This window comes from Equus asinus, chromosome 13, assembly GCF_041296235.1.
Source record: "Equus asinus isolate D_3611 breed Donkey chromosome 13, EquAss-T2T_v2, whole genome shotgun sequence".
In the NCBI taxonomy this organism is placed as follows: domain Eukaryota; kingdom Metazoa; phylum Chordata; class Mammalia; order Perissodactyla; family Equidae; genus Equus; species Equus asinus.
In genome coordinates this window covers 28425694-28569872 of record NC_091802.1, presented here as the reverse complement: position 1 = coordinate 28569872, position 144179 = coordinate 28425694, and the positions used below count along the sequence as shown (strand labels likewise).

At 37.5% G+C, this 144179-nt stretch overlaps 2 protein-coding genes and 1 pseudogene across 3 annotated transcripts; all 3 read left to right on the top strand.

The window, feature by feature from the left end:
• Positions 1-1251: 1251 nt before the first annotated feature.
• Positions 1252-1620, top strand: LOC106822185 (large ribosomal subunit protein P1 pseudogene; annotated as a pseudogene).
• Positions 1621-19969: 18349 nt separating this feature from the next.
• DHX40 (DEAH-box helicase 40) lies at positions 19970-69538 on the top strand. The gene is made up of 18 exons (XM_044744889.2): positions 19970-20836; positions 21672-21839; positions 22898-23043; positions 25048-25167; positions 25363-25590; positions 25806-25872; positions 26828-26959; positions 37033-37132; positions 39190-39276; positions 39410-39592; positions 43737-43817; positions 44461-44618; positions 62801-62915; positions 63437-63545; positions 64250-64344; positions 66531-66600; positions 66873-67101; positions 68254-69538. The coding sequence occupies exons 1-18, from the start codon at positions 20725-20727 to the stop codon at positions 68391-68393; spliced, it is 2340 nt and encodes a 779-aa protein (XP_044600824.1). The 5' UTR covers positions 19970-20724; the 3' UTR covers positions 68394-69538.
• An 8660-nt stretch (positions 69539-78198) lies between these two features.
• On the top strand, positions 78199-143885 carry CLTC (clathrin heavy chain). Of its 2 annotated transcripts, XM_014856973.3 has the most exons (33): positions 78199-79048; positions 102831-103038; positions 105920-106188; positions 106787-106948; positions 109414-109527; positions 109948-110121; positions 113519-113716; positions 114497-114697; positions 116786-116938; positions 117434-117556; positions 118509-118646; positions 118891-119055; positions 119203-119383; positions 120782-120945; positions 124662-124787; positions 125660-125802; positions 127562-127796; positions 129897-130019; positions 131332-131477; positions 131712-131895; positions 132083-132275; positions 132763-132920; positions 133110-133274; positions 133381-133488; positions 133573-133740; positions 133858-134007; positions 134095-134226; positions 134343-134453; positions 135408-135578; positions 135944-136165; positions 137421-137441; positions 141080-141155; positions 142851-143885. In XM_014856973.3, exons 1-33 carry the CDS (start codon positions 79007-79009, stop codon positions 142973-142975), a joined length of 5049 nt encoding a protein of 1682 aa, XP_014712459.1. In that variant the 5' UTR covers positions 78199-79006; the 3' UTR covers positions 142976-143885. The 2 variants fall into 2 exon arrangements, with proteins under 2 accessions (XP_014712459.1, XP_014712460.1); XM_014856974.3 differs by lacking the exon at positions 137421-137441.
• The last annotated feature ends 294 nt before the right edge of the window (positions 143886-144179 follow it).

Here is a 144179-nt window from a genome sequence, read left to right as displayed (position 1 = left end):
GTAGTGTGCTGGTATCATCACTGGGTCTGTGGTGTAGGCCATTTGCTTGGCACACTGCAGCCTCTTAGTTTCCACTAGACTCTTTCCCATTTCTGTGCTCCCTCACCAGGATCCCCTGCAGGCAGCATTGGAGCCAGGACCACTGCTTCAGGCTAATCAATCCACCTACTTCTCTCTGTCACTGCTGAAAAATCACTGTATTAGATGTTGCACCAAGTCAAACAGCAGTAGGCACGAACCCTTTAACTTCTAGCTTTCTCCTCATGCTATCTAACATAGCTTTAGTTGCCCTGGAGAAGAGCACTCAAGACACAGGAGCCTAACTCCTCTTTTCCCTTTCTGGGCCAGCCCTCACTCTCCACTCCCTCTTTCTCTCTGAACAGGTTTTCTCTATATCCTCTTGCTTCACTAGAAGAGGTGGGCACTGTATGGCTCCATCCACTTAATCACAGAGAGGGCATCTTCTCTGTACTGTGAAAGAGACCATCAGGAGTGGATCCTGATAGGGTAAGTTGTCTTACCTAAAAGACAACTGGGAACTGGGATTTACAAAATATTTATTTTCCTCAAATAGTTTCTTTTTGAGGGAGCATGGTAAATTCTCCCTAATTATATACACCATAGTGTTAAAATATTATAACCATCAAGGAGAGAAAAATGAAATTTGTAATTTCATATTTTAAGTTGCTCATTATTTAGGCCTTTAATGAAAATAGAATTTCAAAAATTACTTTCAAAAATTGAGGTGGGTTATGTTGAGGAGGAGTGCATTCCAATTTTTTTCTTTTTTTGCTGAGAAAGATAGCCCTGAGCTAACATCTGTTGCCAATCTTCCTCTTCTTTTTGGCTTGAGGAAGATTAGCTCTGAGCTAACATCTGTGCCAATCTTCCTCTACTTTGTATGTGGGTTCCCGCCACAGCATGGCTGATGAGTGGTGTAGGCCTATGCCTGGGACCTGAACTGGTGAACCCCCGCTACCAAAGCAGAGCATGCTGAACTTAACCATTAGGCCATGGGGCCTGCCCCACATTCCAATTTTTATTTGGAAAACTTTAATCTCACTTCTTTTTTACTTGGCCCCTTCCTTTCTTCTCTGTCTTCTCCTGCATCAAAGATTCATCTAATTCTCCTCAGCTGCTGCTAAGGTGCTTGGTCCTTCTTAGGTAGCTAAAGCCATGTCAAGGTGAGGCCCTCACTTCATCCACCAACTAGCACTGTGCCAGCAGCGCCACCCAGCCCTCACCCACACCATGGCCTCAGTTTTGGAGCTCGCCTCCATCTACTCAGCTCTCATCCTGTACTATGAAAAGGTGACGGTCACAGAGGATACGATCAATGCCCTCATTAAAGCAGCCGGTGTAAATGTTGAACCTTTCTGGCCAGGCTAGTTTGCAAAGGCCCTGGCCAACGTCAGCATCGGGAGCCTCATCGGCAACATGGGGCTGGTGGACCTGCCCCAGCTGCAAGCACTGCGCCAGGAGGAGGTCCTGCCCCCTCCACCACTGCTGCCCCAGCTGAGGAGAAGAAAGTGGAAGCAAAGAAAGAAGAATCTAAGGAGTCTGATGAGGACATGGGCTTTGGTCTTTTTGACTAAACCTCTTGTAACATGTTCAATAAAAAGCTGAATTCTTAAAAAAAAAATTAAATAAAAATTTAAAAAAAAGATTCATCTAATTCTTCCAATGACAAAAGACCCACATTGCCTTGAGTCTGTGGATAGTTGGAAAAACAAAGACGTAGAAGCACCAAAGCTCCCACAGGAAGTGTGTACCTTTCATATGATTCTAATTCATCCTTTTCTTGAAAAAATACTGAACCTTGGCGAAGGCAGTGTTTTGGATGCATCATAATATGTACAGAAATACAGTCTTGGATCTCAAGGATCTTCTACCTTCAACCTCTCTGTGGTGGTTAGAGGGTCGTAGAGATAACCAGGAAGACACGTGGTGTGGACACTGCCTTTCCTATAAGCTGTGTTTAGAATCGATATGGAAAACACAATTTTGCAGTCTCCTTCAACGTCCTCATACGCAGTGAGAAGATGTTTATAAATACTTAATTATTTATTTGCACAAATAGGCCTATTTATTGAGTTTTTCTGTGAGATAATGTTTTGGGAGCTTTTAATGTAGAGTCAATATTGCAGATATACAGAAGACTATAGAAAATAACATGAGAAACGTCTATGTATCCAATAGCAAATCTTAACATGTTACCATGTTTGTCTCAGATTTAAAAAGAAATAAGGGGGCCAGCCCTGTGGCTGAGTGGTTAAGTTCGTGTGCTCCGCTTCAGTGGCCCAGGGTTTCACCAGTTTGAGTCCTGGGCACAGACATGGCACCGCTCATCAAGCCATGCTCAGGTGGCGTCCCACCTGCCACAACTAGAAGGACCCACAACTAAAAATACACAACTATGTACTGGGGGGCTTTGGGAGAAAAAATAAAAATAAAAAATCTTAAAAAAGAAATAAAAATTATAAATAAAGTTGAAGCAACCCTCCCTCATTGCCTTCCCTACTTACCACAGGGAACCAGTATCCAGAAGTTAGTATGTATCCTATGTTTCTATAATTTTACTACATAGGTGTGTGTCCATAAGCAATGTTATTATTTTATGTGTTTAAATTTTTATTTAAATGGTATCATGCTGTAAGTATACTTTTGTAACTAATATAACAGAGCTTATTTCTACTATCTGGTGTTTTCTATTTACCATGATTTTTCTTTACTTCCTTTTCTATACTTTCCTGCCTTCTATTGAGTTATTTTTCCCCCACCTCTACTGGCTTGGACATTATACATTAAAAAAATTAACCTTTATTTATTATGAAATTAAAAAGGAGTTTCTCTGGTAAACAGATGAGGTTTCAAATTTGTTTACATAAAGCTTTATGTGATACAGAAAAAGTATCGCAAAACAAAGCTTGCTATTTTCTTACAGGCTTGCACAATTTGGAAATCTGTCTTTTCTTCATTGTAATTATATATAAGCTTTAAACATTTTTTTCCCCTTGTTTCATCCATTTTTTCTTGAATACTTTCTCTTTGGTGAGAAGTTCATGGTTGTCAAGTATATTTTTTCATGGCGGTAAAAACAACTTACTCTGCTTCTCTTTAACATTTATAAAAACAAAATACACTTTCATTTTATTCATTCAATGTTTACCCTTAAATTTATAACATGTATACTCGACTAGGTCTAAGATATCGTCAGCCTCTTTTTTTTGTTTTTTTTTTTTCTTTCTAGGAAGATTAGCCCTGAGCTAACATCTGTGCCCGTCTTCCTTTACTTTATATGTGGGATGCCTGCTACAGTATTGCTTGATAAGTGGTATGTAGGACCACGCCCAGGATCTGAACCTGCGAACCCCGGGCTGCCAAAACAGAGCTCGCAAACGCCCGGCTGGCCTCTTGTCAGCCTCTTTTGAACAATACACAATCTTAGAAGCTTCACTGCTCCCATGATTCATGTTACTATGGTAATTTGGTTTCACCTTTCCAAAAACCTTCTCAATTTAGAATTTTATGATTATTGCCTTTTAAGATTAAATATTAATCTAGGTTTACCAGTATTTTTACTGACTTTCTTGTTTGCAATTAGTACTCACAGCCAATCCTTTCTCCTGGGTTCAATTTTCTTCATCTTGAAGTATATACTTGAGTATATTTTAAGCAACAATTTATTACAAGTAAACTATTTTAGCATTTGTCTGAAAATATCTTGATTTCAGTCTCACTCTTTTTTTTTTTTTAAGATTGGCACCTGAGCTAACAACTGTTGTCAATCTTTTTTTTATCCTGCTTTTTCTCCCCAAATCTCCACAGTACATAGTTGTATATTTTTTAGTTGTGGGTCCTTCTAGTTGTGCTATGTGGGATGTCACCTCAGTGTGGCCTGATGAGCAGTGCCACGTCCATGCCCACGATCGGAACTAGCAAAACCCTGGGCCACTGAAGCGGAGCATGCAAACTTAACCACTCGGCCACGGGGCCAGACCCTCAGTCTCACTCTTTTTTTTTTTATTAATGTTATGATGGATTACAAGCTTGTGAAATTTCAGTTGTACATTTTTGTTAGTCATGTTGTGGGTACACCACTTCCCCCTCCGTACCCTCCCCCCACCCCCCCTTTTCCCTGGTAACCACCGATCAGATCTCCTTCTCAATATACTAATTTCCACCTATGAGTGGAGTCATATAGAGTTCGTCTTTCTCTGACTGACTTATTTCGCTTAACATAATGCCCTCGAGGTCCATCCACATTGTTGTGAATGGGCCAATTTCATCTTTTTTTATGGCTGAGTAGTATTCCATTGTGTATATATACCACATCTTCTTTATCCAATCATCAGTTTCTGGGCATGTAGGCTGGTTCCACGTCTTGGCTATTGTAAATAATGCTGCGATGAACATAGGGGTGCAACGGACTCTTGAGATATCTGATATCAGGTTCTTAGGATAGATACCCAGTAATGGGATGGCTGGGTCATAGGGTATTTCTATTTTTAACTTTTTGAGAAATCTCCATACTGTTTTCCATAGTGGCTGTACCAGTTTGCATTCCCACCAACAGTGTATGAGGGTTCCTCTTTCTCCACAACCTCTCCAACATTTGTCGTTCTTGGTTTTGGATGTTTTTGCCAATCTAACGGGGGTAAGGTGATATCTTAGTGTAGTTTTGATTTGCATTTCCCTGATGATTAGCGATGATGAACATCTTTTCATGTGTCTATTGGCCATATTCATATCTTCTTTTGAGAAATGTCTGTTCATGTCTTCTGCCCATTTTTTGATCGGGTTGTTTGTTTTTTTGTTGTTAAGCAGTGTGAGTTCTTTGTATATTATGGAGATTAACCCTTTGTCGGATAAGTGGCTTGTAAATATTTTTTCCCAATTAGTGAGCTGTTTTTTTGTTTCAATTCTTTTTTCCCTTGCCTTGAAGAAGCTCTTTAGTCTGATGAAGTCCCATTTGTTTATTCTTTCTATTGTTTCCCTCAACTGAGGAGTTACAGTGTCCGAAAAGATTCTTTTGAAACTGATGTCAAAGAGTGTACTGCCTATATTCTCTTCCAAAAGACTTATTGTCTCAGGCCTAATCTTTAGGTCTTTGATCCATTTTGAGTTTATTTTGGTGTGTGGTGAAAAAGACTGGTCAATTTTCAATCTTTTGCATGTGGCTGTCCAGTTTTCCCAGCACCATTTGTTGAAGAGACTTTCTTTTCTCCATTGTAGGCCCTCTGCTCCTTTGTCGAAGATTAGCTGTCCATAGATGTGTGGTTTTATCTCTGGGCTTTCAATTCTGTTCCATTGATCTGTGGACCTGTTTTTGTACCAGTACCATGCTGTTTTGATCACTGTAGCTTTGTAGTATGTTTTGAAATCGGGGATTGTGATTCCGCCGGCTTTGTTTTTCTTGCTCAGGATTGCTTTAGCAATTCGTGGTCTTTTGTTGCCCCATATGAATTTTAGGATTGTTTGTTCAATTTCTGTGAAGAATGTTCTTGGGATTCTGATTGGGATAGCATTGAATCTGTATATTGCTTTAGGCAGTATGGACATTTTAACTATGTTTATTCTTCCAATCCATGTGCAAGGAATGTTTTTCCATCTCTTTATGTCATCGCCTATTTCTTTCAAGAAAGTCTTGTAGTTTTCATTGTATAGATCCTGCACTTCCTTGGTTAAGTTTATCCCAAGGTATTTTATTCTTTTCGTTGCGATTGTGAATGGGATAGAGTTCTTGAGTTCTTTTTCTGTTAGTTTATTGTTAGTGTATAGAAATGCTACTGATTTATGCACGTTAATTTTATACCCTGCTACTTTGCTGTAGTTGTTGATTATTTCTAATAGTTTTTCTGTGGATTCTTTGGGGTTTTCTATGTATAAGATCATGTCGTCTGCAAACAACGCGAGTTTTACTTCTTCGTTACCTATTTGGATTCCTTTTATTTCTTTTTCCTGCCGAATTGCTCTGGCCAGCACCTCCAGTACTATGTTGAATAGGAGTGGTGAAAGTGGGCACCCTTGTCTTGTTCCTGTCCTCAGAGGGATGGCTTTCAGCTTTTGTCCATTGAGTATGATGTTGGCTGTGGGTCTATCATATATGGCCTTTATTATGTTGAGGTACTTTCCTTCTATACCCATTTTACTGAGGGTTTTTATCATAAATGGGTGTTGGATCTTGTCGAATGCTTTCTCTGCGTCTATTGAGATGATCATGTGGTTTTTGTTTTTCATTTTGTTGATGTAGTGTATCACGTTGATTGACTTGCGGATGTTGAACCATCCCTGTGTCCCTGGTATAAATCCCACTTGATCATGGTGTATAATCTTTTTGATGTATTGCTGTAATCGGTTTGCCAAAATTTTGTTGAGGATTTTTGCATCTATGTTCATCAGTGATATCGGCCTGTAGTTCTCCTTCTTTGTGTTGTCCTTGTCAGGTTTGGGGATCAGAGTGATGTTGGCTTCATAGAATCTGTTAGGGAGTTCTCCATCTTTCTCAATTTTCTGGAACAGTTTGAGGAGAATAGGTATTAAGTCTTCTTTGAATGTTTGGTAGAATTCTCCAGAGAAGCCGTCTGGTCCTGGACTCTTGTTTTTGGGGAGGTTTTTGATTACCGTTTCTATTTCCTTACTTGTGATTGGTCTATTCAGATTCTCCATTTCTTCCTGATTCAGTTTGGGGAGATTGTAGGAGTCTAGGAATTTGTCCATTTCTTCCAAGTTGTTCAATTTGTTGGCATATAGTTTTTCATAGTATTCTCTTATGATCTCTTGTATTTCATTGGTATCTGTTGTGATTTCTCCTCTGTCATTCCTGATTTTATTAATTTGCGCTTTCTCTCTTCTTTTCTTGGTGAGTCTGGCTAGGGGTTTGTCAATTTTGTTAATTCTTTCGAAGAACCAACTCTTTGTTTCATTGATCCTTTCTATTGTCTTTTTTGTTTCAATATCGTTTATTTCTGCTCTTATTTTTATTATTTCCCTCCTTCTACTGACTCTGGGCTTTGTTTGTTCTTCTTTTTCTAGTTCCGTTAGGTGTCGTTTGAGGTTGCTTACGTGAGCTTTTTCTTGTTTAGTGAGGTGAGCCTGTATTGCGATGAATTTCCCTCTTAGGACTGCTTTTGCTGCATCCCAAATGATTTCGTATGTCGTGTTCTCATTTTCATTTGTCTCCAGATAATATTTGATTTCTTCTTTAATTTCTTCAATGATCCATTGTTTGTTGAGAAGCGTGTTGTTTAGTCTCCACATTTTTGCACCTTTCTCTGCTTTTTTCTTGTAGTTGATTTCTAGTTTAATAGCGTTATGATCAGAAAAGATGCTTGATATTATTTCAACTCTCTTGTATTTATTGATGTTTGCTTTGGTTCCCAAAATATGGTCAATCCTTGAGAATGTTCCATGTGCACTTGAGAAGAATGTGTAACCTGCTGTTTTTGGATGAAGTGTTCTATATATATCTATTAAGTCCATCTGGTCTAATTTTTCATTTAATTCTATTATTTCCTTGTTGATTTTCTGTCTGGATGTTCTGTCCATTGGTGTTAATGGTGTGTTGAGGTCCCCTACTATTATTGTATTGTTGTTGATGTCTTCTTTTAGTTCTATTAAGAGTTTCTTTACAAATTTTGGTGCTCCTGTGTTGGGTGCATATATATTTATAAGTGTTATGTCTTCTTGGTGGAGAGTCCCTTTTATCATTATATACTGTCCCTCTTTATCTTTCTTTATCTGTTTTGCTTTGAAATCTACCTTGTCTGATATTAGTATAGCGACACCTGCTTTCTTTTGTTCATTATTAGCTTGGAGTATTGTTCTCCATCCCTTCACTCTGAGTCTGTGTTTGTCTTTGGGGCTGAGGTGTGTTTCCTGGAGGCAGCATATTGTTGGATCTTGTTCTTTGATCCATCCTGCCACTCTGTGTCTTTTGATTGGGGAGTTCAATCCATTTACATTTACAGTGATTATTGAGACGTGGGGGCCTACCACTCCCATTTTGTGTCTTGTTTTCCGGTTTTTTTCAGTTTCCTTTGTTTCTCGTCCCATGGTTTAATCTGTTCTGATGTAGAGCTGCTACTCTCTGTTGTTGTCCTTCTACTTATCTCCTCTGCTCTTGGTTTTGTAGCCCCTTTCCTTTTTTGGATTTTTCAGGAATGAGGGTTTTCCTGAGGATTTCCTGAAGAGGAGGTTTTGTGGCAATGAACTCCCTTAATTTTTGTTTATCTGGGAAAGTTTTTATTTCTCCATCGTATTTGAAGGATATTTTCGCTGGGTAGAGAATTCTCGGCTGTAGATTTTTGTCCTTCAGATTTTTGAATATATCATTCCACTCTCTTCTAGCCTGTAAAGTTTCTGCTGAGAAATCTGCTGATAGCCTGATGGGGGTTCCTTTGTAGGTTAGTTTCTTTTGCCTGGCTGTCCTTAATATTTTCTCCTTGTCGTTGACTTTTGCTAGCTTCACTACTATATGCCGTGGAGTTGGTCTTCTTGCATTGATAAAGTTTGGAGATCTATTGGCTTCTGTCACCTGAAGATCCATCTCCCTCACCAGATTTGGGAAGTTCTCAGCCATTATTTCTTTCAATAGGTTTTCTGCCCCTTTCTCCTTCTCTTCTCCCTCTGGTATACCTATAATCCTTACGTTGTCGGTCAGAATTCTCTCTTAACTCATTGAGAATCTTAATGATGGCTGTTTTGAAGTCATCGTCATTTAGGTTATATATCTCATTTTCTTTGGGATTGTTTTCTGTGTATTTGTTGCTTTCTTTCTGTTCTGGAGATTTAATGTATTTTTTCATATTGCTTGATGTTGTTGATTTGTGCCTCCGCATGGAGATAGAGTTTAGTTGCTCCTTTCACTTGTTTCAGCTGCTGCGGTGGGGGGAGCAGCTGTTTATACTTCACCAACCAGGAACCCTGTCCGTAGTTGCTAACTGGGCCCGGGCCCCTCTTCGTAGCCACAGTGGCCCTTTGGATTCCCTCCTCTGCCGTGGGGGCCGTCACAGGGGGGCTTCAGGCACCTAGATGTGCTCTCTCCTTGGGGTCTGCAACGGTGTTATGGGCTTTTCCAGCGGCCAGGGGTGGGATCACTTATATTTGTCGCTCCGTTGCTGTCGGCACCCACCAAATCTCACTTGTCCTCTATGGGTCGCAGGAGAGCTATTGGCATCTTCTACAGTCTGTGGTTAGTACACCTAGCTATGCTGCTTTTGCCCTGGGGTCTTCCAGCCTTGTGGCTGGCGGCTGGGTGCCTTCTACTGGTGCTGTGCAGAGGCTTTCCCTAAGGCTGCTGTGAGCCTGTAGGGTTTCCCCCTAGGCTACTAAGCTGGGTCTCTGGAACTCTCTCCAGCCCCAGTCCTCTCTGAGATCTCCGGCAATCCCTAGCCTCACGGGGTGGGCAACGACAGCTGGGGGTTGCCCCGCCCTCTGGGATTCTCTCTGGGCCTCTCCCGGAGCCGTGAATGCTCAGCGTGGCCCCTCTGCTAATGGCAGACAGAGAGTTTTGTCTGCTGCCCGGGCGGAGCTCCGGCGCTTCCCCTCCGGGTCGCAGAACCGGCCTTTGAAAGTTCCCCCGGCCCCGGTCCTCTCCGAGATCTCCGGCAATCCCTAGTCCCACGGGGCGGGCAACAGCAGCTGGGAGATCTCTGTGCCCTCTGTGTCTCTCTCTGGGACCCTCCGGGCGCCCCGAGCACCAGGCTGTGTCTCCCCGCCAATGGCGGGGAGAGACTCTCCCCGCGGGCTCAGGTGTGCAACTCCAAAGTTTCCCTCTGCGTTTAGGAGTAATTGCAGGGGGTTTAGGTAGGGTTCTGGTCACCTGTTTCCACCGTCGCTCCTCTGTTGTGTTCTCACTCCTGCCCTAGATGTGTGTGGATCCTCTGGGGGCGTCCGTTGGAAGAAAGCCGCTTGCGGGTACTAGGCTGCCCATTGGGGTCGGAGAGTTTTCACCTATTTCCACATCCTCCCGGAGGAAAGTCCATCCGCCTTCCGATGTATAGTCGCATGGGTGTCTCAGACGTCCTGAGATGCTGTCTGGATATCCTTTGTCAAGCGATAAGTGTCCAAATAATTGTAGACTCGAAGGGCGAGAGACAAAGAGGACTACTCACGGCGCCATCTTGGCTCTTCTCTCCTCAGTCTCACTCTTGAACGATAGTTTGAGTACAGACTTCTTGATTATTTTCTCTTAATAATGTGTCTACCATTCTATTGTCCTTTCTCCTCAATTTTTGTTGATGAGAAATCTGCTGATAAGGTATTATTGTTCCCTTGAGGGAAGTCATTTTGTCTTGTCGCTTTTGTGTGTGTGTGTGTTTGTGTGTGAGGAAGATTGGCCCTGAGCTAACATCTGTGCCAATCTTCCTCTATTTTATGTGGGATGCTGCCACAGCATGGCTTAACTAGGTCCATGCCCAGGGTCCGAACCTGCAGACCCCAGGCCACTGAAGTGCAGCATGTGAACTTAACCACTATGCCACCGGCCTGGCCCCAGAGAGAAAAATCTTAAAAGCAACAAGATAGGGGCCAGCCCAGTGGCGTTGTTGTTAAGTTCACACACTCAGCTTTGGTGGCCCAGGGTTTGCAGGTTCAGATTCTGGGCACAGACCTAGCACTGCTCATCAAGCCATGCTATGGTGGCAGCCCACATAAAATAGAGGAAGATTGGCACAGATGTTATCTCAGGGTCAATCTTCCTCACAACAACAAAAAAAAGATTTTTCTCTCTTTCCATTATGTTCTGTGTTTCACTTTGGGTGTGAATGATTTTAATATATTCCGGTGTGTGGCTCAGTGATTACCTACTCAAATATTGCTTCTTTCCTATCCTGTCTATTCTATCACTCTGGAACTCCCTTTAAACATATATTGAGCCTTTTCATTCTATCCTCCGTATCTCTTAACTTTTCTTTCATATTTTCTATCTCTTTGTAGTTACATGCTACATTCTGGGTGATTTCCTCAGCTCTGTCTTCTACTTCATTATTTTCTATTGATTTCTTTAAACAACCCATTGAGTTTTTAATTTCAATGAATATATCTATTTTTTATTTTTAAATGTTTCACTTTAGTATTTTTTCAAATTTCCCTGTTTGTTTTATAACATTCTCTTGTTTCATTGTGGTTTCTATTCTTTTGCCATTTTAAGAATTTAAAACACATTTATTTTATATTCTCTTTCAGATTTTCCTACTATTTCTAGTTCTTTTTTTTTTTGAAAAAGAAGAAGATTAGCCCTGAGCTAACATCTGCCTCCAATCCTTCTCTTTTTTGCTGAGGACGATTGGTGCTGAGCTATCATCTGTGCCCATCTTCCTCTACTTTATATGTGGGACGCCTGCCACAGCATGGCTTGACAAGCAGTGTGTAGGTCCGCATCCGGGTTCTGAACTGGCAAACCCCAGGCCGCCGAAGCGTAACATGTGAACTTAACCGCTGCCCACCAGGCCTGCCCCTATTTCTAGTTCTTAGGATACAATTTTCCTGTCTGTTGGGTTTCTTGATCTCTCTCAAGATGGTTTATTTCTTCATGTGATGTATAAATTTTTGCTGTTGTGAGCTCATTGTCATGAGGGGATGTTTACTGTATGGGAATTCCTTGCACCGTGAAAGTGTCCTCACACAAGACTGTCCCCCACAGAACAGTTTTTTGTTGTTTTTTTGAGGAAGTTTAGCCCTGAGCTAACATCCGCTGCCAATTCTCCTCCTTTTGCTGAGGAAGACAGGCCCTGAGCTAACATCCATGCCCAGCTTCCTGCACTTTATGTGTGGGATGCCTACCACAGCATGGCTTGCCAAGCGGTGCCATGTCCACATCCGCGATCTGAACTGGCGAACCCCGGGCCACCAAAGTGGAACGTGTGCACTTAACTGCTGTGCCACTGGGCCGGCCCCAACACAGAACAGTTTTTAATTTTCCTGTAGATTTGCATACCCTGTTTGTTTCTGACATCTAGAGATTTCTCTTTCTTATATTTTATCAAGCATATGTATATTTTTGTTGCATAAGGCGAGACCGGATCTTTCAGATTTAATCCACCAGGTTGCTGAAACTCCCATGAAGTAAAAAAAGATGAATTTTCTGCCTAATTTACAATTAAGGGAAAAGAGACACAGTGAATTTAATGTAAAGTAAAAACTCTTCATCGGTGTAAAGTGTTAGAATTATCAACTAAAATCTCAGCATTTTAGTAATCTCTAGATTACTAAATTAGATTTGTTTCCTTTGCGTAGATTATGTTTCCTTTGTGTGTGTGTGTATTTACTTTGTGATGAGATTTGTAAACCCAGTGGCACTGGATAAAGCTTAGAGGTATTTTGTAAGAATTGGGTTTAATTTTGCTTAGTCAAATTTCACATACTAGATGGAAAAGCACTGAAAATGAAATTTTAGACAAAAGCCTACTGTTGCAGCAAATATCTATATTTAATTAATAGAAATAAAGTTAGTGACACATTCAGTAAGGAGGGCACAAACAGTTGTTGGAAAGAGCAATGGCCTGGAGACTTGGAAAGCTGTAGCTTGGACTTTGCTCTGCTCTGTCTAGCTGTGTAACCTTGGGAAAGTCACTAAAGATCTTTAAGTCTCAGTTTCCTCATCTCTAAAAACAGAGCTGGCACTCTCTACAGTTTAAAATCCTGTAATTCTAGATAGTGCAGAGATAGACAGTGCCATTTGAAAATGCCTCAAAATCCTGATGCTGCTAAGTGGGATAAAATGAGAGCTAGAAGAACCAAGATGCAAATTGCTCTTTTTAAATAGCGTATAACATTTGGGAAATAAAGTGACAAAATCTAAAAAAAAAAAGTTGAAAAAACTCTCAAACAAGGTCACAGATTTTAACTGTATAATTTAAATGTGTAAGTCCCTTCCTTTGCTAAATTTTCTCCTACAAAGAAATGGTGCTTGAACAATTGGACATCTACATGAAAAAAAAAAAGAACCTTGACCCATACTCAAAAAACAGCTCAAAATGACTTATTTAAAACCTAAACATAAAACATAAAACTACAAAAACTTTAGAAGAAAACGTATGAGAAAATCTTTGTGACCTTGTATTAAGCAAAGATTTCTTAGATACCACCAAAAGCACCATCAAGAGAAAAAATATTGCTTAATTGGACTTCATCAAAATTATTAACTTCTCCTCTTTGAAAGACACAATTAAGAAAATTAAAAGACAAGCCACAGACTAGGCCAAAATATTTGCAAAGCACATATCTGATAATGGATTTGAATCCAGAATCTATAAGGAACTCTCAAAACTTAATAAGAAAAGAATAAGCCATCCTTCCCCCCCACTCACAAGTTGGCAAAAGATTTGAACAGAAAATCCATGGACTCCACATACATACATAAAAATATTTTCAACATCATCGTCACAGGGATATGCAAATTAAAACCATAATAATATGCCACCACTACCTATTAGAATGGGTAAAACAAACAAACAAAAAAACTGACGATACCAAGTCCTAGCAAGGATGTGGAGCAACTGGAATTCTCACACAGGGCTGGTAAGAAGTGCAAAATGGCCCAGCCTCTTTGGAAAAATAGGCAGTTTCTTATAAACATACATTTATCATTCAACCCGGCAATTCCACTTCTAGATTTACCCAGGAGAAATGAAAATGTATGGTCACTCAAAAACCTGTATGTGAATGTTTATAGTGACTTTATGTATAATCACCAAAAACTGGAAACAACATAAATGTCCCTCAACTAATGAATCGATAAATAAATTGCAGTACATTCATACAGTGGAATGCTACTCAGTAATAAAAAGGACTGAATTATTGATATACACTACAACTATATTCAAGTACAGATGAATCTCAATGTAATTATGCTGAATGAAAGGAGCCAGACCAAATAAGAGTACTGTGTACTATCTGATTTCATTCATAGAACATTTTGGAAGAGGCAGAACTATAGAGACAGAAAACAAATCAGTGGTTGCCGGGGCCTAGATGTGAAGGAAGAGGTTGACCACAAAGGAGCACAAGGGAATTTGTTCGAGTGAAGAAACTGTTGTATATCTTTATTGTAGTGGTGGTTACAAACTATATGCACTCATCAAAATTCATAAAACTCATAACTATACACTAAAAAGGATGAGTTTTACCATTTGGAAATTATACCTCAATAAACCTGACCACCCCAAAAGACTTATAAACAGTGCTTATCACAGATTTTAATGGTAATACTTAAAGGTATCAGCTCCTTTTTTCTCCAGTGGAAAAAATTGTATCATAACTGAGAAATCAATAAGGAGAATAAAACTAAAAGAATAAAATGCATATATTTGCAATATAAAATCTATATGCCTTAAAATCAGCAATACTAAGTATATACAGTATTTAAATAATTATGTTAGTAATTTTTGATCTTTTTCACTTTTTGATTTTATGAGTTAAATAATGAAAACAATTTTTTTCAGAGAAATAGTACTGTTTCATTTTTCTTTCAAATAATGTTGATGCTGAAGTTTCTCAAATAAACCCAGCTTGCCACCTTCAGGCAAGTGAAAGATTTACAGAGATCATCACCAGAGATAAAACATTAACTTTGCAGATTTCTCAATAATTCCTAATTAATAATATTGCAATCACTCTATTAGCCTTTATGAAATTTCCTTTATTCAGGATCTTTCCCTGGCATTTATTAGAATCTTCCCAACTTTCAAAGCTCAGTTCAAATGCTACTAACTCCAAGAAGTCTTCCCTGATCACTCTAGCTAGTTTTTCCTCCTCCAAATATTTTATCTCTTTGAACACCAGTAATGTCATTGAAGGTAGCGATCATGTCTTACACACATTTTTAAGCCTCGGTATGGCTATTAAAAAGGGTGCATGTAAGAGTTGTGCATTCTATTACTTACTGAATGAATACATGAGTGAATGAATAGGAAGTTAGAGTAATCATTGAGCCTTCACTTGAAAGAGGCCCTATTTTACTAACAGAATAATATGAATTTCACATATTTATTCAAGATTATATGCATATGTGTAAAGCATCAATTTTCATTGGCAATGGCTGGAAGTGTCTCAATCTTTATTAACCTCTCAATTAAATTATACCATTGATGAATGATTTAATGACTACTTGGTGACTGGTCCTGTGATACTAACTCAAATCTTAATATCTGGACACCTGAAAACAAGATTAAAAAGAAAGAGCAGAAAGTGTGATGATGATGTCTTTTCCTTTTGGACTAGAAGGTGGATACTTCTCTAAGTTCTATGATATGACCATCTAATTATTTTCCTCCAAATCTCCAAATTGCTAACCTCCTACAGGCATGTTAATAGAATATGTAGCAGTAGCATGGGTTCCACCACCACTTCAATCATAGAAAAATTCCCAATTGTTTCTGTCTAGTTCCACCTGGTTGAGGGAATGAGGGTCTTCTTCATGCTTCCATTCCCTCCAGAATGTACAAGCTCCCCTTTCTCTCTTTCCAGGCCGACATGCATCCAGGACTGCTAAATGACAAACTGGTCATAGGTTTTGGTTTTTGATTTAATTTTAAAGGAAGAGTGGTCCACACTTGAGGATGGCTCATCTTCTTGAATTCCTTCCATTAGAACTTTCTAAGAGGGGTGAGCCCTGTGGCCGAGTGGTTAAGTTCGCATGCTCCGGGGCAGCAGCCCTGGGTTTTGCTGGTTCGTGATCCTGGACTTGGACATGGCACCACTCATCAGGCCATGCTGAGGCGGCATCCCACGTGCCACAACTAAAATATACAACTATGTGCTGGGAGGATCTGAGGAGAAAAAGCAGAAAGAAAAAAAAAAAAAGATTGGCAACAGTTGTTAGCTCAGGTGCCACTCTTTAAAAAAAAAAAGAACTTTCTAACAAAAGATCCTCTTTCTCTTCCACACTTTGAAGGCTCTATATTCCTTCTATCAGTTCTTACTTTCTCAGTACATTCTCCCTTCTCTCTGCCCTCTCTTTAGTGCCAAGTCTTTTCCGTCTGAGAGCGGAAATAATCGGTTCTTCAGGCATGTGCAGGAGGCTCTGGTCTTGGCCCTTAGGTCAGCAGTGTATTGGGATCTTTGTTCCTGTTCTGGTGAGGGCTGGGGAAGAAGACGAAGTCCTTGCTTTATAAGTAAGATAGAAACAGGGGAGGGAAATACAGAGAAACAATCAGATTCATATTTTGGGATACAAATCTGCCACAAATGCAGACTTATAATACCCACCGTGACTAAAAGTTTGTTTTCTCTCCTCCACTCCAGCATCCTTTCTCAAAATGTGAACTTGTATTTTCTCCCTCATCAGTACCTCTGTTTCAACTCTCCCAAAGTCACCTTCTAATTGTACCCCAATAATTTTGTTGACCAAGTATTTTAAAAATCATATATACACCGTAGCAGTGGCATCTTTTTCTGGCTATTCTCTTCTCTCTCTTTCATTTACCTTAGTTGATTCTAACCAGACATCTCCAAATGCATTAAGTACATTTTTGATTTGCTCTCTAATTCTCTTCTCACCCACCTACAATCTGGCTTCTACCTGCTTCTCTTTACCAAAGCAGCTATTGTTTTGGTTAAATTCATGAATTGAAAAAAAATCCATGTGGGGCCGGCCCGGTGGCACAGCGGTTAAGTTCGCACGTCCCGCCTCTCCGAGGCCTGGGGTTTGCAGGTTCGGATCCCGGGTGTGGACACGGCACCGCTTGGCAGGCCATGCTGTGGCAGGCATCCCACATATAAAGTAGAGGAAGATGGGCACGGATGTTAGCTCAGGGACAGGCTTCCTTGGCAAAAAAGAGGAGGACTGGCAGTAGTTAGCTCAGGGCTAATCGTCCTCAAAAAAAAAAAAAAAAATCCATGTACTCTGACACCATTGCTCACTCTCTTTCTGTGACTTCCTGTTGTGATTAGCTTTCTACATATTGCCATTTGTCTGGCATTTTTAACTTTCTGGATTTTATTATATTAATATCTTTGATAATTTTCCTTTCTGCTTCAGTTATTTCTTTTAAATTATAACAGTGGTTCTATTCTCTCCTTTCTTTTCTAAAGATGATTTAAAAATTCGATTGCATTTTGGTAAATCTTTAATATTGAGCCTCCTTCCTGTTTCTGTATGCTCAGAAACACACTGCTTGGATTCAAGAACATTTTGAAAGACTGCTTATGAAGCAATAGCAACAGGGTGCGATTCATACTTCTCACACTTCTTTAAATATCATTTCTTTTAGGTTTTTCTTGTGACCCAAAGATAACAAGAAATAGATTCAATGTTGTTGAGAACACTGATCTTTCTTTTCAGATTCAACCTACTTTTTTTCTTTTTTGGGGGGGAGGAAGATTGTTGCTGAGCTAACATCTGTGCCAATCTTCCTCTACCGTATGTGGGATGCCACCACAGTGTGGGTTGATGAGTGGTGCTATGTCCTGCCAGGGATCCAAACCTGTGAACCTCTGGTGGCCGGGCCAAGTGCTTGAACTCAACCACTATGCCACCATCAACCCACGTGTTTTTTTATTTTTACTCTGCATTTGTATCTTGGGCCAGTCCTGGTGGTCTCGTGGTTAAGATTTGGCACTCTCGGGCTGGTCCCGTGGCAGAGTGGTTAAGTTCGTACATTCTGCTTTGGCGGCCCAGGGTTTTGCCAGTTCGGATCCTGGGTGCGGACATGGCACCACTCATCAGGCCATGCTGAGGCGACATCCCATATGCCACAACTGGGAGGACCCACAACTAAAAATACACATATGTACCAGGGGGCTTTGGGGAGAAAAAGGAAAAATAAAATCTTTAAAAAAAAAAAAGATTTGGCACTCTCATGACCCTGGCCCAGGTTTGTTTCCCCATCAGGGAACCAGACCACCTGTTTGTCCTCCGTTGTCATACTGTTGTGGCTGCGAGTTGTTGTGATGCTGAAAGCTATGCCACTGGTATTTCAAATACCATCAGGGTCACCCACGGTGGACAGGTTTCAGTGGAGCTTCCAGACTAAAACAGACTAGGAAGAAGGACCTGGCCACTCCCCTAAAAATTGGCCATGAAAACTCTATGAATAGCACCAGAGTATTGTCTGAGATAGCTTGGGGAGGTGAGAGGATGGGGCAAAAAGACTGGGCAGGGTTCTGCTCTGCTGTACACAGGGTCACTAGGAGTCAGAACTGACTCAATGGGACTAACAGCAATTTGTATCTTCTTTGCCATTGTAGTTTTTTTTTTTTTTTTAAAGATTGGCACCTGAGCTAACACCTGTTGTCAATTTTTTTTTCTTCTCCCCAAAGCCTGGCAGTACATAGTTGTATATTCTAGTTGTGAGCGCCTCTGGTTGCGCTATGTGGGACGCCGCCTCAGCCTAGCCTGACGAGCGGCGCCACGTCTGCGCCCACGATCTGAACTGGCAAACCCTGGGCCACCGAAGTGGAGCGCCCGAACTTAACCACTGGGCCACGGGGTCAGCCCCGTCGCCGTTGTAATTTGTAAACTCACTGGGCAGGAAATAATTGTTGATCTTTCCATTTGGAGTAGCTCTGAGCACATGGTTATTAATGGTAACATTTTTTTTTTCATTTTTCTTTTCTTTTCTTTTCTTTCTTTTTTTTTTTTGAGGCAGATTAGCCCTGAGCTAACATCTGCTGCCAATCCTCCTCTTTTTGCTGAGGAAGACCAGCCCTGAGCTGACATCTGTGCCCATCTTCCTCTACTTTATATGTGGGACGCCTGCCACGGCATGGCTTGCCAAGCGCTGCCATGTCTGCACCCGGGATCCGAACCACATGAACCAGGTGCTGCCAAAGCAGAACACAACAACTTAACTGCTCCGCAACCCGGCCAGCCCAGTAACATGTTTTAAATGTCCTTGGTTTTAAAATCAATAATGTTAAACAACATTTGAGTTTTTCGCTTACTTTTCTTCATTCTTGGTTTGCAGGTTTTATTCTAGATACTTGCATTAGGTGGTTCTCATACAAGAATGGAGTCTTTCTATTATAGTTCATTTACAAACATTGGAATAAAATATAGTAGGCACCAAGATTTTGATCATTCCATCTCCCATTAGAGTATAGTGGTTATTAGAGTGACTTTGAATCCTGGTCCTATTACCTCTTTGTTTCATTGTCTTAGGCAAGTATGAGAGCCTTGATTCTCACATGTGAAAATTAGGAAAATAATAACCTACTTCTCTGGGTTTTTGTGAGGAATAAATGAAAAAATTTATATTAAATGTTTGACTACTAAGTACTCAATAAACGGTAACTCTCATTGGTCTGAAATGATTCTGTTCACTTTTTTAGAAAGTGATTTTATCATGTCACTGATATAGCTACCTTGTATTGAAATACCTTGCCCTGTACTCACCAATAGCTTGCTTGTACTACAAATATATTTTTGCTTTTTTTGGTTTGTTTTCCTGATTTTTAATATTTTAAATTTCTAACAGGATCCAGAAGCTTGGGAGATTACCATTATGCATGAGAAAAGTCTGAGCTGTTCTCCTATTGCCAGATTTATTCCTGTAGTACCCGGGTTTTGGAGACAGCAAGTTGTTAGAAAGTTGCACTTCATTTCGTGTCAAACAAAATCTGATAAACTTGCATCTTACTAGATGTTAATTAGTTCCATTTAAAAGGAGTTGGTATAAGTACATTTTCAACTAGCACAGAAAAATCTTGGGGTTCAATGACATCTTTTGAACCCTGGTCAGATAGGAGAGTAGCGGCCTTTAGTTAACGGTCAAGTGACAACTTTGAGTTGTCTTCCTTGGCAGAAAGTGTTGGTTAATTCTAACAGCAGGAACGGTTGAAAAATCCAAGAAACAATCTTCCACGTGCATTGATTTTGTTACAATTCATACTATTTACAAAATTGGGAGGCTGTATAACAGAAAAATCTGCTCCCCAAAGTACCTTTTTTGAAAAAGTCACCCTACCTCTGATTGCTATATATCTGTTTAACTTTTCAGCTATTGTGGTTTCCAAGGACTCCACATCCGTTAAAAGTGAGCTTAATTCCTCTGGAGATCAAGCATTCATTCACCCATTCAGCAAATTTAACAAATATTGACGGTCCACTTTGAATCACTTTGCTGGGCTCCGAGTGTACCGTGGTTTTCTAAAGTTCCCGCCCTCGTGTCTACTTGGGGAAAAGCGGAAGAAAATCAACATGGAAATAAATTAAAATGCAGGGTCTTATGAAAGAAATGAACAGCATGGGGAACCTAAGTTTCGGACACTACAGAACTAGAAGTTCGGCTTTGCAACTCAGTAGCTGTGTGCCTTGAACAGGTCATCTGAGGATGAGCGAGGTGAGAATGTGTTGTGGAACGCCGCACTCGAGGAAAGTTCCAGCTCCTGGCAAAGGATCACATCACGTTAGGCGTGTGAAGTCTGACAGCTTTGCAGTGACCATAGCGGCTGAGAAAAGGGGTGTCGCCTAGCTGTTCTGCACACCAGAGGAGAAACAGGAGGGGGCCCTTCAGGACCTTGGTGAGGACAGCATCTCCGCACACCAGAGGATGGAAGGAAACCCTCGGTGGGTGGGCCCTCGAATCTGGGCCCAGCCGGGTCGCGGGGGCGGCCGAGCTTTCCGGCCGCCGCGCGCCACGTCATTGAACAGTTCTCCCTCCCCTCGCTTCGAGTCGCACGCGCGGAAGTAAACACCTCAACGTCATCAGGCCGCGTCTTCTCCTTTCCCCTCCCATCTCCCTAGATCGGTGGACGTGCTCACCTCCGCTCGGGGCCAGGTCTATGTCCCGGTTTCCCGCCGTCGCGGGCAGGGCGCCAAGGCGGCAGGAGGAGGGTGAGCGGTCAAGAGACCTCCAGGAAGAGCGGCCTTCGACTGTTTCCGTCGCTGATAGAGGTGCGGTCCGCGGGACGCTACGAGGCCAGCGGGAGTTACAGCATGGGGGTTTTGGGGGGATGAAAGTCCGCCTTCGGCGGGCAGAGAGGAGTGGTGAGGGGGCCGCAGTGTTCTCCTCACCTTCCAAGCTGGAGGCGAACTTTGCGTCCAATGAGCACTTCGGTCTAGAGGGGGGCGGTCCCAGATCCAAGTTGGGTGAAAAGCTTGCTGGGGGCCAAAAAAGTGAACCCCAACGCCGAAACACGTTCTGCTCTTAAACAGGCTCATAAAGCCTTTGTTCTCTACTCTTCCATCCCCCCCACCTTCGTCGGGCCGCCAGCCTGCCTTTGGGTACGGTATGAAGGGAGCCAGTTTCCAGGAGCCAGTTTCCATGGTTACCCACCACTTGGCCTTCTGGGATATCAGTCACTCTGAACAGGGACCTAACTTGAACCATGAATCAGAAGCAAACACAGGTGGCTTTTAATTCAGCTGAGAGTTTTCTGCTGTGTTCCAGGTTTTGGTCTATTTAATAAAATTGGGCTTTGTGCTTCTGTATAGGTGAGCTTCTGTATAGGTATGCTTGCACATACATTGCCTTGTGCTAGGCTTACTTTGTTAAATACTTTGAGTCATTCATTGGCAAGTGCTCAAGTTGTTAGATTTCACTAAAAAGTTGTTCTGGGCTTATAAATCCTCACTTACAAATTGGGCATAGCTGATTTAACTAAGAAGTCATGGATTGATCCCTTCCAGCCCTAAAATTCTGTTGTCTTTCTCTTCTCAGTTCTGGAAATTGAGTCAGCGATATCTTTACAGGCCTTTTAATTGCACAATTGTTTTTCTGTTATTACAGAAGAGAAAGGATGCACATCACAGGAGGGAGGAACTACTCCAACTTTTCCTATTCAAAAACAAAGAAAAAAGCTTATTCAAGCTGTGAGGGACAATTCATTCCTTATTGTTACTGGAAATACAGGAAGTGGTAAAACAACTCAACTCCCAAAATATCTATATGAAGCAGGTAATTTTATTCTGGGATAATATTGTGTGTATTTAAAAGATATCCTCTTAAAAGCTAATAGGACTTGGGTATTACACAAATGCCCACCATTTATTTTACAGTCCCAATTCTTCTCTTGGCACACCCTTCCTACATCTTCCCTGCTTCTTTATAGTCTTATTTCAGACTCAGGAATTAGTTGAAATGGCAGTTTTTTCACTTTTAATTACTTAATAATCCCAAATAGAATTATAAGTAGATATTGATTCTCTGCTATAGAATAAGTTTGTGTGGCAGTAGACTATAATCATTGGGTATTGAAATAATTTTCAGGGGGAAGGGATATATTGATATACTTTGCTGGCATTAGTATTTATAGGTTCTTTCTCCAGAGTGTTAACAGGTGAGTGTTTATTCCTCAATTCTGCTAATACCAAGCCAGCTAACAAATTACCCTTAAAGTGTCTTTCCCTTTGATATGGTAAAACTTTCTTTTATAAGGTTAGCCTAGAGCAAAATTATATTGGATATAATTCATACAAAAATTAACAAAAATTTCTTAGCTTATACTAACTTGTTCTAAGGCATCTAATCTAAGATGCCATCTATTAAGGCATACCACTATTTTGCGTACTGTTAATGAAGTAAAATTGCCATCAGCTGTAAGATGCATCTTCCTTTCAGAGATACTAAAATAGTAAAAAATGCCTATAGAATCTATGAAAGGTGGTATATTTAACTTCTGTGGCAAAGGTAAATCTATTTTGGGAAGCATGTGGAATTTTATGGATTCCTAGGGATGAAAAATTCTTGGCCTTTAGACTAAATCTTTAGACTGAAATTGGAGAAAAACCAAACCTAACTAAAATATGTACATTTTAGATGGTTACTAATATGTATTCTTATTTTTTATTAATACTTAAATTTCCACAGTGCAAATGTAATACAGTGTGGTGTTAATTTGCAGAGTTTTCTTTTGGAAACACTTGAACAGTTTATATCGATTGACCAGAAACAATTTAGCTCTAATAGGAAGCAATTATTTACATTTTTGTGTTTTTTACCTCTGGTTCTATTAGGGTTTTCACAACATGGTATGATTGGTGTGACTCAACCACGAAAAGTAGCCGCCATATCAGTTGCTCAGAGGGTTGCTGAAGAAATGAAATGCACTTTGGGATCTAAAGTAGGATACCAAGTTCGTTTTGATGATTGCAGTTCTAAGGTACAAAAGTTTTGTTAGTATTTGTTTAAGTACTGTAAACTTAGGGAAAGAGTAGAGAAAGTTATGAAAGATTTTAACTTCAAAATTCCATTTATATTTTAAAGAAACAAAGCTTCAGGTTATAATTAATTTTTGTTGCCCATTGTTAATGTTTTAGCTCTGAAGTGTCTAATATTTATCCCATTTTCTTCCTTCTCAATTAGTTTTTTTTTTTTCCCTGAGGAAGATTAGCCCTGAGCTAACGTCTGTTGCCAGTCTTCCTCTTTTTTTGCTTGAGGAAGATTAGCCCTGAGCTAACATCTTTGCCAGTCTTTCTCCACTTTATATGTGGATTGCTGCCTCAGCATGGCTGATAAATGGTGTAGGTCCACACCCAGAATCTGAACCTGTGAACTCAGGCCACTGAAGTGGAGTGCACCAACCTTAACCACTATATCCTGGGGCCCTCCTCTCAATTAGTTTTTAAGTAAGTTATGTTTATTTTTCTTAGGATTCTTTATTTTAGTTTTTTAGTTGTAAGGATCCTTGATATGTAACTTACATTTGTGTTTTTTAAAAAAAATTTGTTGTAGTAAAATGTACATAACATAAAATTTATCATTTTAACCATTTTTAGGTTTATACATCAGTGGCATTAAGTACATTCACAATGCATAGCCATCTCCACTGTCTGTTTTTGGAACTTTTTGATCATTTCAAATGGAAACTCTGTACCTCTTAAACAGTAACTCCCCTCACCTTCCTCCCCCCAACCCCTGGTACCTTCTATTCTACTTTCTGTCTCTACACTTTTGACTATTCTAAGTACCTCATATAAATGAAATCATGCAATAGTTTGTCCTTCTGTCTGGCTTATTTCATTTAGCATAATGTTTTCAAGGTTCATCCATTTTGTATGTTTGTATTCTTGAAGTCAGTGGAAAACTGACAACTTAATTAACAAAGTCAGTAAGCAAGTATTTATTGAGCATCTTCTATATTCATGGCACTAACAAATTTAAAGTTCTGTTCTTTTTTTTTTAATATTATTTTTTAATTTTTCCTTTTTCTCCCAAAGCCCCCCGGTACATAGTTGGGTATTTTTAGTTGTGAGTCCTTTTAGTTGTGGCATGTGGGACGCTGCCTCAGCATGGCTTGATGAGTGGTGCCATGTCTGCACTCAGGATTCAAACTGGCAAAACCCCGGGCTGCCAAAGCAAAATGTGTGAACTCAACCACTCGGCCATGGGGCCAGCCCCTAAAGTTGTTTTCTTGTTAATAGTTAAAATTCACATTCCCTCAGGATTTCTTAATTCTGTACTAGATACAAAAGAATCCCTGATTTACCTATGGTCCTTAAGGAATGGCTATCAATTACGGCACAGAATGACTCTTTAAAATACTATCTTTGTCTCCCTAGTGGTCACTGCTGGGGATATTTCTTCCTTTTTTTCTTCCCTGGTTTTATAGATGCCACTACTGTTAACTCCTAACCTTTGGACCTTATTCTCACCTTGTTTTAATGCTAGTTGACTGACGCTATTTTTTTTATAGGAGAATGAGTAGGCAAGAAGAGAGTGAGAGGAAATTGTGCACCTAACCATTTCTTCTACCTTATCTCCTGGGTCCTCTAAAATGATAGCTGAGAGGGAGATGAATCCCATTTTATTGTTGTTTCCCACAACTTGCTCACCTGAAGCCATTACATTATCTTACTACTTTCCACTGACTTCATTGCATCTCCTTATAGCCCAGCTGTGTAGTAGGCAATACCATCTAGGTTTGTGTAAGTACACTCTATGATGTTCGCACAATGAAGAAATCACCTAATGACACATTTCTCAGAACATATCCCTGTCGTTAAGTGACGCATGACTGTATTTTATGTATTCTTTTATTTAGTCGAATTAGTGTGATCACTTAATGTCTGTTCATTTTGGGGGAAATTTTGGTTTGCAAAGCAGGGATGAATTTCTGTGATACTATATATGTATGAGTTGATGTATTCTACTATTTGAACATTAGGAAACAGCGATCAAATACATGACTGATGGATGTTTACTGAAACATATTCTGGGAGATCCAAATCTTACCAAATTCAGTGTCATTATTTTGGATGAAGCTCATGAGAGAACTCTAACTACAGTGAGTATTTTAATATATTGGTTATTTATTAGTTTACTTCTTCGGGGTAGCTTTTTAGTGTATAGAGAATTGTCTCTTCTTACTTACATTTTAATCTATTGAAATGGGAATTCTTTGGTTAGGAGAGCAAAATATTTAAAATAAGGTGGCGGTTAGGTACACTTGTGACTTACTAGAAATTTACTTTTCTTTCAGGACATCTTATTTGGTTTATTGAAGAAGCTATTTCAGGAAAAGTCTCCTAATAGGAAAGAACATTTAAAGGTCGTGGTGATGTCAGCAACTATGGAACTTGCTAAGCTCTCTGCATTTTTTGGAAATTGTCCAATATTTGATATACCTGGAAGGCTTTATCCAGTCAGAGAAAAATTCTGCAATTTGATTGGCCCACGAGACAGAGAAAATACTGCGTATATTCAAGCGGTACTACTTGGCATCCTTTTTATGTCTTTTTTATATCTATGATTCTAGTTGACTGAGTAGTTTGATAATTCATTTGTTCCCTGTTATTTTAGTGGCAGCACTCATACGTCCTAGGACTTTTGATAACCAATTTAATTCTTCTGTGGAACAAGGAGAGGTATCAGGGGGAAGGCTGTATTTCCACTAGCATATTATGCTTGTGTTTCTTGGTTTAGATTGTGAAAGTGACCATGGATATCCATTTGAATGAAATGGCTGGAGACATCTTGGTTTTTCTGACTGGTAAGCATTCAGTGTCAGGTTTAAAATTTTTGCTTTTTATAAGAGGAGAATGTGGCACCACACTAGAGGGTTACCTTTTTTTTGAGATCTAAATTCTACTCATGTTGCCCTAGCTTTTTATGATTATCTGAATGGTGTTAGGTATTATGTCTTATGTAAGAAATATAGGCTAATTCTACACTGCCGTAAAAAAAGTGTCTTATTAATAAACATATGTAAAACATGCTGACCTTTTATTAGAAAGATGTTAAATGGTAAAGTTGATATTTTTATTAGTCTGTCTTATATAGAGCTGTTACCACACTAAATGGTCCTGGATCTGAATGATTAACTCCATTATTTCAAGAGGCATCCTACCAGCTCCTTTCTTCTTTGAGCAGGGGAATGGTACTGTGTGATAGCAGTACATACGGTGCGGAATCCATGTCTCATAGACAAGCCTTTTTTGGAGGTCAAAAATAGAATAGTTAAATCTCAGACTAGTGTGATTCTTTAAGTAGCAGCATCTTGCTAACAGAAATGAGTCATTTCATCAGTCACCTCCTACTCTGCCTTGTACTGATGTTGGAAGTGAGACATTGTAACAATCTCTTGCCTTTTTGTGGTTACTTAAGTATTTTAAAATACACCTAAATGGAGTATCTCCTGGATTAGCTTCCTCTGTGGTGTTAACTTTACTGAGTCTTCCTCAAATACTTTGTTAACAAGATGAAAGGCTTGAAGATTAGAAACATTTTTAATTTTTTAGAGATTTAAATTCCTTGGAAACTGGCATTTCTACTATTTTTAATTTTATTGTTGAGATTTGGTACAACTTGTATGTTCATCTCCTTTATCTCAAATGAGAGATTTAAAATAACCATTATGCAAAAGGAATTTTAATCCAGAAGACTTTTTCATTCTTAAATTAATTTTGCTGTTCAATTGCTGACATTATTTTCCTCCCTTATTTCAGGTCAGTTTGAAATCGAAAAAAGTTGTGAGCTACTTTTTCAGATGGCAGAGTCTGTTGATTATGATTACGATGTTCAAGACACCACTCTAGATGGCTTGTTAATACTGCCGTGTTATGGATCTATGACAACAGGTAATTCTTCACTAGAACAGAAAATTTGATTTTTAAAAAACTTTTTATTGACTAATCATATACGTCCAGAAAAGTGCACAGATTGTAAGTGTTTAGGTCAATGAATTTCACAAACTGAACTTACCTTTGTAACTAACACCTAGATCATAAAACAGAGCATTAAGAGAACGAATATCCCTTGAGAGAAGTGATTTTTTTTCTTGAGGTCTTTTCACGTTTACTTTTTCACATGCCTCGGACACGTCCTCCTTAGTATTGAGAGTAGGCTATGTCCTCTCCCAGCAGAACAAAAATACTGTTGGTAATTTTTTGAAATGAGGACTATAATTTCTTGATTATAGTACCATAGGTCAAATCTAATTTGCTACTGTCACCGAATTTCTAGAAATTGTATATATACAGATATATCTGAGACTAAACACAGTGGATTGTTTTCTTTTTGAGTAGCCACACAGTCTGCTTTTCAAGAATAATGCTGTTCTTTTGTAAATTCAGAGAGCAAATGCAAACTTTTATAATTCTGATATTTGCTCATAATAAATGTTGTTGAATGAGGTTTAGAATTTGTTTTGTAACACTATTCTATTATGGAATTGGACTTCTAAAACTAAAGGGAAGTTAATTGTAGCCTCCTATTTGGAGTTTTGAATGGGATTAGCATTTAATGTAATGTAAAAAGCATTTAAATGTTTTTATATTTTTTGTGTGTTTTTGTTGAGTAAGTGGTTCTTATCCTTACATTAACAAAAAAAGTTTGGGAGTATAGGTGTTGATAAATAACCATAGACCATGTGCTGTTTTGGAAATCTTTTTGTGATGTTAGGCCCTTGCTCTCAATACTGAAGTCTATTTTTAGATTTTTACGTCTTCAAGGGAATTCTTAGGGTCATTATTAGATATTTAAGGTTTTCATTGTTTTCTGGAGAATGGATCCATTGACTCTTTTATAATTTACTTTGTAACTGATCAAGTAATTCAAAACCCATTATGGTTGCTTTGTTATTAACCATTAACAATATACACATATTTTTTCTATATAAAGTAAAGAATTTTATTCTTTCCTTCTTACTACCACATTGAAAATAATGTTCTGTATCTGCTATTGCTTCTTGTTTAAACTTCTGGAAATCCAGTTTTTATACTATTAAAGGTTTCCAGTGACCTATTTCTCAAATCTTATGGCTTTTTCCCATTAGTTTGTATTTTGGTTTTGTGATAATAATAATAAGTCTCCTTGAAATGTCCTCTGGGATAATATTTAATTATCTGGTTACCACTTTTTCTCTAAAGCTACTGCCCTGCCACCCTCCCCAGCCTTTGTTTCCCTCTAACTGTGACTGCTCCCTGAGGTTGCAGCCTTAGCTTGCTGTTTTCCTGGAATTCTCTGTTTTGGAGCGGTTGGCTCCTAAGACTCACCTGTCACTTCTCTGTGGATGACTCCTGAAAGCTGTCTCTAGTTCGTTCTCCTGCACTCTAGACCTCCTGGGTCTCCTCAGGGCTCTCTGGTCTGTGCGTCATATCATCCTAGATCTTTCAATCCAAACATGGGGCAACTCCTACAGCTTTTCTTTTACCCTTGTCTTATCTAGATCTTCTTTTCCTTTTTTTATTGTCACTGTTAGAGTTGGGATCCTCAATTTGCTTTCCTGAGTTGTTAATGTAGCCTGCTAACCTGTTTTCTCTGATTAAGTTTACCATCCTACCTGCAGTGGTAAGCGTAATCTTCCAAAAGCACAGCTCTAATGTGTCAGTCTCCTGTTGGCTACCTGCAACCATTCCCTATTACCAACTGAATTAAAATGCCAACTTAGTAACTTGGCATTCATCGTCCTTCCACTATGACGTCAACATGCCTTCAGCCATAATTTCTAGTGTGTGTGATTTTCTGTGTTGGCATACATGTGTAAACAGTAAAGATATGAGAGTGGGTGAGTAGAGCCATTAATGAAGGGTTTTCTTTGTTTATTTTAGTTTCCTTTCTGGTTCCAGGGGCACTATAAGGGTGATCCATGGTGATCCATTATGAGCATAATACTGTGTATTGCAGTGGTTTGTAACAGTGCAAAGAGGCGTTCGGATAGAGCTGATGAAGTGTACTGAGTAATGGGTGAGGTGGAGTTGGATAAAGAAGGGAGCGAGTGGCAGGTTTCTGGGATCTTAGACTTTCTTTTTAAGCCTGGTTAATATAATACAGCACTTACTTCTTTATTATTGCTACTTTGGGTGATGGGAAGAGACACTATTAGGTTATTTCCTTTCTTTCTTTCTTTTTTTTTTTTGAGGAAGATTAGCCCTGAGCTAACATCTGCTGCCAATCCTCCTCTTTTTGCTGAGGAAGACTGGCCCTGAGCTAACATCCGTGCACATCTTCCTCTACTTTTATATGTGGGATGCCTACCACAGCATGGCTGACCAAGCGGTGCCGTGTCTGCACCCGGGATCCAAACTGGCAAACCCTGGGCTGTCGAAGCAGAACGTGCACACTTAACTGCTGTGCCACCAGGCTGCCCCACTTTATTTTCTATTATGCTTCAGGAACTAAAAACTTGCACTTGGGAGTGAAGAGAGGCAAGAAGGATTTCCTGCTTGTAGCCTGTAGTGAAGTGGGTTCGTAAATGACCCATACTTGGGTTTAGTGAATAGGTAAAAATTATGAGGTGGATGTTTTATATTTGCTCTTATTTCTGGACTAGCCATGATGATGACTGACTTTTTTAAAGGGACATCTTAAAATATCTCCCTAATTGACATAGAAAATTCTCATCTGTCAAATGTGAAGAGGTGCAGTGTTATCCCTTCTATTACCAAGGTTATATGATCTTGCTCTCTGGGTTGAACTCCCTCTAACCTCTGTTGGTGATGTTCTGTCAAGCTCAAAATGTAGGAGGTATTTTTGATTCCTTTTCCTCCCACATTTTTTTTTGTGACTGTGTTTGCTGTTTCCTTAACTTGAACTCCCGTTTTTCCTTTTAGCGTCTCCTCTCACTGTCTGATGCTATTTCATTTCACGAGCACAACCAGCTTTATGAAAACCTTTCCTGATCCCACTTCTCACAGCTGGCTCTGATCTCTTCTTCATTTGAACCTCGTTGTGCTTTGCTGTACTTCTTATGGCACGTAACACATTCTACCTCGTGTTATGGTTGTCTCATCCCCTCTATGAGATCATGAACTTTTTGAGGGCAAGTACTATATTTTGACGATGTCCTGCTTAAATATTTGTTGAACTGAATTCCAGATTTTTGACTTTGTGCTGGCCATTCTGTTAATGTCTTGCGTCAAACACTATGTCTAGAGCTTATTCTTGTTTCTCTTAAAACTTTTTGCTCTTCTGACTTCCCACCTTTTGTTCAAGATATTGCAGTTCTTCATGTTTGTCATGCATCTAGGGAAAGCTGAGCCGCACAAGAATTTATGAACTGAAATATACCTATTAGTTCATAAGTGACAAATGTTTGCATGGAGTTAGACAATTTTAGCACTGAAAGTAATTATCTAGTTCAGCCTTTTTTGGAGGGTGGGGTCTCAGATTCTCTTAAAAAAGTAAGGAAAGCCATGGCTTCTTTCTCTAGAAAAATGCACATATACCCATATATATGTTTTTGCATAATTGGACTTCTTTATTTTACAGATAGAGGCTAAGTGATGTTCCTGAGGTCACATGGTAAATCTACATTTGATAACTGGTTATTTATTCCGTAATGGCTGATATGATAGTACATATGTTTCCAGAACACATGAAGAAAAGGAAAAGAACTTTACCTTGGATTAGTATACAACATTTTAAGTTGCCATATTTTCTTTTTTTTTAAAGATTGGCACCTGAGCTAACATCTGTTGCCAATCTTCTTTTTTTCTTTTCTTCTTCTCCCCAAACCAGTACATAGTTATATATTCTAGTTGTAGGTCCTTCTGGCTCTGCTCTGTGGGATGCCGCCTCAGCATGGCCTGATGACTGGTGCTAGGTCTGTGCCCAGGATCTGAACTGGTGAAACCCTGGGCCGCTGAAGCAGAGCATGTGAACTTAACCACTCGGCTACGGGGCTGGCTCCATAGTGTACAACATTTTAAAAGAGGAAAAACTGCCACTTAGATTATTGCATAAATCCAAAAATAGTTTTCTTTTCTTTCTTTCTTCTTCCTGCAAAACAAAGATTTTACCTCATATGGCAAGTAACTAGAATTTGACTTTGTCTAAGGAACAATTTCCTTAAATGTTAAGATTAAAAATGTTGGTGAATAAGGCTAGTGAGCTTCACCTAACAACTTTTACTCTATTTTACTCTATGTGGAGTCTCCCCAAATGGGAAAATTTTTCTTTTGAAGAAAATACATACTTTAAAAGAAAATAAAATTAGCAAAGTAAGAAAAATAAATGTACTCAGATCCCAGCAACATGATTAAGTGATAATCACTATTAATATTTTGAGGTATATTGTTCTGAACTTTTTATTTGTACATTTAAATGTGTTTTTATTGTTTAGTTTTTTTAACAAAAGATGGGATTATGTTATATATGCTCTTTTACATTTTTCTTTTTCGCTGTTTGTAGAAATTCTAAAAGTATAGAAAAGTACACACACAAAAAATCCATTCCCCACCATGCAGAATGAACACTGTTAGTGTGTCAAAATATTTGCTCCAATTTTCTTTTAAGAAAAAGTACTCAATTGAGGAAAAATTATGCAGTATCATTATAAAGAATGCAAGCAGTGTACAATACAAAGGTAAAAGTAAAGAAATTGCCTCAAATCCCTCCATCCAGAAATAACCATCTTTAATACTAGGAAAAACATTATTCAGACCTGTGTGCATGTGTGTATACATCCAGAAGGGTATGTAAGTAGATAGGTAGGTTGATAGAAACACTTTCTACAAGTGAGATTGTACTATTAGTTGCTTTTCAAAAAAGTATTTAATTTTATTTGAATTTACTTAAAGGAATTACTAAACTTCAAGTAAATCTTTCTTTACCACATGAGATATTTTACAAAAGATTGCTTTAAGTTTAAAAAGATGAAAGTATTAAGCTGAGGGTAATATCTTCTTTTTAGATCATATTTGATTGGAGATCTTATCTGTTGACTCTGATTTGAAAGATGAAGACTTAAGTACTTTTGCTCTTCTATATTCTCCCCTTATGATTTTTGTTAGTTATTTTTACATTGTTCAGATGCATTCAGTGTTAGCCATCAATCCTTTTACCATGGTTTTTCCATTCCTAAGTTACTTTTGGTTAATTTTAGATTGTCTGGATTTTAACTTCTTTTTTAATAGAAGGGTTCTTGAGTGTTATTTTTTTGTTCTTCTTTTATGTTTGAGAATGTCTGGCTTTTGCCTTTGTACTTGAACTACATCTTGGCTGGGTTTTATGTTCTTGGGTCACACTTTCTTTTCCTTAGAACTTGGTAGACGTTGTCCAGTTGTCTTCTGGCATTGAATGTTGCTGCGAAGAAGTCTGAGGCCAGCCTGATTTTTTTTCCCTTCCTTGTAAGTGATTTGCTTTTTCTGTCTGATTGCCTGAAAATTTCTGTTTTATCCTTAAAGTTCAATAGTTTTAATTAGGATATTTTTTGGTGTTAAGTGTTTTATATTAAAACTTCCTGAATTTGATGTGCTCTTTTTAAAAATCAACTTTATTGAGGTATAATTTATATACAATAAACTGTGCCTGTTTTAAGTATACAGTTCAGTGAGTTTTGACAAATGTACATGCTGGTGTAACCAAACCCTACAAACAAGATGAACTTTTCTAATGTGCTCTTTTGATCTGCAAATTCTTTTGTTTATTTCAGGGAAATTCTCTTGTGTTCTATTTTTGAGTATAACTTTTGTTTATTTATTGGCTTCTCTACTTCAAGGATACCAATTATTCTTATGTTGGATTGCCTGTCTTCCATATTTTTTTAACTTCCTTCTAGTTACTTTATCTTTTTCAACTACATTTACTGATTATCTCAAGCCTTTTCTCTGTGTCAGGATTTTGATTTTTAGCTATATTAGTAAGAATTCTCAAGATATTTTTGACTCACCCAAAAATAACTTTGAGGGAGGGGTATAGATTTTGAGCTGAGCAGTGTATCTCTTTGTTCTGGTCCAAAATAGTCATCTTTTTCACCTCTTTGATTGACAGTTTCTGTTTATTGCTTTCAGTTATATTCCTTTTACAGACACACACACATGTATACACACTCTCTCTCTCAGACACATTTCTGCTTTGGGATCTTTTTGGGGGAATTTGGGACAAGAAATTCTATGAGGGAATTTCATATAATGTAAATATATCATATACATGTATCTTAGAAGTATTACTCCTTTAAGAGTGTTGAGTGATCTCTCCTCAATATCCTTATTTTTTGGTAGACTTGGAGCATCTTTCTACCTCTTTGCCAATTTTCCCCTCCCGTTAATAACATCCTAATATCTTGTTAGGTACTGGCATAGATGGGGTAAAGTATATCTGAATCTTTCTTCAGCAGGAAGATCAGAAAATGGAGATGATCATGAGAATTGCTGTATCTTTTTTTTTGTTTTTTGGTGAGGAAGGTTCACTCTGAGCTAACATCCGTTGCCAGTCTTCCTCTTTTTTTGACCTGAGGAGGATTAGCCCTGAGCTAACATCTGTGCCAGTCTTCTCTATTTTTTTTTTTCTGTATGTGGGTTGCTGCCACAACATGGCTTGATGAGTCGTGTAGGTCCGCACCTGGGATCCAAACCTGTGAACCCAGACTGCCAAAGCAGAGCATGCCGGACTTAACCACTAGGCCATGGGCCAGCCTGAGAATTGCTACATCTTAGTGAAAGTATTCAATTTCCCCTTTCCTTTCTAGAGAGTGAGAATGTACTTTAGGATATATGTATTTAACTTTTTTCCAAACCTTTATGAATAAACATAAAACTGCATGCATTCAGACTTGTGAAATATGGTTTTGAAATATGTAGGTGAAATGTAAATGTGAAATGTAAAGGTGAGTCATGTCAAAACAGCAGTTTCAGGACTTTTAAATTAATTACAGTGAACAGAATGGCAAATGAAACTGAAATTTTGCTTGAACTGAAGGCTAAAACAAATTAGGTACTTTTAGAAATGGGTAGATTGAAAAACAGACTTGATTATAGATAAATATGTTCAGAAAGGACATTGCTAATATATGTAAAATTTTATAAATAATGTGGAATTTTAAAGGTAGAAGGATCTTAATTTATTATTTATATAATGCATTTTTTAATTTATCAATTCATTCAACTTTATTGAGCACTTTCTATGGTCCAGGCATTGTTCTAGCTACCGGGGATATGTCATAATGAAAGAAAGTCCTCGTTCTTATAGAGCTACATTGTAGTAAATAAATAATAAATAAATGTATAAACCTATAATTCAAACTTTTGTTTGTTGTTAGTGCTGTTAAGTTGATTCTGACCCCTAGTGACCCTGTGTACAGCAGAGGGGAGCTCTGCTCGGTCTTTCCATGCCATCCTCTCACTTTCCAGTGCTATATCAGATAATGCTCCACTGCTATTCATTGGGTTTTCATGGTCAATTTTTCCAGAAGTGGATGTCCATGTCCTTCTTCCTAGTCTGTCGTAGTCTGGAAGTTCTGTTGAAACCTGTCCACCATGGGTGACCCTGCTGGTATTTGAAATAACACTGGCATAGTTTTCAGCATGGCAGCAACATGCAGCCATCATAGTATGACCACTGACAGATGGGTGGTGTGATTCCTTGGCTAGGAAGCCAACCCAGGCCCTAGTGATGAGAGTGCTGAATCTTAACCCCTAGACCACCTGGCGTAATTTGGACTACAAAGTAGTATATAACTCCTTTGAACCATCTGGAAGAAGTGAGTTGCCTAAATCTAGGAAATACCTAAAAAATAATTTTTAACACTTAATGTTTTTCACCAGATCTTCAAATCTGGAAGTAATAGATCTTTTTAGAATTATTTTTGTATTTATGTCAAAATTTCTCTGCAGGACACCCTGCAGAATAAAAGACCAGAGAACATAAGACACTTACAAAAGATACCTGTAGAGAAATTTTTTTTTTTTAAGCTGCCTTTCGGTGCTTGGTCCCCTGGCCGAGTGGCTAAGTTTGTGTGCTCCGCTTTGGCAGCCCAGGGTTTCGCCGGTTTGGATCCTGGGTGTGGACATGGCACTGCTCATCAAGCCATGCTGAGGCGGCATCCCACATGCCACAACTGGAAGGACCCACAACTAAAAATACACAAGGGTGTACTGGGGGGCTTTGGGGAGAAAAAAGGAAAAATAAAACCTTTAAGAAGAAAAAAAAAAGCTGGCTTTTCAGCACTTTTTTACTTGTGAAATTAATTTCAGAATGATGTGGAAGAATAGCAACGTTACTCAACTTGGTTTTAAATTTGCCTGTCTATATGTAAATCATGGGCAGGCCACTTGATCTCTCTGGGCTTTAGTTTTCTCACCTGTAAAATGGGATCGTTGGCCTAGTTCCATGATTTTAAAACTGCACTCATCTATGCCACTTCTTTTCTTCCTCATAATAGTTCAACTTTAGTCTGTTGTATATATTGGAAATACATGGGTCTTTGCAAGATTTTATTTGAAAACAGGTTAAGATTTTCTTGGCTGCTGAAAAAAAAACGACTTGAAGTTGCTCAAATAGAAAAAGTGAATTTTCTAAACAAATATGGGCATATCTCATGGAAATCAAAAGGCATTTAAAAATTTTTTTCTTTTAAAAATATTTATGTACTTATTGTTCTAATATGTAATGTACAGTAGTAAACACATAAGTTTAAAGGATGTTATGAAAAATATAAATACTAATAATTTATTTTCATACCCCAGTAGATAGACTTTTGTACTCTCTGGAGTGATTACTCCTAATTTTTGGAGATCATTGGAATAGATGGTCCACCCAAATACCTTGCTTTAAAGTTCCTTGACTTCTTTAGCTTAAGAGATCTTTTCCTTCATCCTACATCAGCTGCCCATTCAAAATGTTACCTCCTGGACTTTGTCATTAACATCATTTCTGATCTCAGTTTTAAATATCTTTCTGTTGATTACTTCCTGGTTCTGCCAACTCACTCTACTGTTCCTAATTCAAGAATTTTCACAATGCATTGAGACCTGTCGGTTACTGTCCTTAACTATCTCCTTTTGTCCTTACTGCAATGAGTTCCTTGTACACATTCTTAACTCTCTTGTCCTGTTCTCTGCTTAACCTGGCAGGAGAGCAAGTCTAGCCAAATATATCTTTCTACTTATTCTACACCCAGGCCTGGGAAGTGCCAGGAACCCAGAAGTATGCTTTTGTCAACTCTCATGGCTGATTCATTCTTTTCTCTCTTTAGACTAGCTTTCTCTCTTCCATGTATATTAGTCACTTCCCTGTGGTTCACAAGTTTATTTTTCCTCTTTGCAAGAGACTAGCCTAATCAAATTGAACATCTCTTGGACATTATTCCAAATTCACAGGAGAATCAGATTGGCCCAGCTTGGGGGAGATGTTTTTATCCTTGGTGCCATAAACTATGGCCAGAGGAGCAAGGTGTACCATACTATAAGCATTGCTGCTGGGGCCCACCCTTTGGGATGTGTGGGTAGTAGAAATGAGTGCGGCATTACTTGTTTAGAGAGGTAATCATGAGTTGGGAAGACACCCGAAAAAGGAAAAACCGCTTAGTTAATCAGTCTTTCATGCAGAGAGAGGTCGTTAATCTGTAGTCCATGGATGAGTTTCAGAGAGTCCCTGAGCACCCTGAAATTGTTGGAGATTTCTTTTGTTGTGTGTACATGCGTACCTTTTAATGGAGAAGAGGTCCGTAGTTTTTAAATATTCTCAAAGGGAGTTATGACCTACATAAATGACTCTGCTGTAGGATTTATTTTAGCAGTGATAATCTGTGATGCCATGGATCTAGAAATCTTAACAGTGAAAGGTGAGGAGAAAGTAGTTTTTGCTATTATATTTTGAGTTCAAGATAATTAAAGAGGTGGAGAAAACAACTTTTAATGAAATGAGTTTTTCAAAACTCGAGTTTGACAAATGCACGTTGTAAATTAGTGTTTTCTCTTTGCATATATTTTAGATCAACAGAGGAGAATATTTTTGCCACCTCCACCTGGAATTAGAAAGTGTGTCATATCCACCAATATTTCGGCAACATCTTTGACAATAGATGGAATCAGGTACAACTTTTAAAGCCAAGGAAGCCACTTAACTAATCATAATACATTGAGTTTGCTTCTCTGTGCCCTCCTCTAATTCCCTTCTCACCTAGTTAGCTTGTGATCACCTATCATTTTTTGTAATTATTGATTGCTGTAAATAGGAAATGGAGTAGGAGGTGTGCATAGTATTTCTGTTCACACTTTTTAACTACTTGTACTTGGCAACTTGTAGCTTTCTCTTCCCAAATTTAAGATTATGCATAATGCTTCATGAGTTTCATTAGATAGGAAGCCAAACCTGTTTTTCTATACTCCCGTTACCAGCATATACCTAAGATGATCTGATATTCCCTTCTCACCTGACAGCTCCATTTGATAGAGCAAGCTTTGTATATCCAAGGGTTTATCAGGAAATACTGTTTCTCTCTTCTCGTCTTTTTGTGAAGATGAGAAGATGATGCAGGTCTCTTATAGTTTCTAATTGTATTTTTTGGTGAGGAAAATTGGTCCTGAGCTAACATGTGTTGCTGATCTTCCTCTTTTTGCTTGAGGAAGATTGTCCCTGAGCTAACATTCTTGCCAGTCTTCCTCCATTTTGTATGTGGGACACCGCCACAGCATGGCTTGATGAGTGGTGTGTAGGTCCACGCCCAGGATCCAAACCTGCAAACCCCTGGCTGCTGAAGCAGAGCATGTGAACTTAAGCACTACACCACCGGGCTAGCCTCTTGGTCTCTTATTTTTTCATGTAATCAATTGTACCATCAGATTTTTGAGTAAATTTAATGGAGAAACACTTGGAAATTTTAAGTCTAGACTGATAGCTAATGTAAAGTTCTTTCAGACTGTTAAATCCCTTTTGGATATTTATCTTTTACTTGGTATATTTTATATACTTAACTAAATCTGTCTGTCTGCCACAGGAAGGCTGGACCTGAATCCCAAGAGATCCTATGTATTTCTTTTGGGTAAAATGATCACCCAGATCTGAGAAGAAGTTTAATTTCCTCTGTTTTTCTCCTTTACTTTAAAAATAATGTTTTTATTAAGGGCTTAAGGGAGTAGCTCTCCTGAGTAAATTAACCTCTGTAATTTTCTGTTTCCAGCAAAGGCAAAAGTCATTAAATAGCATGTTTCAGAATGTTCCCTTAGTGAATGATAGACTCACTGCTATTCCTAACTTAATTTTTTACCTGACTTGTTCTCTGATTAATCGTCTTAAAATAGTATTGTTAAAGGCTAGCTGGAATTAGATTCTGAACCTGTTAGAATGATCTACAGCTGGCTTCCAAGTTTTTTTTTAGAAGAGAAATTCATATAACCTAAAATTAACATTTAAAAGTGAACAGTTAAGTAGTATTGAGCACATTTACAATGTTGTGCAACCACCAACTCTATCTAGTTCTAAAACATTTTCATCACTCCAAAATAAAACCCGAGACCTTTTAAGCCGTTGCTCCCCATTCTCCCCTAGCCCCCTAGCAACCATTGGCCTACTTTCTATTTCTGTAGATATCCTGTTCTGGATATTTCATATAAATGGCATCATACAATATGTGACCTTTTGTGTCTAGTTTCTTTCACTCAGTGTGTTTTTGAGGTTTATCTACATTGTAGGATGTGTCAGTCCTTCATTCCTTTTTATGGCTGAATAATATTCCATGATATGTATATAATATAATTTGTTCATTCAACCCTTAATTGTTAATAAACATTCAGGTTGTTTCTACCTTTTGGCTCTTAGGAATAGTGATACTATGAACATATGTCTACAAGTATTTGTTAAGTACTTATTTTCATTTCTTTTGGGTGTATACTTCGGAATGGAATTTCTGGGTCATATAATAATTCTGCATTTAACATTTTGAGGAACCTCCAAGTCATTTTCCACATTGGCTGAACCAGTTTATATTTCTACGAGCAATGTATGAGGGTCTCACTTTCCTGACTTTCGAGTTCTACACCTAGCAAAAGTCCCCGTGTTGTTATTTTGGTAGAAAAGGAGAACCCAAGTGGTTAAAAGTTGATGTTTTTCCTTATTTTCTAGAAACTTAATTTGTTTTCATTCTCCTTAGATACGTGGTAGATGGTGGCTTCGTGAAACAGTTAAATCACAATCCCAGGTTAGGGTTGGACATCCTGGAAGTGGTTCCAATTTCAAAGTAAGTCTCTATGTCAAGCCTTTTTGTTTGAAGAAGAGTTGATTAGATAATTTCTAGCTGGTTTGGCGGTAGGAAGTTAATTACTTAGGAAACCCACAGAACATTTTGGGGACCTGTTTTTTCTCTTCTAAAGGAGTGAGGCGCTGCAGCGAAGTGGCCGAGCTGGCAGGACTTCCTCAGGAAAGTGCTTTCGGATCTATAGTAAAGATTTTTGGAACCAGTGTATGCCTGACCATGTGATCCCTGAGATTAAGAGAACTAGTTTGACATCTGTGGTTCTGACCTTAAAGTGCCTTGCCATACATGATGTTATAAGGTATGTAGATAACTTGAAAAAAAAATTTGTCAGATTGGAGCCAGGTTACTCCTCAGAAATTCTTCTGAAGTATTTGACTCATACATCCCTACAGTTCAAGGTTCAACTAAACCCAAATAAAAGGCTCTTTGCATTGCTTTACTGTGATTTGATCCCTTGCTCATATTTTAACCTTGGCTTCATGGGGTGCCTCCTGCTGATGTTTATTTGGATCATTTAGTGACAACTATTTATCTATAATCAAAAGTATATAATGACCTTAGATCAGTCAGAAAGTGTTTTTTTGCAGCATTTTTTGTGTGGCCAGCATTGTGCCTAGTCCTGTGAGAGACACTAATACTCTGTGGTAGCTTTTTTCTTTCACTAACCTTAAGTTATATTGGGGAAACAAGATTCAGACACAAGAAGCAAAGAATAGAACAGTGGTTAAATTAATAAAATGTTTAGCTATATAATTAAGTGGTATAGGACATAGTATTGTTGTAGGGGCTTGAAATTTCATGTTATACATGGTAGAGGAAGTAATGAAGGAAAGTACTGTCTTGGTCTTAATTTTGGTTTTAATAGTCTGGAAATGTAAAAATATGAGGAACTTTGAGAGAAGATGACCATGCATTCTTTAAATTCACAGTAAGAGGGGAAGTAATTATTAGGTGCATCCAAATATGTATTGTATACTCTTGGAAAGCCAATTCAAAAATTTTTTGGATAGTTATTGTAAGACTAGATATTTTCTAAATAAGACTATAGATCCTAGAAAGAGGAAAGCATGTAATACATAAAATACTAACTGTAACCATAAATGATACCAATGAGAAAGAAGAGCCATTTGAAGAACTCCGAGAGGCCAAATAGAAAGCTTTCAAATGAACCCAGATTTAAAAATAATATTCATGGGTGCCGGCCCCATGGCCGAGTGGTTAAGTTCATGTGCTCTGCTTCGGTGGCCCAGGGTTTCTCTGGTTTGAATCCTGGGTGCGGACATGGCACTGCTCATCACGCCGTGCTGTGGTGGCATCCCACATGCCACAACTAGAAGGGCACACAACTGAAAATACACAGCTATGTACCAGGGGGCTTTGGGGAGAAAAAGGAAAAGTAAAATCTTAAAAAAAAAAAAAAAAAATTCACAAGGGATACCAGAGCGGCCTGTAACCGAGAATAAATATATATTAGAAAAATAGGAACAATAATTAGTTAATATCATCTGCACTGAGTTATTTTTCCATCTTAAGTTTTAAGACTTAGAGTCTACTAAAAGTCCCCAAAATGGTAGAGACCAGAAATTTTAAAAAACCAAACTTGTCTCCCACTCTTTTTAAGATGTGTGTAGAATAAGGAGTGATAGAACCAGTATTTGAGATAGATGGTATAGTGTTTATAGATGACAGAAAGAAAAAGGAGCTTTTAAATTATTATTTTGCTTCCCCTTTCTCCTCCATCAAGAATGATTTTAAAATTGAAAAGATAAGAACAAGTCTAGATAAGAAGGAATTGATGACCAATATGGATTAGGAAATAATGAGAGAAAACCTAACGATCGTAAATGAATTTATCTTGAGACTTTAGACATTATTTCCATGGTACACAAAGAATTTGCAGATTTAACGTCAGAGGTATTGTGGGTTGTTTATGAGAAATTATGTAGAACAGATCACCAGAAGAAATGCAAATGTCTTGATTTTTCTGTTTAGAAAAGGGGCAGATTCTGGAAACAACTGTTGAGTACGCTTGCATTGATTCGTAGTAAATTTCAGCATAGCTTATTGGAAAATGGTTTTAGAGAATTTAATGGTGATATATAATAGCATGAATAAAAATGGTTCACAAAGAATATGTCATTATAAACCATTTCCTTTTCAGTTTGAAGATAGGACCATCCACATCATGGGTGCCCCACAAGAATTTATTGAATGATAACCTTAATGTCTCTTGTTTTCAACACAATATTTAACATGATTACATTTGACATCTTTGTGGATAAGGAAGTGACAGTACTGCTGAATAGAGTACAGTTGCCAAATAGCCAAATCCAGAAAGTATTAATTGCTTAGTTTAGCCTAGATGGAAGTTTTACTTGTAGCATGCTGATCTTTGCTCTCTCCTGATAAGCACTTTTAATGAAAATATTAAATAAAGATATGGAAGTTATGATTATCAGATTTCTGGAAAATGTCTTGATATCTAGTTGGTAGATGATTAAAACCAAGATTTAGAATGATCTCAATAGGCCAGAACCTTGGGCAAAAATCAGTGGTAAAAGTCTGAAAGGATACATCTTTTATTCTGTGTTTTGGTTGTACCTTAAGGGAATTCATATGGAAAAGATCTAAAACTATAAGAGCACCACAAACTTAATATAAGCTTACAATTATTATTCTGTAAAAATTTTTTTAAAAATTCCCATTGGCATAGACTTTGGTTATATTGATAGACTGCAAAGTCCAGATGACTGGCAATTATAGCACTTCTGTTCTAAGTTGGTCACTCTACATTTGGAGTTCAGTATTGGATGTTGTCATGTTTTATGAGGAGTTTGACAAACTAGATAGAGTGTTTCTAAAAGATGGTAATTAGGTATGGCGGGTCTCTTAGAAACCAAATAATATGAGGAATGCTTCACAGAATTGGCAATTGATAGAATGAAGAGAGAAAAACAATTGTAGTTTTTACAAATCTGAAAGGGTTTTTATTTAGAAGAGGTAGCTGACTAGTTTGGTATTGCTCTAGGACAGAGGTCGCAAACTATGGTCCAGACTCACTGACTGTTTTTGTAAATAAAATTTGTTGAAACACAGCCATTCATGTATGTATGGTGACTTTTGCTACAACAGCAGAGTTGAGTAATTGTGACAGAAACCATATGGCCTGCAAAACCTAAAATATTTACTATCTGGACTTTTACAGAAAATGTTTGCCGACTTTTTGCTCTAGAAGATACCAGGACTCGTTGGTACAAGTTGTAGGAATGCTGACTGTAGAGCAGTCTCCAGGATTTTTGATTGTTTTTATTTTATTTTATTTTTTTTATTTTTATTATTTTTTTTTGAGGAAGATCAGCTCTGAGCTAACATCTGCTGCCAATCCTCCTCTTTTTGCTGAGGAAGACTGGCCCTGAGCTAACATCCGTGCCCATCTTCCTCTGTTTTATATGTGGGATGCCTACCACAGCATGGCTTTTGCTAAGCGGTGCCATGTCTGTACCCGGAATCCGAACCAGCGAACCCTAGGCTACCCCAAGCGGAACGTGTGCACTTAACCACTGCACCACCAGGCCGGCCCCTGTTTGTTTTTAAATAGAGCTATCAATCCTGGAATAGACTTTGTGTAAGATATTGGAACTTTGGTCCTTTTTGGACCTTTTTCAAGGCGAGAAATTGGAGTAGATGATTTATCATCTCAAGACCTATGGTGAAAAGAATAATCCAGTGATGATGATATTAAGTAATTATTCTTATTTTAAAAAATTATATATAATATTCATGCTTGGTTATATGCCACTCTGCTATCCTTTGTGAATATTATTAATTGTCTTATGTTCATTAATGGTATTGTGGTTATGTAATATAATGTTCTTATTTTCAGGAGATACGTGTTGAAGTATTTTGGGGGTGAATTGGTATTGTATTTGCAACTTGTTTTCATATCAGGAGAAAATAAGCACATACACATACATACATAGATACATAAAGCAAATATGGTAAAATTAATTGAATGTACTTACCATTTTATAAAAAGCCATTTTGAGGTACTATTGAACAATTTGTAATTTTTGGCCACTTTCAATTAATTTTTCCCCGCTGTTTTATAAAACTCTATAAAAATTGTGGACTACAGAACAGAGTAGACTTGATATTGGCTGTGAAGAAAGGGGCAGGATTAAGATGAGTGGAGAGGAATGGCAAGAGTGTTCCAGCTAAGGGGGATCAAAAAGAAATGCTTCTTGAATTAAAGAGTGTGATTCAGAAAATATTGTTTCCTCCTTTGCTGAGTGCTGGTCATGATCATAGAATGCTTAAAAAAAAAAGGAGTAGGAGAACTTGAAAAGTAGAAGTAAAACCTTTTGAATAGGTTTTCAAGTCTGTATAAAATCTTAGCATGTTCAAGAAATGAATCTCATTTCATATCTCATTTAAACACACAGGTTTCCCTATTTGGATCCACCTAATGAGAGACTTATTTTGGAAGCTCTTAAACAACTTTACCAGTGTGATGCTATTGACAGGTAAAAAAAAAACCCAAAAACCCAACCACAGCGGATGTTAATTTCTTTTTAAAATAGGATTCTTAATACTTTGATTTATCAGTGGAAAACGATTTGTTTGCATTGAATGGATTGTTTAACTGAAGTTAGAATTTGTCCTTAATCTTAATCTTTCTTCACCACAATTCTGAATTTAAAAATTGTACCATAAAACTATTTTTGTTAAACATTGCTGTTATTTAACAAGCAGGTTCTGAGAACCATTTCAGTGCCAGGCATTATGCTGGGTAAATCAAAATGATCAGAGAGCCAAGAGTCTTTGTTCTCATGATTGTGTGATAGGGAAAGATTTGATAATTATCATTCTCTGATTTCTTCAAGGACATCCTCTATGCTTCTGTAGCATTTTGTGTCTTTTATTATACTACTTTATTCTGCCTTGTTGTTTAGTTTTTTGGATGTATTGGCTCTTGACCTCAGGGAGTTTATCGTCTTTATGTTTCTCTTATCAATGACCACAGTGTATCATGTTTCTCATATTAAGTTGAGTTTCTGGAAGTGATTTAAGGTAATCTAAATTATATCTGATTTATTCTGAATGATGAACATTTCATTTGTACACTCTCAAGGTAGAAAGACTTAAGAACTTTTTCTTTCTCTTAAGGAGTGGCCATGTCACCAGATTGGGTTTGTCCATGGTGGAGTTTCCTCTTCCTCCACATCTGACATGTGCAGTAATAAAGGCTGCTTCTCTGGACTGTGAAGATCTACTGCTTCCAATAGCAGCAATGTTGTCTGTGGAAAACGTCTTCATTAGACCTGGTAAAAAGTTTATTGATGAGTTTTTCTTTTAAGTTAATAAACTACTTTTTTAGAGCAGTTTTAGGCTTACGGAAAAATTGAGGGAAAGTTTAGACACACAGTTTCCCCTGTTATTAACATCTTTCATTAGTGTAGTGAATTTGTTAACAGTTGATGAGCCAATATTGGTACATTATTAAAGGGATCACTGTTTGTGTTATATATTGTGTGGGTTTTGACAAAGCTGTAATGACACATATCCACTATTAACAGTATTTTACAGAGTAGTTTCACTGCCCTAACCATCCCCTATGCTCTACCTATTCATCCCTACATCCCTTCCTGCAAACCCCTAGCAACCACTGATCTTTCTACTGTCTCCAAAGTTTTGGCTTTTCGAGAATGCCATAGAGTTGGAATCATACAGAACATAGCCTTTTCAGGGGCTGGCCCAGTGGCTCAGTGGTTAAGTTCGCACGTTCTGCTTTGGCAGCCCGGGGTTCACTAGTTTGGATCCCAGGTGCAGACCTGTGCACCGACTGTCAGGCCATGCTGTGGCAGGTGTCCCACATATACAGTAGAGGAAGATGGGCACAGATGTTAGCTCAGGGCCGGTCTTCCTCAGCAAAAAGAAGAGGATTGGCGGTAGATGTTAGTTCAGGGCTAATCTTCCTTTAAAAAAAAACAAAAAACAAAAAATACTTATCAAATAAAATAATAAAAGAAAAAAAAAACATAGCCTGTTCAGATTGGCTGCTTTAACTTAGCAATGTGTGTTTATGGTTCCTCCGTGTCTTTTTGTGGCGTGATAGCTCATTACTTTTTATTGCTGAATAATATTCCATTGTATGGAATTTATTTATCCATTTGCCTATTGAAGGATATCTTGATTACTTTCGTGTTTTGGGAGCTATGAGTAAAGCTGCTGTAAACATCCATGTGCGTGTTTTTGTGTGGACACTGGTTTTCAACTCATTGTTGAATCATAGGATAAAAATATGTTTAGATTTGTAAGAAACTGTGAAACTATCTTCCAAAGTGTCTGCACCATTTGTGCATTCCCACCAGGAGTGAGTCTGAGAATTCCTGTTGTTACACATCCTCACCAGCATTTGGTATTGTCAGTGTTTTGGATTTTGGCCATTCTAATAGGTTTGTGGTGGTATCTTGTTGTTTTAATTTGCAGTTCTCTGATGAAGTCAAGTCTTTTTTAATTGGGTTGGTTGTTTTCTTATTGTTGAGTTTTAAGAGTTCTTTGTGTATTTTGGATAACAGTCCTTTATCAGCTATGTCTTTTGCAAATATTTTCGCCCAGTCTATGGTTTATCTTCCCCTTCTCTTGACACTGTCTTTTCACAGAGCAGAAGTTTTTACTTTTAATTAAGTCCAGCTTATCAATTATTTCTTTCATGGTTTATGCCTTTGGTGTTATATCTGAAAAGTTGCCATATTCAAGGTCATCTAGATTTTTTCCTATGTTATCTTCTAGGAGTTGGATGTCCATTTGTGTCATCCCCATTTGTCAAAAGACTGTCTTTTTCTTTTTTTTTTTTAAAGATTTTATTTTTCCTTTTTCTCCCAAAGCCCCCCGGTACATAGTTGGGTATTTTTAGTTGTGGGTCCTTCTAGTTGTGGGATGTGGGACGCCGCCTCAACGTGGCCTGACGAACGGTGCCATGTCTGCGCCCAGGATCTGAACCCTGGGCTGCTGCAGCAGAGCGCGCAAACTTAACCATTCGACCACGGAGCCGGCCCCATTATCTGACTTTTGACCTAGTGTTTCTCGACTTCATTTTTTCATTTGTAAAGCCAGAGAGTTAGATTAAGGTGATTCAACTCTAGTAGTGTTGCAGGGCTAAAAAAAGGAAATGTTTTTCCTTGTTGGATTATTTAAATAGATGAAACCAATCTGATGTTAGCCTTTTTTTGGTGGAGGGGTAACATTTTATTGTAATACAATTTCAAACTTACACAAATGTTGAAAGAATAATGAAGGAACTCTTTTATACCTTTTATCTAGTTTCAGCAGTTTTTAACATTTTGCTGCATTTGTTTTATTTTTCTCTCTATGTATATATATATATTTATAAATATGCATTTGATTTCTTTTTCTGAATCATTTGAGAGTAAATTGAAAACATGTGTGTTCCCTTAACACAAAACATTTACATGTATATTTACTAAGAACAAGGGCAATCTCTTATTTAACCATAGTACATTTATCAAAATTAGGAAATTTAACATTGATACAATACTATTATTTAGTCCAGAGTCCATAATTCAAATTGGCCATTTTCTCTAGGATATACAGAAGTGGTTTCAGAATTGCTACACTATACCACTGTGAAAGGAAGCCATATGTAACTGGAGTTCAATATTTGCTTACAGGTTTTTTTTGAGGGAAAATTTCACTTTACATGTAGTGAAATGTCTAAGTCTTAGGTGTATAATTCAGTGAATTTTCTGAAATGCATACACCCATATAACCCACACCACTGTCAAGATACAGAACAGTTTTATTACTCCAGAAAATTCCCTCAGTTGGCCTCCCCAGTCAAATGCCATCCCACCTCTGAAAAGTCTGATTTTTTTCTTTGGTTAATTTTGCATCTTCTGAAATTTAAACTAAATAGAATTGTACAATATATACTTTTTTGTGTTTGACTTCTTTTGGTCTACATAGTGTATGTGGGGTCATCCATGTTGTTTTAGGTATCCGTTCTTTGTTCTTTTTATTGTTGAGTAGCATTCTGTTCTGTGAACATACTACAGTTAGTTTATCCATTATCTTATTGATGGACATTTGAATTGTTTCTTGTTTGGTGCTATTTATGAATACAGCTGTTTCAGACATTGTTGAGCAAGTCTTTTGTAGATGTGTATTTTTATTTCTCTTAGGTAAATACCTAGGAAAGAAATTGCTGCATTATTGAGTAGGTGTATGTTTAACTTGAAGACATTGCCAACCCTTTTCCTAAAGTGGCTGTACCGTTTTAAAATCCCAGCAGCAATGTCTGAGAGTGCAGCTTGCATTACATGTCCTCCTTAACATTTGGTGTTGCCAATCGTTTTCTTTGTATACGTTCTGATATGAATAAGTGATACTTCTTTGTGGCTTTAATTTGCATTTTCCTGATAAGTAATAATTTTGAGCACTTTTTCATGTGGTTATTGGCTGTTTGTCTTCTTTTGTGAAGTGCCTATTAAAATCTTTTGCCCATGTTCTTTTATTTTAATTTTTTAAATTTTTAAATTTTTCCTTTTTTATTACAATAACATTGTTTATAACGTTATATATATTTCAGGTGTACATCGTTTTATATTTTGATGTCTGTGTAGATTACAATATGTTCACCACCCAAAGACTAATTACCATCCATCACCACACACATCTGCCTGATCACCCCTTTCACCCTCTTCCCTCCCTACTTCCACTCTGGTAACCACCAATCCAATCTCTGTTTCTATGTATTTGTTTTGTCATTGTTTTTATCTTCTACTTATGAGTGAAATCATATGGTAGTTGATTTTTTTCCCTCTGACTTATTCTACTTAGCATAATACCCTCAAGCTCCATCCATGTTGTCACAAATGGCTAGATTTCATCATTTCTTATGGCTGAGTAGCATTCTATTATGTATATATACACCACATCTTCTTTATCCATTTGTGCCTTGACGGGCTCCTAGGTTGCTTCAAGTCTTGGCTACTGTGAATAATGCTGCGATGAACATAGGGGTGCATGTGTCTTTATACATTTGTGTTTTCATGTTCTTTGGAGAAATACTCAGCAGTGGAATAGCTGGATCATATGGTAGATCTATTTTTAATTTTTTAAGGAATCTCCATACTGTTTTCCATAGTGGCTGCACCGGTTTGCACTCCTACCAGCAGTGTATGAGGGTTCCCTTCTCTCTACATCCTCTCCAACACTTGTTGTTTCCTGTCTTGTTAATTATAGCAATCCTGATGAGAGAGAGGTAATATCTCATTGTAGTTTTGATTTGCGTTTCCCTGATAGTGAATGATGTTGAACATCTTTTCGTATATCTTCTTTGGAGAAATGTCTGTTCAGATCTTTTGCTCATTTTTTAAGTGGGTTGTTAGCTTTTTCGTTGTTGAGATGTATGAGTTTTTTATATATTTTGGATATTAACCCCTTATCAGATAAATGGTTTGCAGATATCTTCTCCCAGGTGTTAGATTGTCTTTTCATTTTGTTAACGGTTTCCTGTGCTGTGCAGAAGCTTTTGTTTGATGTAGTCCCATTTGTTCATTTTTCCTATTGTCTCCCTTGCCCGGTCAGACATGGTACTTGAAAATATGTTGCTAAGACTGATGTCAAAGAGTATACTGCCTGTGTTTTCTTCTAGAAGGTTAGTGGCTCCAGGTCTTACATTCAAGTCTTTAGTCCATTTTGAGTTAATTTTTGTGTATGGTGTAAGATAGTGGTCTACTTTCATTCTTTGCATGTGGCTGTCCAGTTTTCCCAGCACCATTTATTGAAGAGAGTTTCCTTTCTCCGTTGTGTGTTCTTGGCTCCCTTGTCAAAAATGTGTGGGTTTATTTCTGGGCTCTCGATTCTGTTCCATTGATCTGTGTGTCTGTTTTTGTGCCGGTACCATGCTGTTGTGGTTACTATAGCTTTGTAGTATATTTTGAAATCAGAAGTGTGATACCTCCAGCTTTGTTCTTTTTTTGTCAGGATTCCTTTGGCTATTTGGGGGTCTTTTGTCGTTCCCTATAAATTTTAGGATTCTTTGTTCTATTTCTGTGAAAAATGTCATTGGAACTTTGATAGGGATGGCATTGAATCTGTAGATTGCTTTAGGAAGTATGGACATTCTAACTATGTTAATTGTTCCAATCCAAGAGCACGGAATATCTTTCCATTTCTTTCCATCTTCTTCAATTTCTTTCAATGATGTTTTATAGTTTTCAATGTACAGATCTTTCACCTCTTTGGTTAAATTTATTCCTAGGTATTTTATTCTTTTTGTTGCAATTGTAAATGGGATTGTATTCTTAATTTCTCTTCCTACTACTTCAGTATTAGTGTATAGAAATGCGCTGATTTCTGTATGTTGATTTTGTATCCTGCTACTTGACTGTATTCATTTATTGTTTCTAAAAGATTTTTAGTGGATTCTTTAGGGTTTTCTATATATAAAATCATATCATCTGCAAATAGTGATAGTTTCACTTCTTCCTTTCCAATTTGGATAACTTTTATTTCTTTTTCGCCTGATTGCTCTGGCTAAGACTTCCAATACTGTGTTAAATAAGAGTGGTGAAAGTGGGCATCCTTGTCTGGTTCCTGTTCTTAGAGGGATAGCTTTCAGTTTTTCTCCATTGAGAATGATATTAGCTTGGGCTTGTCATATATGGCCTTTATTATATTGAGGTACTTTCATTCTATACCCATTTTATTCAGCATTTTTGTCATAAATGGATGCTCTATCTTGTCAAATGCCTTCTCTGCATCTATTGAGATGATCATGTGGTTTTTGTTCTTTATTTTGTTAATGTGGTCCATCATGTTGATTAATTGACAGATGTTGAACTATCCCTGCATCCCTGGAATAAATCCCACTTGGTCATGGTGTATGATCTTTTTATTGTTTTTTAATTTAATTTAATTAATTTATTTTTTGGAAGAAGATTAGCCCTGAGCTAACTGCTGCCGCCAATCCTCCTCTTTTTGCTGAGGAAGACTGGCCCTGAGCTAACATCCATGCCCATCTTCCTCTACTTTGTATGTGGGATGCCTACCACAGCATGGCTTTTGCCAAGCGGTGCCATGTCCGCACCCAGGATCTGAACTGGTGAACCCCAGGCCACCGAGAAGCAGAAGGTGTGCACTTAACTGCTGCACCACCGGGCCAGCTCCAGTATATGATCTTTTTAATGTGTTGTATTTGATTTGCTAGTATTTTGTTAAGGATTTTTGCATCGATGTTCATCAGTGATATTGGCGTATAATTTTCTTTGTTGTGTGTTGTCCTTGTCTGGTTTTGGTATCAGAGTAATGTTGGCTTCTTAGAATGAATAAGGAAGCTTCCTCTCCTCTTCAATTTTTTGAAAGAGTTTGAGAAGGATAGGTATTAAGTCTTCTTTGAATGTTTGGTAGAATTCACCAGAGAAGCTGTCTGGTCTTGGACTTTTATTTTGGGGGAGGTTTTTTGTTTTGAGGAAGATTACCCCTGAGCTAACATCTGCTGCCAATCCTCCTCTTTTTATTGAGAATGATTGGCCCTGAACTAACATCCGTGCCCATCTTCCTCTATTTTATATGTGGGACGCCTGCACAGCATGGCTTGACCAAAGCTGTGTAAATCTGCACCCAGGATCCGAACCAGTGAACCCTGGGTCTCCGAAGTGGAGCCTGTGAACTTCACCACTATACCACTAGGCAAGCCCCTTTTGGGAGGTTTTTGATTACTGTTTTCATCTCTTTACTGATGATTGGTCTGCTCAAATTCTCTGTTTTTTCTTGGTTCAGTTTTGGAAGCTTGTATCATTCTAAGAATTTATTCATTTCTTCTAGATTATCCAATTTGTTGGTGTATAGCTTTTCATAGTATTCTCTTATAATCTTTTGTATTTCTGTTCTTTCATTTCTGATTTTATTTATTTGAGCCTTCTCACTTTTTTTCTTGGTAAGTCTAGCTAGAGGTTTTCCAATTTTATCTTTTCAAAGAACCAGCTCTTGGTTTCATTGATTTTTTTCTGTTGTTTTTTAAGTCTCTATTTCATTTATTTCTGCTCTGGTTTTTATTGTTTCCTTCCTTCTACTGATTTTGGGCTTTGTTTATTCTTCTTTTTCCAGTTCCTTTAGGTACACTGTTAGATTGTTTATTTGGGATTTTTCTTGTTTGTTGAGGTAGGACTGTATTTCTATAAACTTCCCTCTTAGAACCGCTTTTGCTGTATCCCATAGATTTTGGCATGTTGTATTTTCATTTTCATTTGTCTCCAGGTATTTTTTAATTTCTCCTTTGATTTCTTCATTGACCCAATTGTTGTTCAGTAGCATTTTGTTTAATCTCCACATATTTGCAGCTTTTCTGATTTTCTTCCTGTAGTTGATTTCTAATTTCATACCTTTGTGCTGAGTGAAGATGCTTAGTATTATTTCAATCTTCTTAAATTTGTTGAGACTTGTTTTGTGGCTTAATATGTGATCAGTCCGGGAGAATGTTCCATGTGCATTTGAAAAGAATGTGTATTCTGTGGTTTGTGGATAGAATGTTCTATATATATCTACTAAGTCCATCTGGTCTAACGTGTCATTTAAACACAATGTTTCCTTATTGATCTTTTGTTTGGATAATCTATCCATTGGTGTAAGTGGAGTGTTGAAGTCCCCTACTATTGTTGTGTTACTGTCTATTTCTCCTTTTATGTCTGTTAATAATTGCTTTATATATTTAGGTTGTCCTATGTTGGTTGCATAGATATTTAGAAGTGTTATAGCCTCTCGTTTGATTGTTCCCTTTATCATTATATAGTGTCCTTCTTTGTCTCTTGTTACAATTTTTGTTTTAGTCTATTTTTTCTGATATAAGTATTGCTACCCCAGCTTTCTTTTCTTTGCCATTTGCATGGAATATCTTTTTCCATCCCTTCACTTTCAGTTTGTGAGTGTCTTTAGGTCTGAAGTGTGTCTCTTGTATGCAGCATATATAAGGGTCTTGTTTTTTTATCCACTCGGCCACCGTATCCCTTTTGATTGGAGCATTTAGTCCATTGACATTTAAAGTAGCTTTCGATAAATATGTACTTGTTGCTATTTTGTTACTTTTTTTCTGGGTGTTTCAGTAGTTTTTCTCTGTTCCTTTCTTCTTCTCTTGCGCTCTTCCCTTGTAGTTTGATGGCTTTCTTTAGTATTATGTTTGAGCTCTTTTCTCTTAATTATTTGTGTATTTATTATAGGTTTCTGGTTGGTGATTACCATGAGGTTCATGTATAAAGGTCTACCCATATAGCACTCTGTATTGAGTTGATGCTCTCTTCAGTTTGACCTCTTTCTAAAAGCTCTACTCTTTTACTCCTCTCCTCCCATGTTGTATGTTTTTTTTTTTTTTCTGCTGACTCCTGGCACTTTATTAGTGAGAAGCCGTGGTCTGGGAGAGATGAGGATGCGATAGACAGGACCAGCCATGTTGTATGTTTTTGATATCATATCTAACCTCTTATTTTGTGTGTATCCATTACCCTCTTATTATTGAAATAGGTAATTTTAGTACTTTTATCTTTTGACCGTCATATTATCTTCATAGGTGGTTGATCTTCTACCTTTAATGTATTTTTGCCTTTACGGGGATTTTATTGCCTTTTTTTTGTTTTGATAATTTTCTTATTGCTATTTATGATCTTCTCTTTCTCATTTAAATAAGTCCCTTTAGCATTTCTTGTAAAACTGGTTTCTTGGTGATAAAATCCTTTAATTTTTGCTTGTCTGGGAAACTCTTTATTTCTCCTTCCATTCTGAATGATAACCTTGCTGGATAGAGTATTCTTGGCTATAGATATTTTCCTTTCAGCACTTTGAATATGTCGTGCCACTCCCTTCTAGCCTGTAAGCTTTCTGCTGAGAGGTCAGCGGATAGCCTTATGGCATTTCCTTTGTATTTCACTTGTTGCCTTTCTCTTGAGGCTCTTAGGATTCTCTCTTTATCTTTAATTTTGGACATTTTAATTGTAATGTGTCTTGGTGTGGGCCTCTTTGGATTTATCTTGTTTGGGCGCTCTGTGCTTCCTGTACCTGGATGTCTGCTTCCTTCCTTAGGTTAGGAAAGTTTTCAGCTATTATTTCTTCAAATAGATTCTATGCCCCTTTGTCTCTCTCTTCTCCTTCTGGGACACCTATAATATGAATGTTAGTGTGCTTGATGTTGTCCCAGAGGTCTCTTAGACTGTTCTCTTTCTTTTTAATCCTTGCTTCTTTGATCTGTTCAGCTTGGGTGATTTCCTGAAGTCTTTGGTCCAGCTTGCTGATCCGTTCTTCTGTGTATCATCTGCTCTGCTATTGAGTCCCTCTAGCGCATTTTTCATTTCTGGTATTGTGTTCTTCATTTCTGATCAGTCCTTTTTTATATTTTCCAATTCTTTGTTGATGTTCTAAGTTCATCCATTCTTCTCCCAGAATTGGTGATCATCCTTATGACTTTTTGCTTGAACTCTTTGTCAGGTAGATTGTTTATTTCTGTTTCATTTAGTTCTTTTTCTGAGGTTTTGTCCTGTTCCCTTGCATGGAACATATTCCTTTGCCTCCTCATTTTCCCTCTTTCTCTGTGCTTATCTCTCTATTAGGTGGGTCAGCTATGTCTCCTGATCTTGGGGAAGCGGCCTTATGTAGGAGACCCCTTTTGAGGCCAGCAGTGTGCTTCCTTCTCTTCACCAGTTCCCAATGTTCCAGGAGTGACCCCTGTATGGGCTATGTGTGTCATTCTGTTGTAGCAGGGTTGCTATTGCTGCAGGTGCCCAGGGAGTCTGAGCTATTCCCCCAGTCAGCTGGTTGTAATGCTCAGCTGTGTGTTGCTGCTATAGACCCTTCAGTCAGTTTATTGGGTTTGGGGAGCCCCAACACAGTTGGCTGCAAGGTCTAATAGCACATTCTTGTTGCAGTTTTTCTGTTAAGTGGGTAGGCCCCCAGTGTGGCTGATTGCTAGGTTCAGGGGCTTATAATTTCTGTAGGCCTCTGGCCTGCAAGGCTGTTGTCTGCTCCCTCAGAATTGCAGCTGAGTGGGGCCAGCCCTAGGCACAGGAGTGCTCAATTGTTTCAGGCTTTGGAAGGTGGGGCTGATCCCCTATGTGGCTGTTTGAGAAGCACAGGTCTTCTGCCTCTATTAAGCCCCATGGCCCACAGTTCCACACCCACTGTCAACAAAGTCCTGGCCTGTGCACACATCCCAACCCCCTTGAGTGGACCCAGTCGCCCCACTGCAGAGGCCCCCACACACTGCACCAATGCCCCACACACTCCACAGTTTCTCATGCCTACCCTGCCCCACAGAGGTGGACTCACTTGCCTGCCTGCAGAGGATCCAGGCAGCCAGTCTGTGAAGGCTGAAAAGTACCCTGAGGGCTTGCTTTTGTGTGTGGCCAGTCCCTAGAGTGGGCTGCCTGTCCTGGCTGACCTGGATTAAATTAGTGCTCTAGTGGGTGGGGTAGACCCCGGGCTAAGAGGCCAAGGGGAAGAACTTGAATGGCGTCTGCCAGCGTGTGTGTCAGCATGCCTGTAGTAGGTCACAATAATGGCTGTCACCAGTGTCTCAGTCCCTGGAGAGGTCTCACCTCTCACCAAGATGCACCCAGAGTCTCTCAGGTGAGTCTCTTCACCAAAGGACCATGCACCTTTTCTTCTGGTGATTTTAGGTTGCTTTCTGAAATTAGTGAGTTTGTTCATGGACCCTTTAAGAGCTGGCTTTTTTCTGCTTATGTCCAATAGCATTTTAGGGGTATTTCCTGTTTAATAGCCAGCAAAGTCAAATATTATGACCCTCGTCTCAGTTGTGCTGAGTCTGAAGGATGCTTTTAGTGGTAATGTTGCCCCGCTCAGTTCCCCCACTCCTCCAGGGAAGGCTGCTTACTTTAGGATTGCTTTCGCTTAGCTGTGAAGCTCCATGGCTCGTGAAGGTGGCTTTTTTCTCTGCAGACAGGAATTTCTGCCTCTTCCACCTCAGTCAAGACTCTCCCTTTTGGGGGTTCTTTTTATCCAGTTTTCAGTTCTCTCTCAGGGGTAATTGTTCCAAAAATGGTTGTATCCTACTTGTGTTCATGGGAGGAGGTGAGTTCAGAGTTTGCCTGTGCTGCCATCTTGACACCAGCCTCTACCTATGTTTTTTTAAAAAAATACTGAATATGGGAGTTCTTTATTTATTCTGGGTACAACTTACTTGTTAGGTGTGGATTTCACATATTTTTTCCTCAGTCTGTGGCTTTTCTGTTTACTTTCTTATAACAATGTCTTTTGATGAGAGAGGTTTTGAATTTTGATGAAGTCTAATACATCAATTATTATTTTTGTGTGTGTGGTTATTACTTTCTGTATGTTAAGAAATCTTTTCCTGGGGCCAGCCTGGTGGTGCAGCGATTAAGTGCACACGCTCTGCTTCTCAGCGGCCCAGGGTTTGCTGATTCAGATCCCGGGTGTGGACATGGCACTGCTTGGCAAAAGCCACGCTGTGGCAGGCATCCTACGTATAAAATAGAGGAAGATGGGCATGGATGTTAGCTCAGGGCCGGTCTTCCTCAGCAAAAAGAGGAAGATTAGCAGTAGTAAGCTCAGGGCTAATCTTCCTCAAAAAAAAAAAAAAAAGAAAAGAAATCTCTTCCTCCCCCAAGATTGTGAAAATTTACTTCTCTCTCATATCTCTATTGATGTTTTGACCTAGAAGCTTCACACTTTCTAGCTTTTAATTTTAGGACAGTGATCCATCCAGTTTTGTATATGGTGTGAGGTAGAGGTCCAGGCTGTTTTTTTTCTCTGTGAATATCCACTTGTTCCAGCACATTTGTTGAAAAGATTTATTTTTCCCCATTGAATTGCTTTGTTGCCTTTGTTGAAAATCTATGGACTGTATATGTGTGTGTCTATTTCTGAACTCTGTTTTATTCCACTGATCTGTTTGTCTATCCTGATGTCAGTGCCACTTTATATTGATTACATAGCTTTATGGTAAATTTTGAAATCAGATAGTATAAGTCTTTCAACGTTGTGTTTCTTTTTTGGTATTGTTTTGGTCATTCTGTGTTCCTTGCATTTCCATCTGAATTTTAGAATCAGCATATCAGTTTCTTCAAAAAAAAGCCTCCTAGAATTTTAATAGGGATTGTGTTGAACTTTTTATTGGCTTTTTGCTATCTCTTAACATATGCTTTCTCTATGGATTATAATATACATTTTTAACCAATCACAATTTACTCAAAATTAATATTTCATTGTTTCATGTAAATATGAGAAACCTTGCAACAGTTCAGTTCCATTTACTCCATCATTTGTGCTATCGTTGTCGTATATTCACTGATACGTATTATAAACCCCACAATACAGTATTATAATTTTTCCTTTAAACCTTCATATGTCTTTGAAAGAATTTAAGAGAAGAAAAGAAAAATTAAGTCTTTTCTAGAGCTGCAAATAGAAGTCCAGGTATTGGTTTTTAAAGTTTTATTTAGAATCCTCTGTCTGTGGATGGTCTGTCAACTCTTACTATTTTAGTCTTTTAGGTTGTTCTGGTCTTTGGTTTTAATTATGTGTACTTTGTTTTTTTCTTGGTTTTTTGAGGTGGATTTTGGTATCTTGAAGGCTTTTATTTGGGACTTACACTCTAGCAAAACATTATTTGAAAGTGGAATACATTTGTAGGCACAGGAAAAAGGAAACTTCCTTTTGCTAGCCTAATACTTGGCCTTAGATTTCTATGGACATGGGTCAATCTAAATCTTTTTTTTTTAAAGATTGGCACCTGAGCTAACATCTGTTGCCAATCTTTTTTTTTAATCTCATTCTTTATAATATTAAGATAATAGCCAATTGGAATATGTCTTGTATTCTGTGCTTTGATTTGATGAAAAACTTTTAATTAGGTCTTGCCTTTGTGAAGCACTTGATGTCAGTGATATTAATGGATATGAAACATGAATTACGCCCAAAGGTCAGAGACTTATCAGTGTTTCTAAATTCCACACAATGAAAATATAAACTGTAAAGCAGTGACCTTTTCTACTGTTATATCAGACCCAGGATTGGGTTTATTTTCCTTAGATAGTGATGTAGGTCTCTTTTTTAAAAAATAGAAAATGTTTTGTTGTTATTATCACATACATTACATTTCTATGTTGTAGGCCCAACAATACAATTTTATAGATAATGTTTCATGCAATTTCTTTTTAAATCATGTAAAGGAATAGAAGAAATAATCATTATACTCTCTTTTTCATTTACCTACATATTTATTTTTACCAGTGCTCTTTTTTACTGTCATTCAAATTACTATCTGATGTCACTTCCTTTCAGCCTGAATAACTTTATTATTTCCTGTAAGGCAGGTATGCTAGCAATGAATTCTCTCAGGTTTTGTTACCTGGGAATGTCTTTATTTTGCCTTCATTTGAAAGATAGTTTTGCTGGATATAGTATTCTTAATTGACAGTTATTTTCTTTCAGCACTATGGATATATCGTCCCACAGCCTTCTGACCTTCATCATTTCTAATGAGAAGTCAATTATTGATTTTGTTGGAGTTCTTGTGTGCACAATGTCATTTTTCTCTTGCTGCTTTCAGTGTCTTGGCTGCTATATGTCTGTGGATCTCTTTGCTTTTATCCTACTTAGAGTTCACTAAGCTTATTGAATGTGTAATGTTTTCCATCAAATTTTAGAACTTTTCAGCCATTATTTCTTTGAAATTTTTTGTTCCTCTTTCTCTTCTCACATTTTGGCACTCCCATTATGCACATGTTGGTGTGTTTGATAGTGTCCCACTTTTGTCTGAGACTGCTCATTTTTCTTCATTCTTTTTTTTGTCGGTTCTTTGGATTGCATAATCTCTCTTGATCTGTATTTCGTTGACTCTTTCTTCTGCCAGCCCAAATCTGTTGAGCCTCACTTAGGCAAGATTTTATTTTGCTTCTTGTATATTTCAACTCCAGCAGTCAGCTACTGATTGGTGAGAGGTTGTGTCTAAGCCCCTTAAGCCAGTGATGTTTTCACCCTTTACTGTTGGATCTGTGTTCTGTGGTTTGGAGACTATTTTCACAGTTCATGGAGTTTATGGGTTAGTCCTATGTTCAACCAAAGGCCAGAGGCTCAGATGTTCCCTCTCCTTTTGCTCCTCAGAAGGTACAACCTTGGGCATCTGCACAGTCTTCTAGAACATCAGGACAGCTATAGTTTTAACAGGTTTCTTTGATATTTCTGCTAAGTTTTTTGCTAGTCTGCCTCTGCTGGTATCACACAAGGTTGTTAGTCTCTACTGATTGCTAGCTGATTGCTGTCTTGTTTTTGACAGTGCCCTGGGGCATAAATTGCTCCATAGTCTGACCCAAATAAAGTTGAGCACCGTGGCAGGGTAAAGCACTACCTGTCTTTGACAGTGCTTGTCTCTACCCTCCCCTGGGAAGAACCTCTGTCATACGGAGCAGGAACAGGGTGTTGATTGGGAACTTGCTCTTCAGTGGCTACCCTACCTGGATCCTCCCTATAGAGCAGAAGCTTGGGGTGGGAGGTGGTGGGAACTGGTGCTTCAGCTACCACTACTGCCCAGTATGCATCTTTCTCAGCACAAAGTCTGGCAGGATGGGATCTGTGAGTATTCACCAGCTGCCCCTCTTCCCCCTCTGCCACCCAAAATACCTGGATAGCTCTAGGAAACTGGGAGTAGTGGGAGCCACTGCTTGGCTGCTGAACTCACTGGAACAGCTCTTCTACAATACAGAGCTGTAAGAGAATGGGGGACTGCACTGTCACTAGCTATTACCCCATTCATTACCATACTCATTACAGAGTAGGAGCTGGGGGTGAGGAGAAGGGTGTCACTTCCAGTCTGCCAAGCCCCCTGGAATAGTTCTTCCACACACAGAGCTGTGGTGGAGAGCAGGGGATGAGTGTAGTTCCTACTCAAATGCACTGCTTTCTACTGTTCTTACTGAATTCCATAGATTCAGCCAATCTCCAGAGACTTTGAATGATTGTCTTGGGCAATTTTGATTAGTTTAGTAGATGTCTGTCTGGGAGAGAGGTTTCACCTGACTCCTCACACCCCCATTCCCAATATTTGTATATAGTTAAAAATTCAAACACTACAAAAGGAATTAAGTGAAAAGTAAGGCTTCCCCTCCTAAACATGTCCCCAGGTCTGATTCCTAGAGGCGACACTGCTACCAATTTCTTAGACATATTTAGAGAGATACTCTTACAGTATATACATATATGACATAGGCTTAATTTTTAAACCTGGATCATCAAGAACTTCAGCTGCTGCAAAATGCAGCTTTAGTTTTTGACCATGTGACTTGCTGAGATCTTGTTATACCCAAAATGTGTATTAGCTTTCCAGCTGCTTCTAAGTGTATTTATAATCTTTAGAGGTTAAGCAATCCTTTCTCACTTGGGTCTTAGTCATTGTAGATCACTTGATTTAGTTTATCATATACTTACTGGTAAAACTGGCTAGTATTCTCAGATCCAACATCGAATAAAGATTTTAAACATCACAATGATGATACTGTCAACACGTTTGATAATCTCTCTTTTGCTGTAGCAAATAGTGTACACGATGTCTACTAGTAGAGATATTGCTTTAGAAGTCAGACAGTGGAGTGAGGCCTGTTATATATTTTTTAGATGGTAAACAGCGTTGCCTTAAAATGGAATACATTTAAAATAGCATTGAGTTTGTTTTAAAGTTTTAATTTTAATTTTAATGTGATATTTTTAGAAATAAAGGGATTTTATGTGTATGTAACACTTAATAACCTTATTCCTCTGCTTCACCTCTGAGGAATGTTATTATTGAAACCCTTGTTGTGGAACAGTTGTGTTTTCTGATTGATTACTGTGTAGAAAAGTATTGAATTATTTTCCCAGAGGGAGAAGGTCAGCTGATATAGACTTGTTTTGCTGCTTCAGCTTCTTATTTATAGTTTTTGCCTCAGTAGCATCCACTTATTTGCATGAAGTAAAACTGATAATAGAATTTCATCTGGGGAAAGATAATAATAAAAGAAAATGACAAGTCTACTGGAAAAGTAGTTGGATAGCCAAACTGTTGTTTAGTCAGAGAATAAACTTGCTGAGATTGTAGGAACTGTGTGTGACATGGGCTTCAATTTTCCTGTACATATCCTGAATTTACTCTAGGACTTCTGCCAGTTTTAACTTTAATTAATTTGGTTATTTTTGAGGGAAGAGTTACAAAAATATGCACAGTCTTTTCTCTTGACTTTGAGAATAATGGGGGGAAAGAGAGACAGAGACAGAGAGAAAGTAGCAATATGGAGACAGACAGAGAAGAAATGTACTCTACATTTTTTAAAGTGTGAGCAGGTTAGCCACTCTAAACAGAGACCCAACACTAACCATGTAGAGTTAATCTTCACAAAATATGAGTTGAGTTTAAAATTGTAATCCACTAAAATTTGCTCATTTATTCCATCATTTGAATAAGAGATGGTAAGCCATGTATGTAAATTACCGTAGTAGATATTACAGCCAAATCGAACATTTGCAGGCAGAGACGGGAGGAACTGAACCATAGTAGGAAGCTTCTCTGAGGCTTCATAGTCCAGGAGTCCGAGGCTGCTGGGCCTCTGCATTTCTATGGCAGGGAACACCACAATTCAGGGATCCAGGAGCCCCTGGCTGATAGGTAGGCTTGTCTCCTAATGTTGGGAGCCAGGACAGGGTTGATGCTCACGTTTGGTGCAATTTGACTTTTGGCATAGTACCTTCTGGGCAGTGGTGATTAGGTGCTTGAAATTAGATATTTTGGCTTAAAAATCAGTATCTCTGAGTGGTCCAAAAGATGGGCCTTTTATCTTTACCTTGGTAGGGCCATTTGTATGACCTGTGATAAATCACATTTTCTCCCTTTTTGTCCCTAGCTGCTCCTTTCGGTTGTTACCTAGGTAACATAGGTGGAAGCTACTTAAAGCCTGGGGTGGAAGACTTTCTGTCTTCATTGGTGTGTTCTTTAATCAATTGCTTTCCTCCTAATACCAGGAACTGCTGCTTTGCAGACTCAAATTGTAGTCTATATAAGTGCTGCTCCCTGGAATCAGGCAACATGGTGTCTCTGCTAAATCTAGCTGTGATGGGTATACTAAAGGAATAGGAATTGTGGTATGATGTGGTACAATAAATAAAGGAAGGAGCCCTAGGAAATTTTGAAAAAATGAGACTCTGAAAGAAGATTAGAGCTCTGGGTAAAGAGCTATATGGGGGACTTGGGCAATCAGAGAGCATACCAGTCCTGAGAGGGATCAAGTACAAACTTAGTAAATCTCAAAAACATAATGTTGAGCAAAAGAAAGTAGACACATAAAGAGCAAGAGAAACTAAATGCATAAACCTAAACAAAGTTTAGAAACAGGCAAAACCCTTCTGTGGGGTTAGAATGTCAGGATATGCCTACCCTTGTGGAGGGGAACGGGTAAGTTATTGGAAGGAGAGCCAAATGAGGGCCACTGGGATGATGATAATATTCTATTTGTTGATCTGGGTGTTGGGTACATTGGTATGTTATGTTTGTGAACATTCATTAAGCTGTAACTTATTACCTATGTAGTTTTCTTTCTTTTTTTGCTGAGGAAGATTCACCCTGAGCTAACATCTGTTGCCAGTCTTTCTCTTTTTGTATGTGAGCCACCATCACAGCATGGCCACTGACAGATAATTGTGTAGGTCTGTGCCCGGGAACCGAACCCAGGCCACCAAAGCAGACTGTGCTGAACTTAACCACTAGGCCACCAGGGCTGGCCTCTATGTAGTTTTCTGTATGCATGTCAATACATACAAAGTTAAAAAAGAAAAGAAAAAGTTTGTAGTAGTTTAGTTCTGCATGTATGGTGGTCCTAACTGCCCATAATTAGGAATTGGGTAAATAGGGACTGGTTAAATTGTGTTATGTTCTTTATACCCCTAGGGAATACAGTATAGGTATTTTTGAGAATGAATAACTCTGTATTTACTGATATGGAGGTCTTATTAAATAAAAGAAGTTTTAGAATATATATCCCATTTATGTAAAAATAAACCACTATATACATATGCTTGTATATACATAGAGAATATCTTGAAGGACACACACTAAATAATTAAAGGTGGTTAGCCTTGAGGATTGGTTTATGGGTAATGTGACAAAGTGGGGAACATTGAACTTGTGCATAATTTTTTTTACTGAGAGCATGGGTTACTCTTATGATAAAAATGAATTTAAAAAGTAAATACCACATCCTATTTTAAAAGCAAATGGATTGGGAGAAGTAATGTTGCTATTCTGATAAAATCTCTGAAGTGTGGTTAAAAGAAGAAAAGGGGTCGCAGGAGTAATTAGAGCCCCCCTAGAAGAGTTAATATAGTTCCATCCTTACTCCACCCCAGAGGGTGAGGCAGCTTTTAATGAGCTTGAGTAAACAAAGTAAACGTAGGCACTTGGTATAGTAGAACAAAATTGCCTCTCCAATTGTCATTTTAGTTGATCCAGAGTACCAGAAGGAGGCAGAACAGAGACATCGAGAATTGGCAGCTAAAGCTGGAGGATTTAATGACTTTGCAACCTTAGCTGTCATTTTTGAACAGTGCAAATCAAGGTATGTCAGATAGTTCTATGTACTGGAAAGTGTCAGTTTGAAATATAGCTCCAATATGTACTTACTATGTGACTTTAGACAGTATGGTTCAATGGGGATGATATTGACCTCAAAGTATTTTTGTGAACATTAGTGGGATTTATCTAGATCAGGTGACTATTCTTAGTAGGCATTTATTATATAATATTAGTTCTTTCTTCTCTCCCTAAACCTATCCTGAAAATGACCTTATAGAATTTTGGTTCTATATAAGTAGCTTAGATGAGAAACTTATTGGATATTTGTTAAAGGATATATGTATAAAAAGAAATCCATTTACAAATTATTTTTTAATTCACTCAGAAGCACCTACATTAATTTTTTTTCAAATTCCTTGAAGTGCTTTTTCAGTAATTGCACAGGTCTCTTAAAAGAGCTGACAATTGCTTATGGGTTTCTAGTTTGGTAATAGAAATGACAATGTTAGACCATCTTTCACTTCTAGAAGATATTTTTGAGATACCAGTATTTTTGTTTTGCAGTGGAGCTCCAGCTTCGTGGTGCCAAAAACATTGGATTCATTGGAGGTGCTTATTTTCTGCATTTCGTGTTGAAGCTCAACTTCGAGAACTGATCAGGAAGCTAAAACAGGTGATTGCTGTAATGTTTTTTTCTTGAGTAGCATTTTGACAAAACCCTTTGAGTAATCTATCCAAAACCATGTGAGTTATGAGGTGTTCTAGTCTGGCTTGTAGGAACAGCCACCATTCCAACCCTGTGTGAGTACCAAGCATTGTTATCTCTCATCCTTTTGGGAGGTTCTTTTCCTGGCCTTGGGTAATTTCCTCACATTCATATGCTAATCAGCATGCTGCTGAACACTAAAGGAGGCCCTTCTGCAGATGTCCGGAGTTCTCTCCCTATGCACTTCTCTTCTCTCCTGAACTCTGGCCTGTGAACTCTATCTTGGTCTTCCTGGACTCTCAGCTCTGTCTCTTTTGACTCAGGGAGTTCTCTGGGTTCCACTTGGGTTTTTCCTTCCCTGTGCCTTGGTCCACAATCTCTCAAAGTTGATTGTAAGCTGGGGCAGTTTTTGCGCTTGCTTCATTTATTTCCCTTACTTCATTTATTTCTTAGACATAACTATCTCTTATTGCTTAATATACAGTGTTTTGGAAATCATTATTTCATATGTTTTGTCTGGTTTTTGTTCTTTTCAAGCACAAGGGTAAATGTGGTCCCTCTTAATCCATATGAGCTAGAAACAGGTCTTTAGAAATGTGAATTTTTCACAATAAAAGATTATTTGAAATTGTTCTGTGAGATTTACCACTGTATATATGTTCTTTCTATAGCAAAGCGATTTCCCAAGAGAGACCTTTGAAGGCCCTAAACATGAAGTACTACGAAGATGTCTTTGTGCAGGCTATTTCAAAAATGTGGCTCGAAGGTAGGCAATATGAGCTTGAGAGATGGATAAAGAAATACCACTGTATTTGACTATGGTATTGAACTATTTAATATTAAAGATTGATGGTTTGATTTAAGCTCTGATTATGATGATGTCAATTACAATGACCCTTTTCTTAATTGTCACTTGTACAGGGGGAACTACAGTGGCTCAGAGTAGGATATTGGAGCTCAAGTGGAATAGGAGAGGAGTCTTGTAGGACAGCTATCTAGCATGGGGTATCAGTGCTTAAGCTGAGGACATGGGTTTTCTTGCAGAGAGGTAGCTCTATACGGAGTGTGAAAGCCAAACAGATTGAAGATGGCATCCCTGAAGAAGGGTGATTTGGTGTGGCACGTCAGACCTTGAGCAGGATGGGGAAGGCACTCACATGGGAGTTGTTTGCTGTTGAGTGTCAGAGTCTGAGTGTTGCCAGGGATGGCATCTTTGTAGGAAAAGGGTGGGTAACAGTGGTGGTAGAGGAGATTCATTATATACAGAAGAATTGACCACATAAATGTACTAAGGATAATGATGAAAGGAGTTAGACATACTGAAAGGGAGAAAATGAGAATGAGCTCAATGGTGTTAGATTGTAATTTCAGGGTATCATTGTGAACTTACAGTTTTAAATATAATTAGATGGATGAATAGATAGGTAGATATGGGAATAAAAATAGATGTTACTGTGTGTATATATTTATTTGTGTGTGTGTAAATACTTATATACATATATAACCTAACTCTGAGATGGACTCAGAGCAATGACACCATAATATCAGTGAATATACTTAGCGCCCACATCTTGACTTCGAACAGCCCCCAACCACATAAAGGACTAAGGGCTCTTTGGAGAAAAAGGGCTGGAAAAGTACAAGATGAGCCTGGAAGATCTTATTTTGCCAGCAAGCAAAGAAGTGATCAACGAAGGTTGAGGCCATGTCAGAAGTACACAGAAGCTACCTTGAATAGGCCCCAACTGATAAAATATGAGACATTTTGAGCATCAGAATAAATAATGATAGTAATGGACTATATAACCCACTGAATAAAATGTGAAATCATGGGTCTATAATCATATAAATTAATAAATGAGTAAATTAAAAGTGTAATGACAAATGGAATTATTTACATAATTGAGCACCTCTCCACACAATTTTTGTTAATTACGAAGGGAAAGAGTAACTTTTCGGTGGAGAAGCCTGCCAGATGCTACTTAAATCAAGCAATCAGAGTGAACATCATCAGTAATAAAACACGTCAAAATCATGTTCTTCCTGATAAGATATAATGAGAACAGAACATCGTTTCTATGATATTCCTGGCAAAGATGTATAAGGTGAATCTAGGCATCCTGAAACAAACTCAAATTGAGGACGGTACTAGGAAATAACTAGCCTATAATCTTTAAAGGTGTCGTGATTATGAAGGTCAAAAACTGGGGAAGCAAACTCAAATTGAGGAACGTACTGTGAAATAACTAGCCTGTAATCTTTAAAGTTGTCATGATCATGAAGAGTCAAAGAAAGACTAGAGGAGTATTCCAGTATGAAGGAGACTAAGGGGGACGTGAAAAGTAAAGGCAATACATGATTCTGAACTAGATCCTTTTGATATAAAGGATATTATTAGGACATTTGGTAAAGCTTTAGTGGGGTCTGAGAATTAGATGTTAGTAATATGTCAGTATTAATTCCCTGGTTTTGATAGTTGTATTATGGTTATGTAGGAGAATGTCCTTGATTATAGGAAATGCATACCTAGGTATTTGGGGATGATGGCAACTCTCAAATGGTTCAAGTAAAAAAGATTTTTTACTGTACAAATATATATTGTACTGTACAGATATGTAAACATAATTATAATGCAGTCTGATCTGGGTTATAATAGGAATATATATAAAGTACTATAGGAAGTCAGTTGTGGTAATGATTGAACTAGGGCTATTATTTTGACAGGTTTTTGGTATAGCATTTATGTAGGGAAGTCTAGAAAAGAGGATAAGAATTTGAAGTTAATATGAGTTAGAAAAATGATAGATGAAATGTTCTAATTGTCAGATGAATAAATTTAAACCTCTGCTTATACCACTCTTTGTGGTAGAACATATAATAATTGCTCATTGTTAGACTACTTATTTCATTGTTTTACTTCTTGTCTTTATCCTTTGGTTTTTTGGATTTTAGATCTGTTGGGAGAACATTTTGCACAATGGATGGGCGTGGAAGCCCAGTTCACATTCATCCTTCCTCAGCAGTAAGTACCTTATTTTTAATAAAGCGAAGAAATTTGTAAAGGTATGGGAATAAGTAATATACAGATGTCTTCTGCTTTTCACTTTGAGGGTAAGTTTAGCATATATCTACATTACATAAAGCTGTAAAGGTATTGGTTACTCCGTGACTCCTGTTTGATTGAAGAATATAGGAATTAATGCAGAAGAGTTTGGGCTATTAGTATTTGGTTGGTCTCATGTGGAATAAGGCAGGTTATTGAGTTATCATCCTTAAATGAATTCTTTTATATAGCTTCATGAACAGGAAACCAAACTTGAATGGATCATTTTTCATGAGGTATTAGTTACCACCAAAGTCTACGCAAGAATTGTGTGTCCAATCCGTTATGAATGGGTGAGAGACTTGTTACCCAAGTTGCATGAATTTAATGCACATGATTTGAGTAGTGTGGCCCGACGCGAAGTGAGAGAAGACGCAAGAAGGAGATGGACAAATAAGGAAAATGTAAAGCATCTAAAGGGTGAGTGAGTTACTTCTTGTAGTGATGTAAGTCCAGGGATCATAAGTGTCCAAATTCTCATATAATTACAGAAATATTGTTATGAGGCTTAGAGTCTGGCTCTGTCTCCTTAGAAAGCAACGAGTTGTCATGAGTCTCAGACTTAATTATTTTGCTTTCCTTCTTGCCTTCCAATGAATCATGTTTTCCTTAACCCCTCTGTCCAACATTATTAATAACAACATCTAGTGAGCTTCTCCTATGTGCTAACAACTTGCATTACCCCATGGAATTTTCACAATAACCCTATGAAATAAGCACATACCCCTCTTTATAGATGAGGAAATAATTAGCAGTTTACAGTAATTTGCTGAAAATCCCATAGCTAATAATTGGTGAAACTGGACTTTGAATCCAAGGAAGCTGACTCAGTGGCCTTTCTCTTAACCATTATGCCATACTGCTTCCCAGTAGTGGCTTATTTTTATTTTGTTTATAAAGTTTTGTGAATTACTACCTCAGGACATCTTCTTTTTTTAAAGAGAATTTTCCCAGGAAATGTTAGATCTCCCTAGTTAGGAGCAGAAACAGCTTTTCACTAAAGCTTTTTGAAGCTGATTGATGGAGCAAGTTATATTTTCCTTATTTAACATGACTAAGAAATAGAATGGTGAGGAATTTTGCCCAAGATGATAGAAGAGCCTTTAGAAATGTTAGTCACTATGTGTTTTGTTTCAGTTTATAAGTGTACTTTATGCTTGAATTGGGGCCAATTTTTCTGACTCCTTAGGCCACCATGCTCCTTTTTTTTTTTTTGGAGGAAGACTGGCCCTGAGCTAACATCCATGCCCATCTTCCTCTACTTTATATGTTGGCCACCTACCACAGCATGGCTTTTGCCAAGAGGTGCCATGTCCGCACCTGGGATTCGAACCAGCGAACCCCGGCCGCCAAGAAGTGGAACGTGCAAACTTAAGCGCTGCGCCACCAGGCCGTCCCCCGTGCTCTTATTTTTTTAACCATAGACTACATCATTTCTTTTGAAAGGGCAAAATTTAATTTCCCTTTTTTCCCCTTAACATTGAAAAATCAGGCCATATCTTTCTCTTAACAATTTTAGTAGTGAATCTCAAAACTCAAAAGTTTTACTGGATTAATTTGTGATGTTTTCAGATGGAATATCAAAAGAAGTCCTAAAGAAAATGCAAAGAAGAAATGATGATAAATCCATATCAGATGCACGTGCTCGTTTCCTTGAGAGAAAGCAGCAGAGGTCCCAGGATCACAGTGACACACTGAAGGAAACAGGCTAAGCAGTGAACCCTCCAATTCAGGAAGTAGGAAAAGCAGCCAGGAAATGTGCTTCTACTTTGCCATTTATGTCTGACAGCACTACCAGGAGGAAGTGGTCAGCAGCTCTTATTAGCATAACAGCTAAAAGCAAATCAAAGCTCATCCGTACCAAGAAGTGGAATTTTCAAAGAAAAGATTGGATTGCCATAGTCACAGGCAATGACGTATGAAACCAATGAAAGACAATACATGTGATATTTTCCTCACTTCTATTTTGCTGGCCTTAACTGGTATCAGATGCTGTCATCGAGATATTTTCAAAGAACGTCAAATTGTATTTAATCAGCGTGTATTCCATTTGCATTGAAGCATTAAAAATTATTTTCCTTAAATCTCTTTAAGGCCTTCCTGTTGCTATTAGAATAGTAATATATCAGGTTATCAGGTATGTGACCATTTCCTTCAGAAGGCTGAACATAAGAGGTTTTTACTCAGCAATACTTAGATGTCTAACCATTTAATTGCTACAGAGCTTTATAGATATTTAGAGAAAAGACTTAATCAGTTAGTAAATAAGAAAATTGCCTATGGCAAGATTCTTTGTTGAATTAATATTAATCCTTAAATTGATTTTTCTGGGATTATACAAATTCCTTTTTATATAAAAGTATATTGTTTAAAACAGTAGCTATAGCCATTAACCAAAGGACAGATGATATATATATGTTCTTTTTTAGCTGTCCCTACATACTTGTATCAGCACCATGTATGTAGGTATGACAGTGTTTCAGACAGCCCCTCCACCTGGCCTACTCTTGCCTCCAGCTGCTTGGGTAGGACCATTTAAACATCCATTATGCCGATCTTGAGATGGGATTTTCAAAGCAGCCAACACTACATCACCAGTGTTTCAAATTGGAACCTTGAGGCTAGTTAGTATCACACTCAGGCCACACTCAGCACTTGCTCACTCTGTTGTTTACTGCCTTGTATTCTAGTTATTTGTGTATTTGTCTGTCTCCCCCACTAGATTATACGCTCCTTGTGGGCAGGGACTGTGTCTTTTTCATCTTTGTATCTTTCATGGCACCTAGCACAGTGCTTTGCACATGGTAGTCACTCAATGTTTGTTAAATAAAGCTATTAGTGTCATTAAAATTCAAAAGGCAGTATATTGTGTGTTTTTAGATATTTTTTGTAAAAATTAAGAATCTACATATTTCATAGGCTACTGACTCTTTTGCAGTTATTTCCTTTGGCATCTAAACAGTTTCTGTTCAATATTAGAAACTTGAAGCCTATATTGAAAAATCACATGAGGACCCCTGTGTTTGTTCTTAAAGTAAGGTGAGTGGTGATGGTTTCTCTGAACATTTCTAACATTGTTAATTTGTTCATTTTAATCTTCAGTACTCTAGACACTGTTTAAGACATTAGTCCTATTAGTTTCTCTTCCCAGGTATATGTGTCAGTGCATTTCCTTAGATGTGGTGGGGGTGTATGTGGATTCTTGGAATTAAAGCTCTTTTATTTCAGTAAATATTTATTAAGCACACATTCTAAACCTTTAGTCCATACTGAAATTTTATGAGTTGTCTCAATAATATTCTTTATAACATTTTTCCAAGTTCAGGATCCATTCAAGAATCATGTATTATATTTAATCTCTTTTAATGTGAAAAAGGTCCTCAGTCTTTCTTTGTCTTTCACATTTAATATTTTTGAAGGGGCCGGCCCGGTGGCACAGCGGTTAAGTTCGCACATTGCGCTTCTCAGTGGGCCGGGGTTCGCCTGTTCGGATCCCGGGTGCGGACATGGCACCGCTTGGCACGCTATGCTGTGGTAGGCGTCCCACGCATAAAGTAGAGAAAGATGGGCACAGATATTAGCTCAGGGCCAGGCTTCCTCAGCAAAAAGGGGAAGATTGGCAGTAGTTAGCTCAGGGCTAATCTTCCTCAAAAACAAAAAAAATCATTTTTGAATAACATTTTTAAATAATACTGGCTAGTTATTTTATAGAATGTCCTCAATTTGGGTTTCTCTGATGTTTCCTCATGGTTATGCACTTTTGACTGGAATACTGCATAAGTGATAGTGTCTTTTCTAAGGCATCAGATCTGGAGGTATATGGTAATTGCCCCTTATTGGTGGTACTAATTTTGATTACTTGGTTAGGGTATTTTTTGATTTCTTCAATCTAGTTACTTGTATAATTAATAAGTAATTTTTGGGGGGGATACTTTGAGATTATGTGAACTATAGCATGTTCCTCATAAATTATCACCCTATAGATTTATCATCAACTGATAATTCTTGCCTGAATCAGTTTTATTGTTAGGGTTGCAAAATGATTTTTTTCTAATTCTTTCCTATATTTATTTGTTGGCATTATATTTGTAGAGAAGAGCTTTCTTTGAAGAAGAATTTCCAATAAACAGATGGCTGCTAGGAGTAGCATACATCAAGACAGAGTTAGAAACTCCAGGGGGTATTTGAGAGGGATGGCAAACAGTCCAGTTTATTTTTAGTGCATAGAGTATACACAGAAGAGTAATAGCCTGAAAATGTTGGTTGAAGACACATTATGGAAGGCTTTGAAAGCCAAACTATGGAATTTAGACTTATTTTGTACAGTATATGTATTTAAAGGTAATTATGATAATGGTGTCGATGAGAAGAATTGATTTCCATTGAGAGGGCTGTTTGAGAAGTATGAGAGGAATATTGGAGTTAAGGTGGAAGGAGTCTAAGACTTCTTCTAAGAGGAAAGGTGGTGGTTATGGAGAAGTCTGTTCTTAAAAAAATGAGGATTCACCTTCAAATTACTAAATGAAACAAAACAAAAAGAAACAAATGAAGGCAAATGTTATCATAGAAAAATGGGCAAAGGACATGGTGAATCATTTCATAAAAGAGAAAACATGAATGGTCCATAAATAAGATACCGAATCTCACTAGTAATTAGGGAATGCAGTTAAAAATAACAGTGAGATGCCATTCTTTTCCATCAGATTGGCTTGCCTTGAATATGCCTTGAAATATGCCTTGAAAGTGTTGGCATAAAATAAAATTACTCTTCTTTTAGAGAACGTTTTGGCAATATCTAGTGAAGTTAAAGATGCGTACAACCTGTGACTCAGCAAGCCCACCTTTAGATTAATATCTTAGGATCTCTTTGAGATTATATAAAATATTCTGTTCCTCATAAAATTTTACTCCCACAGATTTAGCATGTCGATGATTTATGTTAAGTACAGCATTCATAAAAGAGTTATATACTCCATTGTTTCTAATAGTAAAAATAATGAAAACAATATATATAGCTATCAATAGGGAAATGGCCAAAAAAATTGTAGTATGTTCTTATGGTTGAATTTTTTACAACAGTGAAAGTGACTTTTGAGACTCCTGTGATACCTACTGATGAACCAGTTTACATTCCGAACAGCAATGTAGTAAAATGCCTTGTAGGCCCTCAAAAATATTCTTCTAATTATAGACCAAAAAAGGTGTCTTATTATATTAGTTTACATATTTAGATATTCATCTTTTTTTCCCTTATGTTCAAATTATCTACAGGAAATAAAATTAACTGATTTGAGTTTGATAAGGCCAGACAGTAAATATTTTAGGCTTTCAGGCCATACTGTCTCTGTTGCCATTACTCTGCTGTTGTAGTATAAAAGCAGCCACAGGGGCCAGCTTGGTGGCCTAGTGGTTAAGTTTGCACCCTGCTTTGGCAGCCTGGGATTCGCTCGTTTGGACCCTGGGCGTGGACCTACACCACTCATCAAGCCATGCTGTGGTGGCATCCCATATAGAAGAACTAGAAGGACTTACAACTAGGATATACTGTGCACTGGGGCTTTGGGAAAGGAAAAAAAAAAAAAAGGAAGATTTGCAACAGATGTTAGCTCAGGGCCAAGCTTCCTCACCAAAAAAAAAAAGCATACCTTTAAAACAAACAAAAAAGCAGCCATAGACAGTATGTAAATAAATGGATATGGCTATGTTCCAATAAAACTTTATTTATGGACAATGAAATTTGAATTTCATATAATTTTCATCTCAAGAAATGTCCTTTTGATTTCATTTTACCTACCACTTGTACTTTAATCCAGGAAAGCTACTTTTCTTATACCCATTCTAATTCACATTATTTCATTTGAAAGAAAAGATCTTAAATTTCATGAAATATCTGAGATTTTTCTGGTTTTTCCTTTTATTTATAGCAGAGCTGATGGGACTGAGCATAATGTCAGGAATCAATAAATTTAAATTGTAATCTTTATTCTCCCAAAGATTTTCAGAGTAACCTGTATCACTTGTTTAGCAGTTCCTTTAACCTTAAAGTATGAATAATACAAAACTTTTGTGAAACTATTAAAGATTTTTCAAAGAAAAGAATCACATTACAGATCTTCCTCAACTTATGATGGGGTTACTTCCCAATAAACCCATTATAAATTGAAAATATTGTAAGTCGAAAATGCATTTAATACATCTAACCTACTGAACATCATAGCTTAACTGAGCCTGCCTTAAATATGTTCAGAACACTTACATTAGCCTACATTTGGGCAAAATCATCTAATGCAAAGCCTATTTTATAATAAAGTGTTGAATATCTCATGTAATTTACTGACTACTGTACCGAAAGTGAGAAACAGAATGGTCGTATGGATACAGAATGGTTGTAAGTGTTATCAGTTATTTACCCTCGTGATTGTGTGGCTGACTGGGAGCTGTGGCTCACTGCCGCTGCCCAGCATCACAAGGGAGTATCTACTATATATCGCAAGCCCAGGAAAAGATCAAAATTCAAAATTTGAAGTACGGTTTCTACTGAATGTGAATTGCTTTTGCACCATCATAAAGTCGAAAAATCATACATCATCGTTAAGTTGGGGACCGTCTGTACTTGTCCGGATAAAATCTACATATGTTTCTTAACCTGGTATTATTTGGTGCTCAGCTAAAACATACGAAATGAGATGGGTTAACCCAAAATATAGCCTAGCACCCAGTTTGGTGCTTTCTGTATATAGTAGGTATTTATACATGATCATTGTGCTAAGTCCGTGTGTGATTATTAACAACATTCAGTTAGCCTAGGCTTTGGATTAAATAGGTGGTACAGTCAATAAATGCTATAATAGCTTAAGAAGCAGGGTGAATAGATTTATAAGCTGAGGTTTTAAGGAAGAGTAGGACTTGGACTAGAACAAAAAAGGATACAGAATTTGTGTGGTTAGGGAGAGGAATCAGAATTGAACACTGGAAAGGTTATCAGTGTCACCTCAAGAAGGGCTTTGGTGAAGAGTTTCGCAGTTTCCAGTCTGTAACTTGGGCTAACATTAAGTAGGTCTGGGGGGCCGGCCCCAGTGCTGAGTGGTTAAAGCTCTGCCTGCTCCTCTTCTGTGGCCTGAGTTTGTGGGTTTGGATCCTGGGCGTGGAACTGCTCCACTTGTTGGCCATGCTATGGAGGCATCTCACAGAGAAAAAAAAGAGGAAGATTGGCAATGGATGTTAGCTCAGGGCAAATCTTCCTCACCAAAAACAAAAAACACAACATTAAAGTAGGTCAAATGAAGAATAATTTGAGTGCCACTCATTCTTGCAGATAGAAAAATTTGAAAGTCGGCTTGGACTGGGGTTTTCCCTTTCTACTGTGCAGCACTTACAGACTGCCATTGTGTGCCAGTCTGCTACTCCCTTTAGTTCCCTGTTCAAGAAATGGAACTTTTAAGCCCTCCTAGTAATAACTATAATCTCATCTCTACATCTGCTCTGATGACTTAGCTAGACAGTCTGAAAATATAGAGATGGTAAAGGGCTGTCTTTATTATGTAGTTTTTAACTATTAGGTAGTTTTTATTTCCACCCTGTGGAAAGCTCTGTGTTTGACTGGTCAGTAGACCTAACCTAAAGAGATCTTTTCATGTCTATTGGTGTTAACAGGGCTGGCTCGGAAAAAAATCAATAAATATGAGGTAGGCTCATGAATGCTACATATTTTTCATTACTGGACTGTTACGGAATGAATAGTAGTTGTATGGTTGTATACTGTTCAACATTGAACTCAGTTATTTGGAACATGAGCAACCAGGAAAAGGAAATAATCAGGTTTTTGGTTCGTTTTACATAACCCACTTTTATCGGTCATGACACATGGAGTAAGGTATTTAAAAAAAAGTAATTTCTAGTGTGTCCTAAATTTGGTACATATTCAGGTAATTTGCGTGAGTATACAAAAACTTCAGAGTAATGGATCTGAGGCTCTTAAAATTGAGAATTACTTTCCCCATATAAATTTTTTTGAATCATTTTCAAAAGATTTTAACATTAAGTATTTTTCATACAGAAAAGTGTTGCTCGAGTAAATTAGCGTATACTTCCTTGAAACTTTATTATTGAGTTAACCAACACTTTTTTTTTTTTTTTAACCAAATCTCAGCCTTAACCATTCTGTTCTGAGGAAGAGTTTATTACCATAACAAGGCTGCATACGTGCACTGCCACTGGTAGAACTCCCCCTGGAGTGGGAGAGAATTTTAAGATTGCTGAGAGAACATGTTTGTAGGTCACATCTTGCTTTGATTTGGGGACAGTAATAACGCTAGGAGATGAAGAGAGACAGTTCTCCATATCTAGAGAGGAGGAAAAAGAACAGCCCACAACAGTCATTCCCAGGCCTTGACCCTCATTGCCCCTTCATGTGATAGAGCCTCTCAAGCTTTTTTGTGACTTTTGTTTTTGGATGTGAAAGAGAGGTTGTGATGAGGCATCTGATTCCCTGTTGATCGGCAGGGTTATAACTCTTCTGGGATTTTCTGTCCACAATGCTCTGGGAATCACTATATTTGAACCGACTTTCCTGAGGTGACTTTTTAAGGTAATGTTACAAGCCACTTCATTCCTCCGCTTGGATCTGATTTAACTTTTACAAAATATGGGAGGCGCCTATATAATACTACTAGATTCCAGATTTTATTCCCACAGGGCCAGTCTTGGCTATTCATTGGAACATGCTCAATCCTGACATAGAACAAAGATTCACTATAGATCTTATTGCTATCTATGATACATTATAAAACTTGTCTATATAAATTAGGTTTAGGACAACCTAAGCAGTGACTGATATTAAGTATAAGTTCGGGTCCATTTCATACTAAAAAAAGCCATGAAAAATTTTTTCATGCTTTGTAAATTTTTTTTGGTTGAGCTTTGCCTATAATCAGTGCCTTGTACAAGGCCAAAATAAAGTGGGCACCGTATGTTGACTGCTACCTGAGCCACTCACTGGCGTTTGATATTCTGCTTTTTATCTAATCCTGCTGGGAATCATATGAGGGGGCCGAGATGTTTCAAAGCTGCTGTATAAAAATGGCAAAACCACCTATGTTACTTGGGTAATGCTAAAGTATTTACCTCTTGGTTTCATTAAAATCTGAATTTTAAATATTTGGTACAGTGGGTTAGGTTTAAAGTTCTGCTTTAAAATTAATCTCTGTTTGAGAAATGCCTTTTCTTTGTGGCTTTTGCAATGCAGCTAGCTCAGGCTGTTTTTAAAAGGTCAAGTTAAAAGGGACGGGCCTTAATTTGGGGGCTGCTTGAAGATGAACAACTACAGAGGAACCAGACAATGAAAAGTTTTTCTGAAGTGTCATTCTCATTGGAGGTAATATAAAATCTCATAGTTCCTGGCATAAACTATAAAATTAAGGGCACAGTCAAGGTTGCTTGTATAGGTTTTGAGAAACTGGCACTCCTCAGAATAGACAAGCAATGCAGTTTTTGCTAATGGCACTTGTTGTGACTCTCAGCAAGGACCTACTCTTGAACATTCCGATAGAAATAACTTCAAATTGAAAGACTGAGATCAGTTTTTTATTAACATGGCTACCTTACTAAAACATTTTCTGAAACCAAAAGCCTGGATGATGATACATTTATAGCAGTAGTCTTATTAAAAGACTTTGTCACAGTTAGGAAAAAACCCAGCATTTGTTTTTTAGTTTATAAGGTTATCTATCTTCTCTAACTTAAGGTAGTGCCTGATAACAAAGCCATTCAGTTACTGCTCAGGTAACTGTTAACAGTGACTCAGCCTTTGGGGCTTCTAAACCAAGGATTGACCACCTTTTCTCCTGCCTCCACACCATCAGCAAGAACAGCTTACTACTATAAAAAGCTCTTATTACCTCAGCCAAAATTGTTGACCTTTAAAAGGCACAGGTTTGGTGTTGTTTTTAATGTTTATCATCTGGACCACTTTTTCCTCTTGAAAAATTTCGGTTTCATTAATTTGAAGGATACAGTGTTCAAAATGAGCTGGTATATTGTAATCTATTTGCTTCTCCTTAAATGATTTCTGAAAACAATGCATTCGTTGGATTTCTGTGTGATGACACAGCAGTCACTTTAACGGAACCTCAGTGCACTTTTGGTTAGACATTCCACACCAAATATCCAAGATAAAATCAATTGCTTTGGGGATTCTAAACGTACTTAAAATTACAAGTCTGTATGAAAATGCAAGACAGTTATTAATAAATTTTTGTGGCCTGTCCGTGATATAGCTCTTGTATCCCAGATTCCGAGATTGGAAATGTAATGATTAAACTACTGCTTTTACTTGTAATAAAACAATAATTCCTTTAGATTTTTAAATTAGAATTTGTCTACTTCCAAAAAGGATTGAAAGCAGCTACTATTAAACTGGTATTAGAAAGATCATTTCAAATGTTGCAGAATACAAGAACATCTTCAAGTATCTGGCTTAACAAAACAAAATGAAATTTTGCCAAGCATAAATACTCACTCTCTTATGACATGGAGGCAAAGGCTTTTCTTTGCAAAACAGTCAGTCTGCTCTCGTAACTGCCAAAGATTCTTCTCTCAGCCTCAGTATGTAAGATGTATTTTGGGAAAAACATGAAATGCAATTTAAATGATTCAGCAAATTTCTCTAAGCAAAACTGCTTGACACAAGATTATTGTATACCTAATAGGGTTTTATGTTTAACTGAAAAGGGCACTAAAAATAATTGTATACTTGAGTTGTTCCTCAAGATCTTTCTGGAAAAATAATCACATTTGTTATAAAGATGAGACGCACAGAACTAAATTCTTTTATCCTTTATTGTATTTGTGCTATTATGAAATCTTATTAGATCTTACACTTCAGCAATAAAGTGCTAGGAAGATTATTAATTGATGATAAATGCCGAAGATACCTTAATTCTGTTAGAAGACACGACGCTGCTGCTTTGGAGCTCTTACACTCCCAAACTGCTCATTTACACGCAATGTTGAGGTAGTCCCACTGAAACACACCGCTAGTAGTTAATCGCTTTCTCCAAGAGTGGACTTTATCCACACGAGGAAGAACTTTAAGGTTTTGCAAACCACCTTTAACGTAATTATCTAAATCTTTGAGACTCATTATTTGATGTGGCTAAAAAACTTTCCTGATACAATTTTGGTCTAATTCTTTAGCGTATTCATGATACTCATTTAATTTATTACTAAGCTAGACCGACATACATGTCTGCCAAAATGTCCGCAGAAACGTCAAGAAAAAGCTATCACTGGGCCAGCTTGAGATACCTCAATAAATGGCCTTGACTGTCCTTTGAGCCAATTATTTAAGTAACATCCGAAGAGACTGGTAGTTCTAGTTAGAATCCAAGCGTCAGCTTCTTCAACCGTCAGAAGGGCGTGCATAAGGGCAGGGAGGATTTTAAATCCCAGTTCACTTCCCCCTGCCAGGGATGGAAGAAACCACCCACTATAAGAAACTAGGCGGGGGAGGAGTGCTGCAGCCCGCTGCCAAGAGAGCGCTCTGCAGGGAGGCCGTTTCCCTGAGTCACGGAGAAGGCGGGAGGCTGGGCCCATCTGCCCACGACGTCCTCTTCGTAAGGGACTCAGCTTAAATAGGCAGGGCTCACAGGGGAAAGGAACTACACCGCCATTCCTCAAGGAGGCCCAAAAGCCACCTCATTCCCAGGAGACACCGCATTTCCCCAGAACTCGCTCTGCACGCTGGCAGCAAACAGCCAACCCGTCCCGACCAGCATCACGTGCACTCGGAAGTACGTGGGTGGGACCTAAAGCGCCCACGGAAATGACGTCGGCGGCCCCTAGTCGCATGATGTGGCAAAATGCAAAAAAAGGGGGGAGGGCAGGGAAAAGCAGAGGCTGGGGAAAGTGATCAGTCCAAAAAAGTAGTCCCTTCGAGTCCTCTATTTACCCCGTGTCGCAGAAGTGAGCGAGGTGCTCCCCGCACTGCGCCGCGAATTCCTGCGCCCCGCGGCACGGCGGCGCTCCGTGGAAGGGTACATAAAGCGGAGGGGGTGAGGCGACCTGGGCGGAGTTCTGTGGCCGGGATCCCTCCGCAGGGCTCAGCCGTTTCCGGAGTCTGCGCTGCGCCGGGTTCCGCCATTGCGGCTCTCCTGGCCCCTGGAGCCTCCGCCCCCGACCCGAGCTCTTTCGTCTGCCTGCCAGTTTCCTGCGTCCCCGGAGAGTATCCTGCTGAGCCCAGCCCCCCTCCTCCTCTCCCTTGGAGAGCCCGGGCAGCCACTGCCCCGCAGCCCCAGTGCAGGAGGAGACCGTACCCCCCGACAGCGCCATGGCCCAGATTCTGCCAATTCGTTTTCAGGAGCATCTCCAGGTGCGTCCGGGCCCAGGCTAGTGAGGGCTGTGGAGAGGGTGGTAGGAAGGAACAAGCTGGCGTCTGGGCCCAAGCGAAAAGAACAGGATCGGAGTGAGTGGGATGTCGGTGCCTGGGGTGGATGGAGGATGGGGGCGCTATCTTGGAGAGCTCGAAGGGTTAAACGATGTGGGGCTTGGATGGAAAGGACGAGAGTCGGGTGCAAAGGGCAGTGAAGCCAGGCCTGGGTGCGAGGGCCTGTGTTTGCTTCCTGGATGGCAAGAACTGCGCGAACTAACTCCCCCCCGGCCCCCCCCGCTTCCCCGTTTATTCAGTTCATTCATTTGGGCAGGTTGGGGGCGGGGGGACGATTCTCCCGCGTTTCTTCCCGAGCAAGGACTCTCATCCACTAGGCCAGTGCAGGGCTGTCACTTCCCATTGCTCTTCTCTTCCCTTTCCCCCCATCGTGGCTGCACTCAGGAGTTGTCGGGCGGGTGGGTTGGGGAGGAGCAACCTTTTTTCTTCCTCTGCGGCTCTCAGCTGAGAAAGGCACCTTCCCCTGGGGGTGGAGGGAAAGGCGCTGGCTAGACTCTTGCCTTCCCTGAGGCAGTAGGAACAGAAGGTCAGTGAAGGAACAGGAGGAGGATAGAATGGGGGCACATGTTTCTTAGGGCGGTGACGATCTCAGTGCTTGGGGTCAAGGTCCCTAGGGGAACTTGCCTTTTTTTCCTTTCATGATTTCTCTGGGGATTCTGTGGTCTTATCCCCTCTTTGGTTCTAGAAGGTAGGAATGGGTTATTCAGAGGTTATCTTGGGGTCTGCTGTAGTCTAGCAGGTGGGCTTGGCGTGAGTACCCCCCCCCCCCAGGATTGCGTGGAATTGAATAGAGCCCTGGGGATAGAGCACACCTGCTCTGAGGTATGCAAGGTTTTTCTGTCATTGGCTTCCTTTTAGTAGGTTCTGGAGTTCTTCTCCACGGTGCATTATCCTGTAGGCAGCATACTGTCTTATCTGGCAACATGCCCGTGGCTGGCCCAGGCGGTTACCATTGGAGAGCTTGACTGAATTAAGCCTCTTCTGAGCTTCTGATTTTCCTGGTTCGCCAATCCTGGTTTTACTTTGGCTGAAATAATTTATTCTTAATAATTTACTTTCTTCCCAAATATCCCTTTGAGAAAGCCTGCCTCAGCTCAATCCTCTGAAGGGCTAATTTCATAATGACAAAAGATGCTGAGGTTTCACGTGACACCAACTAGTATTAGTGACCTATTGGACACACTTTACCATTGAAGGCTATTTTACTCCCATTGGTATAACATACATGAAGGATTTCTGTTAATAAGATCTAATATTCATGCTATCAGTAACAATTTCATATTTCTTTACAGTCTTGAAATGTAGTGAATAATAAATCTTTACTCAAAAAATGACTTAAGTAATACATTTTCTTCGGTTATTTATGGTTTTTAGATAACTCATCTGAAGTAATGGAACACTTTTACAAAAGATTAAAAAATGTTAAGTGACAGAATGGACACAAGTTGTTGTTTATGCTCAATCAAGTTTTAATTGCTATCGTTACTTCTATTAAAGCAGGGTGTAGATGAATGTGGAATATTAGGAAAATGTTCTTGGGTGTGAGGCTTGTGCTCAAATGAGTGTTTCTGAAATATCTTTAGACAAACGTTTGTAAAATCATATACAACACAAGCAGGTACAGTTGCTATTTACACGGCAAAGGTATAACCCACTAGTAAATCTTATTTCTTGGCTAGTGATCAATAGCTTTGCGTTCCTATTAAAGAGAAGACAAGAATTGTTAATCCCAAAGATTGGAATCCAGTCTTGTCACTAATTGAAGACAGACTTAATATGGGTCTGATTTCTAAGTGGTTTGAAGTTTCTGCAAATACTTGAGTAAAGCCATTTCCTTCTCAAATAATTTGAAGATTTGTGGTATAAAGCCACTTTGCAAATACACTTGAAGAATTCAGTCGTCTGTTTTTTGGTGTACTATGTAGTGCCTAAACTTAAGCTTCCTAGTGTGACTGTACACTCCAGCTGATAATAATTGCGCAAAGAGCCCCAACTACCAACCTCTTCCAGGATAATATATCTCTTGACTTCTCATTTTTATCCTTTCCCTTTTAAAGAATTAATAAGGATTATTTTAATTGGCACCTTGGGTCTTTGACCTCTGTGCTTCTGCCAGTTTGCTAAGCAGCCAAAAACTTTCTGACACACTTGGGATAAAAATTGGGAACAAGATTTTAGAAACTTGAGTGTCAAGTTAGCTTGTGAAAGCATCAAAATGTGAACTGTGAATGAGTTTATTTTTGTACCATGTAACTACTTTGGCCAACTGAGGGTTCTGTCATCAAAGCTCAGAACTACATCAAATGAATGTTAGGTTTCTTTTTTTTTTTAAAGATTGGCACCTGAGCTAACATCTGTTGCCAGTCTTCTTTTTTTCTTTTTCTTCTCCCCAAGGTCTCCCAAGTACATAGTTGTATATTCTAGTTGTAGGTTCTTCTGGTTGTGCTGTGTGAGATGCCGTCTCAGCATGGCTTGTTGAGCAGCGCCTTGTCTGTGCCCAGGATCTGAATCCGTGAAATCCTGGGCCACCGAAGTGGAGCACGCGAACTTAACCACTTGGCCACGGGGCCGTGTCCGAATGTTAATATTTTAAGTTATGAAGGATTTTTTTTTTTTAAGGATGTTTAGGCTGATAGCAGTCAACAGATTAGTGCCTATTTGGGCAAGACATTGTGAGACTTGCAGATTTTGGAGAACACCTAGGCTACGTATTAAACATTGCCTGCAATTCTTACTTCTTGGCACATTAAGACTCCTTTACCAGTTGACACATTCCACTGTATTTTCAGGTTCTTTGGGTCTGAAATTAAAAATCTCGCCACCCTGTTCTTTTCCCTTTGATCCATAAATGCAGGCATGGAATGTGTTGGGAGTTCAATGGTAGGGGTTCTTGTTACGGTTATTTCGGTTTGCAAAGAGAAAGCAATGTGCTGTATGCTTAACTCTACTCCCTGGAAGAGGCATATTGCCTGGAATTATCCTGCAGTCGACCCTGGGAATAGCCTCCAAGCTTAAGATGTGTCAGGTTTTTCAGAATTTTCCTAATGGCCAATTTACTTGGTTTAAAAGGGTGTGGTCACTTCTAGTGAATGTGCTTTCACTCTTCTTAGGAAGTAATTTAAGACATAGAACTAAGTGCATGTGTGTTCATTTTAGTGCCCGGTGAAACTTATTTGAATTTGATAGTTCAAGAAACTTATTTGAATTTGATATTTGAATTACATTTAACAAGTTTTTTTATGTCACTGTTACTGATGTGGTTTTTGCCTTTTGAGAGTTACAGTCCAATAGAACTCTTCCATGATGAAAATTTGTGCTAGCTACATAGGGATATTGAGCAACTAAGTCTTTACTTTTATTTCTCTTTAATTAAATGTCAATAGCCACACGAGGCCATTTACGACATGTTGGACTGCACAATTATAGACTGCACTGATGTGCTTTGTGAGAGTGAAGTTTTGTCTGACCATCCATGTCTATATCTTTCGAACATTTTGTTAGCTAAAATTAAAACATTCATTATTTGAGAGTGTTAGTTGAATACTGTCTCTTTGGGGAAGCAGTGATGATGAAGAGTGACTAGTGAATGGAGGGAGCAGGACTTGTGAGAGCCTTTTATGCCCTATGAATGTGATTGGATGCTTTCAGGTCTTAACTTGATCTCTCCAGACATCCTTCTTAAACAGTTGAAGAAAGTGAAACTCAAAGTAGTGCCCAAGGGAACGCAGTGTCAGAAGGGGTTTGAATCTGGGTCTTCTGACACAAAATATTTCAAAGAAATATTGGCCCTAAGAGAAGAAGTTATACAGTCTCCTTGTGTGGCTTTTTTCTTTTGGACTTTGCCCCAAGAGGCAACTTCCCTGTTAGTTTAAAATGTGATTAAGGGGCCGGCCTGGGGGCGCAGCGGTTAAGTTCACATGTTCTGCTCTGGTGGCTCGGGGTTTGCTGGTTCGGATCCAGGTGTGGACCTACGTACTGCTTGTCAAACTATGCTGTGGCAGGCATCCCACATATAAACTAGAGGAAGATGGGCACAGGTGTTCGCTCAGGGCCAGTCTTCCTCAGCACAACAAAAAAGAGGATTATTGGCAGCTGATGTTAGCTCAGGGCTAATATTCCTAAAAATAATAATAATAAATAAAATGTGATTAATGATGTGGTATAGTAGACAGATTGGAGGTTTGGGGGTTGTTGACATCAGTGCTGTCCAATAGAAAAATAGTATGAGCCATATATGTAATTTTAAATTTTCCAGTGGCCATATTAAAAATAAACAGAAGAAATTAATTTTAATGTTTTAACTCAATAAACCCAAAATGTTATAATTTTAACATATAATCAGTATAAAACTTTCAAATGAGATATTTTACATTCTCCTTTTGGGTACTGAATTTTCAGAATCTGTTGTGTATTTTATATTTAGAGCACTTCTCAATTCAGACCCTATTTTCATTGGAAATATTTAATCTGTATTTAGCTTTAATAAAATTTACAGTTGGAAAAGCAGATTTGCATACCTAGGTTATTCCAAACATACTTAAGTTTTCCATAATTGAATTATCAGTGACTATTTAGTTTTAATTTAAATTTTATAAGGAGTCACCACATTTCAAGCACTGAGTACCACGTATGACTTGTGAAATGTGGCTATAGTATTGAAGAATGCAGGTTAAGACCACCTTCTTTTTCTCTGTAAAATAGGTCTACTGCCTCAAAAAGTTACTGTGAAGATGTGAGAGTGTGTACGTGAAGGTATTTGGTGTAGCACTTTAGGAACATTAATTGTTAGCTATATAATTTTTGTATAGTACATTTTGTCTTTCAACCCAGTGACACAATATTTTATTTGCAGACCTAGATTTTTTATTTTATTTTATTTTTTTCCTTTTTCTTCCCAAACCCCCCCGCTACATAGTTGTATATTCTTAGTTGTGGGTCCTGCTAGTTGTGGCATGTGGGATGCCACCTCAGCGTGGCTGGATGAGCAGTGCCATGTCCGTGCCCAGGATTCGAACCGACAAAACACTGGGCCACCTGCAGCGGAGCGCACGAACTTAACCACTCGGCCATGGGGCCAGCCCCCAGACCTAGATTTTTTTTTTTTAATTAAGATTATGATAGTTAACAACCTTGTGAAATTACGGTTGTACATCATTATTAGTCATGTTGTAGGTACACCACTTTACCCTTAGTGCCCTCCCCCCAAACCGCCCGACATAGATTTTTATGACTTATAAATATTTGGTACTCACCTAAGATTTGAGTACTTACTCTGTATCAGCAACTGTGTTGAACTAGGGACAAAGTGGTGAACAAGATTGCGGTTTGCATTGATTAGTTGGTAAAGGCTGTCCACACATAATTGCAACCTTGGGGGTTATTGAATGTTTGATATTGTGCAGGATTTAATACAAATATTCATATGATAAAAATTTGATCCCGCTCTGAAACTGTCCAAAAGAAAGTTTTTTAAATTAATCTTTTATTACATCCCATGAGTGCTCATTGTGTACCATTGGTACATTTTTTAATTGGTGTTCCTTGGTCAGATATGTTTGAGAAAACTGGTAGATCATATCTGATAAAATACCCACATGGAATACCAGTCAGACCTTTGTAGTGTTGTATAAGATGGTAGTGTTGAAGTGAATGTTCTCACTGAGATGAAAAATGAGCTCATAGCTGATATTTTAGTCCTTTGTATCAGAATGAGGCTATTGCTCTGAATTTGTTTACGTATGTGCCGTGCTAGAGCTACTTCATAGCTTGTAAGCCACAGCAAAGTTTACAGCTCTAGGTGTCTTTTATTCCCCTCTTGGCCAAGTGCCTGTGGCTAATGCTCTTAACTCAAAGGGATGGCTGGATGCTTGGATCTGAATGTATTATGCAAAACCCATCTGTCAGACTTGGATTTTGTTTCTCTTCTTTTGTGTTAAGAAAGACATAATTAAAGATATTTGTCCTAGTTTAGAAGAAATAACTATTCATCAAATCTTAATTGTCCTGGAATCTGTAAGATCAAAATAAATTGGCCATTTTAGCTATTTGAGCACCTACTCTGTGCCAGGAACTTGGCTAACTACTTTATGTTCATGATCTCATTTAATTAGCAAGAGAATCCTTTGAGGTAGGTAGGGTTAGCCTTATTTTGCAGATGGGGAAACTGAAGTTCATAGAAGTTAACTTGAGTCACACAGCTAGTGAGCGGGTGGTCAGACTTGAGTACTTTCAGTGGGGCACATTGCCTCATTTGGTGAATGAGCTATATAATCTGAACTGCAAAGTATACCACAATTCGTATCTGTGCTGGGCTGTTCTTTGATATATTCATTCTACTAGTAGGTCAATAGTTTTTATATAATGAGAAAAATAGGGACCAGTGAGCCAACATTTTGATTATCTATAACTTAGACAGTTATTTAGATGTTTTTAAAGGGCTTTATCCAAGTTCCCACTAGAAAATTGTGCAGGATGATTGGGATCAGGTTAACGTATAACCAGGATTATCTGTATCCCTCTCATAAGGCTGAACTTCTCAAACTTCTCTATAGATTTTTCCTTAGTGACAAGAGAGTGAATGTGTTCCAGTCTGAAGCTGCTTGTAAAAGCAGGAACCTTCTGCTTTCTATTTTACTATACGTTCACATTTTTGTGTTTATACTAATGTAAAACTGGAGTAGAACTCAAGGAAGACAGTTGTTCCTTGTTGGGGGGTAAGGAAAGTGGGAGTAGAAACGCTTGCTCGGTTTGAATAGCATAACCATAGAGGGGAAACGGTTACAAACTGGTAGTGTTGTGCTTTGGAGGCAGAACTGCCAGTGATATTACTGCTTCCTTTTCTGAATCATTTGGGGTAAATAAGAACTTTTAAGTTCTGAAGTAAAGCAGATTTTAAAGCTTATTTCTGAAAGAATAGGAACTGATTCCATTGAAACCATTTTGTCACATTAAAAATTTTAAATTCTGTGGTGTGCTATTGTGGAAAATGTCTCAGATGTTTAATCCGAGCTCTATCTTTTTAGCTTTTCTCAACTTCCTCATTTACTAAAATAATACTTTCTGGCAATTATAAAGTTAGACTGTGGTATGTATTTGTGTTTATATCATAATACTTGGCCCATACAGACACTCAGGTATTAGTTTTTAACCTCTGACGCTGGAGGGGAGTCTCTCTTTGTCCAGTTCAGTTGGAACACATATGCCATGCTAAAGGAAAAAACTGCTGTGTACCCAGTTATTGAAGCCAGGATCTTGGTGTTATACCAGGCTTTCTCCCCTTTTTGTTTTCTGCATTCAGTCCATTTCTGGAGTAAGGAGGGGAAGAATTCTCATAGTGATGCACACTGGGGGTCCTGATGATCGCAGTTTTTGATGACCCCATCTGTTAAAACTGGGAATTATAGTAGATGAAAAAGGAGAATTGGGTTGAGAGTTGCTTTCATGTATTTCTAACCAGCTGCTCATCTGAGAAAGGGCTTAAAAATCGCTAGAGTGGACAGAATGAAGCCAAAGACTGTCCGTATATGCTCAGCTTGACTAACAGCTGACTTTAGATAGATGTCATCATTTGAGGATGAGTAATTAGGAAAAAAACTTATAGGGAAAACGTGGTTTACAAAATCCATATCTTTCCTCACTCCCTGCAATACTCTATGTTCTGCCCTATTGAACTATACGAATCTAAGATAGGTTTCTTTTTTTACCGTAAGATATTCGTCGGGAAAGAGTTTCCTTTTACGGATTAAAAGCCTTACTGGGTCTCCATATTATTGAGTCCTCTCACAGTTATTTATGTTTGAATACTACAGCACCATTCAGTGAAGGTTATCATAGGCTTGAAATCACCTGGAATGGTAAGAGGTAAATTTAACACATCTTATAATTATTCCTTTTTGTACGGCCTCACAACTACAACTGTTGGATACTATAAACATTTTAAATACTCCTCAAATAAGCAATCCATTAGGGATATTTTTCTGGAGATCATAATCCAAAAACAAGTGGGAAACCACTCTCCTGTTATGCAAATAGAAATTTGAGGCGTGTTATAAAATTCCCGTGATTGCACCATAATTCATTTAAAAAAAAGCACTTTGATGGAATGGAGATGACTTTCCAGTGTTAATGAAGACGTTGATGTAAAAAAAAATAAAGAGTTTAAATAAAATAGTTTCTGAAATGAGGAGTAGAAAAACAGTTTCAAGTTAATTTTATAATTTTAAATGGTTATATAAACTAAATCAAATGACTACTTGAATTATATATTAAGCTTATCTAATCCCTAAGAGTTTATTGTTTAACACGATCAAAAGGCTTTTTAAATTAAGATAAAAATCATATAACTTTAACCATTTTAAAGTGAACACTTCAGTGGTATTGGGTACATTCACAGTGTTGTGCAACCATCACCTGTATCTAGTTTCAGAACATTTTCATCACCCCAAAAAGAAATCCCATAACCATTAAGCAGTCACTCCCTCCCCTCTCCTCCCATCCCCTGGCAACTGCTAAGGTGCTTTCTGTCTATGAATTTACCTATTCTGGGTAGTTCACATAAATGGAATCATACAATATGTGACCTTTTGAGTGTAACTTCTTTCGCTAAACATAATGTTTGAGGATCATCGATGTTGTAGTATGTACAGTACTTTATTCCTTTATAGATGAATAATACTCCATTGAATGGATATGCCACATTTTATTTGTCCTTTCTCACTTGATGGACAGTTGAGTTGTTTCCACCTGTTGGCTATTATGAATAGTGCTGCTGTGAACATTAATGTACAAGTTTTTGTTTGAATACTTGTTTTCAGTTCTTTTGGATATATACCTAGGAGTGGAATTGCTGGGTCATGTAATTCTGTGTTTTAACTTTTTGAGGGACTGTCCAAATGTTTGTCACAGCAGCTGCAAGATTTTACATCCCTACCAGTGATGTATGAGAGTCCCAGTTTTTCCACATTCTCTCCAACACTTGTGAAAAGTTTTTTTTTTTTTGGTGTCTGGGGAATAGTCTGCTTGGGAAAATGAGTACCCTATTTGGGTATATATGATATTTTTAGTTCTGTGTGTTCTCTCCCAAGCTTTGTAGCCTTGCCCTCCCCTAAATTGTGTGTCCTGCTTTAGATTGCTTCTCCATTTCTTCTGAGACTCCATGTATACCCCCAGATATGTCTGGGCTAGATTTGCACCTGTAACATCATGGCACTGTTGTAGTTGCTGTGTGTCTGTTATGCACTGAGTAGAAGAGACTGTCTCATTTACTTTGGAATTCTCTGTGTATTAGCATAGTGTCTGGCACAGAGTAGCTGCTCAGTAATTGTTTAAATGTGTGACTATTGGAAAAACTACTGCAGAACTAGGAAGGGACCTGAGGAAAAACATAGAAGTTTTTTCTACTGAAACTGGAAGAGAACTGTTGGCATCATCTGTAGTATGCAGAAAAACTTAACATAACATGAACAGAAAGACCCATGGAGATTAAGGTTGCAATAACAGGACATATACAGAAACAGTTAATCCTGAAAGCAATTAGCAGAATTGCTCATGTGGAAATCGGCACTGTGGAAGGTTAGTATTTTGGTTTGTTTTTTTTTTAAGATTTTGAATTTAGAAATAAATCACAGAATTAAATCAAGGCCTTGGAGGTGTACAGAGTAGGTTACAAATCTAAGAATTATAGAAACCAAAAATAATGGAAGCTCTTTTCAGACAGTGGAAGAAAACTTACCTGATATGAAAGAAGATTAAAAGAGTTTGGTGTTTGAGACAGGCCTGGGGAAGTTTTAGTACCATGAATTAAAAAAAAAATGTACAGGCATCCAGGGCACACCCTCTCCTTGACCAAAAAGTCAAGGCCATCTTGGGGCCGGCCCATGGTGTAGTGGGTAAGTTCCACGCGCTCAACTTCAATGGTCCAGGTTCTCAGGTTCAGATCCTCGGCACAGACCTACATTGCTTGTCAGCCTCACTGTGGTGCCAACCCACATATAAGGTGGAGGAAGATTGGCACAGATGTTAGCTCAGGGCTAATCTTCCTCAGGGGGAACAAAGGCAAGGCAATCTTAGTTTTTAAACACTGAGTGTCAGACAGTGAAGCAGTATCTATAGAGTTTTGAGATGAAAAGGTTTTTTTCTTTTTAGAGGACATGAACTACAAATTTACCCTTGAAACCCTCTGAGCCTAAAATCGATTTTTTCCTTGTAGGTTGTTACCTCAGTAGTAATGACAAATTTATAATTTAACACAAAGTAAACAAAGGAGACAATTTTACACGAAACTTGTACTTAAATAACAGGTTATAAAATATTGATGTGAAGTTGCCAAATAATAGATGCTCAGTAGGTATCAATAGACAACTAAATCTTAGTCATTTTAATGTTGTTTTGAACTCCCTGAATTTGTTAATATTAAATGATTTTGAGATAAGCCTATAAGACTTCATACTGTTATTTCATTCACTCTTTTTTTTTTTTTTTTTTGAGGAAGATTAGCCCTGAGCTAACTACTGCCAATCCTCCTCCTTTTGCTGAGGAAGACTGGCCCTGAGCGAACATCCATGCCCATCTTCCTCTACTTTATACATGGGATGCCTACCACAGCATGGCTTTTGCCAAGCGGTGCCATGTCCGCACCCTGGATCCAAACCAGCGAACCCCGGGCTGCTGAGAAGTGAAACATGCACACTTAACCACTGCACCACCAGGCCAGCCCCTCATTTGCTCTCTTGAGCTTGAAATTTTTTATTTTTGGAAATATTGCAGCGACTCAAATGTAAAATAAAATGGTTCTGGTCTTGTGACTTGTAGCACCTAGATGCTGATTATGCTGTAAATGATTGACCCAACTAGAAAAGTGAATGATACAGCATGTCTGATTTCCTAGCAGGTCTGTCTGTATAGAGTAGAAAAATTCAGGAATATATGCAGCAGTGATGGGGTTGAGCTGACTGGGCCCCCACTTAAAAATACGTTTTGTGAAGTTGAATCAGAAAGAAGTTTCTTAGAGACCTTTACAGTTTTAATAGTAAGGAAACCAACTAGATGTTTTAGTTATTCATACCAAGAAACCAAGCCTTTGGTGTCTGCCCAGGGGTTCAAATCATCCTTTGGAAGTCTTTATGTTAAGGCAGCACTAAGTATGTATTGTAATCTTCAGCCCTCAAGTAAGCCTCATTTCTAGTTCTTTGAAAGGAATGTTTGGATAAATTCTGCCTCCCCCATCCTTCAACACACCCATAATTGATCATGGCTTTGGTGGCATTCAGTCGTTTTTTGCCAGCTGAATAGCATTTTTTTGGAAAGGACATAACCTTGGAGAGTCATTCCTAGCTGCAAGATTTGGGGCATAAAAACTTCCCTTTATTCCCCTGCAGCTTCATCAAAATTCATATGTAATATTTCATCTAATTATTGGATTATTATTTTTTAAGAATGAGTCAAATTTAAAGTTTTAAAATTTTCCAGTCAGAAGTTGGCTACAAGTAGGAAAATTTCTCTTTGGGTTTCCTAGTGGTTTACCAAAGCTGAGTCTTACTGTTCCTGTCTCCGACTGGTTCCTTCTGAATGTATTCCTTAACAATTTGAAGTGAGTGAGCAGAGTCAAAAATTCTCCGAAGAGACAGTGATTGCCTCGAAGGCTAACATGGAGAAGAAACAAATGTGTATATTTAAGTGTGGAGTAAGCAAGAGTTAAAAGGCGTTTTATCTGCTGCTTGAAATGTGTGGAGCACACGGAAAACAATGGCTGGTATCCTGTTGATGGAAGAACTAAAGGAATGCTGCCTTCTCAGCATTTTTCTTGATTTCCTGTAGAAGACGGCAACAGCAGTTTTTGTTTGACATTTTGCTGGTTTCCTGGAAGGGCTCAATGAAGTGACTGCTGTCAGCATTTTTTTTTTTTTTTTCACTGATTGATACTGGTGAAGGTAGAGGACATTTTGGAACTTTTAAAGGAAATTAGGCTGAATGAAATATTTGGGATAGGAAGTTAACCAAATCTTCAGGCACTTACTTAAAAATGTCTGTATTGGGTGACATCCAGGTATCAGCAGGTCTCTTTAAAATTGTTGACTTCTTAACTCTGTAGTGGTAACACCTATTAAGTCTTTATCAAAATGTAAGTATAGGCATATTATAAGAAAAGGTAACCAAAATAGGACTTTACAGAGAGCACTTAGAAAATAGCCTCCTCTGAATACATAGTTCCTTTACGTTCTAACTATTCAGATGAAACAAGGAGGAAGGATCTGGAAAGTGTAAAGCCAAGCACTAATTGTGCAACATAAGTTCTTAGTAATGCTGTCATAAACACAAGTTTTAATGTGTTTTGATTTTCAGCTGATACAGCTGGTTAATGAGTTCTGTTCAGAGTTTACTAGTCATTCATAAGGAAAGAAACTCCTTGGGTGTATGTATTAAAAAAGTCGGTTTCCAATGAGTATTCCTGTCTGATCAAATGTAAGAAATTAGTAGGCTCAAAGGAAACCTATTACTCCTTTAATTGTGTTGTGTTTGTAGGCACAAACACAATTGTGATTGATTGCTGAGATAGAGACTTTCTCCTAATGGAGTCTGTCTTTAGCTAATCAAAGAAATGTGCATTGAAATATAGTATGGTTTTTACTTGGTTGTATTGTCTCGTGCTAGCATTTTCAGCCCTTTTTAATAAATGTATACTGTTGGAGTAAATATATCCATAGTCCATGTAGTCCCTTTAGCAATATTTTTATAGTTTGATCACTAATGTATTCTAATAAGGTGCTGACACACTATCACTGAGTTTCCTGGTTCCTTGATGTATGAAGATTTTTTTCTAGCTGTGTAGTAACATGTGTTTTGAACAAAGCAAATTGGGCCACTCTAGGTTTGACTATACAATGTTAGTAGCATGGCGTCGGAGCCAGTCTGTTTTAGAGTAGTATATGTCATGATACCATAGTTCCAGAGTTAGATAACTGTAAACAAGGACAGAAACCCTTAAAGTAGAGAGTGTGTGTGTGCCCCCACACTGTTCTAAGTTCTTGGTGTGCGGTAAGTCACTTTAACTTTTGATGCAACACCTAGGCATGCTTTGTTCCCCCTCAAGCAAGGATGGACGCTTTGCCTTTTCTGTTTGCCACATTTACAATCAAATCAAGTAGCTTCAAAACCAAAATAGGAAAAATGAGGCCTAAAGCATTAAAAACTGATGAGTGCTTAACTTAGATTTCTGAATCTAATATTGGTGAAGTTAATATTTTTTTTACCATATTTCTTTGATTTTTAATACAATCTCCTTCACACTTAGCATTTTCTGGAATTGGGAATTTCATCTTATAGTTGTCTACTCTTTCCCCAAAAGCTTTATGATATTGATGAATATCTTAGAAATTGAGGCAGTAGTAGTTTACCAAGCGCAGAGATGGGCTTTTTTCCTCATATTCTTTGAAAAAATGGCATCTTATTACATCTCTCTTCTCAGTTCCTTATAACCCTGGGCCTTACCTATTTGAATGTTCAGTGATTTCTTGAGGGGAAACAGGGACACCCAGACTGAGGAGGTTTTCGTTGGACTCCCTTCTGCTAGCTCTGAACTTTGCAGATTTTCCCCCCCAAGCCTCTTGCAGATATCCGGAGTCGGAAACCTGAAGATTCTGGTTTTTTCCACTTCCCGTTGTCTTGTCTGAAATCCTTGTATAAGATGAGTGTCCCTTTTTACCATCTGTCCTTCATTTTTGCTAGAGTTTAATGTTAAAGTTTTCTCCTTGTTGGACTTCCAAGAAAAACATCTGTAAACAGTACTCTCAATGTGCAATGATGGAATGTTCTATATTTCTATATAAATGTTCTGTATTCTGTGCCTTCCAATGCTGCAGTCGTGTGACTAGTGTGACTGAGGAACTGAATTTTAAATTTTATTTACTTAACAAAATTAAATAGCTGCATATGACCGGTAGTTACTATATTGGACAGTGCAGCAAACCTCTCAGTCCTGATTGAGCAGATGTCCGAGGTACAGCTCCTTTAAACTTAAAAGAAAAAAATTTGCAAGCCTTCATAAGGGTAGGCAGAGCCATATATCCAATCATCTGGATTTTTTTTTTTTTTATTAATGTTATGATAGATTACAACCTTGTGAGATTTCAGTTGTACATTTTTGTTAGTCATGTTGTGGGTACACCACTTCCCCCTCTGTGCCCTCCCCCCACCCCCCCTTTTCCCTGGCAACCACCGATCAGATCTCCTTATCAATATACTAATTTCCACCTATGAGTGGAGTCATATAGAGTTCGTCTTTCTCTGACTGGCTTATTTCGCTTAACATAATACCCTCGAAGTCCATCCACGTTGTTGTGAATGGGCCAATTTTGTCTTTTTTATGGCTGAGTAGTATTCCATTGTGTATATATACCACATCTTCTTTATCCAATCATCAGTTTCTGGGCATGTAGGCTGGTTCCACGTCTTGGCTATTGTAAATAATGCTGCGATGAACATAGGGGTGCAACGGACTCTTGAGATTTCTGATATCAGGTTCTTAGGATAGATACCCAGTAATGGGATGGCTGGGTCATAGGGTATTTCTATTTTTAACTTTTTGAGAAATCTCCATACTGTTTTCCATAGTGGCTGTATCAGTTTGCATTCCCACCAACAGTGTATGAGGGTTCCTTTTTCTCCACAACCTCTCCAACATTTGTCGCTCTTGGTTTTGGATGTTTTTGCCAATCTAACGGGTGTAAGGTGATATCTTAGTGTAGTTTTGATTTGCATTTCCCTGATGATTAGCGATGATGAACATCTTTTCATGTGTCTATTGGCCATATTCATATCTTCTTTTGAGAAATGTCTGTTCATGTCCTCTGCCCATTTTTTGATCGGGTTGTTTGTTTTTTTGTTGTTAAGCAGTGTGAGTTCTTTGTATATTATGGAGATTAACCCTTTGTCGGATAAGTGGCTTGTGAATATTTTTTCCCAATTAGTGAGCTGTTTTTTTGTTTCAATCGTGTTTTCCCTTGCCTTGAAGAAGCTCTTTAGTCTGATGAAGTCCCATTTGTTTATTCTTTCTATTGTTTCCCTCAACTGAGGAGTTACAGTGTCCGAAAAGATTCTTTTGAAACTGATGTCAAAGAGCGTACTGCCTATATTCTCTTCCAAAAGACTTATTGTCTCAGGCCTAATCTTTAGGTCTTTGATCCATTTTGAGTTTATTTTGGTGTGTGGTGAAAAAGACTGGTCAATTTTCAATCTTTTGCATGTGGCTGTCCAGTTTTCCCAGCACCATTTGTTGAAGAGACTTTCTTTTCTCCATTGTAGGCCCTCTGCTCCTTTGTTGAAGATTAGCTGTCCATAGATGTGTGGTTTTATCTCTGGGCTTTCAATTCTGTTCCATTGATCTGTGGACCTGTTTTTGTACCAGTACCATGCTGTTTTGATCACTGTAGCTTTGTAGTATGTTTTGAAATCGGGGATTGTGATTCCGCCGGCTTTGTTTTTCTTGCTCAGGATTGCTTTAGCAATTCGCGGTCTTTTGTTGCCCCATATGAATTTTAGGATTGTTTGTTCAATATCTGTGAAGAATGTTCTTGGGATTCTGATTGGGATAGCACTGAATCTGTATATTGCTTTAGGTAGTATGGACATTTTAACTATGTTTATTCTTCCAATCCATGTGCAAGGAATGTCTTTCCATCTCTTTATGTCATCGTCAATTTCTTTCAAGAAAGTCTTGTAGTTTTCATTGTATAGATCCTGCACTTCCTTGGTTAAGTTTATCCCAAGGTATTTTATTCTTTTCGTTGTGATTGTGAATGGGATTGAGTTGTTGAGTTCTTTTTCTGTTAGTTCATTGTTAGTGTATAGAAATGCTACTGATTTATGTATGTTGATTTTATACCCTGCTACTTTGCTGTAGTTGTTGATTATTTCTAATAGTTTTTCTGTGGATTCTTTGGGGTTTTCTATATATAAGATCATGTCGTCTGCAAACAACGAGAGTTTTACTTCTTCGTTACCTATTTGGATTCCTTTTATTTCTTTTTCCTGCCGAATTGCTCTGGCCAGCACCTCCAGTACTATGTTGAATAGGAGTGGTGAAAGTGGGCACCCTTGTCTTGTTCCTGTCCAATCATCTGGATTTTTAATAGTATTTTGCTATATCTGGTTTTTTTGTTTTACCTAAATGTTTTAAAGAAATTGAGGTTATCATGAAATTTCATCTCTAAATACTCCAACATGCATCTTTAGAAAATAAGGAAATTTTCTAATAATTATGATCTCATTATAGCCTCCTAATGTTTAACAATCTCTCAATATCTAAAAACCAGTCCCTATTCAGATTTCTTTGATCGTCCGCAAATGTTATTTGGTTTGTTTAAATCAGGATCCAAGCAAGATCTACACATTACTTTCAGTTATGTCTCTTAAGGTATTTAAAGAAACATTTTATTTTTACAGAGTTTCAGATTTACACAACAGTATGAAGAATTCTCATATACATGCTTTACACAAATTCATCAGTTTTTAACCTTTTTCACTACATTTGATTTATCCTCTTTTGTCTATATACAGAATATTTATTTTTTAGATTGGCACCTGAGCTATCAACTGTTGCCAATCTTTTTTTTTTCCCCTGCTTTTTCTTCCCAAATCCCCCCAGTACATAGTTGCATATTTTAGTTGTGGGTCCATCTAGTTGTGGCATGTGGAATGCCATCTCAGCGTGGCCTGATGAGCGGTGCCATGTCCGCGCCCAGGATTCGAACTGGTGAAACCCTGGGCCGCCAAAGCGGAGCACGCAAACTTAACCACTCGGCCATGGGGCAGGCCCCTGTATACAGAAATTTTTTACTGAACTGTTTGAAAGTAATTTGCAGACAGGATACCTCTTTACCACTACATACTCTAGTGTGTATTTACTAAAAATAACAAAATGTCTTCTGTGACCACACTACAGTTATCAGAGTGAGGACATTGACTTTGACAGAAAACTGTTATCTCAGGCTCTATTCACATTTCATCCAATGTTCCAATAATGTTCTTTATCTCAAAAGAAAATCCAGGATCATGAGTGGCATTGAGTTGTTCTTTCTCTTTAGGTTTCTTCAATCTGGAACACTTTGTATTTCAAGACATAGCTATTTTTTGAAGAGTACAGGTCATTTATTTTGTGGAATTTCCTCATTTTGGATTTATCTGAGGTGTCCTTCTGATTAGATTCAGGTTATATACTTTTGGTAGCATACCACAGAGGTGATGTGTCTTTGTAGTGCAGTGCATGGGGAAGCACATCCTGTCAGTTTTGGCCCATCATTAGTGATACTAGCTTTGATTGCTTGATGAAGGTTGTGTCTGACAGGTTTCTTCACTGTAAATCTCTTTTTCCCTTTGTAATAAGTATCTTGTGGGCAGATACTTTGAGACTATATAGATATCTGTTACTCCTCAAAATTTCATCCATTAATTTTAGTATCTTCATCAATTAATTTTAGTATCCATTGGTGATTCTTGCCTGAATCAATTATTGTGATGATTGCAAAACAGTGACTTTTTAAAAATTCCATCGTCTTTCACCACTTTTAAGTTAGCTTTCTTTTGTGAAGAACAACTTTTTCTGTTTTATTTATTTATATTAGTGTGGACTCTTGGATTTCATAAATCTCGTAATCTGTAATTAAAATCTGTCCTGAAAAGTAATGAACAGTGTACGTATAGTAAAAGGAATGTTGTCCTTGTGTGTAAGGTGATTCTGGCCTCTGTAACTTTAGTTATGCGTATTGAAGAGTAGAGACTTGCATTCTTTAAGAAAGTTCTTTTACGTGAGGATCTTAAAGTTTAGTTGGATAAGTTAACCTGGAATTGTGGGGCCTGGGCCCATTAGGAAACATTGGGAAACTTTGGTTTGGGGAAGGTGTGGTATGGGTGGGGCGTCTGTGTGTGTCTTTGAACCAGGTGACATCAACTCTTTTGCACACTGAGGAGAGAAATGCTCTGCCTACTTTCCATTTTACCTTGTATTTTTTAGTCTTGAGCTCTTTAGGGTAAAGAGAATTTTTGATGATACTGACCTTATGCCATCTGTTTGCATTTAGCTTTCCCAGCCAGCTCCCTCAGCAAAGGTGTGGGAAGCATATTTGCCAAGTTTGTTAGCCTTAACAATACTGTTCCATAATGCCCCTAAAAATAGGAATTAAAATAAAATAGGGTTACTTAGCATGAACATATTACATGGTTCCATGTTACATGGTTTTGAGGATTCTGGTTTCTACCTAACTTTAGTTAGGCAAATTAAAGAGCAGAATTGGAAGTTTTTAAGTGTAATTTCCTTTTCTCAAAAAGTGGGGGGGGGGGGGGGGGGAGCATTTCGGTGTCTGAATAAGTTAAGCACCCAGAAGCCACTAATCTATTATCAGTAGTCAAAAGAAATTCACACCCAGAGTTTCAGCCAACGTTTATGACAGCTGAATTAGGCAGATAATAAAATGCAAATACAAAAAAGTTAACCTTGAGCTGGCCCTAGTGCTGATGTGTTGTATGTACTAATAGTATCTGTTGATATGTGTCAGGCATTGTGCTAAGCACCCCACATTAATTCCTCCAACTCTGGGATGGGTACTGTCATCTCATATGTTTCAGGTAGGGAAGCAGATACACAGAGATAGTTAATTTGCCCATGATCCCTTAAGTGGCAAAACTGGACTAAACCCAGACATTTTGGCTCTTATGTGGAATCCATAGAACCAACTGATTCTGGATGGCACTTGTACTTTATAACCAAAGTTACACATTTGTACAGTCATTGTCTACTTGAATGAAGAACCTTCTGTGTTCTCTAGATTATGGGCAATCTGAAATACTGTTTCTCACTACAAAAACTAAGACGTCGTTGTCTTATAAATTTTTCCCCAGGCATGTTAATATAAATAGGGATGAGGAAGAGAGGAGAGGGAAAAGGAAACTTGTTTGTATCGTTTGTAACGTGTAACTTCAGGACACTCCAGAGTTTGAGTTTACCGATTAACAGTAAATCTGTTTACTTACTTTTTGGAATCTAAACTAGGCTTGAGTGTCAAGTCCTAAAGTACTGCTGCTTGCACACCAGTGTCCAAAATCTAGTCTGGAAATCAAACAAGTTACAGTGTTTGGATGATTTTCTTTAAAAAGGGAGCAGTTAATGATTTTAATGTTTTTGTGCCTGCACCATTAGTGGTTTTTTTTTTTTTTTTTTTGAGGAAGATTAGCCCTGAGCTAACGTCTGCTGCCAATCCTCCTTGCTGAGGAAGACTGGCCCTGAGCTAACATCCGTGCCCATCTTCCTCTCCTTTATATGTGGGATGCCTGCGACAGCATGGCTTGCCAAGGGGTGCCATGTCCGTACCCGGGATCCGGGCCAGCGAACCCCGGGCTGCCCGAGGCATAATGTGCACACTTAACTGCTGCGCCACTGGGCTGGCCCCAACCATTAGTGTTTTTTTAAAAAAGGAGGATGGAAATACGTACTTTCATATGCATGGGATATCTCTAAGATGGAAAGGTATTTGCTGGGGGGAGAAAGGATTACTGGAAACATGGAGTAAGTGGCTTTTCATAGTATACTCTTCTGTACAGTTGGAATACTTTGCCATATGCATGTAATAAATATTCAAAAAAGTAACCTCTTGCACCTAAATTTATTGACTCCATCTTTTTTTATATCACCAAAATAAGTTTTTTTAAGTTAAAAAGTATAATAAACACTTGATTATAGAAACTTCCAAGCATATCTCAAAATAGAATATCCCCAGCTTCAACAATAGCAGCATTTTTCCAATTGAGAGGATAAAAAACATGGCCAGAATTTGGATATTATTGTGTATTCTCTGAAAATAGGTGCATGTTCGGAGACTCTTATATGCACTCTGAATTTATTAGTGGTTTGTTCCACAGTCTGTGGTTCAGCTTCTGTGGTAGTTAGCTCCTATATCATCAGACCTTTATAATTAACTAAGAGTATTTTATGGTTAGTATGTGCTGTTTTGAAAATAAAATCTGTTTAAAAACATTGTGTTGCATTTAAAACATCTTAATCTATATGAGTATTACTAATCGTAATTATCTAGTATGCTAATAACCCTTTTATATAATCCTAATTTGAGAGTGCACCTAAGCCAGAATTGCGATTAATGATGGTGACTTGTCCTATTACTGTGTGTTTTGGGATGTTTCCCTTTTGAATGTATCGGAGGAAAATATGGGAAGAACTGGTGAGTGCTCCGGGCATTCTCACTAAAAAGTATCACCAGTAAGGAAAAATTCTTACCTTATTTGAAGAGGTGGAAGCAGATGTAACTTTCTGTTAACTGATAGGAATAGATCACTTGAAGTTCTCTTCACCTATACTAACAACTGGGGAAGGCCTTTTAGGAAGGAGCAGTTTCTTGTTTAGTTGTATAAATGGGCATCACTTTAGTATGCTTTTTAAAATGTTTAAACGTGTTGAATTGGTAAGCATTTGCCACTTTCCTCTTGGTTAATTTTGGATTTTTTTTAATAAAGGTTATGTGTCTATTTCACGTGGAGTGTTTTGAGTAGTACTAGTATATTCTTGATAGAGAAGATCAAAAATACATATATGTAGCTTGTTTAATAAGAAAAGAATATAAGGATTACATAGATTGCAAGGAGTGCAGGAACCGTACCTGTTTTTAACTAAATCTTTGCTTTTTCTCCAAGTAAAACAGCCCTGAGGCTGAAGGTCAGTGCTAGTAACTATTGAGAGCATGCTTTTCTGACTACCTTTATCTGGGGATCTAGCTGGGAGTCAGAAACACAGTTTTCTTGACTTTGCTTTTTTTTCCTCTTCTTTACTGTCTTATCTAATAGTGTTTTCTTTTCTTACAGTTGTCTTGCACCTGCCTCTGAAGTGGAGGGGTAAAAAGGAATCTTTTAGAATCATTTGTGGGTTCAGTTAGTAGTGTTTGTGGTTTGCATCTTTGTTTTACTTTTAGTTTTCTGTTTGACTAAAGCTATTTTTACTCTTTCTCAAACATTGTAGGACTTAGCTGTGACAATTGAAACGCAGAATTGCCTTAGGTGAATGCTTGATAGTGACTTAGAAACATAGAATTCTTATTTTACAGAGTTGTTTAGAAGATAACTTGTTGCTTTTATGTATATAGTTCTAGGAGCTCTGTGAACCACTGGAATATTTTCTCCAGTTATTGGAAAGGTAAATATTGATTAAACTTAGAAGAGTTTGAGGACCATCTACTCTGAAAAACAGATGTAAATATATACCTCCCCTGAGACTAGACAGGCAGCTTAGTTTGTATAAGGCCTCCCTGAAGCCCAACCATAGTCCCTTTGCGTGTTGTTGAGGACCTCTTATGTTTATCTTGCTCCATTAGTTCTGGAACTAAAAGTCACTACAAAAGTTGAAGTCAGGAAGAAATGAGAAGAAATAATTTCATAAAATTTTATTGTAACCAAATTCATTATAAGTTACATATCTCACAGCTTGTGTACTTGCATTGCAGCATTTACTTGAGCTTGTAAAGCTAGTTATTCTACTTTATTACCATGTTTGTATTAATGGTTAGACAGTTGCTTGACTCCTTGCCTTGATAGTGACTAAGTTACTGTAACTACACTTTATAACTGGTTGTGCCTGCAGTCATTGAGGTATAAGAGGGAAGTGAAAGTAAAATGTAGTCTCTTAATCTTATGTTGTATTTTATTCAGATCCTGGCCTGGCTATAATTAAGCAGTATTAGCAGAGGAATCTGACAAAATAAATTAGATAAAATACATTTAACTTGACTCAGTCCATAAGAGAGTAGGGAGAGTGGTGATTTCTGGGGAAAGAAATTGGATATCTGCGGGACAGGGGCAGGAGGAAGACTTGATATTTTTTCCTGTGCTTTCTCATTTTTTTTTTTAAGATTTTATTTTTTTTCCTTTTTCTCCCCAAAGCCCCCTGGTACATAGTTGTATATTCTTTGTTGTGGGTCCTTCTAGTTGTGGCATGTGGGACGCTGCCTCAGTTTGGTTTGATGAGCAGTGCCATGTCCGCACCCAGGATTCGAACCAACGAAACACTGGGCCGCCTGCAGTGGAGTGCGCGAACTTAACCACTCAGCCACGGGGCCAGCCCCTGTGCTTTCTCATTTTTGTTTGTATTTTGTTCTATGTGAATTTATTATCCATTGGAGGAAAGAAGGGGAAAAAAAACAAGTAGCCTGGCCAAGGCTAATGAAGCCTTCAGATAGCCTTTTAGTGGGACTTAATCTGTTGTACTACATTTAGTCGCCTAGAGTAAAAATGACCCACTCTGGTAGAGGTCTCCTAACAAGTGACTTTTGTTCTTATACAGTTAATTGGTTTTCAAAGACCTGCCATCTTTGGAGCCAGCCCTGGTGGTCTATTGGTTAAGATTCAGCATTCCCACAGGTTCATTTCCCAGCCAGGGAACCATACCACTTATCTGTCGGTTGTCCTACTGAGGTGGCTGCGTGTTGCTGTGATGCTGAAAGCTGTGCTATAAGTATTTCAAATACTACCAGGCTCCTTGGTGGGAGAGGCTTCAGCAGGGCTTCCAGACTAGGTTAGACTAGGAAGAAGGACCTGGCCACTCACTTTTGAAGAAATTGACCTCTAAATAGCTGTGGAGCATTGTCTGATAGAGCACTGGAAGGTGAGAGGATGGTGCAGAAAGACTGGGCAGGGTTCCTCTGCTTACACAGGGTTGCTAGGAGTTGGAATCGACTCCACGGCACTAACGACAAAACCATCTTTAGATCCTGTGTATTTGTTTTTCAGATACTTTAATATTTTCTGAGTAAATGTGATTCCATTATTTTCCTTGTTAAAACCCTTAAGTAGCTTTCTTTGTCTACAGAATAAATTCAGAATACTTACTGGGGTCCAGATAGCTTACAGTTTGACCCTTGCTTGCTTTGTAACCTTAATTCTCCACTCAGCAGGCCTTTCACAGTCTGTACTCCTAAAGTTACAAAGGTGTTTGTAGTTCCTTAGCAGACCATACTTTTCGTGTCTCTGGGCCTTAGCATTTGTTCTTCCTTTTGTGGCATTCTCTAGTTTACCTCCTTTGGACACATTCCCTTAGATGCAGGCCTTCTTTGACAAGGTGTCTCTTACATATCTTTGTTTTGGCACTTCTGCAAAGTATTGTAACTTTGTTTACTTGTCTCTCTGCTCTTGCTAGTGTAAGTTCCTTTAGATCAAGAATTCTGAAATTTTAAATCTTTCTCTTTTTATGCTGTAACTTCATTTTCGGATTCCTCAAGTGCATTGCATGTGAACAAGTAACTACTGCATTTTAAAGGGGGTAAGAAAAGGCAGATTTAGTAGTTCAAAGATCTTAAACCAAGAAACATTAATGACTTCAAATCGCTTGAGCCATAAAGGCTAGCTCTCAAATGTAACTCTTTCCTTTACCTTTATCTCTATCTGTTCTGCCTCTTAGTTATGACCACCGGGTTATACATTTCTAGTTATAACTACCAACTATAACAAAAAATTGAATGCCATATTTATTGAAAGAACTGCAGGTCCGTTATTTGGGTATTAATTGCCTCACTTGAATCAGTGTAATGGAGTTGTCACTGTTGACCTTGAAGCATTAGTGGTTAAATGAGGATTTGTAATGATGCCAGTACATGAATATCAAGTCTTTCTAATTTACTTTGTAACATGGTTTGTTAATGTTTTGTTTTGTTTTTTGTTCCAGCTCCAGAACCTGGGTATAAACCCAGCAAACATTGGCTTCAGTACCCTGACTATGGAGTCAGACAAATTCATCTGCATTAGAGAGAAAGTAGGAGAGCAGGCTCAGGTGGTAATCATTGATATGAATGACCCAAGTAATCCAATTCGAAGACCAATTTCAGCAGACAGCGCCATCATGAATCCAGCTAGTAAAGTAATTGCACTGAAAGGTATAAAAGATTGTGGAGTTTTTTTCTTAAAACTCTTCCTGTGTGTAATTTATTCAAATACAGTAATTAAGACGTACCATTTTTAGAATGTTAATGAAATTGGGCTAAATAGATCTGCAAAGTTAAAGCTGTTACTGAACTTGATTTTAACTACTTTCTTGACGTTTACTTGGCATGTGTCTGTAAAATGTCTTTCTCCTCAGTGTGATCTACTTGGAAAAATTTTATGTTTTAGATTAAATTAAATTTTATACGTACAGTGATAAGACTGTGCTAAAACATAACTCCATATACGGGAGAAATAAGTTAGTGATTCATGTTCTGGAATAAAATAGACTTTATTAATATTAACATCTAAACATTGAAGAATTCTGTTATGATGATAAACTTGCCATTCATGCTGTACCTTTTTTATACTTCAGGGTTTATTTCATTTAGATTCTCAAGTTCTAAAAATGGCTTAAATTTACACTGATTGTTAGAAGTATGTATATATATAGGTGGGTATTCAAGCTTTGGAATCGAAGGTATTAGAATTATTTAGACTAACTTTTAATTGTCACTGTAGGGAACTGTACCAACTTATCAGTCTAAACAGATTTGGAAGAACTGTCTAGGGGCCTGTATTAATTTGTTTCCTTCGAACTTTAGAGTGAGGATGTAACTGACTCTTAATAACCCACAGATGCCTGTTTTAGAGTCAGTTTGTCACATAGCCCAACTCTAAAAAAGGCATTTAATTGCCTAATTTTTTTTTTTTTTTAAGATTTTATTTTTCCTTTTTCTCCCAAATCCCCCCAGTACATAGTTGTGTATTTTCAGTAGTGGGTCCTTCTAGTTGTGGCATGTGGGATGTCGCCTCAGCATGGCCTGAAGAGAGGTGCCATGTCCGTGCCCAGGATTTGAACTGGCGAAACCCTGGGCCACCGAAGCAGAGTGTGTGAACTTAACCACTCGGCCACGGGGCCAGCCCCAAATTGCCTAATTTTTGCTTTGTTGTTTTTCTTGATAGTAGGAGGAGGAAGAGTTCAAGGTCCTAGTAGTTTCTTGATAAGTTTGTGGGTGAGTTGTTAGAGGTGCTGAACTTTTTACACAGTCTGTTCTTTACATGATTTAAACTTTGTGTTTAGTAGTAATACTGGCTGGAGATTCAAAAGAGGAGGGGAGCACAAGCATATTCATATAAGTCATAATTAAATATGTAAGATAGAAGTTGATCTCATCTGAAGGAAAGATGGTCCAGCTTTCCATCTAGGACCACATGCTTTGTGGCAGTAAGCTTTTTGCTTCCATTAGACAATATATATTATACTTTAGGGTCTTAAGCTCCCATCAGCCTCCTTAAAGAATTTAAATTCAACTGCTTAGCAGCTCTCAGACCTCTCTTTTAAAAGGCCATCGTTTTAATTTTCTCAAATTTCTTTTCTATTTTTAATGTTATTGTTATCTTATCACATTTCTTAATGCTTTCTTATGTGTGCAGATGGTGAGTTATCTTAAATTAGATTGTATTAGTTATTGTCCTGTTCTATAAAAAGAATACATTGAAAAGATTTTCAGAGCATTATACAGTAGCAATGTAGATTTGTGTCTCTGTGTCTGCACTGTGGTGTTAGGCTGTCATCCCTTGCTCTTCTCCCCAAACCACCCCACATACATATACTCCAAACCCTTTCATGTAAAAAAGAATGAAAGTAATTATCGGAAGTTTGGGAAAGGCAACAAAGGAAATTAAGTCATTCCCTCATAGTACTCCCTCTGAAGCCAATTTTAAACCCCTTGGCTTCTTTTTATAAACAGGACTGTAACTCTCACAATTGTTCAAGTCTGGTTGTGGTTTCCATATTGTGTGGGATGGGAATAACATTCTTGTTTTATGGAAGAATTTTTTACACGTGTGGTAAGGGTCATGGTACAAAGCTCTATGTTTTGTGTCCCGTCCCATCCACTCCCCACCACCCTAATACTACTACCTTACAATTTTTGTTCTTCAGGAGCCAGATTCTCTGTGTCAGGAATGGAGTTTTCCTTAATCTCTAAGGACTAATCTTGATAGCCTAGCGATAGTTGTGGGCTTTGATCTCTATTAATTTAAACCAAATCATTTTTTGGACTGTGATGGATTTGAAATTACAAGTAGAAGCCTTTGCATCTGACTCAGTGAACTCTTAACACTCAAGGCAAATCTCATCCTTCTTTTACTAAATGTTTGCTGTCTGAATGAAGCTTGAACTTGGTCCTCATCTCTAGTGTATTAACAGCATCTGAAACTGTCCTCCTTTGTCTCCCTCTCCTTTTCTCCAGCACCTCTACCTGTCCCTTTGTATCTTAAACCAGTTAAATTTAGCATACACTTCCTCTTATGTGCTAGTGGTACAAGGCAACATTGAAGTACATCCTCTTCCAAAAAGCAGTTAACATAAGATTTAGTTGGATGGGGGATGACTCCCTTTTAAAAAGTAGACATTTTCCCTGTGTCTTTGTATCGGGTTTGCCTTGTTCTCTGTACCTATTAGTTTATACATAAAGTAAACATACTTAATTATAAGTATGAAGATTACAACCTTATTTTCCATTGTTAAGCTAACTGTTCTTTAGACTCCTTTTTAGTTGGGATTTAAAATTCTATGGAAGTCATACTGTCTGTTTAAAATGTGTTTATTAGAGGTAGTATAGTTTTTGCTTCAGATGTAGATGTAGATTGCCCAGTCTCGGCTCTCTCTTCAGTGGTTGCTGCTCTGTCAATGCGACTTCTGTAGTTAGTTATTAGTCTCATGATAAAACCATTTTGTTTGGAAGTTACAGCACTAGTTTAGCTAGATATTAATTTATCCTGAACTTTACTTTATTAGTGATTTCAAATTCTTAATTTTGTTTTTAGCTGGGAAAACTCTTCAGATATTTAACATTGAAATGAAAAGTAAAATGAAGGCCCATACCATGACTGATGATGTCACCTTCTGGAAGTGGATCTCTTTAAATACGGTTGCTCTTGTTACGGATAATGCAGTTTACCATTGGAGTATGGAAGGAGAGTCTCAGCCAGTGAAAATGTTTGATCGCCATTCTAGCCTTGCAGGATGTCAGATTATCAATTATCGTACAGATGCAAAGCAAAAGTGGTTACTTCTGACTGGTATATCTGCACAGGTAACATTTTTCTGGTTTTTAATAAAGAAGGTCTAGAGAGCTAATGTGCCCAGATGCGCATTAGTGCGTTTTGAAATTAGGTCTTCTATGCTCAGTCCTGTTGAATCTGACTTATTCTGGAAGACTTTTTCCCCCCTTTTTTCTTTTTTAAGAAATAAGGGTTGCTAGCTTAATGCCTTTATAATGATGTACAGTTTCATTGTACTCTTTCCATGTGTTGTTAGGTTTTACTTGCAGATTGAATGGATATTGAGTTTCTGTGAGAGTGACTTGGAATTTATTATGGATGTTTACTGCAGAATGAATAAATCCTTCTGATAAAAGTAGTTAAAAAAAACACTTTTTTTTTTTAATGATGGTGTAAAGAGATGATTGTATATGAGGCATGTTTTAAACATTCATGTTATGCTTTAATAAGATAATGTTTGGAGCTAAATTTTAATTTGAGGTATCAGATCTACATTGAGAGACTAAATAACAATGAATTATAAATCCTGCTAGAGATTAATAAAGCATTCTAATAATTTCACTAGTTGATGAATCTAGGAGTTATTGGTTCATTGGATCCCCAAACATTTTTTTCTTGTATCTTTTGTAGCAAAATCGTGTGGTTGGAGCTATGCAGTTATATTCTGTAGATAGGAAAGTGTCTCAGCCCATTGAAGGACATGCGGCCAGCTTCGCACAGTTTAAGATGGAAGGAAATGCAGAAGAATCAACGTTATTTTGTTTTGCAGTACGGGGTCAAGCTGGAGGGAAGGTAAGTTTTGGGTTTGAAAATTATTTTAGAACTTTGTCTTTCTGGTACTAATCAGTCAGCTAATTTCAAAATGGTCTTCTCCCTTCCTTGTTAATTTATTTTTAACATCCAGATTTGTGGTGACTTAGTTCGTTTAAATTTTACTTCCAGTGATACTTGTCTCAAATGAATGTTTTTTAACAACTTTTTGTATCTATTTATATTAAGCTATTTATATTAAGACTTTATATCAATTGCCTTTACCAAAGGCGGCCTTAATTCAGTCTTTTTCAACTTTATTGTGCATAAGAATCATTAGGGTCACTAAAATGTACGTTAATGTGCCTTACGTCTAGAGAGTGATTCAGTAAGTGGAGCCCAAAATCTGCATTTTAATAACCCTAGGTGATGTGACATAAATAGAATGTGGACCACAATTTGAGTAACATTTCTTTAATCAGAGCTTCTCAACCCTGGCTGTACATTGGAATCACTTGGACAGATTGAATGAAGTGTTTTGTATGTTAGTATTCTTAGTTGCAGGCAACAGAAAAGAGGTCTGGTTGATTAGAGCATAAAAATTTAGTAAAAGGGTAATGCGTAGTTGACAGTGGTTAGGAAGGTTTAGAATCAAGCTTGGAAAATGAAGAGGAATGAGGGAGAATGGGCAGCAACCAGGTCCCCAGCCAAAAGCCCTGCCACAGAACTCTGAGGACTCCGTTGCTGTTGTGACTGCACTGCTGGATGCCACAGTGAGCACTGCTGCCCCTGGAAACTCAGTTTGATGTTGTTCTCACTACCAGAGTAGAGTCTCTGAAGTCTTAATATTTTTCCATGGTAAGTAGTTAAGAAAGTTAATGTAGAGATTGCTTAAAATGTGATCATCTATAGCTTCTCAGCAGGGAGGGAACATAAGCACCGAGACTTAAAATTCTGCCTAAAATTTTAGAGTAAGAATCTCTGAACTGTGGAATGATCCTACCAATCTCACGATATGACAAAGATAGAAAACAGTGATATTTAGATCTGAATTGATAGAATCTAAACAAAAAGACACATAGGTTTTAGAAATTAGTTATCTTTAAGACATAGGGCTGAGACTTTTTTTGAGAAGTCCTACTGGAAGAAGAACCTCAATATCATTTTTATAGTGCCTGAAAACCTGTTTATAGGTTCTTGAGCGTATTTGATACATTGTGCTTTATCTATTGTTATCTGCCATGGCTTTTGAAGGAAGACATAAGTTTTTCACTGTGGCTCATCATACTAATTAAGGATGAGACTTGATAACTTTAATATGGTATGTATCTGAGAAACTGAATTATTCTTTGTCTGAGTCAATTCCTGATATGACTAAGCAAAATAGATAATACTTTTTTGTCGACCTTATTTATTTTCTTTTGCCCAGCTGATGTGCAGCTTCAGACATTTTAAACCAAAATGTGACTAGAGAGACAACTCAGTTTAGGTGTATGCTTTCTATCTGTGTTACAGTAGGTAGGCAGAGAAGACTTTAACAACTTAGGTTTCTGTTTGGAAATACTAAATTATAATGGAAGGCCATGAGAGAGCACCTTTATGGATAGTGTATTACCATTCTATGCCCTTAATTTAAGGTAGATTGAAGTGTGATTATTTCAGCCATTCAACCAACTTTTTAAAGTTTTTATCTTGAAATATTATACATTCATAGGAAGCTGCAAAGACAGAACAGAGAGATCACATGTCTCCTTTACCTAGTTTCCTCCAGTGGTTACATCTTATATAGCTATAGTACGGTAGACACTGGTACAATTGTATAATTCTGTCATTTTCTCACAAGTAGATTCAAGATACATACTATTCCACAAGGATTTCCCTCACGCTACCCCTTTATAGTCACACTCACTGCCTCCTTCCCCAGCATCTCTAACTCCTGACAACCACTCATTATATCTCCATTTCTATAATTTTGTCACTTCAAGAATGCTATATAGGGCCTGGCCCCATGGCCAAGTGGTTAAGTTTGCACGCCTCGCCTCAGTGGCCCAGGGTTTTGCCTGTTCGGATCCTAGGCGCGGACATGGCACCACTCATTGAGTCAATGCTGAGGCGGCATCCCACATAGCACAACCAGAAGGACCTACAGGTAGAATATAAAACTGTGTAGGGTGGCAGGGAGGCTGTGGGAGGCGAAGAAGAAAAGAAAAAAGATTGGCAACAGATGTTAGCTCAGGTGCCAGTCTTTAAAAAAAAAAAAAAACACAAACAACAAGGAGTGCTGTATAAATAGGATCATATAGTATGTGACCTTTCAAGATTGGCACTATTTTTTTCACTCAGCATAATGTCTGTGAGAGTATTCCATGGTATGGTACATGGTATGGTTGTACCATAATTTAATATTCACCTATTGTAGGACATTTTGGTTGTTTGGGGCTACAAATCTGCTGTGATCAGTTGCTAAAAGATCTAGGTTTGTATAAGTTTTATTTTCTTTTGAACAGTTACATATCATTGAAGTTGGCACACCACCTACAGGGAACCAGCCTTTTCCAAAGAAGGCAGTGGATGTTTTCTTTCCTCCAGAAGCACAAAATGACTTTCCTGTTGCAATGCAGGTATTTTAACCAAAACAGATGAACTTTTTAAATCTCTCCTCTTAACAAAATCCAAAAGCTACTACTCACAGTCAGTATAATTTAAGTGGTCCTTAAAAGAATACCCTTTATTCCCAAATAAAGTTTATTAGTGAAACTTCGTCAAGTAATACTCTAAATTTCATTGTAATATATAAAATAGGTTGTTCAAAATTATGTTTTCTCTTTTATACATTTATATTGTGTTTTTTTATAAGAGCTTGGGATATTCCATATTTAAATATGCTGTAAAAATGAGGAAACTGTAAATACTAGCTTTTAATTTTTCATATAAACCTTTTGTCAAAGTTCTAGAATTTCACTGTCTCTAAAATGGAATTGAAGTAAATGTTCTGTTTCTGGATTCATTATTGTACTGAAGTGTTGACTCTCTTTATACAGATCAGTGAAAAGCATGATGTAGTATTCCTGATTACTAAGTATGGTTATATCCACCTCTATGATCTGGAGACTGGTACTTGCATCTACATGAACCGAATCAGTGGAGAAACAATCTTTGTTACTGCACCTCACGAAGCCACAGCTGGAATCATTGGAGTAAACAGAAAGGGACAAGTAAGGAAACCCTGAAACTTAAATTAAGCCATGAAATAACACTTACTACCATTACCTTTTTTTTCAAAAACCAAATGGTAACTTTGGATGTCAAAATAATATATACCTAAAAATACAGAAGCATATGATACAAAGTCTCTCTTTAATCTTGTTTTAGAGAGAGAAACTGCTCAGCATATAGCCACCTAGGATTGTGTATATTTGTCTTTTTTATCAAAAGAAGTGACTCTCCATGCAAAGAAACTATTAGGGTCACGTTTGACAGACTGTATACTTTATATAGGGGTTTTCTTCCTATGATCTCTAAGATTATCAACTACAAGGAAAAGAATTCTTCCTACATCTCTTTTTTAACTCTATTACTAAATATTTAATGTTGGAAGGTGATATGTTATGGTAGCTATTGTGGAGTACTTGGAAAGTTACCCAATTAGGGAAAATATTAGCTGTTTTGAATTTGCTGCATTTGACAGACCTCTTCACACCATGTAACAAGTGATCTTTTTTGTCTGTTTTCTTAGTATTTTATGTTTTCTACCAGGAGCTATCTTATTTTCTAAACAGTGGTTAAAATTGCAAGAACAATACTGTTATTGGTCTTGCATTTTACTAGTTTTCCTCTAAATTAGTATATTTCCCAAATAGTAAGTAAAGGAAGTAGATAGATTGTTTTTCTCCTTTGTTCTGTTAATTTCCAGAAAATAGTATGTATGTGAAGCGGCAGATACTCTAGGGGAGAGAGAGTCTTTCCCTACCTCTCCAACCCCTACCTAACTCCGCACCTGGTTCGGTGCTTCTGTTTCATGCCCCTAGCACTTAGGTAGCTCTACCTCGTAGCACTTACCGCAGTGAATTACAATTGCTTGCGTAACTGCTTCAGTCACTGTTCTTCATTAGGGAAAGGGGCTTCTCTTTGTTTAGTTGTATTTCTAAAGCAGTCAGTGTCTGGCACAAAAGTGACTTTAACAATTCAGCAGCTTTCATTTACTCAGTTGCATGTATCTCTCCTGGAAAAAGCAAGAATGAATTGGCTTTTTGGTGAACTAGGTTAGTGATAATTTAATAATCAAGTGAGGTTGTTAAGCCAGAGACCTTTTTATTTCCACTACTGTTAGATAATGCTTAAACTCTGAAGTAGCTTGTATAATTTCGCCATACGTATTTGATGTTAACTCTGATTTTGGAAACTTATTGATTACTTTTCTGCCCTTCCCCCACAGATTTTTGTACCAGGTGCTTTGAGTAAGGAGATGAGTGTTTAAAATAACCTTAGGCCTCAGGACTTTTCTGTACTCTTAATCAAAGCCAACTACAGCTGGACATATCCTCTAGAGGAATGAGTGTGTGGTTTCTGTGGGTTGAAAAATCAAAAGCAATCAGGATGACATTATTGCCAGTATCTAGCTTAAATTCTGAACTTGGTAGAACTGAGTACTTTAGAAGATCAGAAACCTTCTCTTTTCCCTGTAGATCTTAAGTACTGGTTGCTAGAAATCTGCTAGGACAGTCTAAAAGTAGGATAAAGATGAAACTATGGATGTGTTTGGGGAAGACTAAGGTACAGATTAGTAGAAAGCTTCAGAAAGTGTGTTTGGAACTGGATTTGTTCATCTTTCTTATTTTTCCTGGGAGATAAGCATTACATTAAGGATGAGGGTCAGAAGTGCAAATGACTATAAACTAATTACTTCTTTCCTTTAAAAGATATGTTTTGTTTTTTAAAGATTTAATTTTTCCTTTTTCTCCCCAAAACCCCCCGGTACATAGTTGTGTATTTTAAGTTGTGGGTCCTTCTAGTTGTGGCATGTGGGATGCCACCTCAGCATGGCTTGATGAGTGGTGCCATGTCCGCACCCAGGATCCGAACTGGTGAAACCCTGGGCCACCAGAAGCGGAACGCGTGAACTTAACCACTCTGCCACGTGGCCCCCATAAGATATGTTTTAAAGATTTTATTTTTCCTTTTTCTTCCCGAAGCCCCCCAGTACATAGTTGTATATTCTTCGTTGTGGGTCCTTCTAGTTGTGGCATGTGGGACACTGCCTCAGCGTGGCTCGATGAGCAGTGCCATGTCCGTGCCCAGGATTCGAACCAACGAAACACTGGGCCGCCTGCAGCGGAGCACGCAAACTTAACCACTCGGCCACGCCAGCCCCCAGAAGATATGTTTTAATATGAAGTAGAATGTCATTTTGTGGCTACAGGATAGCCTAAACTTTGGGGAGGGGGTCGGACCTGTAGAAATGAAAAGAATTTGGGAGGTTAAAATTTCTTCATTTTCTTCAAAAGGAATAATAGGTAACAGTCTCTCCTGCCTGTTCTATCTGTTTGGTTATTGAGTTCTCAAATTGTATTAGGTTCTTGTTGATCTTGGGACAGAAATTTCCCATTTTCATTTATTTAACAAATATTAAGCATATACTTTGTGCTAAACACTGCCTGGTGCTAATAATGCAGTTAAATGAGGTCTTAAATAGTATTCCACACAGTCTGTTACATGGAATAGTGACTGAGAAACAGACAAGAAATTATAATAGTATGAGAAGTGCTGTTGTGGGTGATGTAAGTAGTTTAAGCTGGGGTGTATAACCAGCTCTGGCGTTGGGGAGAGGAGTGGATGTGTAGTGAAGGGCTCTCTTTCTCTATGGCAATTGATAGCAGTTTCAGCTTTTAGGCAAGGAGGGCAGCATTCAGTGGCAGTCTTTTTAGGAGGACTGAGGGTGGGTAACTATTCTCCAAACAGAAGCAATTAGAAATTGCTCTTTACTGGTACTACAGTTATTAAGCACCTACTGTATAGCTTGCATTATGTTAAGTGCATGAGAATTCAGTGGTCCCTTCCTTCATTGAGTATATGATCTGGTCTTGAGGAATGTAAATGTAATTAAAGAAAATTACTGAAACATCCTTGTTTTAAAAAAAGTCCTAGAGTTAAAAGGAATATATCTTAAACTTCTAGGCCAGCCCTTAGATTTCATAACTTCTTCACAGTCATTTTCTGTAGGGTGTCAAGATTTCGTTCCTCAAGAATATTTAAAGCATATGGAATTGTCTTTCAGAGCTCAATTAGATGGGAGCCTTGATCTTTGATATTAACCATGTTAAGAATGAATGAATGGTATCAAAGTAATTAGAGTTTGGGCAGTATGAAGTGGGGAGTTATGTATATTACAGAATGGCCATATTTTATGAACCCCCAATAGCTTAGCATCTCTTAGTCTTCTCATTCCTGGCCTCTTTTTTTCTCTTTTTATTTATTCATTTTTATAACAACAGGAGAGCAGCTGTCACAATTTCATTACCTTTGTGACTCACTAGTAATCGGCTTTAAACAGATTTGGTACCATTGATCTCCAAATAAACACATTGCAGCTATTCATTAATCTTTAAATTGTAGGTGCTATCAGTATGTGTGGAAGAAGAAAACATAATTCCTTATATCACCAATGTCCTACAAAATCCTGATTTGGCTCTGAGAATGGCTGTACGTAACAACTTAGCTGGTGCTGAAGAACTCTTTGCCCGGAAATTTAATGCTCTTTTTGCCCAGGGAAATTACTCAGAGGCAGCAAAGGTGGCTGCTAATGCACCAAAGGTAAATAGTTACGAAAATGAAGTTGCTATGATTGGATTAATGTTAATGTGCTCTGTTTCTAATACTGTTAGAAGAACCAGCTTTCCACAGATAATCTAATCTTCTAGGTTACATTTTCCTGTAGTAGAATATGAATGACTTATCAGTGCCTGTATATTTGGTTAATTACTTTCCTGTGCTCTACATTTCCTGTGGTTTTTATAGCAGACTCTTAGAAGGATATGTAGATCTGGTAAGCTATGATTTAGATAAATGTAGTAAATTTTTAGTTAGTTTGTAACACTAAGTAACTAAAAGAGTAACTGTTTGACCTCATCAATGATAGCTATCAATTTTATCCAAAAGCTGAAGATTAAACAGATGCTGTGCAAATTATGGTGAGAAGAGTTGTCTGAAATTGAGCTGAATTTATTCTCGTCACCTTTGTATTATATTGGACAAAATTAATGCTTTACATCCTGACCACTATTAAGAAATTTGCAGTAAATGTTAATCTGGAATAATGACGAGCTACAGCTAATTTGTGATTATGCATGTTCTCTTACACATTGGCGTTGTAATTTGGTTGGTATGTTTCTGATTCTCAATAATCTCGTAACATTGAACCAGAGGTGTAACAGATGTTGACTGAATCTTTACTATTCAGTGTATTGAAGATTTAAAATTTAGTGTTAGTAGATGGAAATCATCTTTTTAAGATTGACCCAAGAGACCCATGGAGTTATTAGTGTGGTGTTGGATCACCTTTCAAGGAGTCTTTAACATTTCATTTTCTTAAAGGGAATCCTTCGTACCCCAGACACCATCCGTCGGTTCCAGAGTGTCCCAGCTCAGCCAGGTCAAACTTCTCCTCTACTTCAGTACTTTGGAATTCTTTTGGACCAGGGCCAGCTAAACAAATATGAATCCTTAGAATTATGTAGGCCTGTACTTCAGCAAGGGCGGAAACAGCTTTTGGAGAAATGGTTAAAAGAAGATAAGGTACGTTAGCTTTTGTTCGAGTACGTTTGCTTTGATTGTATTTTAAATACCTTGTAAGCAACTTAAAAACACCTAGGTTGCACCGAAATGTCTCCGTCATTTCTTGCTTGTAGGAACAGAACAAGAACAGATAAGTCATGAGATGCATAAATTTATTTGCTTCTGAAAAAAAATGTATTTTTATGGTATATTGAGGCAAAATATCTTTGTTTAGTTTTTTAAATGGAATCCAAGATTCTTGCTTGGTTGTTAAAACTACTAATCTGGAAGCAAATTGCTATCTTTTTGCTTTAGGAACAGCTTAGTTGGAGACACCTCTGTCAGTATGCAGTCATATTTGCTAACATATGTAACACTCATTTGAACATCAGAATATTTTCTTCCGCGTTTCATACTTGATATGAACAGTAGTTTCAACCATACAAGTATCATATCTTTTCTTTTAGAACTTCCCAAGTACCATCAAAATTGTGGTATTTGCTGTTAGTACCCATGTTTGGGTATGCAAGGGAAACATGTTATATAAAATGTTGGATCATAAATATGTGAACAGGACAGCAGGACTGTCTAATTAGCGGTGATATAGATTTCCAAAGTGATTTCACAGAATGTTAATTGGCATTACATGGAAAAATATTTAACTCAGTTTCTTGAAATTGACTTAAATATGGACCTTTAAAAAATGTTGTTAACCAGCTTTCTTTACAGTAAGATTTCTCTGTGCCTTTTATAGTCCCTCAGTACTTGCTAAGTTCTTTTTACACAGAGCATCTAATTGTACTGTGTTTTCTAGAACAAATTATGTAAAATGTTGTTTATTTGTAAGTCAACTAACAAATTTAAACAGTCCATTAGTAGTATTATTCCTTTCATATCACTGTAAAAAGCCTTTCTCCACAAAGTGGCAATATTGAATTGCCATGTCTTATGCCATTGACAAGAACTGAGGCGGTACTGTTTAAAGTACTTGGAGTAGTGAGTAACTTTTGATGTTATTATACCTTTCAGCTTTAAGTGTATATTGGTAATATTTTTACATTACTAATTGTAAGTCCTTGTTTCTTGACCCAGCTTCTGGTAATTTTATAGGATGCTGGAGAATAGTACTTCCGAGTTGGAATGCTTGGACAAGAGTCTCTGCTGAAGATTAGTTACTAGCCACTCTAGCAAGTATTTGAGGTCCATCCTAGTTGTTTAAGATAAAGGAGGATGGGAACAGCCAGAGTAACTGAGTTGACCTGTGTAACAGCATGAAAGCTTTTTGGGTGTCATTACCTTTTTTGTGTGAATGGTCACGTGGGATCCATTTGTAGTAAAAGGGACGCTGGTCATCTTGACATTAGCGTGTTCAGTTAAGAGGTACGGACTGACAGAACTTGTTACTTCTCAGTACTGAATATCAGTGATAAAGGCTATTCTCTGACATAATGATTAAAAGAATAAAATCAACTCTAGTATGTAAAGCAGAACTCTTTTGGGGACGCTGCTTTCCAGATTTGGCAGCTAAGTCAGGTTGAATAGTACAGAGGAAGGTGCCTGCTTGTACACCACCTATGACCTTGTGAAATTAGTGTCCTTCCTTACAACCTTAAATCCAAAAGTCAAGAAGATAATGGAGCTTAGATCCTTCAGACATAGAGATTATACCCTAATTTTAATAATAGTCCTTAAGCTTCATCTGGCTCCTTAAATATAAAATTTTCATTTGATAATATTAGATTAAAAGTTGCATTATCTTTGAAAAATTGGGATCATGTGGATCTCATATCTGAGTATTCTTAGAAGTACAAGATTCTGCTTTTTAGTACTTGTGTTCCTAACAAAGTAGTTGATAATTTCTATAAGCGTGAAGTCTTGGTGAGCTGCTTTTATCACTGTTTAAGTAACATGTGTGGAGAATTCTGAGACATCGCTATGAATACAAGACCAAGAACCTTAACTAACCACAACCCCTGCATATTTATAATGTATTCTTGGAAAATTGAGTAAGTGCCTGTCATATTAGTTTTTATTTATAGTAGAAGTAGTATCAATTGCTTGTTTATAAAGCAGCTCATGGATTACTAAAACTCTTTTTTCTTTGGACAGCTGGAATGTTCTGAAGAACTGGGTGACCTTGTGAAATCTGTGGACCCTACGTTGGCACTTAGTGTGTACTTAAGAGCTAATGTCCCAAATAAAGTCATTCAGTGCTTTGCAGAAACAGGTCAAGTGCAGAAGATTGTTTTATATGCTAAAAAAGTGAGTTCAATGAACCAGATTCGCAACATAAATTCATTAAAACGTTAAGAGAGAAATTAGTCTATAGTAACTCTGAGTAACTTTAATAGTGGGTTTCCTTAAATTTTGAATTGGTTGCAAAAGTATAAAAACCCTATTTTAGCTCTCACATATAGAATTACACTTATTAAAAAATGGAGACCCTTACTCTTGCATGGCTTAGAATTTAAGATGGCAGGGGTGTATTTAACCTGGTAGAATATGCTTTTTGAAATGGTCATTAATTGAAAATGAATAAGCCAGTTAGAAAAATTTTTAACTATTCAGTCAAATGTCATCACCAAGGTATGTGTTTACCTAATATAAACCAAAGTCAAATTGAGCATCTTAAGTTAAAACTGAATTTATGCTTTGACCAGCAGTTCTAAATTAGCAAGATTCTGTTGTAGAAAAAGCCTTTAAATGATAGAAGAATGAAACTTTGCAGCAGTGTTTAAAGTTTTTGTCTATTTATAGGTTGGATATACTCCAGACTGGATCTTTCTGCTGAGAAATGTCATGCGTATCAGTCCAGATCAAGGACAGCAGTTTGCTCAAATGTTAGTTCAGGATGAAGAACCTCTTGCTGATATCACACAGGTAAAGGCATTAAAATGTCTTCTGTAGAAGTTGATTTAAATAGACAATGGGGGGATCTGAGTTGAAACAACTTTGGAGAAGAATGAGTTAACCTTTTAATTTGTGGAAATTAGAGCTATGTCTATCTACATGGATAAACCTCAAGTATCTTACCAAAAAAGCAAGTTGCAGAGCCAGCCCTGATGGCCTGGTGGTTAAAGTTCAGGGTACTCTGCTTCGGTAGCCCAGGTTCGGTTCCTGGGTGTGAAACCACACTACTCTTCTGTCAGTAGCCATGCTGTGGCCGCAGCTCACGTAGAAGAACTAGAAGGACCTAAAACCAGAATATGCAACTATGTACTGGGGCTTTGGGGAGGAGGGGGGAAAAAAAGAGGAAGGTTGGCAACAGATGTTAGCTAAGGATGAATCTTTCCCAGAAAAAAACAAAAAAAAAGCAAGTTGCAAAAGAATGGACAGTCAGATACCACCTATATACAGTTTTAAAACATGCAAAACAAATGCCATCTTGTTTAGAGATGATATGTATTAAAAATATGAAAATATATGGGAATAATAAAACACAAAGGATAGTTGCTTCCACTGGATGAGGAGAGAAGGAAGAGATACACATAGGAAGTGGGAGTCAGACTTCCTATTTATGCTTTTGTCTATTTTAAATAGTTTAAAAATCAAAATTTTAAGTTTGTTGATTTGATTGTATTTTGCTATTGTACAGTATTTTGAAATACTTTGTGGTTTTTTTTACCAGAACAAAAAGTAACTTGAGACAGTTTATTCTTAAATTATGAAATTATGTTGTCCAAATAATATTCTTCAAATCTGGGATTTGGTCTGGTAGTTTTTTTATATGTAAAGAAAGAGATAACATTTAATTTATTTATATATTGTCAACAATATCATAAAGCAATTTTTAAACATCTTAAAACAATTTCCCTGAAATCTTTTTTTGTAGATTGTCGATGTCTTTATGGAGTACAATTTAATTCAGCAGTGTACTGCATTCTTGCTTGATGCCCTGAAGAATAATCGCCCATCTGAAGGTCCCTTACAGACGCGGTTGCTTGAGATGAACCTTATGCATGCACCTCAAGTATGTGTTTTCATGCTTTTCAGGCATTTTCCCAATACTGTTTTAGTAGTTATTTGAAGCTTCTTAGATTAAGTTATTCAAAGCTACTGAGATGCCTATTCCTCATTTAGGAAAATTCAGCTAACGTTCCTTTGTACTCTTTCTCTCTCTTATCAATTCACTATTGAATCTTAGTATGTAGTCTGGATATAAAATTACTGATATAAATGGAGTGGTAAAATAAACTCTATTTGTGGTTTTATAGGTTGCAGATGCTATTCTAGGGAATCAGATGTTCACGCATTATGACCGGGCTCATATCGCGCAGCTGTGTGAGAAGGCTGGCCTACTGCAGCGTGCATTAGAACACTTCACTGATTTATATGATATAAAGCGTGCGGTTGTTCATACCCATCTTCTTAACCCTGAGGTATTTCAGTCTCTTGCTTAACAGCAGATGGTGTTAGTTATGATTAGTTCGTGTACTGAAAGTGTGTATGTAGTACTGAATGATGGTAATTCCGTATCACTGTTAGGTTCAACATTATTCCACTTATTTATTTATTTTGTCCTCCAGTGGTTAGTGAATTACTTTGGGTCCTTATCAGTAGAAGACTCCCTGGAATGCCTCAGGGCCATGCTGTCTGCCAATATTCGTCAGAATCTGCAGATTTGTGTTCAGGTGGCTTCTAAGTATCACGAACAACTATCAACTCAGTCTCTGATTGAACTTTTTGAATCTTTCAAGAGTTTTGAAGGTAATAAGGAGTTTGAGTTGTTTTTAATTACTTAAGATAGCCAAGGGAGGGGTATTTTATGATCATAGGCTTATTGGAAATTCTTTCTGCAAGCTTAATTTTGTGGAACAGTTGTAAGTTTTATTGTTCAGTAAATTTGTCAAGCGTCTTTTACGTCAAGTCCTAGGGGTGTGCAATGAACAAGATCGTCTACTTAGATATATAGGTAAATTAAAGGCAGAATTTCAAGATACAAATATATGTAGTAGCTTTATCATAGTTGTATAAAATGAAAATACTAATGTGATCAGGTGTAATAAGATTTCATGCTTATATCATCTGGCTCTTGGAATGACAGCTGTTTCTAGTCAAAGACATTTTGTGACTTGTCACTAAATAGCAGGTTTTCTCAGCCTCAGCACTACAGACATTTTGGGCGGGCTAATTTGTTGGGGGTTGTAGGGGTGGGGTAGGTTGTTGTGTACGTGCAGGATATTTAGCAGGCTCCCTGGCTTCTACCCACTAGACGTCAGTAGAATCAGTCCAATGGTTGTGACCGTCAGAAATGTCTCCAAGACATTGCCAAATGTCTCCTGGGAAGGAAATCACCCCTAGTTGAGAACCACCGCTGTACAGAATACTACTAATGTAATCACTGTTGGGTGGCTCTTAGGTTCATTAGTTAAACTTCTGGTCCTCAATTACCTTTTCCTCCCTCTTTTTATAGTATTGCTCTAGACAGAGATTTCTACTGGTTTTCTTAATTTTCTCAGTTTCCCATTTTAACTATGCACTAAATTTATACTATTCATTTAGTACAGTAGCCACTAGCCACATGTAGCTATGTAAATTTAAAGTAATTAAAATTGAAAACAATTAAAAATTAGATTCTTCAGCCACATTTCAAGTGCTCAGTAGCCACATGTGGTTAGTGGCTCCCATATTCGACAGTGCAGATAATCAAACATTTTCATCATTGCAGAAAGTTCTCTTGGACAACACTGCATTAAATTCTTTTCAAGCTACTTTTGTGTGTTTCCTATTAACTGCATATGGAAAAACACCTGCTATAAGGGACTTCATTTAAAATTTCTCATATGGAATATGGTAGGATAATTGGCTTCGGTATTAACTAGCTGCCTCCTAACTATTTCGCAACTATTAGAGAACAGTGGATTAAACTTATCTGTTTTGTGGGGGTTAAAGTGCAAATCCATTTTGTCAAACTGATTACTGAATTAATTGGTATTCTTACTGAGCTTTTTGAGCAACCAGTTTTTATTTGGTAGTATTCAGTATAACAGAGGGTTTTTTTGAGATATAATTGACATAACGCTGTCTTAATTGCTTAAATATTTTTCAGTTCTGACATTCTCAAAGGTGCACCTGTACTTAATTTCAATTATTTATTTCTTTAAGGTCTTTTTTATTTTCTGGGATCCATTGTTAACTTTAGTCAGGACCCAGATGTGCACTTTAAATATATTCAGGCAGCTTGTAAGACTGGGCAGATCAAAGAAGTAGAAAGAATCTGCAGAGAAAGCAACTGCTATGATCCTGAGCGAGTCAAGAATTTTCTCAAGGTAAGTGGTTTTGAGTAATGCATTTTCTGGTTGGGTTGAAGATCAGCAGTTCTACAAGGATTTGATCGTCGTTTTAAAATATTTTTTTCCACAAGTGTGAAATTCGTAGCATTCTAAATTGTGTGCTGAATTATTTCTTCCAAATTTAATACTCTGTGGTTTCCTTTGAAATAGGGAAGGAAATTGGTAAGTAATACTTAAGAATGACCATCTGTTTAAAAGAAAAAATAGCACTATCTCAAAGGAATTTCCTTTCTTTCACTTTAATTTTGGAAGAAGAATTTTGAAAAGTGGTTATAGACTCTCAATGTCATTTTAGAGTATCATTTCCTTTTGAATTTTAAGATAAGCTTGCCCTCAGTGTCATTTTAAAAAGGAGTCTGTCGTATGCAAAGGGTCCTGTTGTCTAAATGACATAGGTTTGTCTCTATCTTCAGAGTAGCCTGACTCTAGAAATTAATTGTGTGTAATTCATAAATTGAAGATAAAATCAAACAGGTTTGTGACACATGAATTTGGTTATAGAAAAGTAAGAATTGCCTATGTTAAAATGAAGAGTAATGGTTTAAAGATTTTTAGCTCGTTAAAACATTCCTAAGGGCAGTTAATTTTGTTCAATGTTTAACTCTGCTTTAGCTTTATTCTCATACCTACTAGTTACTTTGTGAGGAAAATAAAACTTTAAAATTGGCAGTTGTCTATAAAAATAGGAAAACTAGAACATTCAGATTACCCTCCAAAAATGTATTTATTTATATATTTTACATTTGTATTTTATATATATGAAATGATTCCAGAGGCTATATATAAAGTTCTTAAGTGTTTTTTGTCTTCTGGAAGAATTTTAGACTGAAACTAAAACCAAAATGTTTCTTGTGTAATTCAGTAAAAAAAAAAAAAAAAAAAAAAGGCTTTTCTTACTACTACACTGTCATCATTTTTAGATAATCTATAGTTGTGTTAGCTGATTGTTCTTTTGAAAAACTTAATACCTGGGTTCTAGATGAAATAGCTAAATTCTTAAGAGTTTTAGTGTAATGAGATAGTTAAAGTGCTGAAGTTGCCCTACACTTGAGATGAAAAGATAAACCTTCCGCCAAAGTATAGCTTTCTAATGTCTTGGCCATCATGAATATTATATGATGTGTTTGAACCCAAGACTTTGTGGTGTCAAAAAACTCCTCCAAATGAGAAAGATATGAGGCTCTGTGCTTGACTAGTGCACCTGTAACAACAGTTCAGTTCCCTCTTTGAGTATCAGTACTGTTTCCTTTTTTAAAAAATACTACCAGATTCTTACACTGATTTCTTTTTGTCCTTATAAGCTTTCAGCTCTTTTGCTGCAGTTGCTATTTCTTTAACATTGAGTTTTAATATTTGAGTTATGTATATGTAAAGCAGAACTAAATTAACTGTTTTTACTTAATTATGTTTTTGAGCTTCCGAAAAGATCCTCTAGATACTGGGATGGTGCAGCCTTAGATTGTTTAACCCATGAGATCTAATTAGATGAGGATTCCCCCTTCACACTTTTGAAATAGGTGCAAGCCTGATAGAGTAGGGGAGTGGATATGGATTATAGTAGCCTGTGAGCAGGTGGAAATGGTGTCCTTAGCATCATTTGGCTCATGCCCTAACCTTGTAGAACTATGGCTCTCCGTAGACAGCACGGAACTATTCTTCAGACCCATGATCTGCTTCTTGCTCCCTTTCATCTTATTTTCTCTCATTTTTCCTTTCCTGGTTCGCTTCAGCCACATTGGCCTGCTTGCTATTTCTGAATCTCCCCAAACCCTCTTTTGCCCCAGGGCCTTTGCTTGTGCCCTTTTCAACTTTTCTTTCAGACCTTCATGACCTGCTCCCTTACCTTCCTTCAGATTTCTGATCAAATGTCATGAGAAAGCATGTCTCAAATTACCCTGTCTAAAATAAAACCTATCCCTATCTCATTCTCACCTCCCCCATATCCCGCTTTATTTTTCTTTATAACACTTAACACTGAGACATTGTCTCTTTTCCACTAGAATGTAAGTCCCTTGACGGAGTGCATCCTTATTCCCTGCTGTATCTCCAGTACATAAGAACAGTGTACACGGGGTTGCTAGGAGTTGGAATTGACTTGATGGCACTAACGAGAATATTAGTTAAATGAGTGACTTCATGTTTTAAGAAAACCTCTCAAAGTGTTTATATAATTTCAGTTTTTGTCTTAAAATCTTTAACCATAATAACTAAAGGGTAACATTTTAGTAAATAGTTTAAAATATTAATAGCATTACTTCCATGAAAATTGCAAATTTAGGCAATCAAGAAAATACCTAGTTTTTGTCTACTTTTTCGGTCTTAAATTTTCTTTAGGAATATAATATAGTTGAAATATAGTAGAAATCTTAAACACTCATGCATGAGAATAGAATACCTAAGTATTCTTAGATTACTTGCAAGTGTCTTTTCTCCCTAAGTGGTAAAATAAAGTGTGTAATATTTTATATGTATGTTAAACAGGATAAAGAAGATTAGTGTGTTGATCCACTAACTCTGATGTTCATTTAGTAGGAAAAACTTGGCCTACTGAAATCTTTTGCATAGGTAGATTAAACATTCTTTCTAGAAATGATTTTAGCTGTTAGTAGAGTTTCCATGGTGCTAAATAATATTGCTTTGGGCTTTCCTTAATGTCAAAAATCTGCAGCTGGACTTCCACTTCAGATTTACAGCCATTTTGACTTTTTATTCAGGATTTCTCATAACTCCTAGATTTAGTTTAGTCTGTGAACTGTTCAGAGAACACTAAATCTTTGAATTATTCATAATTGGGTGACTGATATGCGCTAGATTCAGGAAGTATTTTACTCTAACCTTGTAAATAATGTTCTTAGTGGCTGTCATTGGGGAAAGTTCTGTCCTGCTTAGTTCTACTTCCTTAGTAGACTGTCATAGAGGAATCATTTATTGAGGATGTTTCACTGTGTATTTATGGACACTGTTGTTTTTTGTGCTGTACCTTGTGTCTGTGGAATGTAACAGGACATGTATCAGGTAAATGCCCAGTATAGGTCTTACCTACCTGTCTGTAACATGTCAATTTGTAAGTAAGATTATAGCTTGGTATTTGTAATGGTAAAAGCAATTGGTGATTTAAAGATATCTTTCCTTTAAGTGCTTTTTTTTTTAACCTTTTTCTTATTTTAGCAACATATGGTGTATTTATTAGTTCATGGCCATCACCATCATGCTGTTCCTTGTAGAGTTTGTTATAATAGTGTTAGAGGTTGGCCATACAGATTGGAATTGGGGAAGGGTAAAAAATAAGTTAGTTTGAAACAGATGTGAGCCATTTATTTCATAATTTTGACAATGTGACTGTAGTTCTTAAGTCAACTTCAATTGTGTTACTATTAATGAAATTCCCAGTGTGATGTTTTTATATCTTGAGTGCCACAGGTGGCTCACAAATCTTAATTTGTTACTTTTTTTGGTGAAGAATGTGTGTGGAAACCACCTGGTATTTTGCTGTGAATCTAAGTATTGGTTAGTAAAAATTTACTGAAACTGGGATGAGCACTCCCCAGCTATTAGAACATTTCTTTCTTTAAGAGAAGAGCCAAGTTTGTGTGAGCCTCTCCCACCAGTGTAGAACAGATGCTCATATTTTACATAGATTTGATACCTCACAGAAGGAGAAAATTAAGGCTTCTTTTTGTTCTTTTTTTCAGGAAGCGAAGCTAACAGATCAGTTACCACTCATCATTGTGTGTGATCGATTTGACTTTGTCCATGATTTGGTGCTCTATTTATATAGAAATAATCTTCAAAAGTATATAGAGATATATGTACAGAAGGTATGTGATCTTAAAAATATAATCTTGGGCCGGCCCTGTGGCACAGTGGTTAAGTTTGCATGTTCCGCTTCTACGGCCCGGGGTTTGCTGCTTCGGATCCTGGGTGCAGACATGACACCGCCTGGCAAGCCATGCTGTGGTAGGCATCCCACATGTAAAGTAGAGGAAGAAGGGCACGGATGTTAGCTCAGGGCCAGGCTTCCTCAGCAAAAAGAGGAGGATTTGTGGCAGGTGTTAGCTCAGGGCTAATCTTCCTAAAGAAAAAACTATGTATAATCTTGTAGATTTTACTTACACTCTGGAAATCTGCATCCTTTTGAAACTCTTGTGTCCAATAAGAGTGATCTGCTACAGTGACTTTCAACATTTTTTTTTCCAGCAGAATTCTTTCTTTGATTAAAATTTTACATGTATGCCAAGTATGTAAAATAAAACAGAACTGCTGTAGTTGAAAAAATTGGGTGGCCTATGTCCTACTTACGTGATAGCCCCTGAGGTGTCTCTATAGAGGCCATAGATTCCAAAGTGGCTTTAAAACCTGTTAAATATAGCTATTAGAAATTTGCCTCCTAATTCCAGAAACGGAAAGGTAGTTTTGCTATAGTTGAGGACTGTTTCCTTAGACAGTCTTTCATAGTCATTCTGTGACTTTAGCTTCTTTGGATGTATTTATCCTTTGGAGCAACGCTGAGGTAATTAATTAACCAAGCCAGACTTCCTGCTAAATTCCTCTGTCTAGTTGAAAATTTAGACTCGCAGTTTGTTACTGAGTTTTAAACCTGAGCTTAAAAAAGAGAAATGAGATTTTTTTAAACTCCTCTTTGCTTTGCTTATTAATATCATAATGGCGTTCTTCTATTTTTTTACCATAGGTGAATCCAAGTCGACTTCCTGTGGTTATTGGAGGGTTACTTGATGTTGATTGCTCTGAAGATGTCATTAAAAACTTGATTCTTGTTGTAAGAGGTCAATTCTCTACTGATGAGCTTGTGGCTGAGGTTGAAAAAAGAAACAGGTGTAGTACTGTTTTAACCTTCATAAATGGGTTAAATTAGTAGTCTCTCAGCTTGATAATGGAAAACAACATAACCTATCAGTTACCTAAAAGCTGCTCAGTAACACATGGACCATAATTCCTTGGAGACACCTAATTTAGAAGTGATAAGCTAGCTATAGTGCTGAAAAAAATCTGTTTTCCGAAACATTACAGCTATCTTATAGAAAATCTGTGACCTGGTTTATCACTTCTTTTGCATGTTTATAATTATAGCTATGTGTTTGACTTTGTGTATGTTTTTAACGTAAACTATGTAAAAAAGCCCCCTTTTAGTTAGATATGATACTACTATATTTAATAACATTCTTCTCTGATAAATAGTATGATGTTTCTTCAAGTATGATGAGAAAAAAGAGTTCCTTGTGTAACTGTGGGTTAAACTGCTATTTAATTTGAACCTTAATATGCTGATATGAATTACAAATTTCCAATAGAAAATACAGTGTAAATGCTTCTAATACTTATTGTACTGTGAAGTCTCTTTTTTAGCAGGGACGTTTTGATGAACTAGTGTTGAGAAAGTGCCGATGTAGTAAATGAGGTTTGTGGATTGGTATAACAGTGGGAAGTTATTCTAGCTATGAAAAGATAGCAAGAAAGCCTACGGGGTATAATTTTAACCTGAGTTGGTATAGATGTCATACTATTGGTATTTATAGAAGTTGTATTTGAATATGTGAAACATGGAAAAATTCATTTAAGGACAATGGAGATCTAGAATATAGTACTGTTTTTAAGTTTGAGCCTAGTTTGAAATGATTATAGATCATGACAATTTAACATTTAGAAAGAGGTTTCAGTTGAGTCTTAAGTCTAATACCTGAAAACAATCTTGTTTATTCCCAGCAAATAACCAGATAGTTATAGTCAGACAATTTGGTCTGTAAGTGACAAATTATATTGTGATAAACTAGATTCACATCTTAGTCACTAGATGTGCCTTAGCTAATCTTTAGTCTTTCAGTTGACATGGCACATCTATTGGGTTGCACGTGTTTGTAGGAGCTTGATTTTTGCTTCATTAATTAAAAGAAGTTGTGTCTTTACCCTAATAGGAGTGTGTTCATAATTACATGAATTTAATAGCCAAAATAATGGCCTACTGCTCTTTCTCTGGGTGCTTTTGATACTTAAACCCTGGTAAAAGAGTGTTGGTCATCAGGACCATTGAAACATAAGCATAGCTTAGTGAAACCATGACCCTTAGTAGAATGATCATATGACTGCTAGAATAATTAAACGCAGAACTTCTAAAGCTACCAGATTTTGTTTAGGGTCCTGCCCTCTTTGGCTGTAGGTAATGTTGTATGTTAATTGTGTTAAAATTCAAAGGAACCTCAGATAATCTGGCTTATTTTCTCATACCGCATCCCCATCTTACCTCTAAGCAAAATTTTTCTAAAGTCTAGATATTTTGTCCAGTATAACATAGAACAGTCTGTGACTTTGTAACCTCTTCTTTCTATATCCTATCTAGATAATGTAGCAGATAGGTCTGGGATAATATAAAGACAGTCTTATACACCTTCTGTGTAATCTTGGGCAAATCATTTAACCATCTCTGAGTCTTAATTTCCCAATTTTTAATAGGATTATTGAGAATTCAAAATAATGCATGGGAAAGCATGTTATAGACCATAAAGTACTTACATAGTTAGCATGTCAAGAGTGTATTATTTATAATACGATATGTGTGTGTGTGGTTTTGTTTTACTAGATTGAAACTGCTTCTGCCTTGGCTAGAGGCCAGAATTCATGAGGGCTGTGAGGAGCCTGCTACTCACAATGCGTTAGCCAAAATCTACATAGACAGTAATAACAACCCAGAGAGATTTCTTCGTGAAAATCCTTATTATGACAGTCGTGTTGTTGGAAAGTATTGTGAGAAGAGAGATCCACATCTGGCCTGTGTTGCTTATGAACGTGGCCAATGTGATCTGGAACTTATTAATGTGAGTACTGCTAGCTGAATGTGTAGAGAGAAGGCTGCATTTTTAAAAAACCTATTATGTAATGTTAGATTAGTGAATTTTGAGAGTTTCCAAGTGGTTTTAGGTAATATGGAGTAGTTTTGGAAGATGCGTGCTTTTTTTGCAAACTTTACTTGCCAACGATTGTGAACTTAAAGTGGCCAAAAGAGTAGATCAAATCTGTGTTCCCCTATTAACATTTTAACCCCACTAGTTTTATCACTTGTGTTCTCATACACTTTCTCCTACATACACACCACACATACATATATACGTGTAAGTACACACACATGTAATTTTTTTTAGCCATATGAGAATAAGTTGCATTCATCATGGCCATATACCTCTTTAGTGTGTATTTCCTAAAAATAAGGATATTCTCTTTCATAACCATGTTATAGATACCAACCTCTGTCAGTTTGACACTGATAGAATACTTGAAAAATCTATTTTATTCCAATTTTGTCAATTGACCCAGTAATGTCCTTTAGAGCAATTTTTTCCCTCCACTCTAGGATTACGTATTACTTGTAGTAGTCATATCTCTTGAGTCTTTTTAATCTGAAAAAATCCTTCAGCGTTTTTTTTTGTCTTTTATGACACTAATATCATTGTAAAAAGTCTTTTTTTCCTATTTGTAACTTTTTTTGTTGAGGTGAAATTCACATAACATAATATTAACCATTTGAAAGTGAACAGTTCTGTGGCGATTAGTACATTCACAGTGTTGTATAACCACCATGTCTGTCTAGTTCCAAGTTTTCATCACGCATAAGGAAACCCAGTACCATATTCCCCATCCCATCCCACCCCATCCCTCCTGGCCCCTGACAACCTCTATACTGCTTTTTCTATGGATTTACCTATTCTTTATATTTCACATAAATGAAAAGTCTCTTTTTAAGAAATAGAATGTTCTTGACTTTGAATTTCTCTGATGGTTCCTCCTGATTAGATGTAGATTGTGCATTTTCATGCAGAATATTGCCAAAGTGATATTTTGTCTTGCTCATACTATTACATGCAGAAGCACATGACAACCTTTTGTCCCTCATTTGTGGAGTCATTTTTATCAAGTTGTCAATTTCTCCATTGTATAATTATTTTATATTTCCCATTGCAGATGTTAAGTAGTCTGTGAGGAGACACTTAAGACCATGCAAATATCCTACTGCCTCCCCACCTTAATGTAGAATCTGTTGATTCTTCTTAATCATTCTTAATGTGTTGGTTGCAAAATGACGGTTTTCCAACTCCAGCACCATCTCCAAATTTGTTATTCAGAGCTCATGTATTCATGCACTCATGAATTCCTGTTTTATTCAGTGGGTTATATAATCCACTACTATTTATCTTAATTCTCAAATTGTCCCACTTTTGGCTGATAGAAATCCCTTCATCCTCCCTCCTGTGGCTTTGTGTCTTGGGCTCATTGCTCTTTGAGCACTTCCTTATTTTCTGGTACAAGTTACACCATGCTCATTTTATACCCTCCCCAGCCCTGGAATTAGCCATTTTCCCAGGGAACTCTGATCCCTTTTGGTGAGGAATGCCATTAGAAACCCAGATCTGGGCTCTAGGTGTCTTTGCTTCTAGGATCTTTCAGTGGTCAGAGCTAGGAAATATATGCATCTGTGTACATACATACATTCATATACATATGAACATATACACATAGAAAAACAAACACAGAAGAATAGCTAGTAAAATACTGAAAAGAAAGGTATGAAGGTGGACTAGCCCTACCAGATAGTAGAGCACATTACAAAGCCTCTTTAATTAAAACACGCAGTACTGGTGCATGAATAGACCAGTAGACTAGAATATTAAGTCCAAAAGTAGATCCACCATGTGAGTACTTTTTAAAAGCGTCCCAGAAGTTAGTAACTGTTTTTTTGTTGATTGAATTTTAATAAAAACTTGGTTGTGACCTATTCAAGATTATATGTAAAAGTAATAGTTTTTTTTCCTATAAATCAATACACGGTGTATAAATGATAGGAGATAACCTTTAAAAGTAAAGTCAGTCTATAAAAAGTCTTTGCTTTTTACCTTGAAATTAATGTTTGATATCTTATTTAGGTTTGCAATGAGAATTCCCTCTTCAAAAGTCTTTCCCGCTATCTGGTACGCCGAAAGGATCCAGAATTGTGGGGTAGTGTGCTGCTGGAAAGCAATCCTTACAGGAGACCCCTAATTGACCAGGTAAAATTGGCAAATGTGTTTAAGACTTATCTTTTTAACTAGGAATAAAATCTTTTCCCTCATCATATACCGAAATACACTCAAATGGATCATATTTAACTGAGAGAAGGCTGTAAAATGTAGAAAATAAAAGTTATACTAAAAATATTTATATAATAAATGTTAACAAAAGTACAATACATTTCTCCCAAGAAAATACATCCCAAAGAGAAAATTTAATTATGTAAACTCTCAGTGCATCATAGTTAAAATGGAAAACAGGAAATTAAACATTTTTAATAAAGTGATTAAGAATTGCTACGATTAGTACCTGAGAAGTGACTAAAGTGATTAGAAACATTCAAGACAATGGTAAGTCAGTAAAGGGTAAGAATTGATGAGAAAATACGGAAGACCAAGTGGGTAAATGTTAAATCTCCCCAGTAAGCATAGAACTGCTAATGAGATGTGGGCTTATAACTGTAGAAAATTTAAAACATTTTTTTAAAACTGTAAAAATTAAAGGTTGTAGTGATGGCTCTTAAATTCTCCTGGTAGCAATCCAAATATGGAAGAGAATAGGTTGAAGGCTATTAATTTTTCACTGTTTTCCTAGGAAGCATTTTTTTTTTTTTTTTTTTTTAGATTGGCACCTGAGCTAACAACCGTTGCCAATCTTTGTGGGGGTTTTTTGGTTTTTGGCTTTTTTCTGCTTTTTCTCCCCAAATCTCCCCAGTACATAGTTGCATATTTTAGTTGTTGGTCCTTTTAGTTGTGGCATGTGGGACCCCGCCTCAACGTGGCCTGACAAGCGGTGCCATGTCCGCGCCCAGGATCTGAACCAGCAAAACCCTGGGCTGCCAAAGTGGAGTGCATGAACTTAACCTCTGGGCCACAGGGCCGGCCCCCAGGAAGCATTTCTAAGGAAGATTCTCAAGTAGATACAAAGCTTCCTGGAAAAAATATTCGTTGCAGCATCTGGGAACCAAAAATAGAGGAATTACTGAGTATATGATGCCACGTCTATGTAGTTGAATTATATGTAGCCATTAAAGTGATAATGAGTAGTTAGTATGGATAATGTTTAAATCAGGGAAAAGATAGAAATTATATGATTAGGGTGATTTTTCAACAGAATGAAAGTACACATGGTATAGATAGATGTGGATTTGTTTAGAAAGACTTGGGTGGGTGGTAAATTTAAAGGTATTTTCTCTCCTTCATTCTTTCCTACCTATTTTAAGTTTTCTACTGAGGCCAAATTATTCTTGTTAGATAGTATCTTCAAAACCACCTTGATTCTCAGTACTTGCTTATTGTGTGTCCTCTGTAGGTCGTGCAGACAGCCTTGTCTGAGACTCAGGACCCTGAAGAAGTGTCAGTAACTGTCAAGGCTTTTATGACTGCAGACCTTCCAAATGAACTCATTGAACTGCTGGAGAAAATTGTCCTTGATAACTCTGTATTCAGTGAACACAGGTATGCTATAAGAGGGGTCCATTGGCTATTTATATTCAGTCTTTGATTATGGCCTGTCAGTTTGGGAAAGAACAAAGAGACAAAGATTAGAGAATGTTGTCTGAATTCTTACTCTTCTAATACTCTCCTCTTCTCACCACACCTCCTGAGAAAAAAAACTCGTAACGCCACAGTGCTTATTCTTTATGACCAATGAGCTTTTAAAATAGTGCGTTCAAATCTTTTTTCTTACAGGAATTTGCAAAACCTCCTCATCCTCACTGCAATTAAGGCTGACCGTACACGTGTTATGGAGTATATTAACCGCCTGGATAATTATGATGCCCCAGATATCGCCAATATTGCCATCAGCAATGAGCTGTTTGAAGAAGCATTTGCTATTTTCCGGAAATTTGATGTCAATACTTCAGCAGTGCAGGTAAATCTTCAGATTACCTAAGTTGATCTACTAAATTTAATGCCTTCTCTTGATTCAATGTATGCATTGTCCTGTGAGGATATTGCTATGTCAATACAACAGCAATAAAGTTCTAACTGCTTAAATGTAATTGCTATGTGGTAAGATTCATTTTGCTATAACCCTAATTCAAAAATTGGTTGCCTAGGTCTTGATTGAACATATTGGAAACTTGGATCGAGCATATGAGTTTGCCGAACGCTGCAATGAACCTGCAGTCTGGAGTCAGCTTGCGAAAGCCCAGTTGCAGAAAGGAATGGTTAAAGAAGCCATTGATTCTTATATCAAAGCAGATGATCCTTCATCCTACATGGAAGTTGTTCAGGCTGCCAATACTAGCGGTATGACTTCCCACTTTTATGTTTGTGACCTCAGAAAATGTACCTAAGCTATGATTAAGTTAAGCATTAAGATATCTGTTTATTCTGAATTATGTGGCAGTTAGATACTGCATGGTTACTTGTGAAAACATTTAACCCACCATTTTAGACTAGATAGAGAGGCTGCATTTTGTGAACTGAAAAGGTCCATTGGGAAGATTAGTTTTCTGTTTTGAAGTTTCATAAAATTCTGATTGATCTCTAATCTTACAACTTTAAGGGAAAGGGGAATTTAATTATTCATTTGGTCAATGATAATACAGAGGTATTATTAGTTATTATATTAGTGGAAGTTTTGCTGTTTTAGATGCATTTCGCTGTGTACATTTGTTATTCTCTATATTGTTTCCTTGAAAAGGAAATTAATAGCAATTCTCATTTACTTGGGTGAAAAGATAAATGTTTGGATGTTAGTACTTGGATTTATTTTTTCTTTTTCTATACCTAGGAAACTGGGAAGAACTGGTGAAATACTTGCAGATGGCCCGTAAGAAGGCTCGAGAGTCCTATGTGGAGACAGAATTAATATTTGCATTGGCTAAAACAAACCGCCTTGCAGAGTTAGAAGAATTCATCAATGGACCTAATAATGCTCATATCCAACAAGTGGGTTTCCTGTTGAGATTTTTTTAACGCATGTAGAAATAATTGAGCAACTTTATTAGCTTAGTAGGGTCAACATATCACGACTGAAGATTTCCAAGGAAAAATACTGTTTTTCAGTATTAAATTGAGTTGTGACTATGCAGAGAAGACTGAGTTTCGGCTTACTAAAAATGGATTGTCTTTTTCCAGGTTGGTGACCGTTGTTATGATGAAAAAATGTATGATGCTGCTAAGTTATTGTACAATAATGTTTCCAATTTTGGACGCTTGGCATCTACCCTGGTTCACCTGGGCGAGTATCAGGCAGCTGTTGATGGAGCTAGGAAAGCTAACAGTACTCGAACATGGAAAGAGGTACTCTAAATACCAGTTTGAGTGAAGAATTAAAATGCTATTTAGAAATGTTCTTTTAACTGATTAATTGAATTAACCAGCCATGTTTACAAATGTTTTATTATAGGTCTGCTTTGCCTGTGTAGATGGGAAAGAGTTCCGTCTCGCTCAGATGTGTGGGCTTCATATTGTAGTACATGCAGATGAATTGGAGGAACTTATCAACTACTATCAGGTAATGAACAGGAATTCCTCTTTTTTATTAATTGAGACCTTTGCCACATATTCTTATCTTTAATTGCATATTTCTCTTATTTAGGATCGTGGATATTTTGAAGAACTGATAACCATGTTGGAAGCAGCATTGGGACTTGAGCGAGCTCATATGGGGATGTTTACCGAATTAGCTATTCTGTATTCTAAATTTAAGCCACAGAAAATGAGGGAGCACCTGGAGCTGTTCTGGTCTAGAGTGAATATTCCTAAGGTAACCACCTTTAACAGTGTGAGGCAACTCTGTAGCTAAAACTAATATGTTTTTTTTTAAGGCTATTGGCTAGAATTAGAGTCCTAGATCTAAAGCAATTAAATCTTTTTTGTGCAGGTGCTGAGAGCTGCAGAACAAGCTCATCTTTGGGCAGAACTGGTGTTTTTGTATGACAAGTATGAAGAATATGATAATGCCATAATTACCATGATGAATCATCCAACTGATGCCTGGAAAGAAGGACAGTTCAAAGATATCATTACCAAGGTATGTACCTTCTTCAGAAGGTCAAGTCTTCAGAAAGAGAAAGCTCATTAGGAAATAACTCTGACTCATGGGTCTTTCCCATTTTAGGTTGCCAATGTGGAACTATACTACAGAGCAATACAGTTCTACTTAGAATTCAAGCCTCTGTTGTTGAATGATTTGCTGATGGTTCTTTCTCCACGGTTGGATCATACTCGTGCAGTCAATTATTTCAGCAAGGTAATGATTTTTAAATCTTCAAAACGTCATAGCGAGGAACTAAGACATACTTGGATAACTTTTGTCCATAGAACTTTAATGATGAGCTACGTTTGTAACAAACTCTTTTTTTAAAGGTTAAACAGCTACCACTGGTGAAACCATATTTGCGTTCAGTTCAGAACCACAACAACAAATCTGTGAACGAATCACTGAACAACCTCTTTATTACAGAAGAAGATTATCAGGTAAGACCTTTTAGTTCTTGCATATATTCTCAAAACTCAGGTTATGATTGGGTTGTAAAGTTGGGGATGTTTTGCAGTAAGAAAGCCCATTGTCCTATAGGGTCGTAGACAGTAGGTACTTACGTGCCTGGGATCTAAATTTAGTGAGGTTTTCAAGATTGATAAATCTGACTTCCCTTAAGTGCCAAGTTTGCAGAATTTTGCTCAGATCTTCTCTAAGTTAATACTTGAGAAAAAATGTTATGGTTACTTCATCCCTAAACATTTAGATTGTAGTTAGGGTTGAAAAAGTCTTTGATCTCTTAACTAGTCCAAAAAACTTACTTGGTATTAACTATATTCACGACTTTTCTTGCCCAGTACCACATTAACATCTCTTTTTTAACAAACTTTCCTTTGTGAAGGATTTCACACACAAAAAAATCAAAGTTAAGTTTAAGCTAGTTTCCTTTTTTCTTTTACTGTCAAGCTGATTTTCTTTTCGGCTCAGATCCCATGCTGATCTATATGACTGAGTATCATGTTGAGTTGTATCAGGAGTTTCTCGAGAGATAAAATCTTACCTTCCAAATTACAAACCCTCTTAATTTCATAACCATTCCAGTTAGTCCTTGATGCTGAAAACCTTAAAGAAAACTGCACCTTCAGAAATTTCACAGTGCCTTTGAGGACTGGGTTCTACAATTAGATTGGGGAACCTTGATACTTGTTCAGGTTATAACTCTGTGGTTTGATGCCTGAATCTAGGCTGTCATATTACAGTAATGGCTCATTGATCAAGTCATACATATATATATATATATATATATATATATACCATACGGTATATTGATCAAGGCATAATCAGTCATATACAGTAATAGCTCATTGATCAAGAAGATGGAACGTAAATTTTAAACTAAAATGAAACACTGATTTGGCATTTGTATGGCTTTGTTTTATTTTCTTTTTAAGGCTCTGCGAACGTCAATAGATGCTTATGACAACTTTGACAATATCTCACTTGCTCAGCGTTTGGAAAAACATGAACTCATTGAGTTTAGAAGAATTGCTGCTTACCTCTTCAAAGGCAACAATCGCTGGAAACAGAGTGTAGAGCTATGCAAGAAAGATAGCCTGTACAAGGTGAATAAATTTGGTGGGGGTGGGGCTTTTAAACCGAGTACCAAGTGATCTATGTTAACCCTAAAATGGTATATTACAAGTGATTATGGTCTATTAAAGTATTAGTTTTGTGAATATGAGAGTTACCTTTAAGCCTCCATTTGCAGAGATGATAAGTCAAATTTCTTGATTCTAGGGGCTGTCTTATGTTTATGTCACTCCTCTCTTTGTTTAAAAAAAGAATGTTCTTCTTTCTTTTCCTTTTCTTTCAGAATTTTAATTTAAATGATATAACAGAGGTTTTTTTCCCCTTTATTGTATTGCTTGGTTTACCAGTTCAGTATGTTTGAGTTTAATGTTTGACCTTCATCCTTTCCTTTGAATAGGATGCAATGCAGTATGCCTCTGAATCTAAAGATACTGAGTTGGCTGAAGAGCTCCTACAGTGGTTTTTGCAAGAAGAAAAAAGAGAGTGCTTTGGAGCTTGTCTCTTTACCTGTTATGATCTTTTAAGGCCAGATGTTGTCCTGGAAACTGCCTGGAGGCACAATATCATGGATTTTGCCATGCCCTATTTCATCCAGGTCATGAAGGAATACTTAACAAAGGTAATGGCACCTCTGAGTATATTCAGAATTAATTATCTTGAGGATAAGTAAAATTCCATGTGTATACTTATATTTTTTTAATGTTTTTTCTCTGGTGGAAATAAGTTATTTAGTTGATCATAAAATATTCCTGTTTTCCAGAAGTTTTTGATAGCTGACAAATGACATTGAATGAAAAGCAAACTCAAACATGACTTAGAATGTTTACCCTCAATGTATTTCTGAGGGTGAACAGTATTCTATATTGTATGTTTGGTTTTCTTTTTTTTTTTTTTTAAACATGGGTAAACTTTTTTCCCCCCCAAATAATATCTGTCTCAAATCAGTTCTTTTAATGCAAATGTCTGTAACTAGTAGTGTAGATTCCCTTTTATTTGGTTGGTTCTTGACTTTAATGTGTATGCCTGTTTCCCCTGGGGAAGCTACTTGTATATTCCTAACATCGTGTTACTCTTTCTCAATATTTTGATAGTTTAACCCCTAATTTAAAAATATCATAGGTTAACAATTAACATATTTCCTAAAAGCACATTAAACAAGCTGTGGGGGTATAATCATCTTATGAAATTTACTATTCAATTTAGTGTCCCTTTTTGATGTTAGAAATTTTTTTACTCACCCTATCCTCAACAGTTACTAGCTTTCTTGCTGTAGAACATTTTAAAGTGTTCTTAAGGGATCCATTTCGTTAAAGCAAAACATGCTTATTAAAATTAGAGTTTCACATCTGATCTCTTCAGCATCACGAAGTAAAGGGGGAAAAAGCACTACTAACAACCCCCAGTATACTGAATATTTCCTTAGGCTACCATCTAATTAGATACTATTGTTGTTCAGTTATAATTTTTTAAGAATTAACATTTTCTGTGTATAAACTGCTGAAAGTCCAGTGTAAGAGAAAAAACAGTTGCCTTATCTTAGCCATAGAGAGACTAGCTTCTCTTCTTATGCATAATGCCAGCTTGTGAGACCTGGCTCTAAGCTGCTGTTAACCAAAGTGCTGTAAATTTTACTAGTGATTAAGCTGCTTTCTTTCACACTGACTCTAGCATAAATTCTTCTGCAATAAGCTCTGAGGTTAAAAAAATATATATCCTAAATTTTGCTTCCAGTATGCCCTTTATTTTCACTTTTCTTATACCTTTTTTAGTGGTTAGATGTTTCTCCCCTAAACTTTTGTTGCTGATTCTACCTTTTTATGCTCAATATGGAATTTGATTTTTTTCTAAGCTGCACCTTCTGAATTCCTTTGCAGGTTGATGCAATAAAGGAAAAGGTGAAAGTTGATTCTTTTCCGTCTTTAAGTCTGGAGGACTAAGTCTAAGGAATTTGCATGATTTTTTTTCCTTCCTTTTCTACACTGCTGCTGCTGCTTCCCCCCCCCCCCCCCAAATAAATTTTCACTAAAGCCTCTGCAAGTCCCTTGGAACATAACTACAGTAGAGCTATAGGACGTTAGTAGATGTTTGCTACTAATCGGCTAATAGGCTTTAGGAAGGGCAGGAGGCTAATCAGTAGTTGGTTCACAGTCTCTCTTAAATATGTTATTAAAAACTGAGCATGGTGAGTTTCCATATTAATTCCAAAGTTTCAGGAAATTTCTCTTCCCTGTCAGGGTATCTGGACCATAATAGGATTTTCTTCATACTCTAAATAAATTTAAACAGCCTCTGGTTTTATTTTGTGAGCTTGCCTGACAGTAGCTGAATATATATTTGTATATACATGCCCTAAACGGCTTTTTGGGATTTTTTTTTTTGGTATTGAAGGACTGTGATCCAGTTTCTGATCTCTTGATTCTTACTAATTTTTTGCTGAAAGTAGATAGAAGAGATACTAGCTGCTTCCGAAGAGACTTTCCTCATGTTTCTCCAGGTGTCCAGTTCTTATGGTGCTAGTCCATATTCAAGAGGAATCAAAACTTTTTTAATCATGAGAGTAGCTTGCTATAATTGTTGCCACGCGACATGAATTATTTCTGTATATAATGAAGCAATATTAACATCTACCTTCTGTAATAAGGCACACCTCTGAAGCTACCTAAAATTTGCTGTCCTATTCATCCGTTGGCTTGTCCAAGGTCAAATTTAGGTACTTTTTGGTTGGTGCTTCCTTTATTGGCTTGTCTCCATCCCAATATAAATGAACCAAACTTATTGTGGTAAGGAAAGGGTGGGAAGGTAAAGGAGAGTTGAAACAAATTTAAAAGAATTTGGGTGGGGGACAATGCCTTGGAATTACGTTGAACCAATCTGGAGTCACCATTGGAACTTAGGGCAAACCTGAGTAAAATGCATTGTGTGTGAGGCCCTTCAGCAGCTAGTAAGCAAGGCAGTTAGAAAGCGTGTGTGTGAAAAACAGGTAATTGAACTGCAGTGTTATGCATTGTTTTAAATCAAGCATGTACAACAGTCATTGCAATTACATCATACTACTTTTGAAACTCAAAGCATTGCTGTGGGCTGTGTGTGTTTCTTGAGAGCCTGTATAGCAACAGTCATCTTCAGATCTCACTTCTTGCTTCAGTACTTTTGCCTTTTTTTCATGCACACATACACCAAAATAATTGACTGCATGTTAACTTTTCCTCTGCAGCATATTGCAGTCTTTGTGGAAAAGCCTTTTACATTTTAGTGAATATTCAATAGTACAGATGGAACTGAACTCAGTGACATGCTTACCTGTAATTTTTCTTTTAAAATCCAAGGATCAGAAACTTTTGTTACAGCTCTTAACAAAAGCTTGTGTTCATAAAAGACTTCTCTGCTTTTCTTTTTGAGCAATCTAAATTGGGTCATTAGAAACAAAAATTGGATGTTGCTGTGCCAGAGGCTGTCCCATTATATATAGAGAAATCAAATTCTTTTCCCTTAGTCTGATACTACTCCTTCAGAGTTCTCATTGTTGTTTCCCTGTGCCCCTCCTGCCTGTGTCTCTGCCTGGGCATTGCGACATTGCTAGCTCTTCTAAGTCTTCATTGTACTTCTGTAATAGGACGTCTCTCTTCAACATCTGACTCAGACATTAACTTCGAAACACATTTTCACTTTAGATTCTTTTCCTTGGAAGTCTGGAAATTTATTATGCAGTTGTGGCATTTTTGTTTCATTTTTCTTCTTAGAAGTTATTAATGTACACTCATCTGTATATTTTTTGTATAACCTCTTTAGCTCACTCTTGGATACTGTTTAGGTTAGCAAAACTCCATCTGACTCTTGATGGCACAAACTGTGCTTTAAAGTATATAACTGTAATAATTTTTGTTTTAAGTTTGGATGCCAAACAGTGGGTATTTCTCATGGTACTTATTCTCCATAGTAGTCTTTAATTTGATATTGGGGTAATTTGTAACCCATGAACATTAGGCTGTAAAATAGGAAAACAGTATACGAAAGCAAACTAACCCATGTTCCTAAGGTAGAAAAACTACAGTATATCTGGCGGTGTCTAGAGTCTACCTCAGCTTACTTTTCTCAAATTTTGTTCCCTGACAAATTAGGATGGATTAGACACATATTTATGTTTAATACGAGATAATTAAAATATGTGTAAAATACTGTCCTCTCCCTAATGGCATATGCGAAGATTCAAACACTATTTTAAATAGCTTCAAATAGAAACTAGGGGCGGCTTTAACCTTTTAAGGATCCAGTCTTTATAGCTTTTTCACTGAAGTCTGCATGTCTTTTTTTGGGAGTGATCTTTTACTATTTACCTCTTGGAAGAACATGCAGTGAACATTCATAAAAAGTTCCTTCTTGCACTCTGCCCCCTCATCTCACCCAGCACACTTACAACTTTGAAAACCACTAGTAACAGATAACACTGAGATTTGAAGTTTAGTTTTGCTGGAGGTATAATGATAGACCAACTATAAGGCTTTTGGGGGAGAACTCAACTTTTAAATACAGTTTAAAAGATAAATATAGTATAATTTAAAAAGGCAAATAGAAGTTGTATGATGGAGATTGCCTAATGTCACTTCTCCCCAATTCTTCACAGAATTACAGAATCATATCATGTGAGTCCTAGAAGAAAGTTTGCAGATTATCTCATTCAACCATTTCATAATAAAGACAAGGAAATTTGAGGGTCAGTGCAGTGGTTTGTCAAGGTCGCGCAACTAGTTAGTGGAAAGACCTGTGTATTCCAGCTCTTTTTTTTCACTGATACAGTTAGACTCCTCTACAGTATTATTTCTGTCTGATACTATCTACTTTTATTTAGAGTAGCTAGCATATAATAGCTGTTTACTTCTTTGGCTTAATTAAAAGCAAAAAACAATCTTCCTCAAAGAAGTTGGGGTAAAATTAGGCATTCCTGCTTCTTAGCAAATAGAGCATTAAAACATGCAGCCTGTCTTTATATAGCAAGATCAAATATGGAGCCACTTGAGTCTTCAACTTCCGTCTGCACCTGTAACCAGGATTGACAGAAACTGCACAATTGGCAAAAGAGAGCTTATTCTGCACAAGTATTTGTCCACTCATTAGACTCATTTCACAGTTTTGAATACCATTTCTTTGGGGGAGGGAAGTCTTGCTGGGTCATGAGTTCATTATCATTATTATTATTATCTTTGGTAGAGTTTAAACTTCATTTGAAGAAGTGGTTCCTTCTCGTTATCTCCCTCCCTCAGGCTGGCTGCATCCTAGCATGCCCAGTTTTAGCCTGGCGTGAGCTTTTATGGCATTTATAAATCCCTCCTTCCTGAGGGTTTATAATGACAGTGCTAAAAATCACCTTGACTGAAGGATGAACATTGCCATTGAATTTGAGGGGGCCTGAGAATGTTCTTTCTAATCTGTTTTATTTTGACCAAATTTAACATACTAAGGCTTTTCCACTTTCTGCCATAAACCTAGGTTTATAATACTTTTGAGATGCTAATTAACATTACCTGTTTTTCTCCAGGTGGATAAATTAGATGCTTCAGAATCACTGAGAAAAGAAGAAGAACAAGCTACAGAGACACAACCTATTGTTTATGGTAATCTGTCTTCTTAACCTCACAGAAATAGATTAGACAAACTTTCTCCTTTCATTCTTTAGGGATTCTACCTCAAAATAGAGATATAATAAACTTGTAAAGTGCAAAAGCCTTACTGAGTTAAGGAATAATTCTCTCTACAGTCGTTTTTTTCTGAAAACAGTCTTAAAGCAGGCATTGACATTCAGTAAGATAATCTTAAATGGGAAGATAATCTCAGTCACTTAAGATCATAACCTAAGTTTTCCTATTGCCTGGTCACTGACTGATTATTCATAAATTATTCAGAAAGAAGTAATGGTGAATTGAATTTTCAGAAGTGTGAAAGGTGAGAGAATACACCAAGGTTGTCTATTATGCTTTACATAAAGAGCACGTCCTCTCTTTAAATTCTAACTGGGACAGAGAACTGGGTAGAGTTTCCATTTGAGAACTTTCCAGAGAGATAGGATCTTCAAACTCTGAGTGAATATTTAAGACAATTTAATTTCTTACATGCACATGTCTGAACTACTTCCCCCTTTCCATGTCACTCTTGGTGAACAGATTGATTTGCACAGTACAGGCTACAGCACTATAACCAGGTGTTCTTTGGAGGAGGGCATAAAATTAGGGCCTTATATCTCAACCTGCTAAAGGACATAGTAATACAAATCTGTTATAGCATTATCTCCTTTTTACTATAGATGAAAAGGACTTTGGAACTTTAGAGGACAGGGTAGTTTTGATAAAATTGGAGAAGATAAAGTAGATTCTTAGAGATGGGAACAATAGGAAACAGTAGGAACAAAAATAGGGTGGGTTAATAATTTGGGGGCACCTGTTGAATTTGGGTTGCCCTTAGGGTGTTTAAATGGACAGTCCTTGTAGGCAGTTGAAAATGGGGTCTGAATTTCAAGATCGGTTGTTATTCACAAAAAGGAGAGGTATCAAGTCACTTGTGCTGGGAGAAGTCTAGCTCTAGCTTTGCATTCTAGTGAGAGAGAAAGAGAACTTTTCTTTGCGGGGGGTGAGGAGAAGCGTTAAGTGTTTTCTCCCTCTAAAGAAGCCAGGTTCTCTACAGGTCATTTTCTGTGTGTGGTCAACAGCTATTTAACCTTCGTAAGAGTATTAACATAGTATTTGAAAGGGGTTGTATGCTTTAATGTATTTCATACCTAATGCATATTTGAATGTATCTTGTTATTTTTGATTGTTTTCACTAAATTAGTACTGGATTGTTGCTAGAAATGCATTGTTTCCTTACCATTTAGACATGCTTAAATTAGAAATGTAAATCTAACTTTAAAAGTTGAGTTGTGTTAAAAGCATATCCATTAAAAAATTAAGTTTTCCTGTGCTAATTATATTGTCACCAAATACCATGTGGTGATAGGCTTATTGCCAGATGTCTTCCCCAGTCTTGTCAAGCGTGCATGTGCATATTGCTTTAAAATGATTTGAAGTAACATAGTTACTGTTAGTTCTGGCTGTCTGTCCTGCACTGTTAGTTGGCTTTTGAGGCAGGACCCTTCTTAGGGTGACTGTCGTGCCAAAATTGTGACAGTCAAAAAGTACCCTCACAAAACTCATTCTAAAGAAGTTTTGGTGATGTCAGTAGAGTAGGGGACATTAGAGTGTGATAGTTCTGCAATGCTAACAATTTCTCCTACCTCCTCGCCCCCTGTGCCTGCCCCTTTGTGTTTTCTTCTTTAGGTCAGCCCCAGTTGATGCTGACGGCAGGACCCAGTGTTGCAGTCCCTCCCCAGGCACCTTTTGGCTATGGTTATACTGCACCACCCTATGGGCAGCCACAGCCTGGCTTTGGGTACAGCATGTGAGATGGAGAGCTGATCCTGTAGTCACCTATTTTCGTACTGAAACATCGTCTCTACTTGGTTCTCAGTTTATAATGGGAAAAACAGGCACATGTTTTTGTAACCTTTATTTCATGAAGGACTTTTTGTTTCTAACTATAAACTTGGATCACCTATGTTAAAAGCTTATTTCACATTCCACATCATTTAGAATTTATTTTCAAAGGGGAATAGTTTCAATGTTTTATTCACTTGGGCTTTTTTTCTTCCCCCTCATTCTTTAAAGAATTGCTTAATATTCAATCTGTTGTGAAGAACCTGATTTGCACTCTGTAGTGTTTAAAGAAAAAAAAAACTCTAATATTGAATCTCTTAAATTTCTTGTATGTAAACAGCTTACAATATGTATTGTCTAAATGCATTTAAATCTCTTTTATTCAAAGAAAAGCTAAAGCAAAAATATTGGTATGTGACCATGCAAGACTGTCAGTGCTAACAAAGACAACACTAATCAGCATATCCTCATTGGATTGCAGTGCTCTCCAAATTATTTGAAAAATGCATTACAGACAACTTGCCTGACTTTTAAATGAGCATCAAAGGCCCTCTAACCTATGCAGGTTTCCTCATTACGCATATAGAAAATGCTAGTGTGTTTTTGCTCACTTCATATGTAACAGGTGCCCTTATATTGTGCTGTATCCTGTGCTTTTTCTGTGGGACCATTCCATTCAGGAACAAAGAGCACCATGATTCCAATCTGTGTGTATTTACTAACCCTTCCCTGAGGTTTGTGTATGTTGAATATTGTGGTGTTTTAGATCACTGAGTGTACAGAAGAGAGAATTCAAACAAAATATTGCTGTTCTTCAGTTTTGTTTGTGGAATTTGAAATTACTCAAATTTAAAATAAATTACTGGACTGTGGAAATAACATGTAGAATGGCAGTTTTAATTAAATACCTCTCAAAGTTAAACCAAAGACCCATGGTTTTGATAGTTTCATATTGGATACTGAGGCAGTATGGGGAGGTGTGAAAGCAGTAGAATGAGGATTGAGACGTGAAAACACTGCATTACATCATGTACGTTCCTGTAGTCAGTAAGGTGCATGCAGTAGTCTTAACCAGTTAGTACTATAGTGGGCTACATTTTGGCTAGCTCCATCATTTTAACCAAGCAGCACATTAGGTTTTTATCTAAGCATTTCATTTAAATGAACGGATCA

Bases quoted from the DNA above. Each gene is read 5' to 3' on its own strand.
- DHX40 (XM_044744889.2), top strand. From the start codon at position 20,725: ATGTCCCGGTTTCCCGCCGTCGCGGGCAGGGCGCCAAGGCGGCAGGAG. The intron at 44,619-62,800 runs GTAAAAAGTTTA...TTGTCATTTTAG, and splicing joins AAACGTCTTCATTAGACCTG to TTGATCCAGAGTACCAGAAG. The intron at 62,916-63,436 runs GTATGTCAGATA...TTTGTTTTGCAG, and splicing joins TTTGAACAGTGCAAATCAAG to TGGAGCTCCAGCTTCGTGGT.
- CLTC (XM_014856973.3), top strand. From the start codon at position 79,007: ATGGCCCAGATTCTGCCAATTCGTTTTCAGGAGCATCTCCAG. The intron at 125,803-127,561 runs GTGTAGTACTGT...TTGTTTTACTAG, and splicing joins GAGGTTGAAAAAAGAAACAG to ATTGAAACTGCTTCTGCCTT. The intron at 141,156-142,850 runs GTAATCTGTCTT...TTTCTTCTTTAG, and splicing joins GACACAACCTATTGTTTATG to GTCAGCCCCAGTTGATGCTG.